Here is a 120,081-nt window from a genome sequence, read left to right as displayed (position 1 = left end):
AACCAAATGATATAATTTTATCTGCTGTTGAACGTGTAGAACAAATAGCTAATGCCCAAGGTGGAAATTATGGAAGTTATGCGTTGACATTAAGAAAGCCTTCCACTTCTAATAAAAAGAGTACAAAACATCAGAAATACACAATGTTGTTATGCAGAGCATCGGATATGGAGTTGGCCTGTGTGCTACAGCTGCCATCACCACTGCTGCCTTTATGGATGCTGGGTTGGTCACTGAAGAAGACCAGAGACTTGTCGTTGATCACAATAAAGTCAAGAGGGCCCAATAAAAAGTTATGAAATCTCTGGATTTGGAATTTGATGGTCTTTTTCAGAAGGCTGATATTGACTGCATCTTCTTTGACGGCTGTGAAGATACAACTAAATTTATGCTGAAAGCCGACAATTCAGATACGCAGCTCCTCATCACCATCACAGGGAAGCATTATTCTGTGTGCAGTGTGCCAGGTGGAAGGTATCTTTACCATTTCACTCCAGAAAAAGGCTCAAAGAAAGACAAACCAGCCAAAGTTATTGCTATTCAACTTGCAGATTTCCTGAAGAAGGGCATTGATAAAAGCCTGCAGGCCATTGGAAGTGATTCTACAAATGTTAATGCTGGCTTGGAGGGTGATACCATGCATTGGGTACAGGTCAGGCTTGGTTGTAAGCTGGTGTGGTTGGTTTGTGCCCTCCACACCAAAACGTTCTTCAACATTTTAGTGCAATTTTTTTCCATTAAACACATTTTTGTATGCAGTTATGACTATTGTACATATTTTTGCAAGCAATTTGTCCTAATTTAATGCAGTTTTGTATGTTACTTTCACCGTGCTTATTTTTATACAAAATTTTCCCCAATCCGTGCATTTTTGCAGACATTGTTTGGCTGAGCATCACAGAATTCAAAGAAGTGAGAATTTTCAAGGAAGACTGTATTTTAGTTCTCATGTTGTTTTGGAAAATGAGAATATGAGAGATTCATCCTTAAATGTGCACAGAATCTAGTTTTATTGGAGTTTTACAACTTTGACCTGTTGCAGGCCCTTAGCCAGAGCATATGCAGAGTTCTAAAAAGCAATCAGCTGCAGGCAGGATGGACGAAGCAGGAACCAGATGCTGCTACCAGTAACTTATTTACTTAGAGGTCTTTACTTAGAGGTGTTTATTATTTACAGCAGACTCTACAAGTTACTATATACAAAAACAGAAAACAGATCCAAATGACTCTCAGACTCCGCACTGACCAACAACCTTTCCAGTCAGTTAGGTCATAAGTCATCATGCCTGTGTGAGACTTCAACGAATGGTAGAGATGTATCTAAGGCCTCATATCTCTAGGCAGAATTACTCCTTTCTGCTCAGTCATCCTTGGCTTTCGGCCAACTCTTAATTGACTTCGTGTGAAGCTGCACGTAGAAGAAAAATCTCAACAAATTTCTCCTCCATTCCTAGCAACAACTAGCAGCTGTTCTTCAGAGTTTTTGTTGCAAGCAATGCTAAAGCAGTGTGCAGCATGTGGCCAGCTCACACTGTCTCTCCCACCCTTTATTGTGTAAGCCTTAAATGCATTGGTGGTATGGACCTGTTGGCTTTCACAACTCCTTCTTTTAGTTACAGTACTACATTTATATACTAGCTTTCCTTCAATTAGTTCAGGGTGGTTTATATACAGGTCTCCATTTTATCCTGACAATTACCTTGTGAGGTAGGTTAGGCAGGCCCAGACGGGGGGGGGGGGGGGGGGACATATGGGCCACTTGGCTGGGCCTCTGATTCCAAAGGGGGCCTCGGTCAGCATATTCACAATCGCAGAGGATGCACTGGGGCGAACGCGGAGGTGCAAAGGCGGTGGCGGTGGTGGGCAGATTCCCAGGGGCCATGGCTGGCAGCAAGAGAGAAAAGCTTCCCCGGCATCTGGGAAGGGGCCTGCGATTGGTTCCGCAGAGGAGCGCGGAATGGGCGCCGGGTGGGTGGAGGCGACCATGGCTCCAGCAGCCAGCATGCTGCAAACGTGATGGTGGACCATGTTTTTCATGCTGTTAAAAGTTGGTGAGTTTTTGTTTGAAATCTTGTTTGCCAAAAATTAAAACCACACGTACCTTAAAGATAAGTGTTTTGGCTTTCTTATCGCTATTTTTTTTTTGAAAATGATGAAAAATTGATGAAGATGTGGCCATTTGTTTAAAATTTTGTTGACTAGGCCAGGAATATTACTTACAGCCGAGGAGTACATATACCTCAATGAGGATAAAATTTGGTGGAAACCATGTTTTTTAAAGAAATAGTGGCTTATGAGCAATAGTGGCTTTCTCACAAGCATACATCTTTTTAAAGAGTAGAATAAGAAGATGGAGAAGTTTAAATTATAATTATAATTCAATTATAACACTGGGCAACAATTTTTTACTTTTTGAATGTTGTCTAGATTTCTACAACTGATTTAGGGTATTTTTGCACTGCTGAATCAGGAAATGGCATCCGTTTCTCTCCATCAGGTCAGGTTTACTGTAAACTGAATGGTGGGCATTGATAAAGGTAAGTACATGTAAATTGCATGTTGCTTCACCATTTTTCAAACTTCAGGGCTTGAACTTCCATTTCTTGGAACTCCTGGAATGCTCAGTGGCAGGGAGGTCTCTCTTCAGAGTCCAACAGTAGTCAGCCATCATGACTGCATCCCAGCGACCCTGATACCTGGTCTCCATCTCTTTCATGTCCTGATGGAATCTCTCCCCCTGCTTGTCACTCATTGAACCCAGGTTCTCAGGAAACTGGTCTATATGTGAAAATAGGTAGTGCATCTTGACGCTCATGTTGCAACCCAGGTTTCTGAAAGCAGTCAGCATGTTGTTGACAAGTTCTGCGTAGTTTTTGGCCTTATTGTTGCCAAGAAAGTTCTTCACTACCAGAACAAATGCCTTCCACGCTTCCAGTTCCACTTCGTTCATTGAGTTTCCGAACTCTGGATCTCTGATGAGCTGACGGATCTGAGGACCATCAAAGATGCCAGCTTTCAACTTCTCCATGGTCAATCCTGGAAAAGTCTGCCACAAGTAAGTGAAGCAGTCACCATCCTTTTCCAGAGCCTTGGTGAAATGCTTGATTAAGCCGAGCTTGATGTGCAGCAGTGGGAAGAGTATTCTGTCTCTGTCCACCAGAGGGTCGTTGATGACGTTCCTTTCTTTGCAAGGCACCAATTCCTCCTGCACAGGCCAATCCTTCTTCGTGTAATGCTGAGCACGGTCCCTACTATCCCACATGCACAGAAAACATGGGTACTTGGTGAAGCCAGACTGTTGTCCCAACAAAAAGTTCACCATCTTCAGGTCAACACAAATAAACCACTTATGCTGATCATAACCAATTTTCTCCAGCACATACTTCACCGCTTCATAGTTCTCCTTCAGTGTACTCGAGTGAGCCAGGGGTATAGAGGCAAACTGGTTGCTGTTGTGTAGCAGAACACATTTCAGTGATCGCTTGCTGCTGTCAATGAACAGTCTCCAATCTTTGGGTTCGTACTGTGGCACTCCAAGCTTGAGCAGAAGCTGCGCAATATCTGCACAGTACACCAAGTCCTTCTCTTCTGAAAAAAAACGGAGGTACTCTTGATGCCTGTTGCGGAAGAAGCTGATGCGAGCACTGTCAGAGAGGAGGTTTTTTTCCTTCAAATTAGTCATAAGTTGGCGCATGCGCGGGTGGAGTTTCCTATACACTTCGTGGGGCGGCTGCCCCATTAGCTTAGTTTTGATCCCCCAACTTTATGCTTTGCCGCACCAATTTATGGAAGATTTCGAGGTTTTATGACTTCAAACTGATCCCTTTTCGACATAATCACCCAGAACTATCGGACCTGAATACTTCTTGTCATTAAAATAATCATTTCCAATCAAAACAATTATTCCACATGGCATTTTACCCCCACCAACTTCGTCTAAAATGCTCCACACATGTGAACAAAAATGTAAAAAAATGACATGTGGCCATAGCTCAAAAACTTGACCTGAATGAGCAAAACCAATGTGATTTTTGGATTCAGCGCATCAGATTCGTCCTAAATCAACTGAAAAAACGCAGACAACAAATTTGTTGTTGACCAGTGTAATAATACAGAATCTTCAGTTGAAATAATCCCTGCCTCACAGCCACAAATTGATACTGGATTAATTAATAAGAGGAATAGAAATGATACTGAGAGACTTTTAAAAGTTCAGGACTTTGAGGTACCAATGAATGTTCCAAGTGATAAGGACAATAATTCATTTCCAAGTCGTCTTTTTACCATAATAATGAAAAATGGCGAAAAACATAAACGTGACTAGTTGTGTTGGAGTCAAGTTAAGCAATCGCTTTATTGTGTATCTTGTTTTTTGTTCTCTAAGGGGGGAGTTACGATTAATGTGAGTGCATTAACAGATCATCCAGGATGGAGTATAGAGAAAGGATGGAGAAAATTAAAGGATCACATTCCTAGCCATGAAAATTCTAACTTACATAAAGAAAACTATATTGCGTGGAAAACGTCAAGTAGAGCTGCTATGTGTGGTTCTGCAGTTGACAATTATGTTTTTGACCAGCTCAAGGCTGGAAGAAAATACTTTAACACATCCTCAACATTATCCTGTTTTTATCAGAAGGAGGTCTCCCTCTTCTTGGTTCTTCTGAACGACTTGGTGATATTCATAATAGTAACTTTTTGGGTTTAGTTGAGCTCCTCAGTAAATACGATTCATTATTAGTGAAACATGTTGCAGAAGTATGAAATGCACAGGAGAAATGGTGTAAGACTCCAAGTACACTACCTATCAAGTAGAATTCAAAATGAGTTTATTAAAATTTGTGGATCATTCATCCAGAGGAGTATCATTCAAGAAATACAAGAAGCTAAGTATTTTGCGATTGCAGTTGATGCAACCCCTGATTACTCTCATCAAGAACAGTTATCATTCATCATCAGATATGTGAGGAGGGAAGCTAAAAGTTTTGTAATTGAAGAGTGCTTTCTTGGTTTTCATGAATTTTCCATAAAGACTGGAGAAGAAATTGCCACTGAAATATTAGACGTCTTAGAGAGGCTCAAATTGAACTTTCAAGACTGTGTGGGTCAAGCATATGACAATGGGTCTAACATGGCTGGAAAGTACGCAGGTGTACAGGCTATCCTAAATGGAAAGAATGAGAACTGTATTTTCTCTAGCTGTGCCAATCATACTCTGAATCTCATTGGTACCAATTGTGCTGAAGCCTGTAACAAAGCTATTACCTTATTTGGAACCATTCAGAAAATATTCAATGTTTTCAGTACAAGCCCTTCACGTTGGGAGGTAGTGAAGAAAAATGTTCCTCACTTCATTCAGTCTCGAAAACAAGATGGTCAGCAAGAATTGATAGTGTAAAACAAATTGCAAACCATTTTGATGGTATTCAAACTGCAGTATCAGAGATCAGTGAATTAAAAAATGCAATTGCAGAATGTAAAGCTGATCTTTGGGGAATAAAAAAAAAATACTTGAACACTTTTGAATATGTTGTAATGTCAAGTATTTGGAGCAAACTTCTCACAATGATACATGAGATAAACTTGGTAATAGAATCACGCAATGCCATACTGGATGTTGAAAGGGACAACATAGATCAACTGCGTACAGACATTTTGAATTTTAGAGAGAAATGGAATAACATACTTCAAGAATGTCAACATGTATAAGTCAAAATAGGTGTTTCAGATACTTTTATTACTCGCAGGGGATGTCTAACTCAAGAGGATGCTGAAAAAGACTTTAGAGTGAATGTATTCTTCAAAATAATTGACTTTGTTATTGTTGGACTGACACGGCAATTTTCTGCTGTTAGGGAAATATGTGAACTTTTCGATTTTTTGTGGAAGTTACAATACTTCAATAATGATGAACTGATACAAAAATGCACTCGGTTTCACTTGTGATACTCGAACCATATTTCCCGTGATGAAATACAGAGTGAAGTGTTCCTCCTTAAGCAAACTTTCGATACGAATTTCAAACTTAATTCTCCGTCACCAAAAGAAATTGCCGATCAAATACTAAACTTGAATTTGGAAAACATTTTTCCAAATCTTCTAATTCCATTACGCATTTTCTTATCATTACCAGTTACAGTGGCCTTTAGAAAAGTTTCAATATATGAAAACGAATTAAGTCTTTCTTTCGATCAACAATGGCTCAAGAACACCTAAATGGTTTAGCAATGATAAACATAAACCACGATAAGGCGAAGTTGCTTGATTTTTTCTGCATAATTCAAGAATTTGCAAAAAAGAAAGCTAGGAAAGCATTTTTAAATGTAAATACTTAAAATAATCCTTTTCCCTATGTATTTTTTAAAAGCACTATTTTATATCTGTATTTTCCATTTTGTCTTTATATGTAGATATGGTTCAAGCCTTGAAATAAAATTATTTGTCAGCATAACTTTTGTGAAAATTATTTATATACTTACTTATTTATAAGACTTCAGTTATCCCCAGGGTAAAAAAAAAAAAAGGGAGAGCACATTATCTACCTGGTCCGGGCCTCTGCCTGGCTTTGCAAGGCCCTGAGGTTAGGCAAGGAGTGAGTAACTGGCTCATCACCCAGTGAGTTTCATGGCTCAGCAGGGATTTGAACCCTGGTCTCCTGGGTCTTAAAAGGTCCAGCACAGGACACTGGCTCTCCCACTTCCGTAGCATACAGGACATCATATGTGTAATTACTGTTACTATTCAGGCCATCTGAGCAATCTGCTGTTGTTGTTGTTTAGTCGTTTACTCGTGTCCAACTCTTTGTGACCCCATGGACCAGAGCACGCCAGGCACTCCTGTCTTCCACTGCCTCCTGCAGCTTGGTCAAACTCATGTTCATAGCTTTGAGAACACTGTCCAACCATCTTGTCCTCTGTCGTCCCCTTCTCTTTGTGCCCCCCATCTTTCCCAACATCAGGGTATTTTCCAGGGAGTCTTCTCTTCCCATGAGGTGGCCAAAGTATTGGAGTCTCAGCTTCAGGATTTGTCCTTCCAGGGAGCACTCAGGGTTGATTTCCTTAAGAATGGAGAGGTTTGATCTTCTTGCAGTCCATGGGACTCTCAAGAGTCTCCTTCAGCAGCATAATTCAAAAGCATCAATTCTTTGGCAATCAGCCTTCTTTATGGTCCAGCTCTCACTTCCATACATCACTACTGGGAAAACCATAGCTTTAACTATACAGAGCAATCTGTCTGCTGCAAAAATGGAAGAGATTTCACAAATTGTACACTCACTGGAATTTACTGCATTCTGTTTGTTGGAAAAGCAGATAGAAGCCTTGTGTGTTCCTGTACTTCACTGCCTTATATACTGTGGTGAAGCACCCCTTTAGCTTTCAAAGCCATTCAGATCCTTTGGACAGGTATGTTTTTCAGCTGGCTTCCATTGCATGAATATTTGCACTATAGGTGGGTGATTTTTGTTGGAGCAGGGGCATGGGCTGTCACTGCAGCTCATGTGCATGCAGTTGTAGAAAAGAATTATCTTGTGATCCTGTTGGTCAATAGAAGAAACAGTGTGTTGGCTATTTAGATAGTGAAAGAAGGGCTGGAAATGATGTTGCACAAGTATTTATTTTTTAAAAAACACAGTATCAAATATCTGGAGGGGTAGAAAGGAGCACGTATTTGTGACTTTGGACGTGCATGAAGCATTCATTATTCTGCAACTAAACAGAGACACCTGCTGGAGCAACTACAGAACTTCAGTGATGTCTGTCCAAGGAAGAGAAATATAAGGACTAATTATTAGTTTAAATGAAAACAGAAAACTTCGTAGCAGCTTAGCAATTGGATAGTTTTTTGAATAAGGCACATTCTCTCCCAGCTACCCTCTCTTTTGTCTTCCTTTTCGTTCTCGAGCAGATCTTTGCCGCAGGGACAACCAGATTCTTATCCCCACACGCACCCTTTCTCCCCAGCCCCCGACAGCCACTCTTTGCAGAATAAAGGTGTCTGGGCAGCCATGTTGCTGTTCTTCTGCTAACAACCTCGCAAGTTCAAGCGCATACAGCCAGCCCGCTTTCGTTGGGTAACTTTCAGGGAACTCCTTCCAACTTCTTGTCATATTGTACCAGATGGTTGTGCAGTGGTGATTGGGAGCCATGAGGCGGCGCTGTTTCTGTGCAGAAAGGCGCTTAAAACATCAGTAGCTAGTTGTTAAGCCGCTTGTATTTTGATTCATTAGTGCATTTAGATATATAGATCATAGATGTCAACGTTTCTCCCTTATTCCAAATAGGATTCCTCGCAAGAAAAGGGAAAAGTTGACAGCTATGATATAGATACTGCAAACTATAAACCACCCCGCTCACAGCTCTCTATACAGTATGATACTGTATAGAGAGCTGTGAGCGGGGTGGTTTATAGTTTGCAGGGGACTGTCACTCAGGGGACTGTCACTACATATGCTTTGCCTGCATATGTAAAACATAAGCGCCAGTTTTGCAAACACGTTTGTGCCTCTCTCGAGCTTGTCTCTGCTGCGTCAAGCGCGAGATAACGCTGAATGTGCCCTTGCAAAAAGCTCGCCACAACCTTCTTGCAGGTAATTTGGCGGGAATTCTCCTATTTTTAAAGAAGAATAAAAGGCTGGGACGCATTTGACGTAATGACGTGCAGAAAGAAAAATCTGCTTCCCGATGTATTGTGGGAACTGTAGTCCGGGAGTTTGAGATGATCTGAGAACAGGGAAGACCTGACCTGCTTCAGAATTGCAGTTGCGAGGGAAAGCAGCAGATCTGTTTTATTGATTTGGTTCGTGCAGTATCTAATAAGGACTGGAATTGTTCTTGTTGCTTCTGCCGCCCACGCTCGCAGGAAAGGATAGAGAAGTCTAGCCTGCCTGACTAAATGGCAGAATAAGTGGGGTGGGTTGTATCTGTGATCAGATTTGCCACAAGTCTGATTGATTCTGGTCTTGTGTCTGCTTTTTTCTATGTTTTCATACTGTGTGCAGACTAAATTGGAGCTGGCATGGCTTGTTACTTTTGGACTAAACACTCAAAGACAGGCTATCAGCTCCGTGTCTAAGAGGTCATTATAGTTTGGAGAATATGACTAGTCCCAAAGTCTTCTGCTTTTTATTAAAATGAAATGGAAACAAGTTTTTGAAAATAGCTCAATACAGAAGACGAGGCAATGCAGGTATGTTTTTTTAATACCATATTGTTATAAAAAAATCACACCCTCTTATTTTATATCTGAGCCTCTTCTCAAGGGCCTCTTCCAAAAGCTTGACATTGTGACACTTCCCCTTTTTAGTTTTGTATAGGGAATACACAGGAGTGGAGTTGATGTGGGACTCGGGTCTCACACCTATTTCCCCAGCAATATTTAGCAGCTATGGAGCCTGGAGTGGGTGCTACTCCACAAGGAGCAGCTACTTGTGAAAGCCCACTGCTGTAGTCTGTTGCTGCCTTTTCTCAGCCCTTTGCACTGCTCTTCAGCAAAATAGAAATAGAAATGGAGAATTAGGCTAGAGCAGGGGTCACCAAACTTTTTCAGCAGGGGGCCGGTCCACTGTCCCTCAGACCTTGTGGGGGGCCGGACTATATTTTTAGAAATATAAATACTCTGCAAGTCGGTCCCACAGCTGCCTCTGGACCTGGAAGAGGAACGCACTCTGCACATGCTCAGGAGCATGTCTCGGTGCCGCCCACTCACTGGCGTTGTTGATTAGCAGCAGCTGCTCTATCAGCCCGTCCCCGCGGAGATCCCAGGCGGTGTGACCACGCGATGTGGCCCATCGTCCGAGGCCAAGTCAGCAGGCAGGCTGCACATGCGGAGCACCGGAAAGACGACGCGCAGCTTGCCCTCCAGCTGCTCCAGCACAGCTGTCCAGCGCACCAGCAGCAGCAAGCCAGGCGCGGGGCCAGCAGGCACATCAAGCTCCGGCTGAAGCCCTGTCACGATGCTCATGGTGCGGCCCAGACCCGCCACCTGCCCACCAGCCTCTGCGTCCATGGCCACACCAGCTTTACATCAGTGCGCGGGCGGCGAGGCTTCAGATTGGCTGCAGAAGCTGCCTGCAGCCAGTGTGAACCGTGCAGTGTTGTGAAAGTCAGTCCCCAAGTGGTGAAGAGTCCATGGTTTATTTTCAAGGAAACGCCGCACAAGTTTAGCTCAGCAGGGACTGACTGAGCGGGCAGCAGGGTCCACGGGCCGGATTTACGAGCTTGCTGGGCTGCATCCAGCCCCCAGACCATAGTTGGCCGACCCCTGAGCTAGAGCGACATCTACCATGCCATTGTGCATAGTTATTGGAATACGTTGCAGAGTGTAAATACAGGATAATTCATTCATTCCCAAACTATACTTTAAACACTGAGTTCAGATCTCACAAAGAATTGTGGTTAGTTTTAAATCAAAATCAGTTACTACTCACAGATGTAGGGGACAGAAGAATGTCTATATGTGTAGGCCCGAAGCTTGCTGCAGCTTATTCTCATTCTGGGAAATCACTGCTTCCCATTGATTACATCTGCACCACGTAAATGATTTATTTCTCATATAGCAGTCTCAGTCCAGTAAACTATGTGTAATTGGACTGAGATTTAGCACTGTATCCACGTGCTCTTTCTTTCACAACTGTAACATAAAAATTACGAGGTTCGTTAAGTTTCCTGGTTTCATGACCTGATTTGTAGTCGGAGATTAAACCACAGTTTTCTGATTCATGCATATTGGAAAATAGGTTTTGCATTATGGCATACAAAAAGGGGATCTTCATCCAGCAAACCATAGTACATTGGACTAAAATAATATATGTGAACCAGACTCAGCATGCAGTTAGTGCTATATTGTAACCTTTGCCCTCTGCACTATAGTAAAGCCCAAACCTATGGCAGCTTTCATTTTCTATATTATATTTCTGTGAATTTTTTTTTTTTTTAGCAAATTATTTTCTTTTCTGCAGCCACTAAGAAGATCGATGAGAATAGCTGCTGTGAGTAGCTCTCCCTTTTTCTTTTATTCCGCTGCATATTTCCACAATGTTAATGCTGATATGACCAGAGAGCATCTAACCTACTAAGAAATGGCATCTACAAAGCAAAGAGCCATTCCTCTTAGGGTGTCTCATGAGAGCAAATGCAAAGTATGGTTAAGAATATAAGCTGTGAACTTGCAGTTCTTTTGCTTCAAAACTCACCTCAGCCAACTCAACAGGTGTCCCTCAGTCATAAACATGCTTCATAAAGAATACAGGGCTGATATCACTCCTTTCACAATGTTCACTTCAACTGATGCTGTGCTGTGTGCTTACTGACACCCTCTAGTGGCGCCAGGGAGACAAAACCACAGCAGGAAAATGTACAGTAGGATCACAGATTGCATGCATTTAATTTGCACAACCACAGCTTTGCACGCTTGGCCACGAGCCAGCTGATATCACAAATTAAACACACACAAGGTGGAGAGCTTAAAAGCTCATAGACTTGCTTTCTGGGCTCTGGGAAGGTCTTGAGCTGTCTCTGGAGCCCTTTGCGAGTCTGGATTCCAAGCTTTATATTACACATGCAAAATTGAATGTTGCTTGTTTTAAATAATTTATTCTGCTTCTGCTAGTTAAAGGAGGGGCAAAAAATGGTTTGTGGCCACTGATAAGAAAAAAATTCTTAAACTCATCACTGGCTTCTGAGATTTTACTAGACACCACCCACGTGGAATCATGCCTGTTCTTCCCTTGCAGAAAGCGGCTGCCAGATCAAAACAAGAGGCTTAACCGCAACTGGCAACAGCACCTAAGGTAAATGCTATAAAAAGTTTTGTGTGTTTTATTTTTATTTTTATCATTTTTTAAAATTAATTTTCACAAAATTAAAAAACACACTAACAAATAAACAGACAAACGTATCCTTATTAAAACTGATCTTCTTAACATTGTTAAGTGACTTCCTCCTATCCTCCTAGTTGAATTTCAATGGATATCATTTTAACGGTTTTCCAAATCAAAGTTCTTAAAATCTTAACTTAATCACTTAACCTCAGTCTTTCTTCCCAGTTCAGCCTTAAACCCTTTCGTCTAGCGGGTTTTTCGTCTTGCGAGGTATTCGTCTTGCGGGGCACCACTGTACTGTACGATAGACTTTTGCACAAGAAAACTTATAAATAATCCTACCCACAGTATGAAGTGGTACAGTCTATTTTCCACATCAGAATTCTACCACTTACTTTTGCTGCATCTTCATTTCAGTTACTGTGACTTGAACCAACAGAAAAACAAATAAGATCATTGTTTTTGTGATTGTCATAATTTAATGCCACCTGGAAAGAATCGTTGTGATGGGCAGCTATTGACTTTTCTTCCGATATAATCCTTTGTTTTGTAGATCATGCAAGATTTTGAATTTTTAACCTTGTTATGTGCTAAATGGTTTTTTTATGCGGGGAAGTCTGAAATAATGGTGATAATAGTATCGTAAAACAAATGTGTCAGACATTCCTGAGGTTTGTGGGTTGCTTTAGTAAAAGAGCTGAGATATTTTCATGAAAAATTCTAGGAAGCTTGAAATCTTGTAACCCAAATGAATATCTATTTTGGCACATTTCAGAGAATAATAATAATAATAATTTTTAATGCAATACAAAAAACACCTTTTTCAAAAAAATAAAAATAAAAAGAACCTGATTAACTGAATATACTCATTGTTTGAAATTTTGCTAAATTTACCTTAATAAAAAAGAAAAGATCCATTGAAAAATTCATTGTGGCTTGCTAATGTTGGAGCAACATATTTCTGCAGATACTGTGCTTATCTGCTCTTCTGTCAATTGGGAAGGTGCATAGTATGCCCAGTGCAGCTGAGCACCTGGGTTTTTTTGGGAACATGACAAGGTTGGGCCTGAGACCATGTTCCCTCATCCATCATCTTCTATACGAAGGGAAAGAGGCCTGGGATCATATCATCCTGTTATGCTTCTGTTCTTTCACAGCTGCCCCACTTGAGGCACTGCCCACTGCTCACATGACATGTGTCAACTTGCACCATCTTGGTCCTGGTTCTGAATTCATGAAGTGTATTGTACAAATTCAGCTAAACATGGCATAACTAAATAACACTTTCCATTAAAATTGGGCACTGGGAGGGAGGGGAACATAGTTATGCTTTGGGGGATGGGAAAATGGGAATTGTAATTCTGTTAGTGGTCAACTACGTTTTGAGGGAAAGAATGCTTCAAAGGTAAGCGCAACTGTACAAAATAAATCCTATCGCCAAAATAAATTGAAATAAATAAGTGCAAGTATAGTGATATTGGAAGGGGCATGTAGTTGAGGCAGCAATAGACTCTGGTATCAAGAAAACAAATGATGAAGGTGTGGCTATAGTGGAGACTTGGGGCAGGTTGTGTTGACACTAAATAAATTACAGGAAATTTTAAAGGTCCACACCGCTCTGACCACCTATCAGCTCCTCAGTCGCCGCCAGTGGCCGCCAATCACACTCTCGCTTGCTGCGACAAGGACAGTTGTCTATTGGCTGCCGCAGTAGCAAGCAAGAGGGCTAATGGCGGTGATCAGGCAGCTGAGAAGCGAGTGGTTTTGTGCTGTATTCTGGCAGGTGAGCGATTTTCGGGATCCCCCCCCCCAAACAATCAAGCAGCCAATGCCAAAAATCGCTCACCAGCTGGAACAAAGCGCGAGCCCAAGTTTTTAAGCAGTGATTGGCCACTTGATTGTTGGGGGAGGGGGAGAGATGTCGAAAATTGCTCACCCGTCGGAACGAAGTGCGAGCCCGAGATTGTAAGTGGCAATTGTAAGCGACGTGAGTGGTTGTGTGCTGCATTCCGGCAGGTGAGTGATTTTCGGCATCCCCCTGCCCCTCAACAATCAAGCGGCCAGTCACCACTTACAATCTCGGGCTTGCGCCAAAAAACCATTCGTGTGTCTCCCCTTAGCACTATCCGTGTATAAGACGAGCCTAAATTTTGAACCTCATTTTTGGGTCAGAAAAGCTCATCTTATACATGGAAAAATACTGTAACCCTGATTTTAAAATGAAGTCCAGCGAAAAGGTCCTGTGTGAGGGTCTGGAGGCGGTTGGAGGATGCATGGCAGCTAACAGATTGAGGTTGAATCCTAACAAGACAGAAGTACCGTTTTGGGGGGACAGGAGGTGGGCGGATGTGGATGACTCTCTGGTCCTGAATGGGGTAACTGTGCCCCTAAAGGACCAGGTACGCAGTCTGGGAGTCATTCTGGACTCACAGCTGTCCATGAAGGCGAAGGTCAATTCTGTGTCCAGGGTAGCTGTTTATCAGCTCCATCTGGTACGCAGGCTGAGACCCTACCTGCCCGCAGACTGTCTCACCAGAGTGGTGCATGTTCTAGTTATCTCCCACTTGGACTACTGCAATGCACTCTATGTGGGGCTACCTTTGAAGGTGACCCGGAAACTACAACTAATCCAGAATGCGGCAGCTAGACTGGTGACTGGGAGCGGCTGCTGAGACCATATAACACCGGTCTTGAAAGACCTACACTGGCTCCCAGTACGTTTCCGAGCACAATTCAAAGTGTTGGTGCTGACCTTTAAAGCCCTAAACGGCCTTGGTCCAGTATACCTGAAGGAGCGTCTCCACCTCCATCATTCTGGCGGTTCCCTCGCTATGAGAAGCCAAGTTACAGGGAACCAGGCAGAGGGCCTTCTCGGTAGTGGCACCTGCCCTGTGGAATGCCCTCCCACCAGATGTCAAAGAGAAAAATAACTACCAAACTTTTAGAAGACATCTGAAGGCAGCCCTATTTAGGGAAGCTTTTAATGTTTAATAGGTTATTGTATTTTAGTGTTCTGTTGGAAGCCGCCCAGAGTGTCTGGGGAAACCCAGCCAGATGGGCAGGGTATAAATAATAAATTATTATTATTATTATTATTATTATTATTATTATTATTATTATTATTATTGGAGCAGGGCAGCCTACTAATGTAACATTTTCAACAATCATCACCATCATTTAGCTGATCCTGTGTGAGAACCTTCTTCTTAAGAAACATGTTGCCTTTCAACTAGACCTAAGGGGATGCTACATTACGAGTGCTGCCCCACCCCATAACAAAACAGATGTTTCACCTTTGCACGATTTTTAATTCTATGTCACTTTAGCAAAATAACATTTTTTAATCAAATTGAAGAACTTATATGTATGTGTTGGGCTATGTTATTCTCCTTCATATTACGTTTCTGGAATGAAGCTGTAACAGCTGATCTTTGCATTTACAGTTTCCAAATGTATGCATATTCACATAAACAAGCCTGCAGATTAATGCAGGATGAGTGACTTTTGGTATCAACAGCATGCAAAAAGCACACACAACCTCAAATCTGCTTTACTTTGAGAAGGCAAGATCAGGCTTGTTCAGATCATTCTAACCATCTGTTTCTGAGCAGACAGCTGCTGCCCCTGTGAAGATAATCTACGAAGACTCCTATCATTTATTCATCCCAGCGCCCTCAGAAACATCAGCACATCTGATGACCATATGACTAGCAATAACATTTTACATGGAACTAAGTATAAGGCAAGCTGAATAGATGCAAAAGGTTACCAGGGAAGACAATAGTTACTATGCTAAGATTTGAAAAACAAAGAGCAGTAGTGTTCAGAAGCCAAAACTTTATTAATTGTACCAGGCATTTGTATGGTTTTTGGTGCATGTGATGGTGAAATTGAAAAGGAATCATTTTTCTAGAGCCTGTATCACATCTAGTGCATTTTCAGCAAGCCATTGCTTGAAATGCAATGTTGTCCTTCACAATTTGTATAGTGCTTTTTGTACAACAAGGCCAGGGCTATCAAGTTTACCCAATCATCAAAACCAAACTGAACTTTATGTTTACTGTTTTTATGTGAATTCCTCTAGCTTTATCCTACAGTGGAGGGGAAATGTTAAATCAGAAGCTATCCTTATGTACCAAAGATTCCCAAGAACTGCAGAATCATGTGTTCTTACATATTAAAAAACAACAACCCAATAATAGCTTGCACATCTAGAAGAAGCCCAGTAAACTAGCATGTCAGGAACCCTTCCTAACATACTACTTTCCTGTGTGCAGAGGAAGGATCACAGTGGCATAAGCCAGATAGTAATGTGATTGTGGAACTCAGTACGTTCCAAATAAAGGAAATGCAGAGCCATGACAATAGCCTTAAGATGGGCAAACAGAACTATTAGGATAATTAATGCCAGGGATAGCAGTAGGACCTTCTATGGCTTAACATACAGTGGTACCTTGGGTTACAAACGCTTCAGGTTACATACGCTTCAGGTTACAGAATCCGCTAACCCAGAAATAGTACTTCGGGTTAAGAACTTTGCTTCAGGATGAGAACAGAAATTGCGCGGTGGCGGCGCATTAGCTAAAGTGGTGCTTCAGGTGAAGAACAGTTTCAGGTTAAGAATGGACCTCCGGAACGAATTAAGTACGTAACCAGAGGTACCACTGTAATTGTTTCTTGGCTTTTTGAAGTGATTTTGAGTTATCATATGGCACTGCATTTAATAATGGTTTCATTTACTGCTGTTATATTAGTGTTACTTAATACTATTGGTCATTTTTCTGTTTAATTAACTCCTTGTAAGCCCTTGAGCCTGGTTCAGAAGCTCCAGCTGGTGCAGAATGTGGTGACCAGACTGCTGGCATTGAAACAATTGCTGAAACAGCTGCATGGGTTGCCCAGTTACTACCCAGCCAGGTTCAAGGTTCTTGTATTAATTTACAAAGCCCTGAACAACATAGGCTCAGTAATTGCCTCAAACCTTATATCCCAGCTTGATCACTGAGAGTGTCGTTGGTCATCCCCCAGGTTGTCGAGGCTTAACTGGTAACATGAAACCGAGTCATTAGTGCCATTGGCCCAGTCCCCTGCAACACTACCTTCCATGCCAATTTTTAAACACCTGCTGAAATCTTTAATATTCTGCCAGGCCTATGCAGCCAATTAACAATATATTGTTACACAATGGTTAATTGATGCCTGTTTTTTTAAAAAACTTTTTATGGTTTTCATTGTACGATTTGATGTGTATGGGTTGTTAGGGATGGGGTGGTACCTCTGCTGGGGGATGCATCGTGCTCCTACTGAAATAGTTTGTCTACCTTTGGCTCCCAGTTTGCACTTAGCTCTCACTTGTGGCTCCTAGAAGCTGTCAGTTTGCAATAGCGACTATACCCCAGGAACAGCTTCAACTGGCCGGCTAAACCAGGTGAGGTTAGCTAGTGGGTCTTAAATCCTTGGTGAGTTAGGGAGATGGTTTGAGATCCACTGGCTAGGTGAGGGTAGCCAGTGGGAACCACCTAACTGTAAACCACTGTTGTGTTGCCTCAGTAATGGAGTAGAGAAGAGCCAACAAACTGAATCCCAATCCAGATAAAATTGAGGTTCCCTAGGCCAGATGGATGGGAGGTTGCCTGTTCTTGATGGGGTCACACTTCCTCTGAAGATGCAGATATGTAGCCTGGGGGTACTTTTGCTGTGGCCTTGGTGGCACAGAGTGCCTTCCGTCAGCTTTGACAGCTGGCCCAGCTGTGCCAAAGGGATAGCCTAGCTTCTGTTGATTATGCTCTGGTAACCTCTAGGTTAGATTACTACAATGTGTCTGAAGACAGCTGGGAAACTTCTGCTGGTGCAGATTTCAGTGGCCATGTTGCTCACTAGGGCAAAACAGTTTGAGTATATAATGCCAATCCTGGCTCAACTGGCTGCACTGGCTGCCAATTACATTCTGGGCCCAATACAAAGTGACCTATAAGGCCTTAAACAGCTGAGGACTGCAATACCTCAAGAACCTATCTTGGGCCCTGTGGCCATCATCTGAGGCCCTTCTTCATGTTCTGGGTGGCAACATGAGATGGGCCTTTTCTGTGGTGGCTGTTTGTGGAATGATCTGCCCAGGGAGGTTCACTTGGTACCTTCATTGCATATCTTTAGGCACCTGGCAAAAACATGCCTCTTCTCCCAGACCTTTGGCTAATTAAACAATCTATGGTCTTTTAAACTGTGTGTGTGAGAGAGAGGGGGTGGGGGTATTATTGTTATTGTTTGTTACTACTTTATATATTTTTGTGTTTTTATGTTGTAAACAGCCCATTGATCCTTGGATAAAGGGATGGTATAGAAAGCAAGCAAGCAAGCAAATAAATAAATAAATCCTAATTATTGGCTAAATGAAATTAAACATTTCAAGTAAATAGAGCAGAACAAGGAACTACATTAGGCTAGATATGCACTGAAAGGACAGGTTAAAAGCACTGTATTTGCATAAACAGGTTTGGGGTGTGACGGTATACGTACTACTGCACATCCAATTCTCCTGCTTCAATGAATAATGGGAAAAGGCCTAGCAGGTTGCACAGTTCTCTCATAACAACATTTCAGTTCCTTGTTTCAACCCGTTTTATTTTAACCTTAAGATCAGCATTGCACCGTATCAAGCTTGAATCCATTTTGTCCCAGCTCTTTGCACCAGAAACCTTAAGAGTTTCATCAGAGTCTTGGCTGAGCTTAGGATCTAGGGTTTTCATTCATTATTATAGCATTGGCTGACAAAGAGCCCATTACATCACCCATTTGGAACAGAAAGCCTTTGCAGCTGCTTGTACGGTGAGATGGGGATTTGGGTTAGTATCATAATTATTTTTAAATAAAACATTTTTTTGTTTCATTCTTCCAGGGCAATTTTCTCTGTAAATTGTTAAGAACTGTATGCTAAAGAGCTTCTGGAGGAGGGCAAAGGGAAGGAACAGAATAAAGCAGTTTTATCCTTTCTCTCTTGATTTCCCGTAAAAAAGACCTAAGGGGAAGAAATAGCCCCATTACCCTGCATATCTTCTAGTTACTGTAGTGAAGCATGAAAAGCAAAGCACACTGTCATAGTAATGGCAGATGGTATTAAAAAAAGAATGACATGGGTCAGGCTCAGAAATGTTTGTTCCATTTCTGACCTCAGAATGAGCGTGGTCCTAATTAGTCCAAAAGAAGTGTGCAATTAATCTGATGGTAAGAGAAATGAGTGCTTTTCCTCTACTAGCTGATTTAGAGTACCAGCAATTTATTTATTTGCAGACAAATGGGATGGAGTGCTTGTGGCTTGCATCCTGTTCCCTCTGGTTGAGTATCTGGGGCTATATATAATACGAATATTTCACATATTTCACATTTAGTGAAGAAGAGCTTTCTGCCTTCAACCCCCAGCATGTCTGATAGTGCCAGTACCTTGAAATAACACTTCCATTTTGAGTAGTCTAATCAAAACTCTAGCATTCACAGGGGAAATGACCGACAGCTGTACATTTTACCAGCTTGGGTTTTATTTTGTGCAGAACAGAAAATAGAGGCACAGGGCTGAATTAAATGAGAAGCATGTGGAAAGGAAATGGGTTTCAGGGGGCGCCTGAATTCTAAAGTTAGGGGTTTTTTATTTTTTAAAAAACACCATTGCATCTCATTTGGCACTGTTATAATATTTAACTTCATTAGACTTCTGCTTACTGTTAACTTTCAGCCTTTGTGCCAAGTTCATTCCATCCACTCTCAAGTTCTGTGAGGAGGTTTACACTTCAAATCCTTCCCTCTGCCACTTTTAATGGGAACAAGAATCATTTAAAAGAATGGATTTGGAAGGAATGAAAGCTGAAGGTGACTGTCAGAGAAATAGCACAAGACGCATTCTCAGAAGCCAAATAGGACTGTGTCACACAAGGGATAATGTGTATGTGTTCTAGGCTGCCACAAACAGTGCCAATTAAATATCATTTAGCTTGAAACCCATCCCCACCCCCCAAAAGGGAAATAGGGGTGGAGTGGGGAAATTGAAAAAGCAGCCAACCAGTGGACTGCCCCATCTATCCTAGTCAAGTATATGGAGAGGAGGAAAGCTCCATAGGATACCAGTAGCTTTCCGCATCCCTGAGGGAGGCTCCCATTCACATCTATTTAAAGCTTTTAGAGGGGGCTGTGTTGGCTCCTGGTAATTTAAGGTACAGTATCAGGACTTGCCGATCAGAAGGTCGGCGGTTTGAATCCCCGCAACGGGGTGAGCTCCCGTTGCTCAGTCCCTGCTCCTGCCACCTAGCAGTTCGAAAGCACATCAAAGTGCAAGTAGATAAATAGGTACCGCTCCGGCAGGAAGGTAAACGGTGTTTCCATGCGCTGCTCTGGTTCGCCAGAAGTGGCTTAGTCATGCTGGCCACATGACCCGGAAGCTGTCTGCAGATGAAATGCCGGCTCCCTTGGCCTATAGAGCGAGATGAGCGGCCGCAACCCCAGAGTCGGTCATGACTGGACCTAATTGTCAGGGGTCCCTTTACCTTTATCTTTTTATCAGGACGATATGCATCCCCAAAACACCCCATCTTTTTTACATCTGCCAAACTTAAAAGCAACAGTTTGGCTAATCAAGCTGAACTGCGGGGGGGGGGAGGCCCTGATGTGGAGGTGGCACGGTTTCAGCTGTACTACACTGGATCCTTGTCAGCTGTGAGAGCCCGCTTCAGTCAGCAGTCTGCCTGTGGCATATTGCTTTTTGATCTGTTCATCTTGGGCCAAAAGCTGAATCCTCAGTGCCATCACTACAGCTGACATGAATACATGAGTGGCGTCCACTGCTAGCCCTACTCACATAGTGTGCCCACTGAAGTTAACCGACTTGGCTGACTTAGATTCATCACCAAAAAGAATGACAGAAGACTTTTTCACGTAAAATTTGCATCTGCTAACGCATATGTATAGATTCCAATTAAGAAATATTTACTTATAATTTAAATAAACATGCGTGCTGTGGTCTATACCACTGAGCCTCTTGGGCTTGCCAATCAGGTTGGCGGTTCAAATACCTGTGACGGAGTGAGCTCCCGTTGCTCTGTCCCAGCTCCTGCCAACCTAGCATTTTGAAAGCATGCCAGTGCAAGTAGATAAATAAGTATCACTGAGACGGGAAGGTAAACAACATTTCCATGCACTCTGGTTTCCATCACAGTGTTCCGTTGTGCCAGACGTGGTTTAGTCATGGTGGCCACATGACCCGGAAAGCTGTCTGTGGACAAACGGCGGATCCCTCAGCCTGAAAGCCAGATGAGCGCCACAACCACATAGTCGCCTTTGACTGGACTTAACCGTCCAGGGGTCCTTTATCTTTTTTTACCTTTTACATCTCACCATAGTGGGGAAGACTGGGCCCAGTGACCTTGAGCACCTGACCAGTCCCCTTCTCCAGCTTGATGGGCCACTTTATCTTTTTTTATCTTCAAGGCCCCTCCTGCTCTTATAGTTCTTTATCTTTAAACTGGATTTAGATTGGATAGCCTTTCAAACAGAGGTCTGTCCTTCACAAAGTAGAATGACTATATAGTAAACATGTACTAATCAAAACTAGGAAAAATGACACTTACCACTGCAGTATTGATGTGCTTCAATTTTCTATTTAAGTAAGACAAAACTTAGGATAAAATGAGAGCTCTTCACAAGTAATGAGAATATGAATTTAGAAGAATGCAGCAGATGGAAGAGTGGTGTGTGGGCAAGTTTCTGGTTTCCGCAGCACAGTCTACATCTGCTACTGATGATGTTAATAGGCTGATTTATTTCAGTTGCTAAAGGAAAGAACCCTAGTAAATTAAGTCAGATGAGTAGGTTCTTTCTTTTCCAGCTAAAAAGGCAGAATCCAGCAGCTGACCAGTGATGAAGAGGTGAATGTAAAAGGGACCTGGAAGGAGGAATGAAAAGGAGCAAGGCATAATGAGTTGAGTATGAAAGGAGAATGGGAGAAGGAATTACAAGAGATGGGTAAAAATATTTATGAGAGGCATGTGGAGGTTGGAATGGAAAAATAGAAAAGAAAAAGCTTTCTGCACTTATGCCTCCGGATCAGCAAATTCTATCTACAATGCAGAGACTGAATCATGATAGTTTCAGAGCAAACAATTATGTCGAGTTGTTCATATAAATCAACCCTGAGAGCGGTGTGCTCTGGTAATTGGTTTCATTATTGAACTTCTCTTTCCATTAAGAGACTGCTTCTGAAGTTCCACTGAAATCTACCTAACTCAAGCCCATTAGAACTAATCCTGTGGAAGCAAAGGACAAGCCATTTCCCTCTTATAATCAAGGGCCCTTCAATTATTTGATGAATGCCATCGTGACCCCACTCAGTTTTCCATTCTCCAAGCTACATGTTTGTTGTTGCTTCAACCTTTTCCTGCAGTTCATGAACTGACAGCTCAACAGATGCAGCTGCAGCATCCTAACAACATTTTCTGTGGCAAAGTTAGAGAATATGCTGTCATGAACTCAAAACAAAGCACTGCGTGTGTGTGCGCACATGTGCACGCACTCATGCGTTCTTTAAAAATTTCTTCAGATTTTTAATAATTAAAGTAAAAAATAAAGCAACAATTAAGCAACCTAATACAACTGGAGAAAACAACTCCAGTTGCTTAATGCCTATTGCAGTCATGCCCTCCACAGACAGCAGAACAAATTGGTGATGGTAAAGACTGGAGGAATTCTGTGGCAGGGGTGGCTTGGGCACACATACGGGTTCTCACAATGAATGCCTTGAAGGGCCATAGGTTGCCCATCTTTATCACACCTTAGAATGGGTGGCAAAAATAAAGAAAGAAAGAAAAGCACAGTTTCATCAGTACAGATGTCCACACAAAATCAGTGGCAGAAAACTTACCTGGCTGCCTAATTTGGACATGGATCTCTCTCTGAACTGGTGAGGCTTTATTTTATTTATTAAATTTGTATACTGACCTTCATCTGTAGATCCCAGGGCGGTTCACAGCATAAAATGATTAGATAAAAAACTAAAATACATAATAAAAACAAGAGCAAAACAAATCAATAACCTCCCCCCCCCCCCACTATCTCACAAACACATTTAAAAGGATATAGGATGTTAGTTAGCCAAAGGCTTGGTTGAAGAGTTCCACCACCAAAAGCAGCAAGCCACCTATTCTCTCTTAAGGGGAAAGAATAAAACACATACTTCAAGCTTCCCTTTCATCACTCCTAAACTGTACATAATTTAGACACTGAAGCAAATTCAGGCCTTTACACCAGGAAGACAAACTGTGTAAACAAGATCACAGAGTACAGCGATTGTAATATCCTTCCCTGTTTATTAGCAGCTGCAGTCATGCTTTGAGTCTCAATATAGAAATACATTCCTGTCCCAGAAAACCATCTGAAATATAGTCAATCACTGGGGAACAAAAATTTTGTTGTATTTACACCTGCAGTTGTTCTAACCTAATTTCGACGTGCTGATCTGAAGTTGGTTTTTTTCTGTAAGCTCTAGGTTTTTTTGCAATTCATGTTTTTCACTTTTCACCATAATCTTTGTTTTTCACAATGCAAGAATTCAATATTTTATTAAACACATAGCCAAAGTAGTACAATATGAGTATAAATGTAAGTGGCTTATATAGCATTGAGCATGACATATATAGCATTGAAAATGACATGTATATCTATGTACAGTTGGAGGTATGCAAAAAAAATGTAATCCCTTGGGATACACAGTATACTGGGGAACATTTTTTCCCCATTTTCTTTTGCATGAGATTTTTCAACTGTTCTTATATGTTCTTTCAATGCTGATTTCAAATCTGTAATTGATTTTCGTGTACATGCTATAGTTATCTTGCAATTTCCGACTTTTGCCGATATGTCATATTTACACTGGGGATAAGTGGACACTGACACGTTGATCTACCCTAACCACATGGTAATTATTGTTTTGCAAACTTAAATTTTCTTTATTTTTACAGTTTTGTAATCTAAATATTTGTATTTTTCAGATCGGACTATGGCTTCTTCAAGTAGACAAAAATGTGTAAACAAGCCTGATGCCTTTTGTTATGCTATTATTGCTTGGTCAATACAAAGGGTATTGGCAAGAAAAACCAACATGCTGTCGCCTATCCCAGTATTCCTTCAGCAATTAGACCTATCCCACACTCTGAGGAACTCCCAATTCCAGTTTTTAAGGGGTTTGTCTCTTCTGAAGATGAAGGAAGTGAACCTGGTGAGGAGCACAACTGGATCATCTGTGTGGATCTCAAAATGGTCAGCAGAAAGGCTTTACCAAGTACCTGAATAACAATTGTAGATACCACTGGGAAACAAAAATAGAAGTCACTTGTATGATCCTTGGGTTCTCGCCAAACCATGGGAACCCCAAAAGGCATACTCTTCCGTTTTCCTATTGTCCAGTTTCTAAGCATTTCCTCACAATTGTGATAAACAATATGCAGGGCCCATTTCTTGTCTTGGTCGCCATGGGGAATTTCAAAATAGCTTTTATAAGCACGCCTCACAAACACTGTTATATTGCGTCTTTGACGAGGAAGTGTGTAGCAGCCACATACATAACAAAAGGGATCAGGCTTGTTTACACATTTTTATCTACTTGAAGAAGCCATGGTCCATTCTGAAAAATACAGATATTTAGGTTACAAAACTATAAAAATAAAAAAAAACTAAGTTTGCAAAACAATAATTACCATGTGGTTAGGGTAGATCAACGTGTCAGTGTCCACTTATCCCCAATGTAAATATGACATATCGGCAAAAGTCGGAAATTGCAAGATAACTACAGCATGTACATGGAAATCAATTTCAGATTTGAAATCAGCACTGAAAGAACATATAAGGACAGCTGAAAAATCACATGCAACAGAAAATGAAAAAAAAAAATGTTCCTCAGTGATAAGCTATCACATTAATATGAATGGTTGTATCACATCAACATAATGCATACTTCTTCCCATTACCTGACTGCCTCCATAAAGATGTAAAACACAACACTGAACTTAATTTTAAGCATTACCCCAAGAACAGGATGATATTAGCACAGAGAAGTTTCTTTTTAATAGTTAAGATGTTTTATTTTAATAGCTTTAAATAGAAAGCTTACTTAAATTAAACCTGACAAAGTACTCAAAAACAGTTGATTACTCTATGTTAAAAACACCTAAGAGTAGAGATGGAAAAGAATGTTGATTTTTAAGTGAACCAACTAGCACAGAGATTTCCAAACTGTGTATCGTGACACGTTAGTGTGTCTGTTGCAGTGTGTAGGTGTATTGTGTGAATGCTCCCCACACTCCTCCTGGGGCTGGAAAGGGGTTAGTTTAACCTCCATTTTGCTAGTAAAACTGAATTACCATGTTGCAAAATGATGCATGTCTAAAAAAAGTTGGGAAAGTACTGGACTAGCAGATAGTGCAAAGCCCAGGTAGCTTGAATAGCTGAGAGCCTACAGTCCTTGAGGTGTCTTGTTTTCCCGTGGCCAAGATGTGGGGCAAACATGACCTCTCTGAAGTTGAGAAGTTCGAAAAGAGTAAGCTGAAGAAAATCAACAGCTCAATTCCTAATCTAAATGGGGGAGGGGGAAAAATACCTCTTGCAAGAGACTACATGTGGGGTGCATGGATAATAATTTTATGTATGGAAAATACCGTAGTTTTCGCTCCATAACACACATTTTTTCCCTCCAAGAAAGTAAGGGGAAATGTCTGTGCGTGTTACGGAGCGAATGCTTCCCTCCTCCGTGGCTCGCTTTGAAACAGGGGAGGGGGGGGGGAGCAAAGCAGGAGAGGAGAGGAGCCGCTTACACTCGTGTAAGCGGCTCCTGTCCGGTTGGCTTCTTTAAAGCAAGCAGGCTCTCTGTCCCTCCTCCCCACTCAGTTCGCTAAATAGCAGGAAAGATTTTCAGATCGCTAAGGGGGGGGGAGGGAGAGAAGCAGAGCCGGCTTGCTTTAAAGGAGCAAAGCGGGAGAGGAGAGGAGCCTCTTACACGAGTGTAAGCGGCTCCTGTCCAGTTGGCTCCTTTAAAGCAAGCAGGCTCTCTGTCCCTCTTCCCCACTCAGCTCACTAAACAGCAGCAGCTCGCTTCTCCCCTTAAACCCCTCTCCTGCATTATTAGCAGCATCCTCCACACACCCCACGCGTGTTCCTTCTCCCCTTAAACCCCTCTCCTGCATTATTAGCAGCATCCTTCTCCACACACCCCACGCGTGCTCCTTGTCCCTTGAGTGCTTTTCCTTCCCTCCCCACTTAAAACATGGTTACAAAGCACAGATCCACATGGATCCTCAGGATTTTTGCACTGGGTCACCCCAAATTCACCATCAGATCACATAGCATGTCCATGGCTACAGTTTGCACCAGAAAAATCACGCACCCACTGTTGCCTGGGGCCGCAGTGGTGCAAAAACATGGTTACAAACATGGATCCACATGGATCCTCAGGATTTTTGCATTGGACTACCCCAAACTCACCGTCACATAACATGTCTGTGGCCACAGCAGGAACCACAAAAATCATACATCCACTGTTTCGTTTAGAATATTTTTTTTTCTTGTTTTCCTCTAAAAACTACGTGCGTGTTATGGTCGGGTGTGTGTTATAGAGCGAAAAATACGGTATATGTTGCATGAAAGAAGGTGGGTTTGAATAACAGTTGAGCCAGGGTTCAGGACCAGATCACTAACCTGGAGAAGTAGTCTAATTTATTGACAGCTGCATGAATTATTATAGCTAGGAAGGGGCAAGCAGAATATAAAATGGAAGAATGGTATAAAGAGGATATAGCTATTAATGATAAATTAACATGTGTCATTAAGGTAAGAAGGGGAATATGTAGGAGAAATGATTTTGATGAGATATGGAGGATGATTTATAGAATTTATTCTGTTAAAACGGAAAGTAGTCAAGAGGTGTTGAAATTATGGGAGGTTGGGTAGTTACAATGGAATGGTCTTGGGGGTGGGGTTCTAAAAAAATGGTTAAAAAAATGAAGAATTCTAAAGAAAAACAGAAAAGACAGTATCCATTTCTACATCACTGAATCACCATTACCTTTTACATTATTTTTCCATATTTTATCCGTACTTAGTCACATATTGTATAGTATGTATCATTCATAAAACACATATAATTACAGTTGATAGAGAATTGTCTGATTTATAAGAATCAAATATATTGCAGCTATAAAGTGTGTACCATCCTGTAGAACACCAGGACATAGAACATAACAGCTGCCTAGCAGCTATGAGATTATAAATCAGTCCACAGCAGAACAGATTATACTGTGCCTTATATGAAATTGTTTCCCCACCAATCGTATGAACAGCTTTTATAATTTACAGTAATAAACCTGTATTTTATGGACTCCCCAGCATTTGTTTCTGCATAAGCAGACTGAATTGGAAACAGAACAGATAGTACAAAGAAGAAAGGCCTCCTTGAATAAGCAGTCTTTTGAATTCAGCCTTGCGCTATACAGTAGTACTAAAAGCAATTGTTGGTTATGGAGCTCCATCTAGGGGAAGTATTTATATAAAGCAGGATGGTAATGAATTGGCATCTGATTTAAAACAAAGCAAATAGCTGGGGGGGGGGCAGAGAAACCCCAGGACAAGAATTTAGGAGATAGTAACGGCACTTACATCACTGAGCATTATGTAGCTCTGGGATAATGGAAGAGGAAGAATATGAATCTAAAGGAGAAATGGACAGAAGAAGGGGCTAAGTCTCTGGTCACAATGTTGCTGGGTTGTTGTTGTTGTTGCTTAGTCGTTTCCGACTCTTCGTGACCCCATGGACCAGAGCACGCCAGGCACTCCTGTCTTCCACTGCCTCCCGCAGTTTGGTCAAACTCATGCTGGTAGCTTCGAGAACACTGTCCAACCATCTTGTCTTCTGTCGTCTCCTTCTCCTTGTGCCCTCCATCTTTCCCAACATCAGGGTCTTTTCCAGGGAGTCTTCTTTTCTCATGAGGTGGCCAAAGTATTGGAGCCTCAGCTTCACGATCTGTCCTTCCAGTGAGCACTCAGGGCTGATTTCCTTAAGAATGGATAGGTTTGATCTTCTTGCAGTCCATGGGACTCTCAAGAGTCTCCTCCAGCACCATAATTCAAAAGCATCATTTATTCGGCGATCAGCCTTCTTTATGGTCCAGCTCTCACTTCCATACATCACTACTGGGAAAACCATAGCTTTAACTATACGGACCTTTGTTGCTGGGTTAGCCATTTGTTAATCTAGTGCCCTCCAGATGTTTTGGACTACAACTCTCATGAGTCCTAGCCTGCATGTGCAGATGGGAATTGTAGTCCAAAACTTCCAACGAGCACCAGTTTCACAAAGTTTCCATGTTGCCTTCTGAAACATGGAGACGATAACACTGACTTACCTGTTTTGCACGGCTGTTTAAGAATTACAAGAGAAGGTGGTTGGTTGTCATCCATCTGTCTCAGGAGACAATGGAGGAGTGTACCTTTGGGGATGAGAGCAAACTGCTGGAAGGTTGCTTGCTGTTGCTGTAGAGACTGATATAGGAGAGACATGTTTTGTTGCAGCTGGTGCAGCTAGGCATCCAATTGTGCTGCTGCAGATGCACCACAGCATTTCTTCTTTCTGTGCTCCTCCCAGGGGTCATTCCTCCTCTGGTCATTGGTATGGATACACATATAAAGTACTTTTACAAAGCACTATATTAAGAACTAAGGGAAGACCAGGACAGCATGGAGGGAGAGCAAGTCTGCTCACTGTACCCCCTACCCAATATGTGCCCATCTAGCCTTCTTAAATGGCACTCACTTTCTACATCTGCCCTGGCTAAACAACCAGTGTGACATGGCATTTGCACTCACCATCACCCATTTGTTAACTTCCATCTCTTCTACTCCACTTCTCACAGCCACATTACCCCTCCCATGTCTCACTGTCATGGTAGCCTTAAGATTTTTCAAGAATACAACTATTTCTCAACAAGGCAACATTTTTGGAGTGCGACCCTCATTGAGTGCAAGGAACTCACAGGCCAAATGCTGATAAAAACAAATCGATAGTTATCTAGAATCATAAACTTCATATAGAAGATGGGAAGTTAAAGGTGAGAGATGGGGTCAGATCTGAACCAGGGAAGCTCCTGGTTCACAAGCTCGGTCTCTTTGTCAGCACGTTATGTTATCTTATTACTTATTGCTATTATTATAGTAGGGCAGGTAAAGGTAAAGGGACCCCTGACCATTAGGTCCAGTCGCAGACGACTCTGGGGTTGCAGCACTCATCTCGCTTTATTGGCTGACGGAGCTGGCGTACAGCTTCCGGGTCATGTGGCCAGCATGACTAAGCCGATTCTGGCGAACCAGAGCAGCGCACGGAAACGCCGTTTACCTTCCTTAATGGAGAGAATTTCACGCAGCCTTTAGCTTTGAAAGTGCCAGTCAGCTGGCATGTGCCCACACATCATGTACTGACTGTACATCAGGGGTAGGCAACCTAAGGCCCATGGGCCAGATGCGGCCCAATTGCCTTCTCAATCTGGCCCGCAGACGGTCCGGGAATCAGCATTTTTACATGAGTAGCATGTGTCCTTTTATTTAAAATGCATCTCTGGGTTATTTGTGGGGCATAGGAATTCGTTCATTCCCCCCCCCCCAATATAGTCTGGCCCACCACATGGTCTGAGAGATGGTGGACCGGCCCATGGCTGAAAAAGGATGCTGACCCCTGCTGTACATCATACTGAATCTTGGCCACGGATGGGGCCACATGGCAGTGGCAGGCAATCCAGAGGCAAAAATGGGTGGAACGGCAAATGTGACTCTTACCTTTCTATAATAGGTTCAGTTCCAGCCACACACAAGTCACAGGTTCCTACACACACACACACACACACACACACACACACACACACACACTCCATCCATGTAAGCAAGAGGCATTATCAACTAAGATAAAAGGCTAAATATGGGATATAATGATATTCATTTATTAATGGTATAGATTTATATCCTGCCCTTCATCCCTTTTGTGATCCTAGAGTCATACCCTCCAGCATTCCGCCGATGAAAATAGGGACATTTTCATCAGAGGAATGTTGGAGGGTATGAACACACAGAGTCATTTTTAAGAGTGACAGAACTACGATGCATTCTCTCTCCCCACCCCCCAGAGTGAACATGGTGGGGTTTGCCATGACTTCCCGCTTCAGAGAGCAGCTGCCTCTTAGCAGAAGCCATGGAGATACTCTACATCAGTGTTTCCCAACCTTGTGCCTCCAGCTGTTTTTGAACTACAACTCCCATCATCCCTGACTAGCAAGACCAGTGGCAAGGGATGATGGGAATTGTAGTCCAAAAACAGCTGGAGGCACAAGGTTGGGAAACACTGCTCTACATGACATACATTGTCCTAGACTCAATGGGCCAATGGCTGAACTCAGTACAGTATATAAGCAGCTTCATAATATTACTCTACTACTAGCAGTAATTACTGAATTGTGTTTTACATGTGTTGGATGGCCTCCTGCCATGTAAGATTTAGTTTACCTTCCTGCATCGCAGGAGGTTGGACTAGATGACCCTCGGGATCCCTTGCAATTCTATGATTTACAACTATACCATAAAAATAGCTACTTTAAAAACAGTACAAAACAATACAAAAACAATTTTTAAACAATACAAAATGAATAAATGAGGAAGAGATCTGTTTTCATCCAGCCAGTAAAGCTTGTTGGAAGAAAAAAGAAGAAGTCCCACTGTTTCCATTAGGTACAAAGAGTGGCTGGCCACCATATATCAAGAGCAATACTGTTTTCCCACAGTTTTCCCTGAAAGCTCTGCTCCAAATTACTCTGGAGCAGGCTACTGATATAATTGTAGAATTGGAAGAGATCCTGAGGGTTATGTACTCCAACTACTTGCAATGCAGAAATCTCATCAAAAGCATCCATGACAAATGACCATCCAACCTCTGCTTAAAAACCTCCAAGGAAATAGAGTCCACCGTCAAGGGAACAGCTTTTACTGCCAGAAAGTTATTCCTGATGTTTGGTGGAAGTCTCCTTTCTTCTCACTTGAAGGCATTCATTTGGATGAATGCCTTCCCCCTCCAGAGCAGGAGAAAACAAACTGGCTCCATCTTCCATATGACAGATATTTGAAGCAGTGTTAGAAACTCAGATATATAAACTAAGCACCAAATGGCTCCTTATACCAAGGTTACAGTCACCGAAATGGAATGTCTGGTTGCCATTTTGGGGCAAGACAGCTGTGAAGTCTTATTTTTGCAAAGGACTGACTGTGATTGATTATCAGTTAAACATCTGGCTAATTCAGATGACAACCTTGAGCTAGGTTAAGAGCTTTTGAGAACTTAAAGAAGGAAAGTCACTTTATCCAGGGACAGTCCACATATACATTGGCCTATACCTACCTCTTTTTCTTAATGGTGACACAAACCATTCATTACGTAAGAATATTCTTCACAACTGTGAGCAGGGCAGTGGAGTGCGGTAAGTGAAGACAAGCTACAACAATTAACTATAATGTTGTTCACCTCTATATGGGGTTGTCCTGGAGCCTAGGCATCTTCACTTGGTTGCCTGGCACCCAGCTAATGTCAAACACTAATTTGAAGATGGCTATCCTATCTCCTCTCAGTCTCCTCTTTTCCAGACTAAACATACCAAATTCCCTCAATCGTTCCTCATAAGGTTGGGTTTCCAGATCCTTGATCATCTTGGTTGCCCTCCTCTGCACACGTTCCAGCTTGTCAACATCCTTCTTAAATTGTGGTGCACAGAATTGGACACAGTATTCCAGGTGTGGTCTGACCAGGGCAGAATAGAGTGGGACTATTACTTCCCTTGATCTGGGCACTATGCTTTTGTTGATGCAGCCTAGAACAGTGTTTTTTGTTTTTTTGCTGCTGCATCACATTGTTGACTCAGGTTCAGCTTGTGGTCTACTAAGACCTCTAGATCAGTGGTTCCCAATTAGCTAATTACTGAGGACCCCTTATTTTTCAGAAGTCAAGCCACAGATCCCCTACTTTTGAAAAATTTGATAACTCCATGGTAGTTACCTCTGCAAAGCATTTTTTTCAACAAAATGTGTATTAGCTCTTAATAACCAAAGGATTTTAGGTACACTAAAAAACAGACCAGGGCTGAGCGATATCTGGTTTTCAACATCATGATATATCAGCAATTAAACATCACAATATTTCTATATGTCACAATGTCTGAAATTGGAGATCAGGCGTGGGCATGAGGGAAGAAGCTGCAGAGACTGGATGGGTGGAGGGAGGAAAGGAAGCAGAGTCACTGCATGGGTTGAGTAGGAAGGGATTGGGATGGAGGGGTATGCATCAGTGGGGCAGCCACCTCAGTGCCAGGGGAAGATAGTGCCATGGTACCTTGAACTGAGGGTGATCAGCTGCCCTGTTTATCATCCTATTGGTGGTGCCTTGAAATCAACTGCCCTCCCTTGCATGAGGAGTGATATATTGCTGCATATTGCAGGGTCAAAATTGTTATCGCAGTGTGATTTCAAAATCAATTTTGGCCAGTATATTGTTTTAGACCATAAAAATTGTGATATTACCATGCAAAAATGACAAAAATTTTGTTTGGGGGAGGCAAGGGATGGGGCCGTGGACCCCCTGGGTGCATTCCAAGGACCCCCAAGGGCTCCTGGACCTCTAATTGGGAACCACTGCTCTAGATCCTTTTAATGTGTATTTCTGTACTTCTGGTAAGCCAGGTGTCTCTCACCTTAATATTTGTTTAGTTGGTTCTTCCTGCCTAAGTGTAGAGCCTTATATTTGTCCCTATTGGAATTCATTCTTGCGTATATGCAGCTCTGTGTGTATGAAGCTCTGCTCACTACTCCTCTATAATTTAGTGTGGAAATATTTCTTATATATTCTGTGCTTTAAAAACCACACATTTAAAAATATGTACTCTTAATATTGAGCCACACTAATATAAGTGAGATGCCAAATTATGTTCTTATTACTAAATTTGTATGTTTATCCTCCAAGAAACTCAAAAGTAATGTACATGGATTCCAACCCACTGCCTCTCATATTATTTTATTTTATTAATTATGAAATATATTTCTATCCTGCCAAATTGGGATTCAAGGCGGCTTATAACATTTCAAAAATCAGTTATAAAATAAAGAACAACAAAAACAAGCTGGTTAAAAGCAATACTTAAAATACATCACAATATATCTAAACCCAGCAATTGTAACTTGCAGACAGCAGCCTAGTCATCAACATAATCTGCATCTTAATTTCCAAATGCATATATTCTACATATATTTGCCAGTTAGGCTGAAAGAGGGAAGGCGTCTCAAAGTCACCTTTCCGCAGGAGCCGAAAGAGGGAGCAGGGCCAGGGCCAAAAAGATCAGCAGCCCAATTCTGTATGCTTTTACTGCAAAGATTCTTGAGATCAATGGTTTACTCTCATGTGAGCATGCAAAAGATTCGGAATGCAGCCCTGAAGCCCAGTCCTGCACATTTGCCTGGGAGCGAAACCTTAACTCCAGTTAAGGTTACTTACTTCAAAGTAAATTTGCAAATATGACTGGGGATGGGCTTCAACAGGCAGGCAGAAAAACAAAAAATAACTGCAAATTGTCCGCACACCTCCCCCCAACAGCAGGCACTGAACTAAAGCACCCCAAAAATCAATTGGCAAGCACATCCACCCTTGCTCCATCCATGATTGGCTCAGGTAGCCAAATGGGGGGATTATTTTTGGAGGGCTGGATTTGCAAGAGGATTTTGGTCTCCCCTCCCCCATCCCCTTTTAGTTTCTGGAGCGGAAAACAAAGAACAAGCCGCAAGTCCTTTACATTGAGCGATATGATGGTGGTGGAGAAATAACAATAAAATAAAATAAAATAAACATCAATTTGCTTAAGCGTGTGTGTGTGTGTGTGTGTGTGTGTGTGCGCGAAAGACAAGCGCTCTTGGGAACCGGTGATGGTGATGGAGGAGACACAGTAAGAATCCCCGACGGAGTCAAGGAAAAAGAAAGAAGCGGCACCGTTGGAGGGGTCGTAGAGGAAAGAAGTCACTGAGGATGCCGCTTCCTGGAGATTTCCTATGGCGAGGGTGCCTTTCCAAGCCAGAAAGGGAAGGGATGGCAAAGATCCCGATGATCCTTCTATGGAAGCGTAAGCTGAGATAGGATGGACTTGCCTGGCTTCAGGCAGCAGGGTCCTAGAGTCCCACCCGTCTTCATCACAAAGCTTAGGAACCACTAACTCGGCTTTCGGAAGGAGCTCCCACGTCTCCTTTCCAATGCAGCTGCCGCAGCCGAAAAAAAAACAACAACAGAACGCCCGAACCCCGGGGCACTTGTACAAAAAGAGGGGCTGCCACACAAAACAGGGCTGTCAGGGGGGCTGGGGGCGGTCTGTAGAGTAGGTATCAATTAAAAAAAGGATGCCATGCAACCTATTGAGTATAAAATGCACAACTTGTACAGCTAGAGCAGGGGTAGCCAACTCCCAAGAGACTGTGATCTACTCAGTTAAAAACTAGCAGTGATTTACCCCCTTTTTTGGGTTCAGGTCAGAGCTTTTTTTGGGGGAGCCACAGTTGTTCAGCTTCTTTGGGGGGAGCCGGTGATCTACCGCAGACGTCCAGTGATCTACCGGTAGATCACGCTCTACCTGTTGGGCATGCCTGAGCTAGAGCATCAAACCTAGCTCCTGGGGATATGGCTGATATTTTGAAATTACTGAATGTCTTAGAATAAGCAATTTGCTATTAGCGTCTTCTTCAGAAACAACTGCTTCACAGCATTTCTGTATTATTGGTCCCAAGATTTAGGGGGGGGGGGGATTTTACATGAAACCTTAATAATCAGAACAATGCTATAGGTAAACTGGAAATATAATGAAAAACCAACATAATAACAGATACTAGCTAATTTGTTAGTGTATGAAGCATGAAAAAGGGAGAAATAATAGTCATAACATGCCTTCCAACATTTCTCTGATGAAAATAAGGACGCCCCGTTCCATAATATTTCTACTATGTATACCCACATATCTTATTGGATTGCCCCATCACTCTGGGCAGTTTCCAACACATTTAAAAACATAATAAAACATCAAACATTAAAAAAAACTATACAAGATTGCCTTCAGGCAGCTCGGGGTTGGATAACTCCATACCCTCCAACATTTCTCTCTTGAAAAGAGGGACATCTATCATACCCTCCAACATTTCTCCAATGATAATACAGTACAGACATCCTAAGGAGAAGCGGGACATTCCAGGATCAAATCAGAAACTAGGAAAGCTTCTCTAAATCAGGGACCTCCCTGGAAAACAGGGACCCTTGGAGGGTATAAAAAAATATATGTAATCCTTTGAATGAATACTCCCTTACTTTAACTTCCTTCTTTCTAAACCCACTTCCTTCTCCTTTTGGTATTTCTTGATACCTCCTTTCCTACTATTCCACATTCACCACAAATCAGCTTTGTTCTTACTTTGCAAATGAAAAATATTCAGCTGTTAACTTGATGGGATGGTGCATATTTTGATGTGCCACCAGGCAGAGAAGTAGTGTCTACCTTTCAACAGTGGGAGGGGTGTGTGTTGCTGCTTCCCTTTTGGGATATTCTCAGGGTATGTAGCCAGCGGTAGAAAGAGTTGCTGGCTACCAGCTGTACAAAGAGCCACCCACCATTACAAGCCGTGCACAGCTTTTTTTAACATTAGAAAATTTGATAACTCCATACCCTCCAACAAATTTTGATAACTCCATACCCTCCAACAAAAAAAATGGGGTGGCACCCTGAGGAGCAAAGTGGATGCTGCCACATTTGACACGAATCAGAACAACTGTCATATTTTTGCTGGAAATTTGCTGGAAGTTTTCAAATTTAAAGAAGGAAAGTTAAAAAGAAGCGAAAGAAGAAAATATTCAAAATAAAGGAATGGGTGGTGAAAATTAGAAGCAAAGAACAAATAAGAAGGTCCTGCTTCTCCCATAGCTGCAACCTTGGCTTCAAACTGACCTCAGCCATGGCTCTGACTCTCCTTTTCCAACTTGTTGTGTTTTACAGACTCCCACTTTACCTCTCAGCCCAACCCCCCTACTCAGCTCACATCATGCAAAAATTCCAGGCGCAATGCTTAAAACTCTCCTTCAAAATTCTCTTTTGTCTTCCAAATGAACTCTGGGTTGAGGGATGGACCCCTCCCATTTGTTTTTCTTAATGGCCCATTATCTTCCCCTTGTCTTTATTACTGGCTGATCTCCCAGGTGATTATCAGGCTGGCCTGGCTGATCCAGGAATTAGGAGTGCCCAGGTATTCAGACTAACACCCCACCCCATGGGCATAACCAAGAAGGGGCAGCTGCCCCACAAATCAATCAATATCAATAAAAATCAATACAAATTTGAGGTTCTGCTCCCCAACAAAAGCCTGCCCCTCTAACAAAAATCCCTGCTATGCCCACGCCCCCCCCCCAATTTGCAGGACTATACTTCGATCAAGGCAGCACCTCCAATCCTCGTTTTGCTAATATAATAGCAACTACTACACTCAAAATGTTTCTGGAAATGGAAAGCTAAGAAACCCCGCTTCAGAATTTTTGCCATGAAGAAACAGCCGTGTTCTCTGAATATTTATAACAGAGCCCTCAAAACGCAACAAAACCACCCTTCTGCTTGAAATTAGAACATTTCTTAAGCGAGGGGTCTAACTGCCTACCCAATGTTAGTCATATCATTTATTTGTGCATCAGCAGACACGCATACAAACCCAATGCACACACAGGAACCAGCATTTCCCAAAATAAAGCCCACTCATATCTCAATAATGCAATGCCTATAGTGAAAAAGGGGGTGTATGGGGTGGGTTGGTACCTCTGGTGGGGGACACATTGTGTTCCTTCTTGGGTAGTTTGCCCACCTTTGGTCCCCAATGTGTACTCAGCTTTCACCTATGGCTCCTAGATTCTGTCAGCATGCAACAGTAACTACACCCCATGAAACTGCTTTGACTGGCTGGCTAAGGCAGGTGAGGGTAGCAGTAGCGTAGTGTGGGTTGTCAGCACCCGGGGCAAGGCAAGTAATTTGCTCCCCCTAACCCGTGGATTTGCGCCCCCTAACCTGTGGATTTGCCCTAGCCCCAGATGTTGCGCCCGGTGCGGCCGGCCCCCCCTGCACCCCCCACGCTACGCCACTGGAGGGTAGCCAATAGCTCTCAAACCCTTGGTTAGGGACTTCCCCTGCATGTGAAGACAGGCTCTGGTGGATTGAGTGGACTGTCAACAAGGTGATTTCTACATGTGCTGTAGTGGCAAGTGAGTGATGGATGGGGCCTGTCAACCTGGGAAGGTAGCCCATCTAGGCATGGGCATAGTGGGGGGGGGGGCCCTACACATGTGTGGAGTTCCTAAGGCTCCTGTAGCCAAACTGGTGCCAAACATACCGGTCTTTCCTTTGAACCACATTAGCGAGGCCGAGGGTGTGCGTCTTGTCATCTGGGCAGCTCAGGACTTCCACACACACTGCCCAGGCTTGCGCCCTGAAAAGGTTGCTTCACTGCAACTAACACAACAGTTTGATTTCACTCCCACTGTCTCTAAAGACAGGTGGATGACAACAACATACAGTGGATGCTCGGGCTGCGAACGTGATCCGTGCGGGAGGCACGTTCGCAACCTGCAGCACTGCGTCTGCGCATGTGCGGGTTGCGATTCAGTGCTTCTCCGCATGCGCGACCGCCGAAACCCAGAAGTAACCCGTTCCGGTACATCCGGGTTTCGGTGTGTCCGTAACCCAAAAAAACACCACCTGAAGGGCCTGTAACCCGAGGTATGACTGTAGTGTGTTGGCACTGTGGTCTAAACCACTGAGCCTCCTGGGCTTGCCGGCTGGCACGCTGGCAGTTCGAATCCCTGCGACGGGGTGAGCTCCCATTGCTCTGTCCCAGCTCCTGCCACTAGCAGTTTGAAAGCATGCCAATGCAAGTAGATAGGTACCACTGTAGCGGGAAGGTAAACAGTGTTTCCGTGCGCTCTGGTTTCTGTCATGGTGTTCTGTTGTCCCAGAAGCGGTTTAGTCATGCTGGCCACATGACCCAGAAAGCTGTTTGTGGACAAATGGCAGCTCCCTCAGCCTGAAAGCAAGATGAGCACTGCAACCCGTCACCTTTGACTGAACTGAACCATCCATGGGTCCTTTTACCTTTACACCTAGTGTGTAAAGGTAATAATAATGTGTGCTTTTTGAACTCCCTTGCACGAAATGTTGACAGCTCTGACAAGTGATCGTCACATTTCCATACATGCCCTGCCAAGACCGATTTTTTTTTTTTGGGGGGGGTCCAAGTTCAAATCCCCCATTCCACCACTACGCTCACTGGGCTAGGGAGGTTTTATTTCAGCCTAACCTACCTCAAGAGGCTGATGCGTGAGGATAATTGTCGGGCAGGAAGATCGGGAGCTCGGAAACGCATCCCTGCACTCCTGAAAGCAACAACAACAATGGATGGGGTTTTAAATAATAATCTTTTATTTTATTTTGCATATGGATAAAATCAACAAATTAAACGCAGCAAGCGAGCAGCCGACATTTCTGAAACTGACAGCCGACGACCATGGCCACCTCTTCCCAATCTGGGGCAAAGATCAAGCCGCAGAAGCCGAGGGGCGGAATCGGGGGGAAGCCCAAGGCCCTGGGGTGCGCAGGCCTCAGGCTCCGCTAGGCCCAAGGCCCTTTCCCCTTTTCCGCCTTCCCTGCCTCTTCCGACCGCCGCCTCGGCCGCCTCCCACAGGCCAGCCCGTTCCACCGCCCCCATGCGGCCGGAGGCTCCCTCGGCTACTGAACAGCCTTCCTGCCTGCTTCCCTTCTCTCTCTATCACCCCCCCCCCCTCACCCCGTAATTACGGAGCCGCCGCTGTCTCTCCCCTCTCTCCGTCCTCCTCCATTCCCCTTCAGGCGAGCAGCCAGTCTGAGGGCCGGCACGGGCTCGGTCCCTCCTCCGCGGCGGGGGCTATATGGAGCCGGCGAGGCGCTAATGAGGCGGCGTGCGGCAGCGGCAGCATATATACCCTGCCGCTGGGGCTGTTCCGGGCGGTCGTAACAGGAGCCGCTCCTCAGGCAGGCAGCTCGCCCGCCCTTTCCTGGGACAGGGACCATCCCCAACAGCGGCAGCGACGGCGGCGCCCCCGGCGCCTTTCCCTTCTGCCCCGGTGCTCCTTCCTGACGGGCCTTCTTCTGAGGAAAGAGGAGGGATGGCGGCGGCCGCCTCGACTCAGCTGGAAGCCGGTGAGTCTCGGGTGCCGCGGGGGCTGAGGCGGAGGCTGCCTCCTTGGGCTTCCCTCGCCCTGCTTTAACCTGGCTTCTTCTTCTTCTTCTTCTCCTCAGAGCTGTACTACCTAATTGCCCGCTTTCTCCAGTCCGGACCGTGCAAGCAATCTGCCCAGGTGTGAAGGGTTTGTGGGCAAAACCTAGCGTGGTGGTGGTGGTCGGTCGGGGGGCGGCGGCGGTCTTGTTCTAGAATGGAGCTGGGTTTTTTTTTTTTTTTTTTAAGTCAGGGGGTTGTGGGGAAGGGACCTCTATTGCCTCCCCTCACGCTCTTTGTGTGTGTATCTGTATGTCTTTTTCCTCAGGTGCTGGTGGAGGAGCTGGAAGAACACCAGGTAATGTCCCAGCATGTGGTCTGAGTGGTTTTTTTTTTTTTTTTTTTGGCTGTGTGTGAGGGATTGATTAATGCCGAATTAATATATGCCTCCTCTTCAGTCCTTGACCCCAATCCTCGCTTCAGTAGCCGTGCAAATGCCCTCCTGGTTCGTAACCCCTTCCCACAAATCTTGCTATCCGTGAAGAACTTGTTGGGATAGGTATTAATTGCACACCTTTGCAACGAAGCCTCCGTCTCCACCCCCTATTATTTTGTTTTTAAATTATATTTATTCACGGAGCAGCTGTCTCAATTTAAAGAAACAGTGCTTGCTTTTGGTGACCTTTCATTTGGCTCTTAAAAAGATAAAGAAAGAAAGAGGGAGGTGTTGCTACTATCAGTCCTGGTTTCTTCCTCCACCCTTCCCCCACCCCACCCCAAATGTGACAACACAGTACATGCAGTTTTTATCTGCTCAGGAAAGGAGCATTATTTCCCCCTGTAGTGCTTGCTTGTGGGATACCCTGGGGTGGCAAATGAGTGAGAGAGTGGGTATATTTTGGTCAAGGAGCTAGTAGAGGCTTTGTGGAACGGCCAGATAGGCTTTCTTTTCTGAAGAACTGTTCCAGGCCAACAAAGGAGAAGCTGCACGAAATGTAAAGGGCTCTCTCCCACACCAAGTAGGACAGCTTTTACATGTAAACCTATTTTCCTTTATCTTCAGAAGTTTTTTTCTTTACACCCATCTGCTGAGTGTAAGTGACATGGCATGCAGCTGTAAGAATCAGTGGGGGAGTTGTTGGGAGATAAGGGAATCATTTGTTTTCTCCATTTCGCACGCGCTTTTAATTGCAAGACCTGTATCTCTTCCTTGCACCTCCTCCCCCGCCCCACTCAGTTGATCCCAAGGCGCCTGGATTGGCAAGGCAAAGAGCATCGAAGAAGTTTTGAGGATTTGGTGAGTGAAGGCTGGCTTTTAAACTTGCAGGTGGGGTCGGGGTTGCTTCAGCTATGGAAGATATGGCAGAGTTATTGCCTTTCTCCTTCTTTTCTACTCCAGCCGAGGGAGAAAGGAAAAGTAATGTTAATATTAGTCACTTGGGAAGGGGTTCCTGGTTTATTTTTTGTGTGAATTGGGGAACGGGGAGGGTTATCTGAGGGCACGTACAAAGCTCAGGCCAATGATTCTGCACCTACCAAGCTGGAGTTCCGTGTTTGCAAATGAGAGTTGCCTGCTGATTGGTTGCAGCTTTAAAGATAGGAACTGAACAGAAGGGTTTTTTTTTTTTTGCAGCATTCGAAAGAAAAATACTACACTCTCACTGCATAGCCATATTATGTGGAAACAGAGCATTTGCTGATAGATATTTAATTTACACTTTAGATCAAAATGTAGAATGTAAACAAATTATAGAGTGAGTCATTATGTGTTAAGTTTTGCTTATGAATGGTGAAGATCAGTATGGAAGTACATTGCTTTAAACATGGGAAACATTCATATTTGCTTGAGAAATAAAGGAATGGTAATTCTTGCTGATCAAAAGGGGAATGTAAATAGGGAGAAGGGCTGAAAGTTTCTTGGAAGGCAATCCTTGAGCAATCCTTGGATTCATTTCATTTTAACAATTTGTGCTGGTGAGATGATAATGTGGCACATCAAGTTATGAGTTGTGAGAAGTGTATTAGTGCGAACTGATTTACTGAGTATAAAATATTACATATTTTTAGAATACATTTCTGGTTTTGATTCTAAAATGGGCTATGTCATCAAATGCTGGAGTATGCCAGTTGCTGTGTGTGACGATCATTATATGGAATATGATGTTAAAGTCAACATTGTATGGTTGCTTCTGCTGGTACTGTAGCAGTTAGTGTAATTGCTCACTACTTTTTTGAATTATAAACTCCTATCTCTTATGTCTGGTACTCCTGTTTAATTTAGAGGCGCCTGAGGAAAGGAAGACTATTGTTACACCTCTGATCTAAACCCTACTGATGTATTTTCTGTCCACCTTGATTCCATAGGTTTATGTTTTTTTTGCAGAATACAAGTAGTTCTGAAAATTTTGCTCCTTTACCTTTTAGCCTTGTACTAATGCACTATGCTAGATGCTGTATGATGTTGTTATTTTTATTGCTTTTTTGTTTCTTATAGATTGTATTATTTTATTATAATTTACGTTCCATAGAATTCATGTTGTAATACAATAAAATATAAGGAAAAAGGAAGCAATAAAATATGCATATTTAATGTGGCCATATTGTGGACTAGCTAAATGAATCTCATTGACCACTGTCTACCTATGACATTTTGAGGACCCCTGATATTGCCACTGGGCATGTTCAACTGTTTAGTGGGTACTTCGCTTCAAATTGTAATATATTATAAATGATGTTCTGAAGCTGCTCACTAGGGCTAATTCCATCCCTTAGTTCATGTATGGGGAACGGTCCACTAGCATGGCCAGTGATCAGGAATAATGGGAGTTTTATTCTGACAACACCTGGGGTGATACGGGTTCCTCGTCCTTAGTTCTTAACCTATACCTAATATTATATTTTTTGGAAGCTAATAAGGATGGGCTGCTGGTCTTTAGCAACATATTTCATCTCACTGGGTAATATAAACATACCTCCATATTTCCAGGTTGCTGAGTGTGGCTTTTGAAATTAGATATGAGAGGGAAAACTTGTAAGCAGGAAAGAATATGATTTCGTTTGTTTGAATGGACCCTTCTGTCCTTGCCCAGTTTAATTTTTCCACCATTTGAGGTCAAGCTTCTCTCCCCCGACCCACTGTCTTTTTAACGCCAGCAGGAAAATTAAACCGGCAGAGGCAAAACAGAAACAAGCCAGTACAATTAGAATATGAAAAACAACTGATGGAAAACCATGTAAAGAATTGTGTGGCAAGATTTGTACCGTATTTTGCGCCCCATAGGACGCACCGCCCCATAAGACGCACCTAGTGGTTTTTTTTTGGGGGGGGGGAATAAAGAAAAAAAAATTATTTCTCCCCCCCCCCCAGGCGTGCGGCTGGCGCGGGGGAAGCCCGAGCTTCCCCCAACCCAAGCTCCCAGAACAGGCTGCTGCCTGCAAGCCTTGCGAGCCCCGCGGGACCTCCTGCCGGGCGCGGGAAGCTTGCAGACACCTTCCCGAAGCACGGGGCGTCCTCCGGAGGGCGCCCCATGCTTCGGGATGCAGGCTGCCGCCCCAAGCCTCGCGCGCCTGGCGGGACCTCCGCCGGGCGCGGGAGGCTGGCGGACACCTTCCCGAAGCACGGGGCGTCCTCCGGAGGGCGCCCCGTGCTTCGGGATGCAGGCTGCCGCCCCAAGCCTCGTGCGCCTGGCGGGACCTCCCGCCGGGTGCGGGAGGCTTGTGGACACCTTCCCGAAGCACGGGGCGTCCTCCGGAGGGCACCCTGTGCTCCGGGCTGCAGGCTGCTGCCCGCAAGCCTTGCGAGCCCGCGGGAACTTCCCCAGGCTCACAAGGCTTGCGGATAGCTTCCTGAAGCCTGGAGAGTGAGAGGGGTTGGTGCACACCGCCCCCCTCGCTCTCCAGGCTTCAGCGAAAGCCTGCATTCACCCCATAGGACGCACACACATTTCCCCTTCATTTTTGGAGGGGAAAAAGTGCGTCCTATAGGGCGAAAAATACGGTAATTTCTTATAAGCAAGAAGTTGCATTTCTTCTTTTTTTGCTGATCTTATGACTGGGAATAAAGTGAATTTAAGGAGATCAGATTAATTTCTCTTAAGTCTTCACTGACTTTTCAAGGTACTTAAATATTTCTGACATTCATTTCAGGAAACCTTCCTTTGATTGTGAGTCAATGATCAAGCTTTATAGGTATGAAATATTACTTAGATAGGAGTATGGTTGTTAATACTTGGCTGGTATATTTACACAAGCAAATACTATAGTAATTGCTACCAGTACTTGTGACACCTATTTTACATGGCAGAATCTTTCTGTAAGGAAAGGTTCTCCTATTCTATTGCTGCAAGCGAACAATATACTCAACCAATACTGGTGGTTATAATTAGAAATGACCATGCACTCAGCACATTTGTACATTCTATAGTGGAAGAAAAATGGTTGTGAATATGAGTTGCTAGAGGTTGACAGATCTAGTTGTTGGATCTCTGACTTCATAGAGCCATGCCTAGTTTTAATTTATGTGACTATAGTAATAGACCAATGCAAGGTGTTCAAGGAGGGATGAAACTAGGCTGTTTTTCACCTAGGTCAAAGATCCCGTTTGGCACCTCCATGCACATTTGCATTCACACAGACAGGCAGTGAGCCTCAATGGTGCCTGTCTGGAGGCTTCACCTGGGGCAAAAAACCATGCTAGTCCCCCCGTAGCTAAGGCACTCTCTTCAAGTTATATTTTCTTTAAACGGAGGCAATACCTTTTAAACAACCTTTTTTACCCCATAAGGTTGTGTTTTTGTTTTTGTTTTGCCTTGCCCAGGTAATCCTGAGAGCTGCAATCCGAAGGTACTGAGAACTGCCTATCCTATAAAGTTATTAAGTTTCTTGAGTCCATATATAGATGTGCTTTAAACTTACCGAGAAAAAGCTGGATGATAATTTATTGGAGATGTGTTAGACTTGGAGTTGACCATTTGCCTGGATGAGTAGATTATCAGACCCGAGTCTCCTTGCTCTGGGGTGTTTGTGTGCTTGTCTTTGTGGACTTATATACAAAGCTAGTACGGGATTCCCTGCATACTGGCAGGCCTTTTGACTAGATATGATTCTTCTAAATCTGTAGTTCTACTTAAAAGGCATCTACCAAACTACTCCTGACCCATTCTGAAGATGCAAAGGATAGTGTCAGAACTGGCATTGAGCCTTAGGGTAAATAGTGTTATTTTGACAAACAAGCACAACATCAGCACAGTCATTTTCATACTTGGGATCCTAGTTAGCTGCTTTATACCCTTAGACAATTGATCCATCATGCTCAGTATTGTCTACAATGACTGTTGGTGACTCTCCAGGATTTCAGACAGGGAACATTATCAGCCCTGCCTGGAGATGCAACGATTGAACAAGAGACCTTCTGCAGGCAAGCAGATGCTTTTCACTGAGCTACTATTACTTTTTTGTAACTATCTAAACTGGAGCAGATGCTCTTGCTTTAGATAAAGCCCCTAATACATTGCCATTTGGGAATTAAACTAGTTTGCTACTAGTGTAGTCAGGAGTATATATGCAAAGAAGAACAATAACAATACGATGTGCAATGCACTGTGCAGATATGTTCTAATAAGTCTCAACTGCTTTTCAGACTGAAGTCCCTCTCCAAGTAGTGTTCTAAATTTAAAATATGTAGTAAAAGGCAATTTTGTAAATAAAATCAAAACAGCAAGATAAAATATAATTCTCACAGACCAGCAGAAGACAAACAAGGCTGAAATAATTAACTTGCCCTGAAAAGAGACCAAAGGTATCTCTGGAGGAAGACTGCAGAGCAAGTGCAGATAGGATCGTGGATCAAATATTTTTGTAGCACATTTTCAGTGTAAAAAATGTTTTACATGCATACATTGTCTCAGTTGCTTTTGCAGGCACCAGGTAAGGGAGGTTGATATTATTTCCTTCATAATGCAAATAAAGAGTATATGTGTCTTAATATGTAAATTATAGCAAAAAGTCTAGATGGTCATGATGTCATATAATTCATTAGCTACAAGTGCCAGCTCAGAGTAGACTTATTAAAATTAATGAACGTGACAAACTTAGGTCCTCTAATTTCAGTGGGTGTACTCTGAGTAAAAATTGCATGGTTTCAGCTTTTCCTCTAGCTCAGAAGACTAGAGGCAAGACTGCCCCAAAGCTATTAGTGGTGATGGGGTTCTGCCATAGGAGCCAATTCCTAGCCACCCCATAAAAAATATTGATAGGCATTGACATTCAGATGGTGTCCATGCACTGCATCATTTGATTATGTGGGGGAAAGGCTTACTTGGGATCCCCAATATTTTATTCAAGGTAGGACCCCTGGGTTCTGCTTATGAACTATAGTGTAATCAGAGTAGCCCTCTTGCTAAAGGGGTTGGACCATCAACTGCATAACAACAAATCCTGTTTAAGAAGCATGAATATTCTCCCCATTCTCTTTACTGGCAGCTGTTTTTACAAAACAAAGCAGCTTCATTGTTTTGTTTCTTCCTTATCTTGACATACCCAGGACTCCAAATGTCTGTCCAATCATACCTGTTTGCTAGAATCAAGTGGCTTTTTATTTACAGATTAATTGGCCTCTGGTCTACCCTTTCAGGGCTTCATACCAAGGGTGAAAACAAATTGCGCTATTTAGTTGTTCACTTTGCAAATAGTTAAGGTAACTATTGATTTGCAGCACTGCATTAAATGTACTGAGCCACCAGAACCCAGCTATCTTTTGTTCTGACCTTGGTTAATTTGGTTTTTATTCTCCTGCCTGTCCCATTCTGCCTCTGGTCAGCTAGGCAGTTATCTATGACAATTCTATCAGGACAAAAGAATAATAATAAAAAGAGGGATCACTTGTATAGGTTACACTGATGTAATTAATTTATGGGATTCCCTGTCATAATATATGATTATGGCCACTATCTTAAATTATCTTTAAAAGGGCTTTGATCGCTTTTTGACAGATAGATTAATAGTTTGTAGCCAACACAGATGAAACAAACTTGGAGCTTCAGAAGCAGTATTATTCTGAATACCAGTTGATTGAATTGGCTGTGTGTGTCACATTATTTGCTTCATTCTCCAATTTGTGAGCTCCCTAGATGGGTCAGGTTGACCAGTGTACCAAGCAGTGTGGTGGACTTGATGGACCTTTGGCCTGATAAGAAGAGCAATGATGGATCAGGCCATAGCCAAGAACTTCTTGTTCTTACAGTGGACAACTAAATCGCTGTTGGAACAGTACTTTCCCTGATGCAGCAGGGTTCATCTTAAGTCCTTGTTTGTGAAGTTGGGAGCACTGAACTTTCTGAGGGGAGTAACTTGTATGCCTGGTGCATAGACACGTGATACTTAACTAGACAAACAACCTTCTTATTGACTAGTAGAATACAGGTATTCTTTTGGCAGTAGAACTCTACATCTCTCCTGCTTTTTAGAATGTTGGGGGTAGGATTATCTACTGCTCATCTACTGGTGGTCAACATGGTGACTTCCAGATGTTTTTGACTTATAATTCCCATGATGCCTAACCATTAGCCATGATGGCTTGGGCTAATGGTTTTTAATCCAAAATGTCCGGAAAGTACCATGTCGGCTATCCCTGATCTAACTTAACCTGGGGGGGGGGGCGGCGGAGAGAGCATACTAGGCTTCCCGTCTTTCTTTTTAGAAAAACGCCCAAAGAGCCGCAACTGTACAGTGCACACACTCTCTCTTTCACACAAACAAGCCCACGTTTCCTCCCCTTTACCTGCAGGAAATGGTGGGAACCATTGGGCAGGCAGACTTTGGAAGGGATGCCTGGGAAAGACATGCCAGGTGCTGGCACTGTGGTCGCAGCAAGAGCCCGCTGCGCTTAGGACACTGCACCGCCGCCACATGCCGAAGCACCGCTGCTACCTAGCACTCCACCCGTATCTCAGAGAAGCTGTTCTCTGACAGGACGGCCATGCATGGCCAAACAAGGGAGGCAGTGGTCAGCACCAACAGCAGTGGCATCATGGGCAGCTGGAGCCCTTGCTTTGCGCCCCACAAAAAAGCCCTGGAAAAATATTCCCCCCAGATGCCATTTTAGGCATCTGATTTCCATACATGTCTGGAATTTTATTCTATACAGTACCTTTGAGTTATTTTATTCTATACCTTTGAAGTTTATATTGTTTTTAGACCAGATATTGAAAAATCAAAAAAGTTATTTCTATGCCAGATAATTTTATTTGTTCAGGTATCCGTGTTCTATCTGTGTAGATGGTTCTTTAAAAAGAGGAACAGAGACTTAAACATGAGATTTTTGGCAAATTATCTCTCCTTGTGAATATGTCAGTTCAGATATGCCAATAAAAAAAATCAACAAGATATAAGAAATACCTTGGGTAAGGAATCTGTCAGCTTTAGTGCTCTGGGGATTTATTGTTGTTGTTTTTAACAACTGGAAATCATTTTACCTGCATAAAAATCTTTCTTTGAAAACTGTGCTACTATGTAGTATTTTCCCAACCTTTGATTTAAATGTGTTTCGCTGTGGCAGTGTTACTTAACAAGCAGCATTTATTCAAAAAATTTCTTGCCATGAGCCACAAATTTACATTATAACTTTAAAAGTTAAAGAAATCCTTGGGAACTCACTGTTTTTAAGGAAAGGGCTAGTGCTCTGATGTTTTTTATTATAATGATTTTATGTGCAGTAGTACCTCTGGTGGGGAACACTTTGTGCTTCTTGGGGGGTAGTTTGTCTTCTTTGGTCTCCACCCTGCACTCAGCTCTCACCTGTGGTTCCTAGAAGCTGTCAGCATGCAAAACTGGCTACACCTGGGAAACTGCTTTGACTGACTAGCTAAACCAGGTGAGGGTAGCCAATGGTTCTCTCAAACCTTTGGTGAGTTAGAGACTTCCCTTGTATTCAAAGACAGGCTGTGGCGGATTGAGCGGAGGGGACCAATAGTAAGTCCAACGATCAAGAAGGTGGTTTCTGCACATGCTGTAGACAGAAGTGTGGGGCAGATGGGGCTTGTCAATCTGGGAAAGTACCGTATTTTTCGCCCCATAGGGCGCACCGGCCCATAGGGCACACCTAGTTTTTTGGGGGGGAAATAAAGAAAAAAAAATATTTCCCCCCCAGGTGCGGGGCTGGGGCGGGGGTAGCCCGAGCTTCCCCCGACCCCAGCCCCCAGAACAGGCTGCTATCCGCAAGCCTAGGGAGCCCGGTGGGAAGTCGCGCCGGTCTCCCCAGGCTTGCGGATATCTGCCCGAAGCTCAGTGCGCCCCAGTCTTCGGGATGCAGGCAGCTCTCCGCAAGCCGTGGGAGCCTGGCGGGAACTCCCGCGGGCTCCCAAGGCTTGCGGATACCTTCCTGAAGCCTGGAGAGTGAGAGAGGTCGGTGCGCACCGCCCCCTCTCGCTCTCCAGGCTTCAGCGAAAGCCTGCATTCGCCCCATAGGACGCACACACATTTCCCCTTCATTTTTGGAGGGGGAAAAGTGCGTCCTATAGGGTGAAAAATGCGATAGCCATCTAGGAGAAGGAAAATCTGAACCTAAACTTCTTTGGGAGAAGAAAAGCAGTAAATCCTGCACAAATATGGTTGGATGGCGCCTTATAACCTCCTTCTGGCAACTCCTGCAGCCAAGCTGGTACCAAACGTAGTGCTCTGCTTTCTTTTGGACCACATCAGTGAGGCAGAGAATGGGGTCTTGTCATCTGGGCACAAGAAAGGGGCTGTGAGCAGCTGTCCACTGCTTGCTATTAATCTAAGATTTGGTTGTGCAAATGTGCCCACTGATTCAGCACACTTGCAACATTTATAAGCCCTGGGTTTTACTGCTGTTCCTTATTTACTGTAGCTTTTTAAGTAGCTTTTGGATTTTAAGGAACATGGTATTATAAGCTACTTTGGGCATTTGTTCGAATCCCCGCAGCGGGGTGCGGTCCCGCTGCTCGGTCCCAGCGCCTGCCAACCTAGCAGTTCGAAAGCACCCTGGGTGCAAGTAGATAAATAGGGACCGCTTACTAGCGGGAAGGTAAACGGCGTTTCCGTGTGCGGCTCTGGCTTGCCAGAGCAGCGATGTCACACTGGCTATGTGACCCGGAAGTGTCTCCGGACAGCGCTGGCCCCCGGCCTATAGAGTGAGATGGGTGCACAACCCTAGAGTCTGTCAAGACTGGCCCGTACGGGCAGGGGTACCTTTACCTTTACCTTGGGCATTTGTTACTATTGGGAAGGTGTAAATTGCTAGATACTTGCTGAGATCTGGTTTAATGAGTTTGTAAGCTGTGAAGTTTGTAGTTCAAATTTTAGCTTACCCGCAGGATTTACTTGGTAACCTTAGGCAGGTTGCTGTTCTGATCTGTTATCCCTGTCCCCTCCCTTGTCTGCAAGAGAGCTGGTGTGGCAAAGTTGCTAGAGAATGTTTGCCTTAGAGCAGGGGTTGAGAACCTCAGGCCTTTGGGCCAAATGCAGCCCTCTAGTCCTCTTTGTTTGGCTCTTGGGGCTATCCTCAGGCCACATCCCTCACAGGCCCTGCTTCACATCCTCCTTGAGTGGTTTTGCCTTGACCGATGATGACTTTCACTTGCCTGGATGGAGGATATGGAGGAGCGTGTATAGAATTTAGCTTATATTCATTGCTGCACCCACTTTTGCCTGTGAACCTGCCCTGCTGGCATGTGGTCCCCATAAGGTTGCCCAGGAAAAAATGCAGCCCTCAGACCAAAAAGGGTTCTCCATTCCTGACTTAGTTGGTTTAAATTCCTACCTGGGCAAGCAGCACTTTCTCACCCTAAGCTTCCTCATAGGGGTATTGTGAAGGGAGAAATGGGAGACCTATGTATTCCACCCTTCGTTCTTTGGTGAATTAACAATAAATAGTAAGAGACTTCACTGCTAAATTATATAATCATGTGAGAATTATGAGATTCCTCATTTTATATGAATTTTAAAGAGCTATAAATGTTAGAATTTGGAATAACATTAAAATGCAAAATTTGATTACGCAACATATTTTAATTTGTGTGAAGAGAATAGCCAAATGTTCCTAATACAGTTGTACCTTGGAAGTCAAATGGAATCCGTTCTGGAAGTCTGTTTGACTTCCAAAATGTTCGGAAACCAAAGCGCGGCTTCTGTTTGGCTGCAGGAAGCTCCTGCAGCCAGTCAGCTTAGGTTTATTTTAAATTCTGCATATCATGGTATTATTTTCTACTGGTTTTTGTGTGCTCAAAGTAGTACAGGACTCCAGCCTTGTATACAGACAATCCATGTTTTGCATGGAGCCCTGCTTATGCTGGCAGGGCCCGTGTAAAGCGTTCTACCCCAACCCATTGCTTTCCCTGTTCCGCTCTTTTAGTGACATTTTAGGGTCACATTGGGTTTGGTACTGTGCACTCGTGTGGGATCATGCACCAATTGGACGTGCATAAATCGGCCGTTGCCTGTCCTTGAAGGAGCATCTCCATCCCCATCATTCAGCCTAGACACTGAGTTCCAGCTCCAAGGGCCTTCTGTCAGTCTGTTCACTGTGAGAAGTGAAACTACAGGGAAACTTTCAGTTGTCACACCTGCCCTGTGGAATGTCCTCAGCAGATTTCAAAGAGTTAAAGAACTATATAATTTTTGGTAGACATCTGAAAGCAGCTCTGTTTTAGGAAGCTTTTAATGTTTGGTGTTCTTGCCGTTGTTGTTTTTCCTGGTGACTGTGGCATCAGAGTCAGATGGGCAGGGTATAAGAAATACATTATTATTATTGCATTATTATTGTTGTTTAGTCATTTAGTCGTGTCCGACTCTTCGTGACCCCATGGACCAGAGCACGCCAGGCACTATATGCCTGTTGTCTTTGTTCATGGAGTTTACTTGGCAGGGATACTGGAGTGGCTTGCCGGTTCCTGCTCCAGGTAGATCACATTTGGTCAAAACTCTCCACTATGATCTGTCCATCTTGGGTGGCCCTGCATGGCATAGCTCATAGCTTCTGAGTTATTCAAGCCCCTTCGCCATGGCAAGGCAGTGATCCATGAAGCGGACATTATTATTACATTATTATTATTAGTATGTTGGTTGCATATTTGCTCTATGACTCTTACAACAAGCCTGTTTCATTGTGCTTGTGTGATTACCCTTATTGTTGCATTTCTTGGAGTTTCCAAAACCATGGATATTTCAGCAAAGTACATTTTCCCACATAATTCCCTACCTGAGGAAGGATCACATAGAGGCAAAAGCAACCATTTTTATGTGAAATAGCTATAAGTAAGAATTAACTCCCTTTTCTATTTTGTCTACACAGAGAAGAATTATATGTGTAACTCAATGTTTAGTTCACCGTCATAAAAAAAATCTGTTCAGTAGTAGAGATTGACTTCCTCCATGTTGTGTCTACTCAGGGTATCCTCACAGGGGAATTGAGGGCTGTAAAGTTTATAATTATTGGCAGACACTATATATACTGTCTTTCCACACTTCATTTACTTTACAGCTTGAACAGAAATGCTACTTACTGGTGTTAGGTATGGTAAAAAAAAAAAAGTTTTTAAATAGTTGAAATTATATGCAGATACCATTTCTTCAAAACCTGTCTCAAGCCGTAGTTAGTATTAACAGTGACATTTAAATGCAATTTAGTTTGGTGTGTGCAGTGGAAGAGGGGGAACACTTGTAATCTTTTAAATATGGTTCAGATATTCTCAACTAGCTGGTTCCTTGATATAAATTTATATAATATCAAATTGTGTTTTGGTTTAATTATTGTTTGACCTGATACCATAGTTATGAACATTGTTACATCTTCTGAGTTGATCATACCATAGAAATGGGACTTCTGAGCAGATTAAAAGTGAAAGTTTGGTGACATGTACTTTGAATTTAACGAGCTTCTGGGTTCAGTCTCTGTCATCTCTGGTTAAAAAGAAGCTCATGTAGTAGAGCTGGGAAAGGATTTCTGCCCAAGAAGAAATAGTCACTGCTATTCAGAAGCTTAGTTCACACATAATGATAAGCCATGGCCAATGGCTTTGCAGGATTAAGCAGTACTGCTCGTGCCTGCTGCCAGTGTACTCCCACTTGGCTTCTCCACTGACACAGACAGAAGGAACAAGCCATGAAGCCTTGACTTGTAGTTACAGCTGAACCAGGATTGTGGTTTCTTTCTCCCCAAGAAACTATGATCAGCAAGCCAAGAACAAACCATGGCTTTATGATCACCAGGGGAGGAGTGAAGCAGGAGCAACCAGGCAGTATGTTCTGGCGCGGTTTTGACCTTGATAATCATGGCTTTTTAAGTGTGCACCAGGCCGCAGGGTTAGATGGACAAATGGTCTGATCTGGTGTGAGACAGATTTCTATGAAAGCAGATAAGCAGCTGCCAAATTCCTATTTGCCTATTCATTTGGAAGCACAAGTTGCAGTTTGGTGCAATGCCTGAATCAAGACATAGTCAGAGACGTTGGGGGAGGAGGGTTGAAGCTTTATTGGGGGTTGCTGCACATTCATAGAATCTTGTATAGTAATTCAACTTATGTGGTTGTATTCCGCAGATCGTGCCTAAAGCCAGAATCGTGTATAGTTGGGTTCAGTGGGGGCTGGGATTGCCAATGCCATTTTCCCTAGCACCCTGCCCCTTTCTGCCTCCTTTCTAATTTTTAATCTTTTGCCATGTGTGTAAACCTGAATGTACACAAGTTTAATGTGCATAAGTTGCAGGCTTACTGTATTAGCTCAATTACTGTGTTGTGTCCTAGGCAGCAGTACCAGCTGTGGAATTGGGTTCTTGCCCAAGTGTGGCCTTCGTGCTTGGCACAGAGTCTAGGAACAACAGGCCACATACTGCCAGCACTGGTTCTAAAACTAGGAAGCAAAGTCAGGTCAAGGAAAGGTTGGTGGACACACATGCAGAGGGTCAGTCAATTTAAGTAAGAATAGGCAAAGCAGGGATCAAAATTCAAAAGGCAACAAGCAAGTTGGGCAGTTCTGAGTGGCAGTTGGACAGGGCAGGCTTGAATGTTGCTCCAACAAGCAAAAAACCCAGTCAGCCTTAAAGAGGATTGCAGCTTCCTCTGAGCAACATTCCTTGCTCCATGAATAGAGTCTCAACTCTTAAAAGGCATGAGGGAGGCCAAAGTTCTAGGTGGCCTCCAAATTAGATTCCTTGAAGTCTGAGGAATGCAAGCAGAGAGGCACTGGCATCACAGGCTTCTCTGATACTGGAACTCCCAAGGAGATAGGGATATTTGTGACTGATTCTGAGAGCAAACCCTCCTTCTGTTCCATGATGTCCTCTGTGTCTGCAGCTTCTTCACCTGAGAATGTTGTGGTTGAGAGCACTAGTTCAAAGGAGACTGCTATTCACAGCAGTTTAGGAACTGGGCACAGTTTTGGGTTTGTTTGTTTGTTTTTGCTTTTAAGCTTTCTAGCTTATTTTTTTAATAAAAAAATTAAAAAATTCCTAACAGTGAAGACAGGAGTGCCTGGTGTGCTCTTGTCCATGGGGTCACAAAGTGTTTGACATGACTAAATGACTAAACAACAACAACAATAATTCCTAACAGTCTTGGGAAGTTAAGCACTTTGGAAAAAAGTGCCTCCCCAATTGCAGTGAATATAAAGGCTGTACCTGCACCACTGCTGGTGCAGATGTGCTGCTTCCTTTCATCTTTTACTGCATTGTATTTTGAGGTACTCTCTGTGCTAGGCGTGGGATAGAGGACATTTCCCTCCACTTTGTAATCAGATAAATACGAAACAGGAGCTTGGCACTCAATAAACTGAAAAATGCTGATATGTTGGGGAAATAGAAGAAAAGCTCTTACATTAATTATCTTTTTAAAAAATAATTTAGGTGGCAGCCAATGCTCACATCCCTCCAAACTATCTTCTCAAAATCTGTGAACGCATTGGACCTTTATTGGATAAGGAGATCCCACAGAGTGTGCTTGGGGTGCAGACTTTGCTGGGAGTGGGACGGCAGTCATTACTAAGGGCAGCCAAAGGTAAGATATGTGGCATTTTTCCTTTGTCATATTTTAAAACCTCTAGTATCATTTTACAGAGGCCCTGAAAGCGGCTTAACTTTATATAAAAAAAACTTAACAAACATAAAGCAAGCAGTGAAAATAACATGTTATTCTGTGTTTTTTACATAAATTGCACTTCTGGTTAACATTGAAAATAAATGGGCAAATAGACAGAAAGAAAGTAATTAGTTGAAATGAAATGTTGAAAGAGGCAACATTGCGTCTCTTGAAAGCTTTTTTCTGAATAAGTACAAGCATTTCCCAGAAATAGCTTTGCCGAGAAGGGAGGAATGAGAACGAGCTCAGAGAAGTCACGGCTTTCATAGTTCTGGCAAAACAAAGCAGTATTGGTTGTAGAACTCAAGCATTCAGCTCAATTTTTTTACCAGCTTTGAATCTTATTCACACAGATTGTAGGCACACAGCTTGGAAAGTATCAGCATTTGCAGCTCTCCACAGAGGAAGGCCCCCTGAAGTACCTTCAAACTATTCAAAACCACCAAATGTGGGTAAGGAATAACTTACAGTGTTTAAGTGCATGTTTATTATTTATGGAGTGGCTTCTTATATTGGAAATTTTTCTTTTAGCCCAAAAGTTAACTTAGATTTATGGCATCATAGAAAGAGCATTAATATAATGGGGCAGGTGATTTTTTTTCCAGCCAGAACATTATTAGTATCATCAGCAATTCCTACCATGGTACATGTAGAATGCATTAAAATATGCACTTACTTTTCCTGTAAGAAAAAGTTGTATTATAAAAAAATGGAAAGGACAAAAATACATCTATCTAGTCTCTTGCTGTAAAGGCAGGACTATTCATTCCCTAGACATGTTTGTCTGGGGGAATTTGTTTAATTTGTAGATGCTGAATTATGGCAGTAAATGAAATCCTGATTGTGAGCAAACAGCATCCACTGACTCACCATCTAGATGACCTCTTTTAAAGATATTATGGTGGGAGTAGATAACACTTAATGATTCTACTGAGCAAAAATAAAAATAAAACCTGAAACGTTAGTAAAAATAAATAATTTTAAATTTTGTTTATAAACAAGAAAAAAATCTCAAAACCCAACTTTGGATATGTATGTGTATAACAGTGATGGAATGTGAAGCTTGGCTCAAAAATAAAAGTGCTTATTTAAAAAACTAGAAACTTTGAAAGGAACAGCTTTAAATGACAGTAACAGGAGGCTTAACAAAATAAGCAAGAGCAGAAAAAAGAGGCAATGTTCAAAATGGCATTAAATACATTTAATAAAATACAGTGGTACCTCAGGTTACATATGCTTCAGGTTACACACTCTGCTAACCCAGAAATTTTACCTCGGGTTAAGAACGTTGCTTCAGGATGAGAACAGAAATCGTGTGGCGGCACAGCAGCAGCAGGAGGCCCCATTAGCTAAAGTGGTGCTTCAGGTTAAGAACAGTTTCAGGTTAAGAACAGACCTCCTGAATGAATTAAGTTCTTAACCCTAGGTACCACTGTAGTGAAATACCCAGCATGTTTTGGTGAAATCACCTTTGAGCGCAAGAATATAGAGGACCATACACAGGGCCCTGCAGACCATAAATCTGGCACTGGCAGGCCTGTATTACTGATGCCAACACATTGTAACAGCCCTTATACTGTGTAGGGGCTTTTCAGTGGGAGGGTGGCGCTTCTGTAGTCCCCTTGCACCCACCATGACTTCTTCCGAGATGGCCTTACATGTTTTCAACTAATATTAGCCATAAGTAGGCCAGACCTGTTGTTACACCTGATACTGCTCTAATGGTTGCCATGCGAGCCTCTGTTTTATTGGTGGATAAGTAGATTTACAGCAGTTTAAGTCATTGGGATAACTGTGTTTTTCCCTTCTCCCTCGCTTTTAGTAAATATAATCTGTGCCAGGCAAACAACTGGATATGGGCGTTTCAGCCATTTGTTCCCCTCGTCCTTCTACCAGCACATCAAGATGCACAAGAGAATTCTTGGGCATCTGTCCTCTGTGTATTGTGTAGCCTTTGACCGCACTGGGCGTCGAATTTTCACAGTGAGTTGAAGAAAACTGCAATATTTCAAAACATTGCTTGACTTTGTTTGTTTGTTTGTTTGTTTTGCTCTCTCATAATATCGTTTTCGGACCTAGGAGCCACCTTTAAATCAAGCACATCTGAGGCTTCATTTCTTATTTACCCCTCATATATTTTAGCATATATCTGTATAGTGTTAGGTAATGCTTCTGTTGTGATCTACCTTAGATCTGGACATGGGGAACTGGAGCTGACCAGGGGGCTGGATCTTTATCTCCACACACACTTGTGGGTCAAGCTTGGCAGTTGGATGGGACAGCCCAGTTGTAAAGCTGTAAATCACTTGGTGGCCCATTTTTGCCTATGTGGTTTGAAATAAAACTTCTGCAAAAATGCCTGTACCGTGCTTCCCAAGCACCAACAGCCCTGTGCAGGGGGCTTTGCAGGCACCCTTTCATCCAAGTCCTGTAGTTACCTGCCCACACCTGCTGTCATATCTATATGATATTGGGTATTTGGCTGAATTGGTCTTTAGGACAAATGATGAGACCTTATGCCCCAATTAAACTCATGTTCGGAGGTTCCATACCTCTGTGGCAGTGGCTCCCAACCAACCAGTTGAAGACTATGTGATCTTTACTAAAAAAGAAAAGGAAAAGAAAGAATGCATGTGTCCTTTAAAAAGAAAATTAAAAGGTTTTATATTTTGCTTATAGTCAATCATCTAGAAACTCCACTTTTTCCAAGAGGAATGTTATGTAATGTCCTTGGTTTCATGTTTGCTACTTTTATAGCTCACAAACAACTTACGGGAATGTTACAGAAGCTGCTGGTCCTTCATACAACTGTAGCATTTTCTTTGCAGGACAGCATGAAGCCCTCCAAGTTAGGATGGACCAGACTCGAGATCCAACTAGCTATTTGTTTTGCTTCTCACAACAGTCAAAACATGACTCTGGGGCACTCTCAAACAGGGCATGAAAGCATTCTGTTGTAGTGGTTAGAGTATTGGGCTAAGTCATCAGAGAGATCTGAGTTCTAATCCCTAATCGCTAGTGGACCTTGGGTCAATTTCATTCTCTCAGTCCAACATCACAGGGTGATCACAACATCACATGCTGGTTTTTAAAAATATTTTTTATTGACTTCAAGAAAACAAAACAGCAGCTTTGAGTAAACATAACAGAACCCAGTTGCAGAAAGTAGAATAATTAGTATAGACTCAGACACTCAGTGTGACCTTATGACCTTCGACAGCTTCACCCTTGTTCTTTTAATTATCCCAGTGATTTTAAATGCCAATGAAGGTATTTAATATTTATTTATTTATGACTCAGAATAGATAACGGAAAATGAATTAATTACCTTAAAAGAATCATTACATTTTATGTGATTATTATGCTTCAGTATAGTCCACCCACCCTCTTGAACCAGTCTTTCTTCACTGCAACACTCATCACTTGTCTGTGTTGTGTATGACATTAAGACAGGGCTATATCCCAGACATTATTGAATGCTATCTCTAAATAGCATTATTTCCATTGTTGAGCAGTGACCATATGAGCCATAAACTATACAATATAATTATGCTTAATTGTTGGATTAAAATCATTTTCCAGTGGCAGCAGTGCTAAGAAACGATCAAGCAACGGGGGTTGACCCAAGACCAAAACACATTCACTATTGTGATCACAGGATTGTTGTGAGGATAAAGGGTGGGTGGGTGCAGGAAATTGTTTATGCTTTTTTGCACTCCTTGGAGGAAGGCCAGGGATAAACTACTACTACTACCAAACCTAATGGCACTCAGGCAGTTAGCAAAAAGAAGGGATACATACATCTCTAGGGTCATAGTGAAAACAGTGGCACTTCTGCATGTTATACTTTGGATATTGTTTTTTGTGTGAAACATTAGGGTTCGGATGATTGCTTGGTGAAAATTTGGGCTACAGATGACGGACGTTTGCTCTCGACACTCCGAGGACATGCGGCTGAAATTTCTGACATGGGTGTTAATTATGAAAACACCCTCCTTGCTGCAGGCAGCTGTGACAGAGTAGTCAGAGTCTGGTGTCTTCGAACCTGTGCACCAGTTGCAGTGCTGCTTGGCCACACAGCTTCAATAACCTCTATACAGGTAAAGTAGATGAACACTGTTGTTTTTTCCTTTGCTTTTGTTTAGCACTGAGATACAAGACTACATTTGCTTGACCAAATGCATGTTAAATCCACCTCAAATTTGAAATTTCCATCCATCAAACAATTTTGTGATGGGCCTATTTTATTGATTAGCCTTATTATTTTTTGCTTACTTTCTCATGGTCAAAAGCAGTCCAGAACAATATTTATTCAGTGAGTGTGTTTCATATGCCCAGTAAAATAGTTGGTTTTTTTTAAGCTGGAAGAATGAGGGGAAATCCTAAAACCAATTTACAATATCTTTTTCTAAAATCTTTAGTTTTCTCCATCAAGAAAAGGAACAACTCGATACCTCACTTCTACAGGTGCTGATGGGGCTATCTGCTTCTGGCAATGGCATTCAGATACAATGAAATTTAAGTACGTATATTTCATTAGATTTATTATTTTAGCTCAGTTTTCTGCTTTTGGACACATCAGTGTTTTCTCAGGTCAGCTTGGTGGTGTGCCACAATATGACTTAGCTTCTGCTGTGCTATAAACTTCACCATATGTACCTTGGGGCACTGTAGAGCATTGTAGGGTTTAAACCAGGGCTGTCCAAGTTTTCTATCAAGTGGGCTGCAAGAGTAATTCAACACGGGCAGCACACTATTGTTCCACTGGGGGGAAGTGAGCCCAAAAATCTGTCACCCCTCCACCCCTTGTGTTGCTTTTCTAAAGCTGGCTAAGCTAGGTGCAAGGTTCGGGTGGGTTCCTAGAGCCCTTCCACCTCCTTCCCAAAGCTGGAAGAGTGCTAACTATGCTTTGGGAAGGAGGAAGGAGGACTCTAGGACCCTGTCAGAACCCTCACACCTCCTTCCCCAAGCCCACTACAGTCGGGGGCGTGGCATCAGATGTTGTGAAATGCCACAAAAAAGGCCTCAATGGCACATTACTTTTGAGTCTTGATGTTTTGGATGGAGAATTCAGAACTACTGCAATCCTGTATTTCCTAGAAGCTCCTTTTCATTGAGCTGAACCGTTGTTCTATTTTGTTCAACATGGTCTAAATGAGGGATGTGCAACCTTAGACCCAGGGGACAGTTGCAGCTCTCTTGGCCTTTTTGTCTGGTCCTTAAGACTCTCCTGGGGTCACCAGCCATGCTCTGTGGCCTCCTTGAGTGCTTTTGCTTGACAAATATGAAATTGAGTTGTGATGATGCTTTTTGATTGCCTCAGTGGAGGTGCGTGTATGTAAAACTTGTGACTTTTGCATGATGGGAATATAGACTGCTATACCATGCTAAGAGTCATGCCTGTTGCACTGCCCACTTCTGTCTTTGGACCTGCTCAATGCTGGCATGCTGTCCCTAGCAGGTTGTCCCTGAGGCAATGTGACCCTTGGGCTGGAAAAAGTTTCCGTTCCAATGCTAAACTGAGTGGAAGCTGAGGCAGAGATATTTCCCAACCTAGAGATTTATTCTATTGATTGATTTGCCTAAATTTTTACACTCCTGCAAAGCAGGACTATCTAATGCCATCAGGGATTGCATCACCCCCCCCCCCGAACTTTGGCATGGCTCTGTCCATGCTGTCTCTTCAGATTAAGCTCCGAGAACCTCCCCCTTTTAAGAATTTTATGTAAAAGAATGGAATTCTAGGCTGCAGTTTGATATGGCCGTGAAAAGAGATGAATTAATTTTTTGCTAAGTCAAATGTTTTAACAAAACTTTGTAGATTCTTACCATTGTGTATCCTCATTGAAATCTTCAGTCCTTTGGTAGAGCCTACAAGCACAGTGAATAGGAAATTGCCCTCTTGAAAAGTATTCCTAACAGTGCAATTCTATACATTTCTACTAAAAAGTACTCCCAGGAAATTGGGTAAAGGATTGCAACCTCAGTCTTCTGACTCAGCCAGATTTTGTCCCATAGCTGAAACATTTGTAGTTTCAGGTGGGAGTGCAGAGGTAGACTGTAATCTGATGGGTATTGTTGGCATAATTTGCTCACTGGTCTTTCCCTAAGCCAGTGGTGAGGAACCTTTTCCAGCCTGAAAGCTGCATTCTCTCCTGAGCAATCTTCTGGGGGGGCCCACATGCCGGCGACGGGCAGCACCAGAGGAAGAAATGGGTGTGACCAGAGGCAAAGTGGGTGGAAGTACACATGTAACTCTTTATGCAGTAGGCTACATCCCAGCCACAGGTCAGATGTTTCTACCCTCTCCATATGTAAAAAGAACATTAAGAATAGCTCGATAGAGAGGGCTGGCAGACATTTACCCTGCATTTCTGAGGTTCCCCTCCATTCAAACTTCTAGCACACCAATTTTTGTATTCAGTTGAATTGGGATTTTTAAAAATAGCTTTTTTAAAAGGGGCTTTTCTTTTTGTCGAGTGGCTCCAGTAGATTCATAGCCTTTGGGAAAAAGCAGATGATCAACCCTTTCTAGGAAAACTATAACTTAACTGATTCTGTATATCTGTATTCACGAACTTTATGCAGGTTTGGTTTAGTTTTGACAGGCTGCAGACAAACACCTTACCAATTTTTATTTTGCAAACGTGTTAACGTTGCGAGGATGTTACTTTCTCTGCATGTTAGTAACCAGGATCGTATTCTATGGACTGCTGCAGTTCTAGCAGCTCATATTGTACAAATATAAATTGTTTTCTTAACAGGTTTATATAATAACCTTTGCACCATGAAGTAATTAAAGTGCTTCATATTTACATTTCAGGGATCGTCCAATCAAATTTGCTGAGAGGTCAAGGCCTGGCGTTCAAATATCTTGTTCATCTTTCAGCTCTGGTATGTATATATATTTCAGGAACAGAAACCACGTAGGAAATGGTTTTCTGCAAAAAAAATTGTTGGTGCTTGTTTTTGAAACCGCTAACTAGTTCAGAAAACACAACTAATTTTTTCAGGAAAATTCAGACTTCAGGAAGATTCTAACTAGAGCCAGTATTAATTGACAAAAATATCTAGGAAATGATTGGGATCTAGGACATTGGTTGCTCTTGGAAAATATAATTGATGGAACTTTCAGCTTCAGGCACAAGCATTAACTTTTCACAACACTATGTCATTAAATCTATATTGAGTTCTAGTACAGGTTGATTTTGCTAGCAGCTTTACTTTGTAGGCAGTTTGTCTTACTAGGATTTCCACCCTTGAGTATTTCTCTTGAAACCTGAAATAAGGTGAATTACTGTTACACATTCCTTGCTGTTTAGGTTCTTTATAAAAAGTACTTCAGCAAAGCACTTGAGGTTCTTAATGCCATTTTAGTGGACCTTTAGCATGATCTTGTATTGTGCCAAATTGAGGGGGCGGTGCAGGGTCTAGTCTGACATTCCATGGTGCAGTAATTCTATGGTAATGTTTTGGATAATTGTGTGCATTTTATCTGTTTAGTTTGCCAAATATAGATGTCAGTGTTCTTTGAATAATAAAACACTTTCAGAATTCACAGCTCCTGAAGGAAAAATGCATCACATGGTTCACATTTTGCTCTCTTGAAATGTTACTTTTCAAATCTGGCAATACCATTTGAACAACAATCATGATTTGCTGAATGAAAAATGTAAGGTTTCTTGATTTTTTTCTTCTTGTCTTTATCTCCTGCCCAACTCCTGCTTTTTAGGTGGTATGTTTGTTGTAACAGGGAGCACTGACCATGTGATAAGAATATATTACTTGGGTTCTGAGACTCCAGAGAAAACTGCTGTGTTAGAATCTCATACGGTAAGAATGAAGCAGGAAATCACACTTGCATTATTATTTTTTTTTAAAAAAAACCCTGCTCAGAAGTTTAGGTTGTGCATTTTAACACAGGCTTACCCTGATAAAATTTCTTGTCTGGAAAACATCTTTGTTATCTTCTGTGGAAGAGGCTGCTTCACGGCACATTCAAGAAAAATTGCTTCTCTTTTGAAACAAACAAGGGAGCCTTTGCAGCCTAGGGAGCATGGTGCTTTCCATGAAGTTTTGTGCGTGCAAAGACTGCTGTTTTGAGACTAATCTATGGTTGGGTAACAAAACTTTCATGCTAATTGACCAGGACCTTCTGCAATAAGCAGAAATGGTGTTAAGATTAATACAGTGCACTTATAATGGTGGAATTAGTTTTGGCAAAAATATTGCAGCGTGTAGTTTCTTTTTCTGGCAAATATATTTTGCTGTAAAGGAAAGTGATATGTGTCTGTTTGGTTTTTGACAGAAGCAGCAAGGCCATGGGATGCCATGACCAAAGTACATGGTGCTCTGAGCCAATGTCATGGTTATGTGGAGTGGTGGGTGATCAAAACACCAGTGTTTTGGGATAGCAAATAGGAAGGTGCCCCTCCATAGAGTGCCAATACTTACTGGTATTAATTTGTGCATGCATGGTATCCAAATGAAACATGGTGGCTGAAAGTGGTATGCCAGTGACCTCAGGGAGCAATAGGTACACAAGATACATTATGATCTTCAGGAACCGATGGGCACAGGGCCGGCCTTCTTCTTGTTCAGTTAACACTGGCCTGTGACTTCATAGAATTCAGTACAGTATGCTGGCCATACACTGGGGCAAAAGACAGGTGAGTCAGATAAAGGGCTGATGCATGTTTTGTTGACATTTGCTGCTAAGATGTTTTGGACACTCTAGAAACATGTGGATGGAGGAGAGCAGGGTTGTACATAAGCTGACTGTAGAGAAAAGTATTGATGAAAACAATTATTTTCTATTTTTTTAAGGACAAAGTAGTTGCTGTTCAGTTCTGCAACAGTGGAGGCAGGTAAGCATTTCTTTTGTTCTTCTCCCATGATGTTATTGCTGTATTTGATTTTCCATAATATTTTTTTAATTTCTTACGCTACTTGTGAAATATAAACAGTCATTTACAAACGTCTTGTAAACTGCTTTACTACAGTCAAGCAGTATATACATTTTCTAAATTAAAATAAGGGATTTATCTTAAACTGATCAATGGCAACTTTCTATCTGTTTGGACTTCTGATTCAAAGCAGAACTGAAAACGGCAGTCTAAATTGCGCTTCCAATTTTGGCTTGGATTGAACAGCGTATTATGGTTTGCTGCAACCAGGAAATAGTTAACTGGGGCATGTAATGGGTTGAAGAGGCAAAGCTGAAAAATGGCATGAGTAGCCAAACTGTGGTTAGGCTGTGACATCTCAGCTGGGACAAAGTGTTCTGAATTGCATTGTGAAGTGTGGTGGATAGCTGTTCAGTATTATACTTTTTTAAACCTGTATATCCCACTTATATTCACTAAGTGACTTTAATTAAAGGAAATTAATGAAAATATTACCTGTTAATTAGCCACTATATAAAAACATCTGATAAGCAACTAGAAGCCAGTTCAGTTGAGTTTTGTTCCGATGCTTACTAAATGTTTAATATCTGGTTGGTGAGCTTGTGAACTGACCACATGGTATAAAGCATTGCATTTTGAAGAGTTAGGAGAGTTCTAGGGTTGGCTTGTTCAGCCATGAAAGCTGTTTCTAGATGTTGCTGTCATTTAGAACGTGCATGTGAAGCTACCCTGAATCAAAGGCACATGCATACCTTGCCCCCTTGTGCTGCATTTTGTGTTAAGTGTGTTTGTGGGTACCAGTGCAGGGTCAATCACAAGATAGTGGCCCTTAAAAATAATAAAGTGGAAATATTATGCAGGAGTTCAGGGTGCCAGTAGACCAAATTCTGAACTGGGTAGGGGAAAAGCAGGTTGGAGAGCAAAGCAGAGGGGCTTCAGAGCCCTACACATGTAACTTTTTTCCTTTTCCCTTTTACTCGAAAATACAGACTAAGATTTGTCAGTGGAAGCAGAGATGGAACAGCCAGAATCTGGCAATATCAGCAGCAAGAATGGAAGAGTATAGTGTTGGAGATGGCGACTAAGATGACTGGGTAAAAGGCAGAAAAATGTTTATAATTTAACCTCAATAGACAAAGGAATTCAAATGTTCAAAACAGTAATATTTATTTCTGTGGTTGAAATCCAGAAATGTTCGTTTTCTTCACCTGTTTCAGCATCTCTCCCTTCTAGCCATTTTCCTGTTGTGGCTTTTGTGTAACTCAGGGTTTCTGGGGAAACCAAACCATCTTGTTACCTATGGAAAGTTTTGTCATGGTATTCATAGTAGCGTTAAGCTGCACCTGTCTGGTTGCTTCCCATCATCATGTTACGTGTGGCGCATGGGGCTTGCTGTTAAAAATTTGTAAAGCTACAGTACATCTTACTGGGCACATGCATTTCTCTAGAGGGGAGCACTGGCCTACTTTCTGAACTAACTGTACCTGGTTGAGACACAGTGAGTTGCACTAGAAGGGAGCTCTTTTTTGCATTAGAATCTGACAGAGTTTCCGCAGAAAGGAACCTTGTAGTCTGTGTTGAGCATTAAACCAAACAGGATAATTATCAGGAATATAAAAGGCAGATCTTTTCAGAGAGCATTTGGTTATTTTATAAGCTACTTATGCTACATTTCTTGTTTCCTCTAAAGATTCAGCAAAATTTGAATGTGTAATGCTCACAGAACTTGCATTTTCTACATGTATTCTCTGGCGGCTGAAAAATGTTAGGTTTAAATAAATAAATTCCTTTATACTACTGTTTGCATGTACAGTTAAACCTCGGTTATTGAACGTAATCCATTCCGGAAGTCCATTTGGCTTCCAAAATGTTTGACAACTGAGATTGGCTGCAACAGCTTCCTGCACTCAAGCAGAAGCCGTGTCGGACTTTCGGCTTCTGAAAAACGCTAGAAAACCGAAGCATTTACTTCTGGGTTTTCGGCCTTCGGGAGCCAAAACGTTCCAAAATGGAGGCATTTGGGAGCCGTGGTTTGACTGTATTGTTTTGATCTGGCCAGCTTTTTACTGACAATGGTTTAGTGATGATAATCTGTTTCCGACATCTGGAAATTAAGGCCAAGTATGATGTATAACTGGAAGGGTTTGTTTGTTTAAAGAAAGGGGTGGGAAACAGGATGTAGCATGTGGGTTGAATCTTCAGCTCCTCACTCCCACCTGGCAGGCCACTTCGACAGGTGGGCGGGACTAGTAACCTTTTTGGAACCTGTAGTTTCTTCCTCTGGGGCAGCTGCACAAAAGGTGGATGGGGAGGGGTAAGTTCCTAGGATCACAGCCCATGGCTGCTTTTAACATCTTCAAAAAACAATCTGATCAAAGATTTCCCAGTGTCACATTTAGTTTGGCTCTAAGTTGGTACTTAAAAGTTTCATTTGACTAGATTCTTCTTTAACGTCTACATTTTCTCAGAAATAGCCAAGTGTCTGGGGAAGACAAGGTGTCCAAGTTGAAGGTGACTATGGTAGCTTGGGATCGTTATGATACTACTGTTATTACAGCAGTCAACAATTTCCTTTTGAAAGTGTGGAACTCTACTACTGGGCAGCTTCTTCACAACCTAACTGTAAGTTAGACCTTCAGTCGATTAGCTTTTTAAGAGGATCTGCATTTAGTGCTCTCTCTGTTGTGTGCCACTGAACTGGGGTCTGGCACTAAGCTTTGGCATCTTTAAGAATTAAGATTCTGATCATGCTTGTGGAGAACAGCTGAGAAACTTGCAAACAGCATCAGATGAGTCTAGGAGTGGTGCGGACCAAGGACTGGTGATCTTTTATCAGAAACACATCAAAACAAATATACAGAAAACAAAATAATTGATCAAATTAGTATTGTTTTCCTAATGGGAGGAGAAAGCTGTTATCATTTTTCCTGCATTCTAACCAATTGATGGTTGGCTGGTTGGTTGGTTAATCAATCAAATAAGATTTTCCTGTTGTTTACTATCCATCTGCCTTCTAACTGATCAATTAACTAATGAAATTATAAATATATTTATATTTTTTACCAAAACTTCAATGAAGGAACCCTTCTGAGGCACTTCTGAGAAAATGTTAGCGTGTTTACAATTGAATGAATAAAAGATACCACTTATTGTTCAGGAGGGGATTGCTTGTGTTTCATAATACAATTAGAATTTTCATAATATAAGTGGGACTAAACCCCCCCCCCCCAGTATTAAAGTTTCTCATATATATATATTAGAATATCAGATCCTTCCAGATACCTGTTGTGTTCAAAAAAATCCCACAGGGTTGGAAAATGCTGTGACAGGCATGTATATTACTCTGTCTGATCCCAGGAAGAGCAGGGATAGGTGAATTCTTGCTTGGCCAAAAAAGCAAGCTGCTCTTGTGTTCAAGTATTCTCCGTAAGATTCTCCATTGTTAAGCTGAACAATAGAGCAGCCTGATTTGTTCCTGTGTGACTATTCCCAATAACAAAATCCTGACCTGTGGGAGTAGGGTGAACTGGGAGCAGTGGGCAGGCAAGTGGGACAATTGTCTTCTAGGTTGTGTAGAGCAGGAATGTCCAACTCCTAAGAGACTGCGACCTACTCACAGGAAAAAAAGTGGCAGTGATCTACCCCTTTTTGGGGGAGGGGTTCAGGTCAAAGTTGTTGACTTTTTTTAGGGAGGACAGTTCCGTTTTTTTGTGGGGGGGTTCTGGCAAAAGTAAAGGGGAAAGGGGATTAGTTGCTCACCAAAAGATCGCTATGAAAACAATCTGCCTCACAGTGAAAACTCAGTCTTCCTTTCCAGCGAAAATGGAGAGTGGGGTGAGGGGGCAGATGCTCTTAGGCAAAAGCAAAGGAAAAGGAGCCCATGATCGACCGTGATTGACCTTCAGTCCCCAGCAGCAAATATCTGTGGAGCCTGTCCCCACTTCAAATTGGAACTGCTCCAATATGAGCAGAGTTGCTTGCATTTCCAGCTACCCACTTTTTAAAACAATTGCCTTGTCTTTAAACAGGAGGTCAGTGTGGATATGCCTCCATTCTCTCTCAATTCCAAAATATTAAAAAGTCCCTGAATATGGGCTTCTACCTGACATTTTAGTTTCCTGTGTTAAAACCCTTCTGACATGCTAGTTTTGTGTCTATTAGGGGTGTTCATTTTTCCATTTACATACCAGTTTTCATAAAAATTGCAAAGTGGTTTACAAAGCACAATATAAAATACACAATTGCAAACAAATAATAAAAGATCAATGCTATCATAAAAAAACCCAAACCAGGGATTAGTTCAGCAACAGCATAGTGGTGGACATGTAGGATTCTTTAAACTTCACAAGGATCTGATGGTCTGGGTGACACACCTTTTTGTAATGAAAGAATGTTCTGTCATCGAAGCCTTCAGTCTGAGGTGGTAGACCACAGAAACATGCAGACCACCTTCATAAGATTGAGGCACTGGTCACCTGTGTGTATGTGACGAGCAGGGGAGGGGAGAATGTAACATGAAGTTTATATGGGACAGTAACTACTTCTTAAAATATTACTTTCTTTGCATTTGTTGCAGGGCCATGATGATGAAGTGTTTGTTTTGGAAGCTCACCCATTTGACCAAAGGATCATGCTTTCTGCAGGCCATGATGGGAATATTTTCATTTGGGACCTCGAGAAAGGAGCAAAAATGCGCAATTACTTTAACATGGTACTGTATGATGGGCAGAATGAGTGGTCAGATCTTAGAATCATAGACTTGTAGAGTTGGAAGGGACCCTAGGGTCATCTAGTCCAACCCCCTGCAGTACAGAAAACCTTTTGCCTAACATGGGGCTTTAGCTCATGACCTATGATTAAGAGTCACAGATCTGAGAATTACTGTGTGTTTATCTGCGTTGGTGCAGGATCTTTATAAAGCACCTCATACCAAAGCAGAGAGAACCCACCCTTGCTGTCCTTGGTGAAAATACATCTTGCTGAAAATAGAAGTAAAGTTTCTATAAGCTTAATGGTAAAGGTAAAGGACCCCTGACAGTTAAGTCCAGTCGCAAACGACACGGGTTGCGGCTCTCATCTCGCTTTACAGGCCAAGGGAGCCGGCGTTTGTCCACAGACTGTTTTTCCAGGTCATGTGGCCAGCATGACTAAGCCGCTTCTGGTGCAACGGAACACTGAAACCAGAGCAGCTCACGGAAACGCTGTTTACTTTCCCGCCGGTGCGGTACCTATTTGTCTACTTGCACTTTTTGGCGTGCTTTCGAACTGCTAGGTTGGCAGGAGCTGGGACCGAGGAACGGGAGCTCACCCCGTCCCAGGGATTCAAATCGCTGACCTTCTGATCGGCAAGCCCAAGAGGCTGAGTGGTTTAGACCACAGTGCCACCCGCGTCCCTTAAGCTTACAATATAAAAAAACCATGCAGGGTGAGAAGGCGGTGGGGGAGAACTCTGTTGTGATTAACAGGTCTAATTTGTAATCGGAGGGAAATGTTTTGCCAGGTGCTGGCAAAAACCAAGTGCTTTGTGGGAGGGATGTTGTTAAGAGTTCTGGTGGCACACTAAGAGCAAAGGGGTGTTTTTTAACCTAAGCTTAGCCCAGTCCTTCCCTTTCCCTGCCCTTTACTTTCAGATCCTAGTTCTTTTTCTTTCCCGTTGATACAAATTTGCTCCTGATTACATTGACTCCTGTGCTTGCTCACCTGTTCCTTTTAGTCGGTGGACCCTCCCCTCCCCCTCAGTTCTGGTCTGTTTCTTTGAGTTAAGTGGTCTGTTTGTCTCAAGTGATTTTATTCATCCATTGTCAGTCTTACATTCTTCGGGTCCCTTTGTGTGTGCTTTTGCATGTACTTATTGTGTGTCAAGTGATTCTTATTTATTTCCAGCCAAGCCATAGTATGCCTTTAGTTGTTGTCATAGTAATTGCTAGCATTATCTTCATTATTTCTTTTTTACCCTCCCTCAAACTTTGAATGCTATTCTTGTAGGAACTGTTGCAGCTAACCTCTTGAGATTTGGCAAGAGGTGCTCTGCTTACAAATTTCATCAATTTTCTGCCAAAAATTGTGAATGAAATCTGCAGGCAATGTAATTGAATGGAAGATGACAAAGCCCTTTCTTTACTCCAAAGTGAACTTGAACCTGGGCAGAACTGGGCAGTGTCTGGAACGCTTTGAGCTGAGAATGGTTGTTTTTTTGAAGTGCTGAATCAGGGTCAGAACCAAATCTTGTCGGTACACACCCCTAAAAGAAAGGAAAATTCAGCTTATAAATTTGTCCAGAAGAGTTAAGCAGATCCAAATGGGTGTTGTGTGTGTTTTACAGATTGAGGGCCAAGGCCATGGTGCAGTGTTTGACTGTAAATTTTCCCCTGATGGTCAGCACTTTGCCTGTACAGATTCCCATGGGCACCTACTGTTGTTTGGATTCGGATGCAATAATAGTTATGAAAAGGTGAGTTGGTGGACTCTTAATGTCCTTCTGTGTTTAACAGTATTTGACATCATCCAGCCAGAATGAATCACTTTTAAAGTCCTGTGAATTGCAAGGAAAATGTAACAATGTGCTTAAATCTCTCTTAAAGTTAATGGGATGTTAAAAGTGCCTAGCTTTGCAAATGGATTGTGTGTGCTGTTCTTCTGTGGGAGACATTCAGACTGGAACTAATTACTCTAGAGTAACCCTACTCTGTGGGGTTTATTGTATAGCTTCTGGTTTGAGGACTGATTAACTGATAATGTCTGGAGGAACTGAGTCCTTGATTTATAAACTGCTAATAATGGTGTGAAAAGGATACAGATGTTTTTTAAAGGCTAAGAAAATGAGAAGTGTGTGTGCACATGCTCATGCTTTGTCTTAAGCAGCAGCTTCTTTGCACTCACAATAAAGGAATTTCTAAAGAAAAAATATAATTAAAAAACCAGCTAGTGACTCCTAGTATGTTTACAAGCACATTTCAGAGTGTTGGTACTGACCTTTGAAGCCGCAAACGGCTTTGGCCATGTATACCTGAAGGAGCATCTCCACCCCCATCATTCACTGAGGTTCCATCGCCAATGGTCTTCTGGTGGTTCCCTCACAGCGAGAAGTGAAGTACCAGGTAGAGGGCCATCTCAGCAGTGGCACCCACCTTGTGGAACACCCTCCCATTAGATGTCATGGAGATAAAGAACTACACAACGTTTAGAAGACATCTAAAAGCAACCCCTGTATCAGAAAGTTTTTAATGTGTGACATTTTATTATTTTCTTAAATTTTGCTGGAAGTCACCCAGAGTGGCTGAGGAAACCCAGCTAGATGGGTGGGGTATAAATAATAAGATTATTAATAATAATATTACTCAAAATGATTAAGAAAGCAAGTTTTGGCCAAGGAGGTTCCTCCTGGGCAGTGTATTTCACAGGTTAGGGGCACTATTTAAAAAAACTGCTCTGCCCACTAGGAAGTTTAACCTACCCATTTATGGCGGAAATTTTGAGCAGGACTGCCCTAAAAATATTTAAGGATGTGAAAGTGTGTTAGCGAGATGTGCACTCCATAAAGGTTCTGAGTCAAAACCAGAACCTTGAGTTGAATTTGGAAGAAAACTGGAAAATTACACAGTTTGCAGTGAATTGGTTATAAAAATAAGTTTGTTAAACTCCTTCTCCTGAAGTTGACCACTTAGGACCTCATATCTGTGGTTTCTGAAGGATACCACCCTCATGTTTCATTAAAGCTTTTCTTTGTAGTCCTAAGGGTGAGAACTGTGCTTGCTTTTTTTTAAAAAAAAATGAAAACCACACAGAAAAGACACTTAATTCTAAGCTTTTGTGGTGCACAGAAATAGTTCACATGCAGGTTTGCTCCTCTAAAGTAGTCTGAATAGTCCGATGGGACCAAGGTGAGAATTACCATTTGACAGATAATTTCTAGCCAGAAAGACAGTTAACAGAGTATGCGTTGTATGAGAAGAATTAAGAAATGTTTGTGTATTTGTACTGATTTCTAAGTTTGTGTCCGATGTAGATCCCGGACCAGATGTTCTTCCACACAGATTACCGCCCTCTGATCCGTGATGCGAATAACTATGTCCTAGATGAACAAACTCAACAGGCGCCGCATCTCATGCCTCCCCCGTTCTTAGTTGATGTGGATGGAAATCCTCACCCCACAAAATACCAGCGACTGGTGCCAGGGCGGGAAAATTGTAACGATGAGCAACTCATTCCTCAGCTGGGATATGTGGCAAACGGTATACCATATTTAAATCACAGAATCTGAAATGAAGAGGTGTTTCTTGCCTATTATGAAGTTTCTTAGAATGTAGTATGCCTATTAAGAAGTTTCTGTTTTGGGGTATGGCAGTCTTCATCCTGCTGGCCTTCAGATGGTTTGGATTATCAATATATGCTGGCTGGAACAGATGGGAATTGCAACCCAAAACATCTTGATGGCATCAGGTTGGGGTAAGGCTGGGATATGGGTTAACTCAAGAAAGAAGGGTCCCTCTCTGTCTTGAATGGGGGAAAACCATACATTAAAAATAATCTATTAAAATATTAGTAATAACATAGGTCTCCTGATGAGGCAGACCAGCAGTCTTTCCTCTGAATTTAATGTCAAAGTTGTTTTGTTTTTTTGTTTACTCATAAGTAAAGATGCAGTCTTAAACCCACTTATGTACAAGCCAGCCCCTTTAAATTCAGTAAGATTTACTTCCTTGTAGACATGGTTGGGCTTGCCACTGTAAATCTTTCTGAATGCAATTTTGGGCTTACTTTAAGTGAAGACTTTTTGGTGAGTAACACCTTATTTCATCAGATATTATTTAAATAAGTTTTTTTTCTTCTGATTTTATGGTTTACTTTACCAGATTTTGTCTCTAATGCATTCTTTTTGTGACCTTATTGTTCGTCATTTAGAAACCATGTTAAGCAAGAAAAAAATTTGTCAAAATAAAGTTGTAGTTGTAGCTATTTTTTGAAACCTTCCAAACAATACAGATGAGGGGAATGCATTTAGACAAGCTAGCATAAAAGCTCTGTGATGCGATGGAGTTTCTAAATTGGAAAAGTAATTAAGTATTACTCCATGGTTGGGCTGTAATCCTAAGTAAGCAGGTGAACATACAAAAGGCTGGGAGGGGTGGAGTTTTTGGATTTCATGATCTAGCAGCCTCTGCTTGATGAGAGAGAAGATTTGTGAGCCGTCCAATAGAAGAAGGGAATCTATTGCAATCCCTATTTGCCTGTGTTTGAGGGTAATATCAGAAAACGATGTAGAATTATGTGTGTCTCTCAATAAAGAAGTTAGTAAGCATTCCGGGTCTGTATTGAAATGAATTTTTAGCCAGTATTTGAAAGTCATAATTTAGCCCCTGGATTCTAGGAGATGCTGGCCTAACTTTGAACATATAGCCAGAGAGGAGACACATTTTGGAGCCCCTAGAATTTGTCGGAAGAAGAATGCCTCTACACCCTCGACTTGGTTGTTAAAGTCAGTTATCCATAAGGAAATCCCATAAAGGAGTTGCAATACAGTTTTTGCTCTATATGCCTAACCGCTGCAGGCACATTCTGTTTACCATCAAGAAAATAGAATTGTTTAGTTTGTGCTGCAGAGCACAAATGGTCACCCATTTTAGATTGTAAAAGGTGATCCCTAAGTATTTAAAGCTTTTAACTTGTTCGATTTCTTGATTACCAATACACAATTTAGATGGATGCCAACTCTTTGGCAATAATCAATCGATAGGTGATTTCCTTGACAGTAATGAAAGTACGCTTTTAGAACTTTTAGAACTCTGGTGCAGGAGAGGTTAAAAAAAAGAGAGGGAGTAAAGGACCCCTGGATGGTTAAGTCCAGTCAAAGGCATCTGTGGGGTGCGGCGCTCATCTTTATTCAGGCCGAGGGAGCTGGTGTTTGTTCACAGACAGCTTTCCGGGTAATGTGGCCAGCATGACTAAATTGCTTCTGGTGCAACGGAACACCGTGATGGAAACCAGAGCACATGGAAATGCTGTTTACCTTCCTGCCGCAGTGCTACCGATTTATCTACTTACACTGGCATACTTTCAAACTGCTAGGTTGGCAGGAGCTGGGACAAGCAACGGGTGCTCACCCCCCCGTGAGGATTTGAACTGCCGACTTTCTGATCGGCAAGCCCAAGAGGCTCAGTGGTCTAGACCACAGCGCCACCTGCAGGAGAGGAGGACAGTGTCATTGCATATAAATGTACAGTGGTACCTCAGGTTACGAGCTTAATTCGTTCTGGAAAGTCCATTCTTAACCTGAAGCGTTCTTAACCCGAGGCGCACATTCCCTACATAGGCCTCCTGTGGCCCTGGAAGCGGATTGCGTTCGTATCCCGGGGCAAAGTTCGCAACCCGGGACACCTACTTCTGGGTTTGTGGAGTTTGTAACCCGATGTGTTCGTAAGCAGGACTGTTTGTACCACTGTACCACTGTATAGGAACTGCCTTAGATCCCACTGCATAGGAACTGCCTTAGATCCTAACCTAGGAGGGTTGCCATTCACAACGAGTAGATGTTGTTTCATATCATTCAAAAATAGATTAAATAAATGTGGGGCAAGAATACATATAAATTTCCCCTTTCGGATTTCATATACTTATCCGCTAGAAAGGCAAGTGAGAGACTGTGATCAATAGTTGATTTCTATTTTGTAAATCTGATTTACAAATGTTAAGGACCAATAATTCTATTCCTTTTAATCCAAACCAACAGATAGCGCTCTAAATGTTTAGAGTTTACTTATAGTGGACAGGAGACCATTTTACACGGCTGTTCAGGATCACCTTTTTTATAAATTGGGATGATTACAGAAGTTAACCACGATTATGGTATAATTCCATATTCATCTTTAAGAGTTAAAAGGTTAGCAAGTGGTGATGTCCACCAATGTGCATACTTTTTTTCAAAACCTCAGCAGAAATCCCATCAGAGCCAGGGGCCTTACGGGGTTTTAACTCTGCAATAAGTTCCATAATTTTGTCTGAGCTTACTGGGGGCAAGTTTGGCATAGTAAAGAGGACAGGCTCATCAGCATTTGGAAGAAAGGGTGAGATTTTGAGTATTTTAAAATAGTAGGGAGGGAGGGAATGGTAGGTACAGGTTTGGGAGGGAATGGTAGGTACAATTAAAAAATAGTATTCTGGTAGCCACAGGTTATTTGCCAGAAGGTTTTATGATCATTCACTTTTACTGCATTTATTAAGTGTGTCCATTTATTCTGATGGTATATTTTCTTCTTCTTAGCACTAAGTTCATTATATAACTTCCTACGAGTAAAATAGGTTTTTTTGGTTTTATCGTCACCCTTTTTGCAAAGGTCTCTGAACGATATTCTGAGCAATCTTTTCTCTGTATAGCATTCCTGGTCAAACCAAGGGGAGGGATTAGAGAGGGTAACAGATGCAGACTTAGCTATTGTACCACAGTTGTCTATTACTTGGGAGTAAGCTGTTATTACTACCTTAATAGAATGTGAGTTACTAAGGGTTGTTCTCAGTGTAACATTTTGTCTTGAGTCCAGGAATTTGGTCCCTTCGAATTGTGGGGACTATCTAATCCTTTTCAAAATACTATCAGAGGCCTGATCAGAGTTACCAGGCTTCAAGATCTTATTTACTGGGTTGCATGTAGACAGAAGTAAGGGGGCGTGGTCACTTTCCATACGGACTCCAATAGAAATGAAGTTAACACCAGAGTGTAGATTTAGAAAACTGATACAATACAGATACAATCAGAATTATTTGTGATAAATCTGTATTGCATTACCCCATCCATGGTGACCCACAACATCTAACTTTACATCCGTTTACATGCATCTACACTCGGGGGCTAAACGGCGTTCCGTGTGCTGCGCTGGCTCGCCAGATGCAGCTTTGTCACGCTGGCCACGTGACCCAGAAGTGTCTCCGGACAGCGCTGGCTCCTGGCCTCTAGAGTGAGATGGGCGCACAACCCCAGAGTCTGTCAAGACTGGCCCGTACGGGCAGGGGTACCTTTACCTTTACACTCGGGGGCGTCCTCTACTATGAAACTAATGAAGCTTAAGCTTCAGGGCTCCTAGTCTTAGAGGGGCCCTAATACTGACTTTAGCCCATATTGCTTAAAATAGACCCAATTCGAGTCACACAACTCAAATTGATTAATTTTTTGTTATATATATTTCAACAATCCTGAAATTTGAGAGTCAGTAGTTCAGATGTTATAAAGGTGGAGTGTTAAGGTAGCTTGGAAACTAAAAGGCAAAGGAAATTTTTATTCACACCAGTGACTTGTACATGTGAGATAATTCTGTACAGCAATTTAAATCAATATCTCAGATGTAGTAGTTAATTTTTTTTTAATTGATAAGTTGTGGAAAAACCCTATTGAGGAAGTGGTTTGTTGCTGGTTGTGAAGGGCCCCCACAACATTTCAAGCCTCAGGGCCCCAAAAATTTAGCTCCATCCCTGGCTACACTCCTGTTCCTGTGATTCAGATTAGAACAGCCTGTAGGTGCTTCCTTATACAGGGCTCAAGTGAACTCACACGGGACTGCAGTCCAATCCCTCCCCCCAAGAAGTCAAAATAATAATTTCCTCTCCCCACAACTCTTATTGGGTGATCTGATGAAGGTCTTTTCCCCTTTCTCGTTCACCCCTCTCTTGACTGGTCAGAGAATAGCTGTCACTGTCATCATACCTGCCCAGTCAGGCATGGAAGACTGCAAGGCCTAGTGCTCCATGAAAGACTCACCTCTGCTCAAGCTGGTGGGAAGCAGTGAAAAGCAGAAAGAGAGGTGGCAGTGGCGGCAGAATCTGCTGCTTGTTGCAAGAGACCCACACATTCAGTAAGGAGGGCAGGAAACTCATCATGGACTAGCAGCTGATGGCCCATGGACTGGCAGTAGTCCAGGGACTACCACTTTTAGTAGCACTGTCCTAGGACAAGTGTGACAATAATACCTTTAGGAACAAATTCCAGAGTGGGAGCTGTGTTAGTCTGTTTCAGAATAAAATAAAGAAAAATGAAAAACAGTGTCTAGTGGCACCTCAAAGACCTACAGACTTATTGTATCATATTTGTTGGTCAGGTACCATTTCATCAGGTGCATTATGTTTTAACCTTTATAGATAGGTTTAATCACCTGCAAAAATGTTTTAGCAGAGTGAGGCCAGAAAATTACACAATACAAGGGAGACTTGGAAAAATCAACAAATACACAACACAAATGAGATCTGGTCAAAGGTGTAAAAGATTGAATCCATAGGGGTGATCTGCTTCCAGTTGGTGCTGATCCAGGCTGGAGCTGGAGTCATGGTTTCTAACTATGGAATGGAATGGTGGCATACAAATAAGATGATGACAGTGATGATATGTTAACCCAGTACAGGTTCAGAGAAGACTTATAATCACTGTCAGTTGCTCTGCTAGGTCATTGTTTGCAGCAAGATCACCTTCCTCCCCCCAAGTAGTCCCTTCCACGTAGACTTGCAGCAATAGAACTGTCTGTGAGCCAAGTAGGTGCTCCTCTGGCCCCTTGGACTTCCTGTCAGGTCTGTTGCTGCATTTGCTCTTGAGACCTGGGGGTGGGTGGGAATCAGGAACTGAAAGAAGGGTTTGATGGATTATGGGGGGACGAGTGAGTTGTCCCTGAGATGGGGTTCTTCAGGTTGTTTTCAAACTACTGTGAGATTCTTCCAGTCCAGATGGAGTAAGGTTTATCTGCAGGATCACAAGCCTTGACCTCCAAAGAGACCTCCAGGCTCTGCGTTGGATAGGATCCTAAACCTGCAGGCAAGATGAATATTGTGCATACATAAACACCTAGCCAGACGACAGTTCCTTTTTTTTAATGAGCAAGCGGTTCCTACGTTTAATTCTTACTTTAAATGGAGAATGCAGTCTTCTGAGTTGCACGGGGCTCTTCTTTCACCTGTGTGTCAAGGAAAAATAGTTCAGTTCAGTACTAGCATGCGGGCTCACTGGCTAGCACAAGGTTCTTGATGGGCACATGGTAACCTGCTTCGGGGTCTCCCATGGCACACCTTTTGGCATTCACTCTAATAAAGTATTGTTGTACATCTCGGAATGCTCACTTGATGCTCTTTTTCTTGCAAAGGTGATGGTGAAGTTGTGGAGCAGGTGATTGGGCAGCAAACTAATGACCAAGAAGAAAGCATCCTTGATGGAATGATCAGGGAGCTACAACGAGAGCAAGATCAGAGAAGACTTAATGGAAGTGAAGCTACTCCAAATCTTCTGCAAATCAGATTGCAGCATGCTAACAGTAAGAGTCATCTCCTGTTATTCTTCTAGACAAGTGTAGAAGGATTCAGTGTTCATTGGTCTTCTTTTGATACAACAAACACGGTGGGGGAAGTTGATTAGTCTTCTGGTTTGTTTTGGTAGCTTTGAGAAGTCCAAGTTTGGATATAGCTTCCCCCCCAAATGTTGGGCTCAGACGGAGTGGTCAAATTGAAGGTGTTCGGCAGATGCACCACAACGCTCCTAGAAGTCAGATGGCCACGGAGAGGGATCTCATGGCATGGAGTAGGAGAGTGGTGGTGAACGAGCTGCATCCTGGGGTTAGCAGGTAAAAACAATGTTTAGAATTCTTTCAGGTTTTGTCTTTATGCATGTGTGTGCCATGATCTTCCTGGAATCGTTTTAAGGAACTCACCCATGTTACAGATCAGCAGAGTATGTTTGTTTTTTTGTTTGTTTGTTTGCTGTCACACCAACTCCCTTCTTTAGCTTTTCTAAACCTAAGCCAAAGTAGGAGGTTTAACTGACGGACATACCTGTAGGTCATCATCTTGGAAACCCTTAGCCAGTCATGGCAGGGGAGAGAAACAGCCAATCAGGAGTGTATGGGGCTGGTAAAGAAATTTAAAAGTTTACATGGCAGATAGAGCCTGGCTACAAAAGCACACTAGGTGTGCTTAGGGGTCTGTCTGGCAGGATAAGCCTGTTCCTCCTCAGGTGGAGGAAATAGACTGAGAAAGAGGATAGAGATACTTTAGGAAGAGGGAAAGCAAATAGTAATTGTAGGAGGAGATACTTTTAATAGAAACAGTTCTGTTGTAGAGAATTATAAGTGAAGTTTAAACCTAAAACGGCATTTCAGAGAGAAAATAAATACTGTGCCTTTAATAGTGAAACCTTCAAGCGTTATCCTTTTTGAATGTATGTTAATAGAAACAGTTTTTGTCTCCATTGTGCCTCAGCTTTGATTTCTGCCTAGCTTGGGGAATAGGTTTTCACTGCACTCCCCAGCATCAAGAGGCCTTGCTGCAGGTTTATATTATACACTACCACATGCAGAGAATATCTGAATTCTTGGTTGTTTTAGAAAGGGAGTGACCAAGCTTTAATTATTCCATCTTCACTGAGGGAGTATGTCACAACAGCCCAGGTAACAAATGCATAGGTCAAGGCTGGTTCTTCACCAGTTCATACTTGAAATTGACAGACATAGGCAGCAGAGAGATGTGGTTTGGTGGGTTAAGCAACAAGGCCCCAAGTATAGTGTTTACATAGCTGTGTTGCTTTTCTCTAGTGTTCCCTTGCTTTTGCTGGACTTGGAACATGAATACACTAGTTGCAGCACCACAGAAACACAGCACTCTATACACCTTTGTTCCAGTCCTTGTAGAATTGCAAGGGGCATTGTTTGATAAATTACCCCTTCCTAGAGACGCTGCTGTAAGGATCCCTCTAATCTGGAAATGAAGAACCTCTAGCCCACAGGCCTGATTAGACCTAGTACAAGTCCCTGTTTGGCCCACAAAGCCATTTTTCAAGACCACACCCACTTGCCCCACACCTGACATCATTTGTGATGTAGCTGCCAGTGAACAATTTGGAGCCTTAAAGTGCACTCCTGCTTATTCTTTCGCAAGGGAGACTTGCTGTCGCTGCAGATCAGCTGTTTGAGAGTAACAGCAAACTGGTTGGAATCAGCCAAAAGCCAGGCTTGAACAGTGCCTTATCAGCTTATCAGTGGTAACTTTGGATTGGATTTTTCCTTGCAGCACAGCTTGAGCTCAGTTTGTGCTACAGAGGAAAAAATTGACTGCTTGGTGTCATGCTGATGGCAGGTGATTGATAGGTGGGCAGTCCTCCTCACCTGTCAAAGTGGCCTTCCCCGGGTGGGGGAGCTCAGGATCCAGCTCACCAATTGGGAAAGGTTTCCCACAACTGCTCTAATCAAAGACCATTTGATTTGCTCAAAAAGTCCTAAAAGCATAATATTTTTCTCTTATCCCATTAAATTTGCAGTTTTGAGAAATGGTAGCTTTGCGCATGAAATCTTATACATGTGAACTCAGGAATAAACTCTGCTGTGCTCACTGTGGCCTGCCACAGGATATTGCACAGGATTACATTTTTAGCCACCCTGCACTGACGTCTGTTCTTTAAGTGCAAAATAAAGACCACACTTATCCACCAACTATCCTGGCCGAGCAAGCTCCAGTTTGCGCATCAAATTTTCTCATCCAGAACAGTTTCCCCGTTCAATTAAGTGGTGGCTGTTGCGTCTTTCTTTTGTGCATGCAGATCTAATCTCTCTGTTGAAATGAACACATAGCAGGAGTGCATATAGAATTCTAGATTGAAGTACACTAGCTTCAATAGATGGGGAAAATTCTGAATCCCCCCCCCCCCCCGCAAAAAAAAAAAGAAGAAAGAAAAAAAAGCTTGGAAGCCAGGGTGATGAAAATCTAAGAACATGTTTAAAGGTTCAAAGATTAACCCAAACTTACCATCTTCTTAAGAGTTCAAGAGGAATGCCGAGCTGCAAAAGGCGAATTAGAAATTCATCTGTATACTCTTGAAAAGAAGAGAAAGCCTTCCCATACTTTACAAAGGGTGAGAAATTTTGCTTGTTTTCAGAAATCCTGTGTATTCCATGCTAAGAGCTAGCTAGCCAAGCACAGATATAGGATCTTAATGCTTTGGTGGGCAGTGCTATTGGGAGGAAGGGCTGAAATACCACAGGCATCCAGGATATTTTAGGGAGTATCCAAGCTTGTGCAAAAGAGCAAAGTTCCACATAAATTGCAGGGGAATGAGGCTGGTGGTGCATAATATGATGAATAAGCTTAGCGTAGCTTTAAACTTGACTTCTGAGTAGAGAGCCAGGGAACTGCAGGGTACCTCATTTGGGCCTCCTCATCTTAGGAAGAATGATGCAAGTGGGTTCATGTCCTCAGACTACACAGATAAATGGATAAACTCCATGTATAATCATATACATTAATAAATTGGGAGTAAGAGTAAGGGATTGGGGACGTGGGTGGTGCTGTGGTCTAAACAACTGAGCCTAGGGCTTCCTGATCAGGAGGTTGGCAGTTTGAATCCCTGCGACGGGGTGAGGTCCTGTTGCTCGGTCCCTGCTCCTGCCAACCTAGCAGTTCGAAAACACATCAAAGTGCAAGTGGATAAATAGGTACCGCTCCGGCGGGAAGGTAAATGGCGTTTCCGTGTGCTGCTCTGGTTTTGCCAGAAGTGGCTTAGTCATGCTGGCCACATGATCTGCAGACAAATGTCGGCTCCCTTGGCCAGAAAAGCGAGATGAGCACTGCAACCCCAGAGTCGTTCACGACTGGACTTAACTGTCAGGGGTCCTTTACCTTTTTAAGAGTAAGGGATTAGGTAGGGAGAGCAAGGAGGCTCCAATTATAGTGGTTGCAGGTAATGGGAGGTATGGTGTAAGGCATGAGACAGGGCAGATACAGAGGGTGTTGAATGCTTAATTGTTGATTGCTGCATGCTGGCTCTTCCTCCTCCAACTGGGGAACCAGTGTCCTGTCAGCCAGCCCTCAAGCCTGAAGATACTGCTGTTAAACATCAGACCAGTTTTAAATATAATCTCATTCACCCACAGTTTGGGCCAGCAGGGGCAGAGTTGTGTCCCCCCCCCCCCAATCTTTGCCTGTCTAAGTGTTCAGGGCAACATCAGACCAGATTCCCCCCCCCCCATGTACAGTGGTATCTTGGTTCTCGAATTTAATCTGTTCCAGGAGTCCATTTGACTCCCGAAACGGTTCGAAAACCAAGGCTCAGCTTGGTTCAAAAACTAAGGCGAGTTTCCTGCACTCAATCAGAAGCTGCTTCGGATGTTCATTTTCCGAAAAATGTTCGCAAACCAGAACACTCGCTTCCGGGTTTGCGGCGTTCAGGAGCCGATTTGTTCGGGACCCAAGCTGTTCGACTACCAAGGTGCCACTGTATAGTTTATAAGAATCCAGTCTCTCTCCCCCGAGTTTCTTGTTCCCCACCCCACCCCCGCCTAAGTACAGATCTAAAGTGTTTGTAACTTGTGTTGAACACATGAGGCAGGTTAAGGATTCTGATGGTGTCCTGTTCACTGTGCTACTCACGGCCTCCCTGCCAATAAATATCCCATCACCTCTGGCCTCTGATGGGAGTTGGAGTCTGACATTTGGAGGGCCACAGGTTCCCTACTTCTGATTTTAGCTCAGTTGTTTAATTTGCATTGGTTGTGGGTTTATTATAGCTTATACTGCAGTATGCTCCTGAAACACTTGGGGGTTTGGGTACAGTGAGGAAAAGAACTTTATCTACACAATGAATATTTAAGGCTGGAATAATGAAACAGACCCTTTTACTGGCTAAAATGGATGTTTCAAATACTTCAACCAAGGTTTTGAATAAAAATGCTCACCTGTTAGAGAGCCATAGTTCAGCATTGCAGGCATGAGCCAGCCCTACATTATTGCATAGATTTGGTCGATCTTGATGTTCGATGCTGCAAACTTTCCTCTGTAATCTCAAATTCTGTGTTCTGTTCTTCCCTGGTACTGTGAAAGTGTGATTATCAACCCGGCAGTGGGCGATCTTTGCGAAGAAACCAACGCAAGCGTCAGCATGCTTACCAAACACGCTCCACCTTTGATCATCATTCACAAGGTGTACGAAGAAGCTCACATACTCAGGAAGACTCTGAAAGCTCTTCTGAGGTCAGGTGTCTGGTTATTATATTAAATCGTGTTAGTGGGGGAAAGCATTAAAATAAAAAGTGGACTTTAAACCATTACCAAATATGATCAAAATGTTGGAGTTAGAGTTTTGTCACAATTAGCAGAAGTAAGACTGGAAATGAGTTCAAGACAAATTCAGTTGGACAATTAGGAGCTGGCAGTGATCTGTGAACAGGTTGGTTTTGCCAGTACGAAAACCCCTACCATCTATTTAGATCACCCTCAAATTGTTATGGTTGGGAGTTTGTGTAGCATAGTGGCTAAGATGCTATGAAACAGGAACCCCCAATTCAAATCTTGCCTTTATCATGAACTTACTGGGTGGCTTTATGCAAAGCATGCTTCTCTGAAAATATGGGTGATAGTATGACCTCATAGGGTTGCTGTAAGAATTACAGCTCTTCTCTTGCATTATCTAATTGTAATCCTTATAACACATCTATAAGATGCTTACAGATGCTAAGTATAATTATTAATTCAGCTATCTCCCCTTATTGCTATTTGAGTCCAATCTGCAGGTCTGCAAACATTCTGGAGGGAGAAATGCTGGCTGTTTGCCCTTAACAGGACTGCTGTTATGAGTCTGGCACTCTGCTAGTTCTGCAATGCTGTAATGGCAGCTTTGATGTTCATGGAAGATGTTTTCCCTTGCAGTTTTCTGTTCGCCGGCTGTATCTAATGTCAAGAGCAGTTACTAAAGCTTTGCTTAATGCTCAGCTTTGGATTTTACAGTTTGTGACAAAAGACGGACACAGGTGCTTTCTTTGCACTCCTTTGAGTCAGTTTGAGAAGATAAGAAGCTGCTGTATACTAAGTGAGACCATCTGTCCATCTAGCTCAGTGTTGCCTACACTGGCAACAGCAGCTCTCCAGGATTTCAGGCAGGAGTCTCTCTCAGCCCTACCTGAAGATGTTGGGACTTTCTGAATTCAAAACAGATGCTTTACCACTGAGCTGCAGCCCTTCCCCGTTTAGTTATTGACAGTGTCTTTTAGACCTACACGTAACAGGAGGTGTGCAATATGAGAGGGAACTCATCTTTCTGCTAGCAAATTTGTGACTGTAGCAAAGTGATAGAGCAAATGGACAAAGCTTTCTCTTTTCTTCCCCTCTCAGGAAGATGACACAGGTGGCACAAGTGAGGCATCTGTGGACGACAATGTCACTGCATGGCAAAGTGAAAGCAGCTCTAGGTAATTTCTCTTACTCTGTTTTAAAGGGGAATATTTCACAATGAATGTGCTGCTTGATACAAGGCCACCTAATGTGGGGTGGGCACGATGTGCACAGCTCTACATAGGAACATTTTTCTGCTCAACAACAAGAATTTTGTACAAGTAACAGAAATTAGTGCAGATTTTTATCTGCTAAACTGATAGCAAATAAACTTGTGAGTGCTAACTTCTTCCTTTCAGTTTACCTGCTTCCCCTTGTTGTTAGTCTCATCCTCTGCAGAGTCTGAACAAGATAATCACAGCAGATCAACAGCCAAGCTGTAAAAAATGTAAAGGAAAAAAGTAAATAACTTATAAATTCATATAACATATTTGATGGCCCCCAGAATTAAACACACGTGTGTCTAGAGTGACACGTCTCTATAGTAAAGCTTCAATTGCACATTTTAAACCATGTTTTTAATTACAATAGTTTCTCCCACCCCCCACCTTGGCTCAAATGAGTCAAGTATGCTTTGTCATATTGTATGAATGTAAAGTGTGGTTTATGTGTTTCATGCAAACTAAGCAGTAAGCCAGAAATAAACCAGTAATAAACCTTGGCTTATTTCTGGCTTACAACTTGTAAAGCATAGCCCAGGTTCAAATAGGACAAGACACAGTATGCTTGCTTTAACCAAGGGGGAGAAGTTACTCAGGTACTTATGTAGGGCCAGGTGATATCTGGTTTTCAACATCATGATACATCACTAGCTAAACATTGTGATTTAGTGATATATCACAGTGTCTGAAACATGGAACTATGCAGGGTGGGTGAAGGCTCAGTCTTTGGAGATAGCTGCTGGTGGGGGGAGTGAAGATTGGGGATGCGGCTGGGCAAAAGAGCATGGAAATTGGGTGGGTGGGGAGTGTAAAGATTGGATGTGTGGTAAGTCAGACACACACACACACGGGAGCAAGGGAGGAAAGAGGTGTGACCGACATAGGGCAATATGTTTGGTTTTTTTCTTTTGCGACATCTGGGAGGGAAGTCAGCGATTCAGCATTGGCAGTGGCTTCATGAAACTGAGCTTTCTGCCAACTGCTACCAGACAAACACATTTTATGTCTGTGCATGCGCTTGTGTGTGTGCGTGCGCGGACACACACACACACACACACACACACACACACACACACAGTGATTTGCCATGTATTGTCAATTATTTTTAAATGGTCATTGCATTGTGGTCTGGAAACTGGTATTGGATAATATTATCAATATATCTCTTAGCCCTATGCAAAGCAGAGACAAAGGCACAGAGCAGACTCACATAAACAAATCCCAAAATCCCTTGCAGAATCCCAAAATTTTACACTCCCCCCCTCCCACAGGGTAGGTGGGCTTACCTGGCTAGATGCCACCCATCTTGCTACAGCTGGCGGTGGGGCAAGGGTTGGTAAAGGGCTTTTTGGTCCAGGCTCATATTTGTTTTCTTAACAGCTTCACTGCTCTTGGTCTTTGTTAGGTAAGTGTTCCTTACCTAACTTTGGGGCTGGGACGCGATCTGCTGGGCATCCTGCGGATGTCGGGGCCTGGCTCTGGCCATTTGTGGAGTAATCAGAGAGTTCCTGTGGCTGGAGGCTGATTGCGGAGCCTCCGTAGGTCCCTCAGATGTTGGGGCCTGGCTCGTGGAGCCCCCGTAGGCCCTGCGGATGTCCGGGCTTGGCTCCAGGCAGCAGCGAGGCTTCAGAGAGCTCAGAACACTCACTTCTGGGTTAAAAACGTTCGTAACCCAAAAAAACATAACTCAAACCACTGAGCCTCTTGGGCTTGCTGATCAGAAGGTCGGCAGTTTGAATCCCCACGATGGGGTGAGCTCCTGTTGTTCGGTCCCAGCTCCTGCCAACCTAGCAGTTCGAAAGTACGCCTAAAAGTGCAAGTAGATAAATAGGTACTGCTCCAGCGGGAAGGTAAACAGTGTTTCTGTGCACTGCTCTGGTTTCGGTGTTCTGTTGCACCAGAAGTAGCTTAGTCATGCTGACCACATGACCCGGAAAAACACTGCGGGGCGGACAAATGCCAGCTCCCTTGGCTTGTAAAGCAAGATGAGCACCACAACCCCAGAGTCGTTTGCGACTGTAGTTTACTGTCAGGGGTCCTTTACCTTTACCTTATTAGACAAGCTGGTTTGCTGTAACATGCCTAAACAACCATAGCATAAATGACAGCAGAGCAGTGCCCTCACTGTCAAGCACATAGATCGCCTCAGTATTCCAGTGATTTGTGTGGGGTGAAATAGGAGGGGTAGAGACTACAGTACAGTTGATGTATGATTTGGTGCAAACTTGACTAAACATGCGTGAGGAAGCACCATCATGCCTACCACGTAGCAGTGGTGGGAGCAAACAAAGCCTACTTCTTTGCCACCATTGCACCCTCAATTAGCTGTCTGGCAGAACTTTTCAGAATAGTGAATGGGATTTTATGATCTGGCCAATAACGGATGCTCTGACGCCTTCAGAGGTGTGCTATAACAACTTTGCAAAGATACTTCAGAGACAAAATTGTTCAGGTTCAGACAAGTCCAATGGAAGTTTATAGAGCAACATCTGTTCCATCTATACTGGATTGGTTTAGATTATTGCATCCTGGGGATATGGACAAGCTGCTTAAAGAACTGCCACCAACCACTTGCCTCCTTGACACTTTACCATATTGGCTTCTTAAAACTAGCTCTAGGAGATTGGATGGATCCCTGTAGTGATTAATGCTTCATTGGAGAGTAGGGAGGTGCCATCTGCCTTGAAGGAGGCAGTGGTGCACCCCTTCCTTAGGAAAACCTCCCTGCTGCTATCCTACGCAATCTCCTACTTGGATAGGATGGCAGCAGAGATAGCTAGATAAATGTAGTCTTGGAAACATCTACCAGGTCAGAGATTGGTTTATTCCATGGGTTGATGCAGAACTTTGCATAGACCCTTCTGGATTAAGAGTACTACCTTTTCAAAACCTTAATAAGATGACGATTACAGGTCTAAATAATGCCTTTCTTAAAGCAACCATGCAGGTCCAGGGGAAGCTGGGCAAAATCATTGGCATTTTACAATTTTCCTTTAACACCTACCTATATTGGAGCATGAAAACTTTAAAAGATATAGAAATATACTATCAATTTGCCAGTAGGGGGAGCAAGAGTATAGAATATGCAATACCTATAAAAATAATAAACTACTGTACTAAGAAAAGAGGAGCTGTATCAACTTTTGGATGATATCTGTCCTAGTAGGTTTCAAATATTTTATTCTGTAAATGGCTTTGGTGTCTTATGATGAAGAGCCATATCTTTTGCTTTTGCTCAGCAGCAGTTTAGGTCTGAATTAGGGACTCACTCACATGGCCTGAAAATAACAGGGTTTACAGGGGGTCACTAATTCAGAAGTGGTGACATCTTGTATTTATAAGGCACTTCTTTTGGAATGGACTGGTAACATGTTATGTTTGAAAGGAGTGTCTGGGACTGACATGGGACTGGAGTTACAGGATGAAGTATAGAATGCTAAATGGGTTAGATTACCTTTTAAAACCATGTCTGCAGAATTCAAGAACCCACCTTCAAAACAATACATAGATGGCATTGGACCCCAGTTAAATTGAATATAATCAATCTCCAGAATGTTGGATGGGTTGTGGTGAGAGTGTTGTTTTGTGCAAGATTTTTGGATCACTATTCGATAAAATATCTATTATGAATATTATGAAACAGAAAACGCCTGACCCTTCTTTGGCCCTTTTTAATGATTCCACTTTCTAAAGGTCCTCATATATTACATCCAAAATTAATAGCTCTATTACTAGCAGTGGCCAACTTAGAAATAGAGAGGTACTGGAAATCAAGAGGATTCACCATGAAGGGTTGGCTTGATAGAATATGGGATGTAGCACTTTCAGAACATCTAGCATACCACAGCTGGGTGATTAAGGTCCTTTCAAAGGGGGGGGGGGATTTGAAATAGTTTGGTGGCCATTTATAGCATATATTCACACCAATGAACACTTGTTATAACCCCCATCGGGTCAGGTAACATGGAATACTTACATTTAATAAATTTAAGAAATAAATAACACTCTATACTATAAATAACTATTGAAAACTATACTATAAATAAGTATAGTTCTATACTATAAATAACATAATTTAACAAATAAATAAAACAACTAAATAACATTCACCACACTGTCTCAGAATAAATGTACTTACTATTAATCAACGGCAAACTGACAACTTCTCCATCATATACTCAACATAGCTGTAAACATTATCTATATTGTGCCTTGTCAATATTGTTGTTGTTTTGGTTGTAGTATGAAAATACAGTAAAAAGTAAATGGGGGGGGGGTAGACCTCACAGGACCTAGAAGTGTTAAACAGTTATCACCCAGTGACAAATATCCCCTTACTTGGCAAGGTGCTTCAGAAGGTGGTTGCAGTCCAGCTTTAGGCATGCTTGAAGGAAGCTAATTACTTGGATGCATTCAGACATGGTCATCGTATGGACTCGGTCATCCTTCTTGATAACATTTATCGGAGATGTGGGGAGTGCAATCCTGCTCGTTTTCTTTGCACTCTCAGCAGCATTTGATACTGTTGTTTTCCAGAGTGGACTGGAGCACATTCAGTTAATAAGATGGTTCCTCCCACTCACCTGGATAGGCAGGGGCCTTCAAGTCTTCTGCCTCCTCTTCCTGGAGGGAGGAGCCATCCTGCTCCCCAGATCTTCCCAGTTTGGGTCGGCTGAGTCCTCTGTTCTAAACAGAACTATATTACCTTTTGTTCACTCCACAAAGTGGTTTCCCTAATTTCTCTCTGCTCTGGTTTGTCTACCTTGTTGATCTGAACAACAACAGCAACTTTTAAAATACCTTAAAGGAGGGGAATCTATTTAACTTTGTCTTTAAATCTACAGTTTTCATTTATGGCAGCCCATTCACTTCATCTCTGCCTGTAACACAAAGAGGACCAACTGACACTCACTCTGTGGCTTTTGAATAGCTTAACATTTTTGACCCCCACTCTCCATACCATGCAGGCTCTTGCCTTGACTGATATAAATTGTTGCCCACAAGCACCGACGGCAAAAAACCTGTGTCCTTGGCCACCATAGCAAGAGAGCAAAAAACAAAAAGGAGGTGGCAATAACCAACAGGTGGTGTTTATCTCCTCTTTCTATCTTGATGAAGCTCAAAGGCCTCATGGGCAGTAGCGCTGCTAGGTAGAGGTGGATTTGCTGTCCTCCCCATTTCTCTTCTCAGTGCTACATGGCACAGACAGAGTTGAGGGTCTTCCATGGTTTGGGAGAAGGAAGAGTGGCAGCACTCATTAAATGCTACTTTTTCTCTTATTGAGAAATTGAATAGGCTTCAATATCAGTAGATCTGCCAGGTAGAGATGTGTAAATGTATTAATGATACCGAGTTCCTGATAAAACCACTTTTGATATTAGTCATGAATGAAGGATTTTATTTTTTGCTTTCGTACGGAGCTCATCATTTACAAATGATTTCATATACCCTAGAGCCACATCAATTTCTTCCTTTTATATTTTGGTGGTTATAAAAATAGGTATATATTAATTTGAAAGGTATTTGTTAAATATAGTATTAGTTTATATATATTCTAAACCCTAACTTGGCTGTTGTTGGGTTTTTATTTCCTTTTGCTTTTCATCCAGTATAATCAGTAATTCCCCCTCCCCACCCCCAACCAGCAAGCTCTGGTCTTCCCTTTGTGGCCCTGAAAATATGTCCCACTGGGAACAAAATGGGTTTTCTAAGAATTTTGTTATGTGAATCTTTCAGCGATTCATCCAGTGAATATTCTGACTGGACTGCAGATGCCGGAATAAACCTTCAACCTCCGAAAAGACAAACAAGACAGGCAACTCGCAAAATGTGTAGCAGTTCTGAAGATGAACATATGAAAGATATGAAGGGACGGGAAGAAAAACGCAAAAAACCCAAACAGACAAGGAAAAAGGTCTTTAGGCTTTTCTGAGTAAAACTTTACCCCCCCCCCTTTTTTTGGGAAAGATAAACCAGTTACCGTATTTTTCGCTCCATAAGACACACCTAGATTTAAGAGGAGGAAAGGGGGAAAGCCCCTTTTTTGGGGGGATCAGCTCAAAGTTGTGCAGCTTCTTTTGCAAAGGGGAAAAGCCCCTTTTTTTGAAGATCAGCTCAAAGTTACTGAGCTTACGTTGCAAAGGGGGGAAATCCTGTTTTTATGGGGTTCAACTCACAGTTCAGCTTCTTTAGGAAAGGAAAGGGAGCCCTTTCTAGAGTTTCCAGACAGATAATCCAATCAGCCAGTCACATGTCACTGGGGAAAGAAACAGCCTCCATCTGCAGAACATTCAACAGTGGAGGCCTGGGCAAGGGGATGGGGCCAGAAGGGGAGCCAGCAATCAACCACACATTCGCTCCATAAGACGCACAGACACTTCCCCTTACTTTTTAGGAGGAAAAAAGTGTGTTTTATGGAGCGAAAAAATACGGTACTTGTGTTTAAACTCTGTAATGCTTTTGTTTTAAGAAACCTAGTGGACGGCTTTCGATGGATGGTGAGCCCACTGAAGAATGGTTTGCTCCACATTGGATACTGGATACCATACCGCGGCGTTCCCCCTTCGTTCCACAAATGGGGGATGAGGTAGCTATTTGTTTATTTAACTGGAGTAGGGCATGTCATTTTAGGGGGTGAAACCTAATTTTTGCAAATTTCTGCAGTGAGGGGTCTTAAATACAGTGGTACCTCGGTTTTCAAATGCCTCCGTAGTCGAACGTTTTGGAACTCGAATGCTGAAAACCCAGAAGTAAATGCCTCGGTTTTTGAACGCGCCTTGGAAGTCGATCAGGAAACGCAGTTTCTGTTTTGAGTTTTCTGTATTGAGGCTTCCACTTTGATGATGATGATGATGATGATGATAAATTATTATTTATACAGTAAGCTAGTTGAAAAGAATCTGAGAATAGGTGAAAGTTGACAAAAAGTTAATTCTTTAGTTAATATTATGCCTAAATTGAATATTTAAGTCTTTGGTAAATAAACTTAAATTTAGAGACATAATAGTGGGGAAACACAAATAAGAAATTGAAATAAGGTGATAATTTGCTGTTCAGAATTTTATAAATTTGGAAAGCAGGAACGAAAGACGTGAGGAAGTCTAAAAAAGTGAAGAAAGTTTGAATATTAAGAATTTGATTTTGATGTTGTATTTTTTCCTCTTTTGTATGTTTTACTTTGTTTTTTCTTTTTTGTTTGTTTATTGTATTGTCGGGGATGGGATTATATGTGTTGGGTGTTAAATGTTTAAAATTTTGAATAAATATTTTATAAAAAAAATAAATAAATTATTATTTATACCCTGCCCATCTGGCTGGGTTTGAGGCTTCCGCTTTCAGTTTTCGGTTTTTGAATGTTTTGGAACTTGAACGGACTTCCGGAATGGATTATGTTCGAAAACTGAGGTACCACTGTATATAATTTGGGGTGTGAGGAATTAAAATCTGCTAATATTTTTTTGTGATTGGACAACATTTAGCTGGGTGAATCTACATTTGATTAAGTAGCACAGAAACTGCTTTTAGAAAAACAAACTTAATTTTAATTTTGCCTTCTGAAAATGTCAGGTAATGCTATAAAAACTTTAAATTCTCTGCATAAAACATATCCTACTAAGTGTACAACATAAAGCAACATTAGAAAAGAATGACATCAGTTTATAAGAAACTTAAACAAGTTTCATCAGGTCTTGCTTTGCTTCGTTCTTGGACATCAACTGCCAACTTGCTTCTTGGCCTCTGATGTAGCCCTGCTGCCTCTGTGACTTGTTGCACACACCTCTCCATAGACTGAGCATGACAGGGCCACAGTGGAACTTGAATGAGTTCGGCAATAAACTTCTTTATTTCAGCTGTAGTAAGTTGACGTGCAAAAGGAGCTTCATGAACCTCGTCAGACCAATCGATCAGCTCCCAACAAGGACGAAGCACTGGGGCTGATGGAAGGTGTCTTCCTCATACTTCTCTGCTTAGATTCAGCCAGCCATCTTGTTTTGTCTCATCTCCTTGCCACTTCGCTTTTTAACTTTTCTGTTACGCTCAGGCCTATATAAGATAACAGCAAGTACTTGGCAATCATTTTATGCAATTTACCGGTATTTCATTTTATTATATTATATATCTTGTAAAATAATTTTATTAGTCCCCCCCACAAAATTTGACATTCAATTCACTTTCAGTATAATAATTTCTTACATTTTGACTTTCCATCCGTCCTTCCAAGATGTACCTGCTGTATTCCTTTATCTGCTGCCATTTATTTTCTATTGTATTATAACTTATATTGCAGTCGTTTATTTATTCTCCTTCCCTTGCCTATTATTCAAATCCTGCTTGTGATTTCATTTGGCTATAGTTTATTCTCATCTTTTTGATCTCTTGTATTTGCTGTCAACTTCGCCATCTCTACATAGTCCATTACTTTAAAATCCATTTTTCTTTCATTGGGACTTTTCCCCCCATTTCTGCACATACAAGATTCTGGCTGTGGTAGGAGCATACATAAACATAAACAACATAACTATTTCCTTTGGAACCTCTGCCCCTATAATCCCCAGATTAAATGCTTCAGGCATCTTGGGAATAATTATTTTAAAAATCTTTTAAAATTCATTATGTAGATTTTAATACAGTTTTATACACATTGTTTTAATAAGACAAGTTTAAAATTACTGGAAATTCCACATCAGGTTGGCAAAGTCTGCTCTGTCACGTAGCACAGAAGATTGTTTTAGCAATCCCCGAAGAATCAGAAGTCCTGTTTCTTGAAATACGTACATCGAACCTTAATACATTGATCTTTCTGCATCTTTGAGGTCTCTTCTTTTCCCTTGTGTCTCCTGGCATGCACAAATGATGCATGTTTAGGAGCTAGCAAGCGGAGCATTATTTATTTACTTTGGGATATTTATTTCCAAATTAAGGATAAGTTCTGAAAGCTGAGGCTTGGTGTATTGTGAATCAGAGTGTCATTTAATTTTCTTCCTTTCAGGTAATCTATTTCAGGCAAGGGCATGAAGCTTATGTGCGTGCAGTTCGAAAGGCAAAGATCTACAGTGTAAACATGCAGAAACAACCATGGAATAAAATAGAACTCAGGGTAAGGGGGAGCTTCAGAGTTATATTGTTGTTTTTTATCACTGGGTTGAATAAACCCAGTGAACCTGCCTAATACCAAGTTAGACCATTGACTAATCTATTGCCTTACACAAATCAGCAGTAGCTCTCCAAGCTTTGGGGCAGGAATCATTCCCAACCTTACCTGGAGATGCCAGAGATTGAACCTGGGATCTCCCATGTGCAAATCATATACTCTACCTGTCTGAGTCACACATCCTGCCAACAACAGAGACTTAAGGAGACTTGAGGCAAAATAATCCTGTGCAGAAGCATCTATCTGATTAACTCACCTGGTGCAGATTACACTGTGTCACAAGCAGAGAGCAGATATCCAGGAGTGTGGGACTTGGCTTGAAGGTCACATTCAACTTCACATTGTGTAGAGGCCATTATCAGAAACCGCACATCTGCATTTGTGAACTTGAATTTCTCCCCTGCCATCATATTCTTGAGCTTCTCCCCTCCTCCCTCCAACTCCCGTGCAAAGTAGTAATAGGGAGTATGGATGTGTGGAGGCGATAGGTTATAAATATACATGTGAGAATGTGGACATGAATGTGTGAGTTAATGCAGAATGAAAAATGGGTCAATGTAGAATAAAAAGCGGCGGCGGGGGGGGGGGGACACTTGTTTTTTATGGTCAATTTGGGAATTCACACTTGTTTAAAACAACCCCCTTTGTATATGTGCTTCAAAGAAAATGTACATGCACAACTAAGCTTTGACCTCCAGTGTTGTTTTGACAAACAGGAACAAGAATTTGTGAAGATTGTGGGAATTAAGTATGAAGTTGGACCACCTACACTTTGCTGCTTGAAGCTTGCCTTTCTTTATCCAACCTCAGGCAAAATGACTGGTGAATCATTTTCCATTAAGTAAGTGGCTGGCTAAATGGGCGCTTGTCCATCACCAACTCACATTCTCCCCCCCCCCCCCAACCTAATTCAAAAACTTGTCTCCCTAATAATATTTAGGAAAAGAAGCATGCTCATTACATTCCTGTGCCATCAAGACGCGGACAGTGTATTTGATCACATGGCAGGGAAGCACAGAACATGATTTAAATGTTATCAAAAAGGTGGAAAATGTGCGCCACCACCCTGCAGTATTTAGTCTGGCTTCTTTGATTGATTGATTGATTATTTAATTTCTGTACTGCTTAATATATTAAAAATATCTCTAAGCTATGTACAAAAAACTGAAGCAGCAACAAACAAAATGCTGCAAAAATACAGTTTCATATAAAAATGTTACATTAATACAAAGTTGCTAATACACATATGAATCAATATCATAATTACCTTCAAGCCATATCTGTGGTTGTACTACCTCCTTCTGAAGAGCTATTCCACTTCTGTTTCACAGGTACCATGATATGCCAGATGTTATTGATTTCCTTGTGCTGCATCAGTTTTACAATGAAGCCAAAGAAAGGAACTGGCAGATTGGTGAGTGCTAGCTTACCATTGGCTAGCTCCATATTAAACATATGAAATGTTTTCTGATTTTAGTTTTTGTTTGTTATTTGATGTAATCTTACACATTTTGTAAATGACTATATTTTAAATGCAATGTATATGTTTTAATGAGAAAAACAGAAAAAAGAAACAACACTCTAAAAAAAAAATGCACACCACTATTAGTATTTTTGTGCTTTTTCTGCATATATAACTTGGCTCATTCCAACTTTTTCTGTTGCAGGAGATAGATTCCGCAGCATAATAGATGATGCATGGTGGTTTGGAACGGTAGAGAGTCAACAACCATTCCAGTCCGATTATCCTGATAGTTCCTTCCAGTGCTACAGTGTTCAGTAAGAATGACTATGAGTGTGGCTGTGTTTACTTTGATGCATTTTTTTTAAGTCCACTGCAAGAAAAGCTGAGTTCTGTAGCCTGTATTTCTAAGTGAATTAAGCAAACACGCTCACTGATTGATACAATGATGTACATACAGTGTCTGTACCTGTCTCTTGAACCATAAGGATCCACAAGGTAGCTAACAAAATAAAATCATAATACACACTTAACAGCAACAAAACAAGACTAGACGTTTAAAACATTATATCTCAGCAGCAAAGAGCCAGCAGCATTATACTGCTTAGCAACTACTTAGCAGTCAGCTACAGTGCTTACGAAAAAGCAATAGGTTGTGTCCAGTTTACGCAGGGTGGGGCACCTAGTTTTTCCTCATCTCTCGTACCTCCTACAGCCTTCCATATCGCCAAAAAACCTGCTCTTAAGGGTTGGGAGACCTGGGAAAGTGTAAGATATGGCACAGGATGGGTTGACAAAATTGGGTTCCATTAACTCCATGAGCAGAAATAGTTTCCATTAGTGCAAAGAGTCACCTTGGGATAAACAGCCCAAAGCTTTTGCTTGCTGTGTATGCCAGTGAGGCAGAGGCTGCCTGCCTCTCCTCCTTCTCTGGTGCCTAACCACTCTTCCCTATAACAGCCATGGGTTGCTCTAGGTGGGATGATTATGGCCAATCTGGGGCTGTCTGGCCCAGGTATAAGGCAACCTCTTACATCATTATGCTGTAACTATGTAGGGTGGTGGTAATTTATAGTTTCTGGCCTTCTCCCCTCTTAACATGCTTAAACATTGTGATCTCATTTTCTCCAAGTGGCTTCTACTTTGTCAGTCACAGATGGGGCCTTTTTAGTGGTGGTTCCATTAACCTTAGGCTTTAGAGGCACCAATATAATCCACTTTTGGACTTCTTTATTTTGCAAGACATTTAATGACTGTCTTATGCTTCTGCTGTTGTGTGTGTGTATACTTAAAAGGGACGCGGGTGGTGCTGTGGTCTAAACCACTGAGCCTGGGGCTTGCCGATCAGAAGGTCGGCAGTTTGAATCCCCGCGACAGGGTGAGCTCCTGTTGTTCGGTCCCAGCTTCTGCCGACCTAGCAGTTCAAAAGCATGTCAAAGTGCAAGTGCAGTGGTACCTCGGGTTACCTTCAGGTTATAGACTCCACTAACCCAGAAATAGTACACCAGGTTAAGAACTTTGCTTCAGGATGAATACAGAAATCGCGTGGCGGTGGGGTGGCGGCAGCGGGAGGCCCCATTAGCTAAAGTGGTACCTCAGATTAAGAACAGTTTCAGGTTAAGAACAGACCTACAGAACGAATTAAGTTCTTAACCCGAGGTACCACTGTAGATAAATAGGTACCGCTCTGGCGGGAAGGTAAACTCCGTTTCCGTGCGCTGCTCTGGTTTCTCCAGAAGTGGCTTAGTCATGCTGGTCACATGACCTGGAAAAACTGCGGACAAATGTTGGCTCCCTCGGCCAGTAAAGCGAGATGAGCACCGCAACCCCAGAGCCGTTCACGACAGGACTTAACTGTCAGGGGTCCTTTACCTTTTATATACAGTACTTAAAAAGAACTTTTTATTGATGTGGTCTGTATATGTGTGTGAATTTAAAACTTTTAATGTTTTTTGTTGTTCCACTTGGCTTAGTATTCAGTTGCTTGTTTTTTTAAAACTACTTGGAGACTTCTCAAGCAAAAAATCATTATATCAATGCTATAAAATAAATAAAATGTAGACTATATCTTGTTGCGGCACTTGATAACACACCATGGTGTGATTGATTTAGAATTAAATTCTCTTTATGGCTGAATGCTGCATGCAACACGTGGTTGGATGCAGCTTTCAGTCACTTCACAAGTAGTCACAGTGTGATAAATGTTGAAATAAATGCCTTAGCAGCTTCAGACTAGTTACTTGAATGATTGCTTCCACCCATATGAATATTTCTGGGCACTGAAATTGGTCTTGGAGACCCTGCTGTCTGGCCACTGCTACTGTTCTGCACTAGATCTGTGTATGTTTTAAGTTTTTTAATACAATTTTTGTTCTAACAGCTGGGACAATAATGAAAGAGAAAAGATGAGCCCCTGGGACATGGAGCCAATTCCAGAAGGAAGTAAATATGTTCCCCCATCCCCTTCATTGGGTATCAATAATTTGTGAATAAGTACAGTGGCAGAGGCTCTAATGGGTATGTATTTCTGTCTCTGTCTCCCTCCCCCCTGACCCTCCCTGGTTTTCTGTAGCTGCTTACCCGGAGGAGGTTGGGGCTGGTGTTCCTGTGACAACAGAGGAGCTGGCATCTTTGCTGTACAAACCACAGGAAGGTGAATGGGGATCCCATTCCCGAGATGAAGAATGTGTGCGTGTTCTTCGCGGTATTGATCAACTTCTATCCTTAGGTATGTGGGCCTCAAAAGAAGACTTGGAGATGATGCCAGGGACCAACAAACACCCTTAGCATATCTATTTACTTATTTTAAAGCATTCTTATCTCTTCAGTTAAAGAATGTTTCTGCAGTGGCTTGCAGATGTCAATGATAAGACAGTTTTTGTCCTCACGCTTTCAAACTAAAAGACATATCACAAGAGGACAAGGTATTGGGAGCAGGGAAAAGCAAACTTGGGCACTATTCTTAGTTTCAGAACTCTTGTAATCACCAGCTGGAGTGGAAAAATTATGTCGATAAGTGATTCCTGGCATGTGGCTGATGTGAAGCTAGGATTTGGGTAAACAGAAATCCAGAAGAAAGTATGTAAACATTTATTTGGTATTAAGGACCTTACAATAGACGCACACTACAGTGGTACCTCAGGTTACAGACGTTTCAGGTTACAGATGCTTCAGGTTACAGACTCCGCTAACCCAGAAATAGTACCTCGGGTTAAGAACTTTGCTTCAGGATAAGAACAGAAATTGTGTGGCAGCGGCACAGCAGCAGTGGGAGGCCCCATTAGCTAAAGTGGTACCTCAGGTTAAGAACAGTTTTAGGTTAAGAACAGACCTCCAGAACAAATTAAGTTCTTAACCAGAGGTACCACTGTAGTTTGACTGCTTTGCATACAGCTTTTAAGTGCAGCAACAGATATACTAGCAAACTGAACTTGTGTCTGAAGATCTCTCTTACCTGTTTAGTTCAAATTCATGTCCCCTTCGCAACCCCATGCACTTTGGCACCACTGCTTCTTTGTTTCCCAGGGCTCTCTTTAGGCAACCGCAATACTGTTTTCCAGAGCATTCTCTGTGGTGGCCCCTTTGCTGTATAAGAAGCCAGAGAAGTCTCGGGCTTCTTCACTGTACAGCTTTCAGTAAATGCTGAAGACACACTCCCCTAGCCTTTCACACCTAAGATGTGTGTTTTCAGAGCCCACCCTATTCCTGTGACTAATTAGTTTTAGCTATTTTTTAATAGTGGATTTTAAATTGTTGTGACCTACTGCGGGGCCTTCTGGTGAAGGGCAGGTGGCGGTAACAACAACAATTATTAATAATAATTTATTTAATGCTCCATGCAGAGTTTTTCTTCTCTTCCCCCGCCAACATCCATTTTTGCTTCTTTGGTTTCTCTTTACCTTTAGCCTCTGCCCCATCTACCATGCTTCCCTGAGGTCCCTGCTTTTCATTTCACTGCCCTAGCCGATTCTTTCTGTCCAACATGCATGTCTCTGTCTTTTCCCATGCTCACTCCCTTCCTAACCATGGACACTTCTTCCTAATTATATACAGTGGTACCTCGGTTTACGAACTTAATCTGTTATAGAAGTCCGTTCTTAAACCGAGGTACACTTTCCCTAATGAGGCCTCCCACTGCCGGTGCCCTTCCACCATTTGGATTCCGTTCTTAGACCAAGGTAAAGTTTGCAAACCGAGGCACTAGTTCCGGTTTTGCAGAGTTCGTAAACTGAATCGTTCATAAACAGGACTGTTCTTAAACTGAGGTACCACTGTATCATTGTAATCGGGCATCCATTACATGTTTCATCTCGTGCTCTTGCACACAGTTTGCTGTCAGTTTGTAAGGTGGTGAACTTTCCATGACATAGTTAGGGCGACAATAATTTTAAGTACTATACTGATCATCATATTACCTTATTGGGCAGGTGTTTTTTTTTAAGCATTAATACAATACAATACAATACAATACAATGCTTCTAAGTTTCACCATTTGACTTCCGGCATAGCTTGTGGACTTTAATCAGCTTTCTTTGCTACCTTTTTAAAGATATATCCAACCCTTTTGCTGTCCCAGTGGACCTTAGTGCCTATCCTCTATATTGCACTGTTGTTGCTTACCCAACTGACCTCACCACAATAAGGAGAAGACTTGAAAACAGATTTTACAGGTCAGATTGATTATTTCTTTCCACTGTCTATTTTTTAGTATCTCTTGTCTTTTTTTAAAAAAAGTTGCTAACTTTTGCTAAATTGTATCTGCTGTAGTATTAGTGAATTTTCCCCCAGCTCTGCTTAATCAGGAAAATGCTGCAAGAGAGTTGTAACTTACTTGCAGCATCTAAGATTCTCCCGTTAACTATATTTCTGATGTAGACCAGGATGTGTGGTTTTTGCCCTGTTTCCCAATCACTCATGATTTCATTTCCTGGCTCTTAAGAATTGTTGATGTTTTCCCTACTTCTTGTATTTTGCTCTTCTGCCAGATTGAGACTTTATTGTTTATGAAAAGCACATGCAGGCTTTGTAAAAATGATTTTAGGTTACAGAATGAGCATGGCACATATTTCTTTTTGTTTTTATTAATTTGTTTTTATTAATTTTATAAATTTGTTCTCTTCCTTTTTCAGGAGAATATCAGCACTAATGTGGGAGGTACGATATATTGAACATAATGCTAGGACTTTCAATGAGCCCGATAGTCCTATAGTTAAAGCAGCCAAAATAGTAACAGATGTCTTACTTCACTACATTGGGTGAGCTGTCACTTTTCTTGCCAACTACCATTTCCACAGTTTCCAAATACTTTCCCTAAAACTTCTCTGATCAGCAAGGTGTTTCCTGAACTATTGCAGTTGCATTGTGTGCATCTGTGTTGCACATCCCTTTCTTTATGCTACCAAATAATTTCTTCTCCCATCACCTCTTCCTTCACTTTTGCCCTGTCCTTTCTATGGAGCTAAGACTGTGGGAATTTTTCATGAAGAAGCCCTGCTTCCCACATGATCTGACCATCTGCTAATAAACTCAAAGTGGTGCTGCATGTGGGTTCAGCAAGCATGATATGCCAATTACACACAAATCAGCCCTTAATTTGTAATCCGTCTGGGCAAGGACGATGTTGCTTTTACATTCCCAACAGTCCATGACTCTCTGTTGGCCCCAATGCTGATAATCATATTACCCTTTAGGGATCAGAGTTGCACAGATATTCTGGAGATGTATAACAAAGTGAAAGCCGAAGACCTGAGTAGTGCAAATGAAGAAGAGGTGACAGAAACGTATGCTGATTCGGATGGTCCAGGAACCTCATCTGGGAAAAGAACTGTGAGTGAGGCTTAGTTACCTGTCAGGGACTGGCTGACTGATGAGGAGTAGTGGAGAACCTCCAAGTGGAAGGAAGGATCAAAGCCAGGGGACTAGTGGAGGGATAACAAGGGGAGGTCAGAGGGAAAGGCCTGGGAAGGAAGGGTTGAATGTTGAAGGGGCAACAGAGTTGAGTGAGCAGGAAGAACCGATGATGGGGAGCAGTTCAGACTCTGAGGCTGAAGCGGGGGGTGGGGGTGGGGTCAAGAATCTGAAAAAATCCAAGGACTCTCCCTCTCCTGCTATGACCAGCTCCCCTTCCCCTGGTCTGCAAGAATGTGCAGAATGAGGAGGGCAGAACAACTACCAGAAGTGTGCAGACATAGTTTGAGGCTGCTTGGGAAACATCTGGGAGAGGATGAGCCATAGAAAGGGTGGAAGGCAGGGACCTTTAGTCCTGGCAACTGCTCAATAGGGGCAAGACCTGCTGGAAAATGTTGCTGAGAGGCATGTTCGTTTCCTTAAATGAAGAGTTAACTTCACTGACGATGGAGCCGTGTGTCTCTCGTACTGACGTGTCTGACGGCACCTTTCTTCAGCCAGTTTGTATAGAGCCAGTTATATGTAGAGTTTAAAACTATATATCTGTCAACACAGAATGAATCACTGAGTTACCTTTCACCTGCCTCTGTCAAATTGGAACTGAATCAGTATTAATTAAACAAGATGGAAGGAGAATTTTGTCATAAAACGTAAATGTTGCTGTTGCTCCCCTTTTAAAAGGTTCAGATAAAGCAGCAGATAAAAAAGCAGCCTTCCAAGCCACGTGCTGATGCCTGGAAAGATAAGTGCAAACAGCTATTAAGCCTCATCTATGAACGTGAAGATTCTGAGCCATTCCGACAACCTGTTGATCTCTTTTCTTACCCTGTAAGTTGCTTTCATTTCTTTAGTTCAGGAAGGAGGAGTAAAGAATTGTGTGAAGCACTGAAACCCTACCCTCCATAATAGCACCACAATGTTCTCGGTATTCACAGTTTTCTTAGGCGTTACTCACATACTTCCAACTCTGTGGTTGCTTGCTTTAAAAAGAAAAGAAAAGAAAAGAACCTGAGGTTCTTGGGATCTGAATCCTGTATTTCTTCTGGAAGCTGTGCTTGTACAACTTGCACAGTAAAATAAACAGTCCTGCCCCTTACTTAATGACTAAGTATGACTATGTACTACAGAGCTTTCCAAACTGTGTGTCGTGACACGTTAGTGTGTTGGCTGCAGTGTGTAGATATAACATGTGAACACTCCCTGCAGTCCTCCCGGGGCTGTAAAGGAGTTAGTTTAGTCTCTGGTTTGCTAGTAAAACTGAATTACCGTGTCGCAAAATGATGCATGTCTAAAAAGTGTGTTACCAACATGAAAAGTTTGGAAAGCTCTGATGTACTTGTGTTTGCTAATTCAATTTTGCCAGTTTTAGCACTAAAATCTCTAGTGTTTGTTGTTGTTGTTGTTGTTGTTGTTGTTGTTGTTGTTGTTGTTGTTGTTTTTTAAAATCAGTTCCTGTAATATCCCATAAGGACATTCCACATAGTAAAAATATTTCCTTTCCCCTCCCCCATACAATATTTCTCTTTTCTCCCTTCCTGCTTGTAGAGCACCGAGAAATTTGGCAGGTGGACTAGCAGCAAATGCATTCACTCCATAATTATTTCTTTGCTTGTAGTATCTTCAGAATAGTTCCACCTCAGAAATCATAACAGTGAGAATGCATGTCTTGAAGCGATCTGCCTTTTTAATGTGCATCCAGACCTTAAGTTTTATTGTCTGTGGAGTGTTAAGTTTTACAGCTGGTTTTTGTGAAATAACTTTGTAAGCAGCCATTCTTCAATAAGTGCAGTATCTAACCATATCGCTGTAATGTGGCAATGTTACTCATTTAACACATATAAATGTTGCTTGTAGGATTATCGTGATATAGTGGACACTCCAATGGACTTCAGCACTGTGAAAGAAACTTTGGAAGTAGGAAATTACATGAACCCCCTTGAGTTCTACAAAGATGTTCGTCTGATATTCTGCAACTCCAAAGCATACACTCCTAATAAGAAATCAAGGGTAAGATGTAGAAGTGGTGGTGCCTATGACTGCAAGCCTCCAGCCTGACACATGCAAATAAAGTATAATAGTCCTAAAATACAGGCCTTTACTAAAGACTGTTGCCCTGATAGGCTTCCTAATGCAGGTTACATGATAGTATGCACATGGTGAGAGTCCAAGCCTTTGGAGCAGGAGAAAACAGGCTTCCATGTCACAATCCTTTAGACATCTGAAGATGGCCATCATATCCTCTCAGTTTCCTCTTATCCAGGCTAAACATACCCAACTCCCTCAACCGGTATAGGAAATAAACAACTAGTGTGACAAACAAGCTGACTTGGGTACCAGGCAACTTCCTTGGTCTTTCTTCTCTGGTGACTTGTGCATAATTTTGGAACCATCGGTAGCCCCATTAGTCCTCAGACAGCGGCCTGAGTAGACCCAGAGATGGTTTGGGTCATAATTCAGTGACAGAGCACATGCTTACTATGCAGGTTTAGTCTCCAACACACTTTGACGCAATGAGGATATTGGACTGCCGGACTGGGAAAGACTTCTCTGTCTGGGCCTAGGGAAGAGGGAATTGCCAGTTAGATCAACCAATAGCCTGATATGCTACAAGGCAGCTTCCTATGTTTTTTCGCACAATAGGCGAATAAAAGGTTAATGAATAGTTAAATTTTTTTTTTGTATTTGTTTAGTTTGTCAGTTCATTTAGCTGTAACAGCATAATTTAACAAGGCACATTGTCACTCTTCTTCATTTTATGTTTCATCTGTTCTTTGTTATTTTGCACAAAGCATTCTTACTGTAATAACCACATGTAATATGAATTTCTTATGCTTAGTTTTAAGTACATCCGCTGCTGGATTGCTGCTTTTTGATGGTCATCAGTTTTATGGGTTTTACGTTGTATTTGATATGTTGTATTTTAATGAAACATTGTGTACCTTGCTGAAACTTCAGATTAAAGGGCAGATTATTATTAATAATAATATTTTTAATATATGTAAGGAAGATTACTAGAGGCTCTAGATTCAAGCTGTGTGTGTAGTCGTGTGAATGTGTTTCATAGTAACTGTCCAATAAGCAGCTGCCTTCGAGCATGTATGCTATCAGTGGAAAAGAAGTTACTACTTGTCCCCTGTACTGCCAGCAGATAGACGGCTGACTCTGTCAACCATTTTATAAATGTGCCATCGTGCCATATCCAATACATATTCATCTCCTTGGTTGGGAATCCCAAGGTTTATGCTGCAGAGTATGAAAGTTCTGAGCTTCTCCAACTATCCTGAAACTTGTGAGAGCAGGGACTGGCTGGACAAGCAGCAGTGCTATTGGTACCCCTCATTTTTAGCTGCTGCACAGCCTGCCTCTCCAAACATCACTCTTCATCTCATGTTGAATATTGAAGAATTGCTGACCCTCTATGTTAAAAAATTGCTCCTCTATGTTAAATTCACAGGGGTTTTGCTTAACTTTTTAAAATAGATGGCCACCTCTACAAAGCAACTAATTGTTTAATCATTTCCATCCTCCAAGGAGGCTGGGGGTGCTATGCACTATGTCTCCCATTTTGACAGGTAGTGACTGGCACAGAGACCCAGCAAACATTGTTACTGAGCAGGGATTTGAATCCAGGTCTCCTCAGCCTAAATCATGCAGGTCTTCTGCACAGACATTCACTCTCAGGTGTGATCATTCTGCCCCTCTTTTCCTCCCCTACCAGATTTACAGTATGACACTCCGACTATCTGCCTTATTTGAAAATCATATTAAAACTATAATTTCTGAATATAAGTCAGCAGTGCAATATCAGAAGAGGCGAAGGCCACGGCTACGGTACCGGAAACAACTGCGGAGCAGCAGCAGTTCTTCCTCTAGCAGCAGGTCACCCAGGTAACAATTCTGATACTTGTTAAATGTATGATCACATATTGATGTGCATTTAGTAAGAGCTTACTGGACTGTGTCCACTACTAGGCATACAGCTTTCTGGGTAGTAGCCCACACTTTCGGAACCTCCTCCCTTGGGAGATACATAAAGCCCCATCACCTTGGACTTTAAAATAAATAAACCCTCTGACGACACATTTATTCATGTCTGCTTTTGGACGAGCCATGCTGCACTCTGTAACATTTTTAACTGCTGCTCATGTCTTGTAATTATATTTTCATGCATTTTAAGAGTCGTGTAAGCTTCCTTGGGAGGGCAGTGGCATTTACGTTACAAGAAAGGAATTTTGACTAAACATCAGGAAGAACTTTTTTGACAGTAACAGCTGTTCAACAGTGGAACATAAGTGGTGGACTCTCCTTCCTTGGAGAGTTTTAAGCAGAGGTTGGATGGCCATCTGTCCTGTATGATCTAGTTGAGATTCCTGCATTGCAGAGGGTTGGACTAGATGACCCTAATGGTCCTTTCCAACTCTACAATTCTATAAAAAATGTTTTAAATAAATAATAATTTAGTAGTACATTTGTTTTATGCCACTGCCATCCACTCCGCCTCAACATCCAGCCTCTGCAGCAATTTATGTACTACAACAAAATTGGTGAAAGCAGATTTTCGTGGGGGAAATGCAATATAATTATAAGCATGCTGAGTTGCAATGAAAGACACAACGTAGACATAACTGACCTTTCAGACTTCACAGAGGTCATTGTTAAGAATAATCCATTGCTGTTTTTTGTCATGCTTATAGCCCCAAAGGAAAACAAAAGCAACCGATGCAGCCTAAAACAAACCTGAATACCTCACTGCCTTTAACTAGGACTAATTCTTCAGTTTCATCTCATGGTAAGTGAAATTGGAAGCAATAACCTTTCATTGCCTTTTCCGCTTCTGCACTCCATTTTTCCACCTTGCTTTCACTATAAGGACCCTTTGCTTTTGCCTGCACCGGTTGAGTCCCAGGGGCCTAGGCAAACAGAGAGGATACACCATCCTACCCATACCCTCTAATTGATCTCGATATCACCGAGGAAAGTGTTCTGCCCTTTATGTTCCTTTGATGCTGATATCCCCCCCCCCCCCATTATACTGCATACCTTGCCCTTTGCCACAGAGTGCCAGATCTCTTCTCCAGTCTGTTCTGCCCCCAGCACCCTCAGGAATGTTCATAGTTTGCCTACATGCAAAAATGTGTAGATGAAACAGCACGTACCAAGTTACAGTATCTGTTACTGCCCATTTCTGTCCAACTGCCATCTTTGCTTTTTTCATTCCAAATGTATGTGATCCCCCACTAAGGGATTTGGAAATTGTATATTTATGTTTGTAAATTCATGCATATGACCATTGGCCTTGCTGTCTAGGGGTGATGAGAGTCAAACACATTCTGAAGAGTCACGAGTTTCCTACCCCTACATTAGAGAAATATGTTAGTGTGCCAGAAGCCTCTCCTAAGTCAGTAATCGACTACCACCAGGTAAAGGCCTGGCGTCTTAAGGAATCCGTCTTCTGTGACCTCCAATTATTTGTATGATTGTTAACATTGCACTAAGCAGTGCAATCATAACTGAAATAAATTTCACTGAATGCACTCATCAAGGATTTGAGGCCTACACACTCACATGCCACTAAAGCAAATGAATGCAATGCTTCTACTTTCAAATTCATTAACATTTTCCATCCATTGCGAAACTTGTGACATCATGTTTAAATTTTCAGATACTACTGAGGAACCACCTGGCTCTGCTGTTGCTGCTGAAGAGATGGACAGTCATCCTTCTTCATCTGGCTCAAACACCCAAAATCATAGCGGAAATGATGCTGAACCAGGGAAAAATAGGCTAGTTAGAAATAAATCCACACCAGTTACACAAGGTGAGAAGTTGGAGGAATAAAGATTCCCTCTCTATATATCTTTCCCTTTCCCTCTCCCCCCCCCCCCCCTTTTGGGTGTGTGTGTGTCTAGGTCAGAAGTTTTCAACCTTTTTGGGTCCACAGCTCCCTTGACCAGCTACATTATTTCTGTGGGGCCCAGTTATGTCACCCCTTGCCTGCAGAGCTGACAGCTCCTCACCCCTGCCTTGTGGAGGGTTCCCTCAACCTTCTCTCTTCTCCTTGGAACTCCTATGGGCAGTCATAGCTGCCGCCTCTTGTCTCTGAACTTCCCAATCCCACTCCCAAGAGAGGTACCTCCTCCCACTGCCTCACAGGGGCAGGACCACCTGGCCAGCCCCAGAGGCACCATTCACCTGGGGAGCTTGTAGTTAGGGCTGCTGAGAAAAACAGTTGTGCAAACCTTTGGGAAGCAAGGATGTGAGAGGGCATCAGAAGAGGAAGGGAAGGAAAGAAAAGAGGGACAGAGGCCAGTGTTGCCTGTGGCACCTCTGACAATCAAGTGACGCAACCATGGCACACTGGTTGAAAACCATTGGTCAAGGGTTTTATTTGGTTACAGGGTGATTCTGATTCTTGTGTTTTGTGAAGCAAATGTACTGTTAGATTGTGCACCAGATCACCCTGTGTCTCTCCCTTCTCTAGTCACAGGGCAACAATGTGGCAGAGTTCTCTCTGGGAGGGAACACATTCCTAATGGGCCAGCTCCCAAAGTGTGGTATTTTTAACATAAATACAGTGGTGGTTGTGCTTAATGGGACTGCTTGGGTAGAAGGCAGGGAAGCCAGCAGCAGGTGGAGCCAGAGCCTATAACAAGTTGTCTCAGTTAATTATAGTTGTCCCCATCCTCCTCTCTGCTGAGTTCTACAAGGCAATGCTGAAATAAAGGAGAAGAGGCTGACAGCCAGGGCCACCATTGTCTGATGGTTGTAAAGTAGGCAGGCAGGCAGGTGGGGGCTAGTTCAGGGTAGTGGGTCAGTTCCCTGCTCACTCTAATAAACCATTAGAAAGGTTTGTGGTGGTCTGTAACAGCTGTGCAATTTTGAGCTTTTTTATTTTAATCCTCTCTTTGCAGAGATGTCATTTTCCTGGCTTCCACAAACTGATTAGCTAGCACACATGTTTATGGGTGTGGTGAAGGGTGGGAAGCCCAATAGAAGCTTCTCACACCCCCTTCACTGCCCAACAATAGCCCTGCAGTACTACTAGTAGTTGCTGCCACCACCCTTCCACTTACTTCGACAGTCCAGATGGGAGGGGATCCGGGATGCACTAAAGCAGTTACTTTGCAGACTTTCATTATGAGTTGCTCTGAGTCTAAAGGCAGCCCTTACACTCTCGTGAGTCTCTCCCAGACCTCAGAAGAGTAGGCTGGCTACTTACAACTCCAGTCCTAAACATCAAGTGGCATGAATTTCAAGAATCTAGGCACATGGGGATCCTGAAACCCTGAGGTTTGGCAATCACACACTTTGGGGGTCAAATTATAAAAGTTTCTTATGAATAAATGATAGAGGAAATGCAAGCAGAAGGTCAAACAGAAAACAAATTAGGCCAGAGTACTGTGGCTTTCAAACTAAACTAATCCTAGCCTAGCTACTACAATACAATGCAATGCAATGCAATGCAATGCAATGCAATGCAATGCAATGCAATGCAATGCAATGCAATGCAATGCAATGCAATACAATTTTACTTAAAAATCTGTCTTCATAGCAAGTCCAGCCAAATCCCTGACAGTGGAGGGAACAAGCTGCAGGTGTAACTCAGCCTCATAAAGTCTCTGTCCCCTCTCCTGGGCAAGTGACCCCTGACTCCTTCTGACCAATAAGCTTCAGAGTCAGTCAAGTACCCCTTTTGCATCTGAAGAGGACTGGCAGGAGGAGATACCTGACAGACTGGCTTAGGGAAATGGTGGGCAGTTCCAGGTCCATTGGATAGGTGTCATGTAGCAAACTTATGTTTAGTTACAGTGGTGCCTTGCAAGACGAAATTAATCCGTTCCGCGAGTCTCTTCGTCTTGCGGTTTTTTCGTCTTGCGAAGCACGGCTCTTAGCAGCTTAGTGGCTATTAACGGCTTAGCGGCTTTAAGAAAAAGGAAACAAACTCGCAAGAACTCGCAAGACGTTTCGTCTTGCGAAGCAAGCCCATAGGGAAATTCGTCTTGCGGAACGACTCAAAAAACGGAAAACCCTTTCGTCTAGTGAGTTTTTCGTCTAGCGAGGCATTCGTCTTGCGGGGCACCAGTGTATTGGTTACAAAATGAAGGCCTTCAGGGAATGTAGGCCAGACATAATCAAGGATAAAAAGGAGGAGAAGCAGGAGGTTGTTCTTTGTAACTCACTTTGAGTCCCTGTCGGGGGAAAAGATGGGGTGTAAATAAATTTGTTGTTGTTGTTGTTGTTGTAACTGTGGCTCAGAGGCATCCCTAGCATTGCAATACCCCTGTGATCTGTTGGGTGGTGGGCTCAGCCTTGCAGAGGCCCAGTACCAATCTCATGGGTGTCCCATGGGTAGACGTCTGCCTCTTGATTCAGCAATGCCCTTAATCGTGTATTTCTTTAAAAACCAACTCTGCTTCAGTTTAAAATTGCTTGCCTTTGAGCAGGTGTCATGAACAATCCACTTTCATCTTGGTAGGCAGAGAACTTTTGAAACAAGACTGCTTGTTCTATGAGTAAATTTCTTCCAGGCTGGAAAAAAATATTTTGTTTTCTCCAGGAAACTGAAATCTAGCTCTGTAGCAGCATCATTGACAAATACATTTGTTTGAATTTCTGTAGATCAGCCTTCTGATAAGCCCCTGACAAATGGTGATGGGAGAGAGCCCCGAGCAACAGTCAAGCGGAAGCTCTCAAGTGCATCAGAAGAGGATGAACCCATTGGTGAAAAGAAGAAGAGAGAAGAAAAAGAAAAGCCAGGTTTATCCTCCTCAGAAAGTGGAGATTCACGATCAAACTCAAGTTCTGAAAGCGGATGTGGCTCTGATTCTGACTCTGAATCAAGCTCTAGAACAGATCAGGACTACATAGATGGAGACCATGACTACAGCAAATCTGTGCAAGTGAAACCGAAAAGAAAAATCCGAAGGAACATCTCCAGTGGGCAGAGAAATTGGCAGGGTAGAGGGACAGGAAAGAGAGGGAGATGGGGCCGGTGGGGTAGGTGGAGCAGAGGGGGGCGAGGCAGCCGGAGGGGAAGAGGCTGTAACAGAGGAAGAAGAGGAGGCAGGGGAGGAAGAAGAGGGAGAGGGAGAGGAGCCTCCAGAGGAGCCTCCAGAGCCAAGCGCCCACGAATTGCCGATGATGAATTTGAGAATCTTTTGGGGGGACGCTTCAGTGAGAACACATTTGGTGGGCGGTTCAGCAGGCCGCCTCGGATTAAAACTAGGAATGAGGGCAGGCGAACCGTTTTATATAATGACGATTCAGACAATGACACTTTTGTGCACACTGAGGATCCTCTGAACCTTGGTACTTCCAGGTCAGGCAGAGTGCGGAAAATGACAGAAAAGGCCAGGGTCAGCCATCTCATGGGATGGAATTATTGACAAATGGGAAACTGGAAGTGAACAATGGTGTTTTGACGATCTAAGGCCTTCTACTGCAGGGATTTTTGCCAGAAAATCTACAGCGCAAATTGTGTGGGGACTCTGCTCACATTTTTCTGTGGTGCTTTTTCCATTTTGCCCATTGGTATGTTCAAAGACTTCTGATTGCCACATGTTCTTGGCCAAAAGAAGCCTTGCCCATTCATTCTATATCTGCAGAAATACTTTCCCACACTACACTTTGAGGTTGTCATAGGAGGACAGTGGCAATGGAATCATGATTTTGATGTCTCCCCTTGTTTTTCTTTTTTGGTTTTGTGCATTATAGAAACAGCACCTTCTTACAGAGATTTTGAATTGTCTGCCATGAATTCCTTACATTCAGTAATAACTTTTGCACAATTCACCAATCTTAAAGGCAGCTATAAAATGTTTACAGTTTCTCTATTGTGCACAGAATATGAGTAATTTCAATCTTTCCAAGCCAAACATTCATGAAGTATGTTCATACTTGGGTATCTCGGTATGCTTTTCTCATTGGTTCTTAATTCATGTTTTGAAAATGAGAGGGAGAAAGAGGGGTGGGTGGGGCTTGGTGCCTTGTAAATACGTAGCAGACTTTTGACATGCATTAACAGATGCATGCATTAATAATAATATACAATGAGATACTTGAGAACTATGAATATCTAGACACACAGGTGCCAAATGCAAAAGTTAACTTGCTTCTATATTCATTCTGAAGCCCTCATATTGATATAGCATTAATTGAGACTGCCAATAAGGTGTTAACATCATCATGATATTTTCTCTCCTTCGCAGCCACTGTTTTTCTAGTAGCTTAGCTGCCTCCGGACTTGCAAATAATAGAAACATTAGAATTCATTTCCTTTTCTTCATTTATGGGGTTGCTGTAGGTTGTGTGGCATTAGCACAGTCCGTCATTAAACGACAAAATAGCCATTTGTCAGGTTTCAACCTGACAATCATACTCACGATGCTTTACATGCTTTAATTTGATTCTTTCAACTACAACATAACTTTTTTATGCTATAGTAACTTTGCCGACTCACTTAGTATGGACAACCATCTCAATCTACCCCGGGACGGGGAATCATAACACCCTTGATTGAGAGATTGCTAATTGGCAAAGGAGCTCCAGGCCACTGAGCTCCTCCCCTCTCCCTCCCCCCAGCTTCCCCATTCACTTTGGTGGAAGGGCATGATTGGCTTACTTTTATTTTTGTTCGTGCGTGCTAATCAGCTCCTTCTGTTGAAGTGGACACAGCCCCACAAATGCAGAACACCTGTGTGTGAATTTTGGCATGTATGGATTTCTCATTGGGTGTGGTGCCATCTGGTTTGATACTGAGAAATAATTTGCACAGGGCTCTTCTTGTAACAGTGTTGAACAGTGCATCAGTGTAAGGGGAATCTAGGCTTGGGGAACCATGTTTGTCCCTCATCACTGTAGCAAGTGAATTTCAGAAATGTGCTTTCCCCCTTCTCTTGAATAAGAGTTTCATTTTTCTATTTTGTGTAATTCATCATCCCAGAGATAAAATAGAAGGGTTGACAGAGCATATGAAAGAGAAACAGAAAGCCAAATAAAATAATGAGTGAAATTTCATACATTATTTCTATCTAGCCTGCAAGCAATTCTTTTGCTAGGCACACTTGGTCAGTAACATTGCTGGATCTCCACAGAATTACAGTATAATTATTTATATATAACATGTGTAAGAAAATACATATATACACATGCATACAAAAGTGGCTATGGATCATCTACCGTAAAAAATAGATTTTAAAAACAGTCAAATGGGAAGGCATTTGCCAGTTAGGGCAAAAATAGAAGAATTATGTTATTGAGTTATGTGATCTAGAAACCAAGCGTTTATTTATATACACACTGGATACAAATCCAGGAGTCAGGTATGGCACACAGTTGTCCTGATTCAGATCCTTTCCGCCCATGAAAGCCTGGAAGTGTTCCTGGAGCATCCTTTAATACAAGAGCTCCATGTTTGCTTCTGAGAGTGTGCAGGCTGTGCCTCAGGATGTGCAAGTATAGAATCTTTTTGTTCAGTGTAGTATTTCAGATCTACGAGACAGGTGTGTGCTTAAAAGGAAACCTCAAGCATATCTCCTGCTATACTATATAGACCGGCTATACTGTCACCATGGTTGCTTGTAACCACAATGGGGACAAATAGTGTTATTTTAAAGAACTGAAATCCTGCCCCCAGAGAAGGTATTCACTTGTACAGGTATTTACTGTGGAGACCTATGCCCTAAGGAGCGGTGTGTGCTTCTTTGAAACAACAATTACAATTTGGGAGAAATGCCTTCAGTGTTCTCTTTTATTTAGGACTAATTATGTACTGTGAAGATGATAGGAAAGCAAGAATACTTTTCTAGGATGAAAGTATTTTTAGGATATGTGTTCATTACTAGGCATACTAGGAAACTAGGCTACAATGGTGCTGCAACAACAGAACATCTATTCTAAAGGAAATGGAGGTTTCTTGTGCATGTGAGGAATAACCTGGTGGTGTTTTATTCAGTTTGGTGGTTGGGATAGTTATCAAGTGAGGATTCCTTACTGTACCCATTCATCTGTTGTTTGAGGATATCAATCAGGTGATGTGGGCCACCCTGAAACACAATTAATTTGGACAGGGTTTACTTTCCAAAGTTAAAATTGTATAGGACTCTGTAGCAATATTGGCTTGGAAATAACAAAATTGGACCCATTCTTCAGTAGACAGCTCTCAGGACCTCTCTGATTTGAACTGCCAAGGACCTACTTCATTCTACCCCATTCTTATCTTCCTTGCACCTTTTCCTGCTCCTTTCAGGTGCTGCTGGTTCCTTTGTACCACTTGCCCTGTGGATGCTCCACATGTTCAATTTCTGGACATCAACCCACTAGGCTGTTGGCAGCCTCAGTGAGGATCAGATGCACTCAGTTGAAGTTAGCTTTTTGGAGATGGGGAGGCTTGGCCTTCACCATGATTTGTGTAACGCCACAAAAGAACTTTCACTGTAAAGGCTTGGGATTTGAAAAATCCAGAGAATGCCATACTAAATCAGTGTAATGGTCTGTCAACAATTCTGTTTCAGGATCAAAATTGTAGAAATTTAGTGAACAAACCATCAAATCACCCCTTCTTAATGTTGTTTGTTTCTTACTGTGCAAGCCTTAGGATCTTCTGTGAACTCATTATGTGTCTTGGTGTTGCTCCCAGTTATTCTAACTGGCAATGACTGAATATCTTCATTGTATTTATACCAAATTATGCTCACCAATAAACCTCCCAAAGGAACAGTATTTAGAAAGGAAATGGTGCTGGATTCTACTGAACAGCTGAGCAGAATTGCTTTAAGGGATTCTGCAAGGAGGCCAAAGCTGTATCCTATAAATTGGCCATTCAAATTCAAAACTAGATTATGTTTCACTGCAGAAAACTTTGTTGCAGTGAAACACAATTGTTCCATTTTATCTGAATTGCCCATCATGTCTGACTGTAGGCTGTTCAGTGCTTGCCTGAGGCTGCCTTCACAATTTGCCACATGCATTTTGGAAGTGGTATTCTAAACAGAACAGTAACCAATCATCTTTAGCAATAACCAGCATGGTATATGTGGAAATGCAGAACACCTATTTTCACAGATTTCAGGTCCAACCTCCCTGCTTTAAGATGAGTTAGAACTTTGGATTTTTACATAAGATATATGAAACCTTTCTGTTCCAGTCAAGAGCAATACTTAAATCTTTTATCTGAAATGCATTTAATGCTTTCCTGAACTTTTGAAGTTTGGGCAACATCTTAAATGGTTATATCAACTGAATTTTAAGTCTCTCATCTGCCATCAAGAAGCAAAGGGTTTGTGAGGTATTTTTTTGCATTCTATCATTTTCTAGTTTCTAGTTTCAATTTGTTTGTTAGTAATAGGAACAAAAGGTAATAGGACTTCAGAAGTAAAGTAACAAAAGTAATAGGACTTCAAGTTCCCACATACCACCTTGACTTCTTGTTCAAGTAAACCTATTCCTTCTCATGTATTCTTTAAATTCTAAAATAGCAATACCCTCCCCCCCCGCCCCCGATCAAAGCCTAAGGTGTTATTGCATTTTGTTTTCTCTACCATATGTTGCTTCTGTTGTTTGGCAGCCTTGGAAACCCTTGGTTGCAGAATATTTCTTAGAATTAAGCCAAACCATACAAAGCTGTTGGTCATGGCTAAGGTTAAGCTGAGTAATTTATCTTCACCTAACACAGCTGATCATGTATTGGCACAAAGCAGGATAAACTAGATTTAGTCTAAGAACATTTCACCAACCTTAACTTACACACTGAACGCAAGCAGTTCTCTGTATTGCAAAGTTAGTGTACTGGTTTCATAATATATGCTACAAAATATAATAACTTTTCTATTTGTAAGAACAATTAAATATTTATGGGCAGAATGCACTGTTCAACACCTAAGGGTGCTCTATTAGAAATCTCTTAGGTGTTTTCATTATGTTCTTTAAAATGATGTATTCTAAATGACTACATTTACAAGGAATCTCTCAAACCTCCCCCCCCCCCCCAATATTACTACCGTATATCAGATGTTTACATTTTTTAAAGAATTTCACAATGGTGATTCTCAATCTGCAATGTTGCTAGCATTTTTTTAAAGGCCCTTCAAACACAGAACAACACTTTGACATGTATAGCTCAGTATATCAGACGTTGGCCCACAACAAAATACATGTGTTACAGATCCCTGCATGTTTATCAGCTCTTGTGCAAGCCTATTAGAATGAACAGGAAGTGCTCATAAGGTTTGCCTTGCACACCCTCTTTATTTTAAATGAGCAAGCGCAGAAAAGTTCTCTGCTGGATTGTGCTCTTATTTTCCAGCAGAATCGCTGTCACAGCCTTAACCTATAGTATTATATCAGATGGTGCTTTATGAATACATGTATATGCATGGATGTGGGTATGTAATTAGCAGACTGTGTTATTAAACAAAATGGGTACTTTATAATAATCCTGCTGCATACCCGCCATACCATTTTGGCATTCTCCATCCAAATATTTAAAGTATACACTAAGAATAGTAGGCCTCAGTCTTTATAAGATTGTACTTCATGCCCTCCTTATTTCCCCTCCCTCCTTCCCCAAGGTGGTGTGCAAGAGAGTAGGAGTGCTTGAAATGTGGCTGTCAGTGTTTGATTATAGTATATGTCTGTTCCTCCCCCCCAGACACACACACACACACACACACACACCTGTAGTCTTAACCTTTGCCAGGCTGATCGGCAAGCTCATGCCAAGACTTCTTTCTTTTTCTTTTTTAACAATTAAGTGGTATTCAGAAGGCTTGTTTCTATTTCCAAGGCAGATATGTGTGTGTGTGTGTGTGTGTGTGTGTGTGTGTGTGTGTGTGTGTGTTTGTTTGTTTCTGGCCTATTTTGCCTTTTCGTTAAAGCTTCACAGCAGGTTTTGTTGAGGAATATTACTCTTTACAACTGAGCTTCAGACACATGGAATCTTAGTGTCATCTAAAAGCTCTTAATGCCTGTATATTGTGTTCTTGACAGTGTAAAGTGCTTCACAGTTAACACCCCTGCAGAAAAAAGGTGCACACAAATTGGTTTAAACTAATACTGTTTTGCTTTCATCTTGTTTTCAGAGGGTGCTCTATGTTCATATCTTTACATCTGCTATCTCAGGTCCCTTTAAAATGAAATGCTTCAGGGATTTTTGATGCCACTTGACGTTGGCAGACCAAATGTAATATTTATATGCAACAAGCTATTAGTTTTTTGTATTGTAAAAAAAATGTAAATTTGTAAAGATTTTTTTTCTTAGGGTTTTTTTTTGGGGGGGCGAGCAGGGAGGGGAAAGGAAGTCACTTAATGTAATTTAGGATGTTTCATTTTTCCAGCTGTGGGATTATCTCAATAAAAAACCCCACTCATTCTATGATTTTTGATTATTATTTTTTGGTGTTTTACTGTATATACAGAATAAATGTATTGATGGAAAATTATATCAAGTTCTTTAAAACAACAACCACCCTAAACTAGGGTGTTAGCCTAATCGGCTGCTTCCAACCTCCTTGGTGGGCAAGAGAAGGAGGTTTGGTTATAATGGTGAAACAATGAAAAGAGGATGCACAAGTTCAAGAGGTGCTGCTAGGTTCTGCATCTTGCAAAGTGTGGATAGCTGTTCTCTTGTGGCTGCTTGAAGTAGTCACTTCCCCTGGACAGCAGACTGCCCTTTGAGAATGACCCTCCAGTGGATCTCCCCTGCATGCCCAGCTCAGCCCTGTTTCTCAACAGTGCAGAAGGTCTCTTCTGCTGGCTACATGATTGCATAACCTTAGCCTCCCATGCAATGTAGAAAGTGCCATAGCTGGAGATCCATCAGAGGAGCAGCTGCTACACCTGCCTTGTGGAGAAATCTGCCTCACTTTGCCCCATGAGTGGGAGGCCCTGGCTACTAGGTAATTGATACCCTCCAGATGTGGACTAAAACTCCCATCACCCATCATCCCATCCCATGTCTGTTGACCATACTTGCTGGGACTGATGGTATTTGTAGTCCAACAACATCTGGGGGGCACCACATTGGATGCTTTCTCTTTAGCAGATGAGGAGTTTGACAGGCATGGGCTGTAGGGAGGATTTACCAGTTGGATCCACTGAAGGCACACCCCGGGGTGTTATTGCTTTGTCACATCCCAAAGTTTTGGGACATTCTGCAGTAGTCATAGGAGAAACAGTTTTTTTCCACTGAATTCCTGTTGTCTGTGTCTCCTGCAGGGTATTCCACCCACACTTGGGTTTTCAATGGATTGTGATCCTCTTTCCATGCTTCTGGCTCACCACACATTGTGGGTGGATGGGTGATACATAGGGACTCCCGGATCAGTTTCTCCCTGTCCCATAGTTTTTAGTCTCTTCTACCTAAAGCTTTGGGGAAGTTATCTTTCTTTTATTGCCTCTGTTGTACCTATTGAAAAAGCGCTTATTGCACTGGGGTAACATCCACACCGTGCGTTCAAAGCACATGGCTTCTCTCAAAGAACCATGGGAGAGTAGCCTACCCTACACAAAGCTACAAATCCTAGAATCTTTAGCTACAGTTCCCAGGGTTCTTTGGAGGAAGCAATGTGCTTTAAATGTATTGGTGTGAACGTGACCTAGGTTTTTCCTTTACAGAGGTTTCTGCTTGCATGAAGTTTGGGGGTAAAGGGGTTGCTCTTTCAGTCCTGTCAAGGAGGAGGGCAGCCCCTGCCTCTAGAGAGGATCTTACTTGAGAGGCCCTGTTTGCTTTCCAAAGGGAAAGTCTAGAATGACCCAGAAGACAATGAGAGCAGAAATTCAAGCAGTTTCCCTTTTTGTATGCTAGGTGGAACCGTGGACATAAAATGTGCAAATTAAATCCATATCCTCTTGGCGTCTGCAATGTCTAAAGCCGTTTAGTCATCTTGTCATCACAACACTCCCAATTTTGCAGACAGCATTACGAGAGCAGCAAGTGGTTTCTGGGTCAGGGGAGAATGATACTTGCAGCTGGATATATATCCTGATTTCCCTGTCCCCTTTGGCCACCAAACTGGGTGCATTTGCCACCTTGTACACAATGTAGAGGACTGGCCCATGATTGAATATCACTTTTCAAGCTTAATCCTGCATGTGACCCACCTAGCTGCAGTTTGGGAGCTGGCCTCACAGAATCTCTATGTTCAGAAGCAGCAGGCCTCTATATAGCAGTTGCTGGGTGGGAGTCAGTAGTGGACAAAGGCTCTTGCTTTCACTACTGAAAACTTATACTGGGGTTACTAAGAGAGAAAAGTGCTGAACCTGTTGGACCATCAGCTTGATCTAGCATGGCAGCTGTTAACGTTTTTTGTGACTATAGGATGCCCAGTACTAGGTCACATAAAAAGGCCCTTAATCCACCTTGTTCAGTCTCAATAATAACCCACATATGAAAGGCTTAATTTCTTTGTAGTTTTGTTTTGGACTCTGGTATTGTGATCAGAGGCAATCGCCTTGTGCTTTTTACAAATGAAGGGCTTTCCGTGTGGTTTAATTAGCGAGTCATCACTGCTTGGCCAAAGTAATTGCTGAATGTCTTTATGAATGATTCCAGCATGCACCAAAATAATTGTGTGAATTGCAGGAGTCTTTCACACAGCACATCACAATAAATAAATTGGCGTACTCACTTCTAAAGGGTACCTTGTGTACTTCTGCCTCAAATATAGTATTGTTTTCTACCTCTTAGTTTCCTTCCCTCTTGCCAAATATCGCAGATAGCGCTATTGAAATAAGGATTTCCTCCTACGCAGCCAAGGGTTGCCTCCTCTACAGGACTTGATTGCGCTATCACAAATTCAGCACAAGGACTCCCCTCACAGGATAATTTCCCTGGTAACATGTTGTGAACCCAAATATAGGATTGTGGAAAAGAAGGATTATGATTATGATTATTACTTTATTTTTGTAAGCTTCACAGTGGCAGATTTTATAACTATCTGTTCCCTCTTAGCAAGAAGAGCTGAGAGTTCACATTCTGTTATTCTGCATACCATATCCAAAGTGGTCAGTGTTTGTTTTAGTTTTTGATTGTTTGTTCTGGTTTGTTTTCTGTTTAATTGAAAATCTCAATAAAAATAATTTAAAAAAACAACAACAAAGTGGTCAGTAAAACAAGTAAAAAATTAAATTCAATGCAACCTTAAAACCACTTCTTAAGAATCGCAATAAAACATTGAAAAGGAAGGCAAATAACAGTGGTGGCTGGTGCCCAATGTGCCTGATATGGCAGAAAGCAGGGGTGCCAAAAGTAGGTGATGCCAGAGTCAATGACAGGCATAGCCACCCATTCTCTGTACTAAGTTCTACAAAAGTAACACTGAGACCAGGGAGTGTAAGGTAACCAGCATGCTTGAGTCTAAAGCAGTGGTTTCTAACCTTTTTTTTGGCCATGCCCCACCTAAGCATCTCTAAAATCCTAATGCCCCCTCCCCTCATGAACTATAATTCTTATTATTCAAAAAGTGAACTGTTCACATGGAGGGAGCCTAAAAGGCCATTAACTGTTAATAACTCATTCTCAAATTGCCCCCCATTAAAAATCAAATTGCCCCCCTGTGGTGCATGTGCCCCACGTTGGGAACCGTGGGTCTAAAGCATGAAGGGGATAATGTCATAGAGTAAGCTCTCCTGTCACTTCCCCTCAGCTTGGGAGGAAATGGGCAAGCAAACCTTTTGTTGTACTCAGTCTACATTTGAATGTGTTGTTCTGAGCAGCTCTGAGCTGCTCCCTCTGGAAACATGGCTTTAATCAGCCTCTAGCTAGCACAAAAGAATGTGCTAGACAAGAATGGAGTCTGAAAACCTAAACCAATAATTTAGGAACGTTTAGCATTTTGTAACCAAGAAATGTTTTACTGCCTGTGCAGCTTGGTATGGAATAGCACATGAATCTGACCTTTGAAGTGTTAGTTCTAAGTAACCTATTTTATAACTTACCGCATGTGCGGTCTGTGTGCTAGGGAAGTGGGATACAGTGGTACCTCAGTTTTCGAATGTAATCTATTCTGGAACACCATTTGACTTCTAAAACATTCGAAAACCAAGGTGCAAAGGGCGGTCTGCAAATTACAGAGAAAATTGAGAAAAATAGAGTGGTACCTCAGCGGAAGCCGTTCAATTTCCGAGGTGCATTCGAAAACGGAAACATTTACTTCCGGGTTTTTGGCGTTCGAAAACCAAAACGTTTTACTTCCAAGATGCTCAAAAACCAAGGTACCACTGTACTTTGGAATTCACTGGAAAGGCACATTTTCAAGGTTTTCTAGCTTACACTTCCACACTTTTCTTTCCTACATGTTTTGCCATGCTAAATCTCTGCTGAGGTTCTCTCACCAAAGAGTACTTGCCCCAAATTTGGGTCTTGGCTTCCAACAGGGAGCCAAATTCCAACAGGGAGCAGGGAGCTGACAATTTGTGCAACTTCCTGGACTGCTTGTAAGAAAAGGAGGCAGGTAGGAGGGGGCTGGCTGAGGGCCAGCTGAGGTTGGTGGGGGGCAGTGCCCTGTTTGTCCTAATAGACCAGACTCCCCTGTGTACCACAACCACCAAAGATTAAAGCCTGTTGGAGCACAGCCCCACTAACCTGCTGCTTAAGTGGAAGCTCAGGAGTGGCCAAGCAGATATTCCTAGAGAGCGCCTTCCACAATCTCAGCACCACAGAGAAGTGTGTGTCTCTGTTACACTTCTGATGATAGGGCACATAGAAGGGTGTTAAGGATGTTATCCCTGTGTGTGAGAGAGAGTGAAAGAGAAATTTGAAATAGTTAAGTATCCCTCCACCATTCTGCCACTTTCAGGATTACCCTTTCCAGTGCCCAACCCCTACACCTGCTTTCATGCTATCTTAGCCAACCACTGGTTTGGGGAAAAGCCTTTGCTGAGATAACAGGTAGTTCCACCCTACGACTCTGGCTACACAAACCGAATGGGAGTGGAAAGAAAAGGTATAGGAGGGAGATTAATTTCTTTAGAATGAAGAGGTAAGGTGTTCTTTTTGCTTTTGCTTTTTAAATGGCATTTTGAACACCCCAATGTGCCTTTCCCCTGTCCATTTTAAGAACACAAGAAGAGCCCTGCTGGATCAGGCCCAAGGCCCATCTGGACCAGTATCCTGCTCTAGCAGTG

At 42.4% G+C, this 120,081-nt stretch overlaps 1 protein-coding gene and 2 long non-coding RNA genes across 3 annotated transcripts; 2 read left to right on the top strand and 1 right to left on the bottom strand.

Annotated features, from left to right (window-relative positions):
* The first annotated feature begins 8,709 nt into the window (after positions 1 to 8,709).
* On the top strand, positions 8,710 to 21,863 carry LOC114588960 (uncharacterized). Its single transcript, XR_003704550.2, has 5 exons — positions 8,710 to 8,796; positions 9,160 to 9,186; positions 10,958 to 10,987; positions 11,732 to 11,788; positions 21,687 to 21,863. It is a non-coding gene; the product is annotated as an uncharacterized LOC114588960 (long non-coding RNA).
* A 2,688-nt stretch (positions 21,864 to 24,551) lies between these two features.
* Positions 24,552 to 38,854, bottom strand: LOC144324890 (uncharacterized). The gene is made up of 3 exons (XR_013391334.1): positions 38,765 to 38,854; positions 38,283 to 38,354; positions 24,552 to 28,381 (listed from the first exon to the last, which is right to left on the bottom strand). It is a non-coding gene; the product is annotated as an uncharacterized LOC144324890 (long non-coding RNA).
* BRWD3 (bromodomain and WD repeat domain containing 3) lies at positions 38,828 to 115,333 on the top strand. Its single transcript, XM_028714801.2, has 39 exons — positions 38,828 to 39,156; positions 39,256 to 39,314; positions 39,501 to 39,530; positions 40,410 to 40,469; positions 54,027 to 54,177; positions 54,612 to 54,710; positions 56,081 to 56,241; positions 58,137 to 58,358; positions 58,680 to 58,780; positions 61,082 to 61,152; positions 61,991 to 62,091; positions 63,085 to 63,125; positions 64,154 to 64,258; positions 65,633 to 65,786; positions 67,741 to 67,875; positions 69,487 to 69,615; positions 71,170 to 71,395; positions 77,276 to 77,443; positions 77,566 to 77,749; positions 79,935 to 80,028; positions 81,993 to 82,142; positions 83,280 to 83,356; positions 89,177 to 89,354; positions 89,910 to 90,026; positions 92,430 to 92,537; positions 93,308 to 93,432; positions 93,923 to 94,005; positions 94,259 to 94,370; positions 96,434 to 96,495; positions 96,626 to 96,781; positions 98,603 to 98,723; positions 99,183 to 99,308; positions 99,744 to 99,879; positions 100,642 to 100,788; positions 101,815 to 101,967; positions 103,679 to 103,848; positions 104,655 to 104,749; positions 105,623 to 105,778; positions 108,580 to 115,333. Exons 1-39 carry the CDS (start codon positions 39,123 to 39,125, stop codon positions 109,344 to 109,346), a joined length of 5,364 nt encoding a protein of 1,787 aa, XP_028570634.2. The 5' UTR covers positions 38,828 to 39,122; the 3' UTR covers positions 109,347 to 115,333.
* The last annotated feature ends 4,748 nt before the right edge of the window (positions 115,334 to 120,081 follow it).

This window comes from Podarcis muralis, chromosome Z, assembly GCF_964188315.1.
Source record: "Podarcis muralis chromosome Z, rPodMur119.hap1.1, whole genome shotgun sequence".
In the NCBI taxonomy this organism is placed as follows: domain Eukaryota; kingdom Metazoa; phylum Chordata; class Lepidosauria; order Squamata; family Lacertidae; genus Podarcis; species Podarcis muralis.
Note: the sequence above shows the minus strand (reverse complement) of the source record. Positions and strands in the feature narration are given on the sequence as shown.

Coding starts and splice junctions, on each gene's coding strand:
- BRWD3 (XM_028714801.2), top strand. CDS start 39,123: ATGGCGGCGGCCGCCTCGACTCAGCTGGAAGCCG. Junction 58,359..58,679: donor CTTCAATAACCTCTATACAG/GTAAAGTAGATG, acceptor TAAAATCTTTAG/TTTTCTCCATCAAGAAAAGG. Junction 65,787..67,740: donor AGCTTCTTCACAACCTAACT/GTAAGTTAGACC, acceptor CATTTGTTGCAG/GGCCATGATGATGAAGTGTT.